Source organism: Drosophila elegans, unplaced genomic scaffold, assembly GCF_018152505.1.
Source record: "Drosophila elegans isolate 14027-0461.03 unplaced genomic scaffold, ASM1815250v1 contig_512, whole genome shotgun sequence".
Taxonomy (NCBI): domain Eukaryota; kingdom Metazoa; phylum Arthropoda; class Insecta; order Diptera; family Drosophilidae; genus Drosophila; species Drosophila elegans.
The window spans coordinates 813,629-957,807 of record NW_024545895.1 but is presented as its reverse complement, the minus strand read 5'-3'; the positions used below and the strand labels follow the sequence as shown (position 1 = coordinate 957,807).

The 144,179-nt window shown below is 36.6% G+C and overlaps 3 protein-coding genes and 1 long non-coding RNA gene across 4 annotated transcripts; all 4 read right to left on the bottom strand.

Annotated features, from left to right (window-relative positions):
• Positions 1 to 60,705: 60,705 nt before the first annotated feature.
• Positions 60,706 to 63,979, bottom strand: LOC121467688. The gene is made up of 2 exons (XM_041709793.1): positions 63,432 to 63,979; positions 60,706 to 60,845 (listed from the first exon to the last, which is right to left on the bottom strand). Exons 1-2 carry the CDS (start codon positions 63,963 to 63,965, stop codon positions 60,831 to 60,833), a joined length of 549 nt encoding a protein of 182 aa, XP_041565727.1. The 5' UTR covers positions 63,966 to 63,979; the 3' UTR covers positions 60,706 to 60,830.
• Positions 63,980 to 74,430: 10,451 nt separating this feature from the next.
• On the bottom strand, positions 74,431 to 91,206 carry LOC121467684. Its single transcript, XR_005977766.1, has 3 exons — positions 90,898 to 91,206; positions 90,689 to 90,811; positions 74,431 to 74,476 (listed from the first exon to the last, which is right to left on the bottom strand). It is a non-coding gene; the product is annotated as an uncharacterized LOC121467684 (long non-coding RNA).
• Positions 91,207 to 99,950: 8,744 nt separating this feature from the next.
• Positions 99,951 to 101,266, bottom strand: LOC121467686 (zinc finger MYM-type protein 5-like). The gene is made up of 3 exons (XM_041709791.1): positions 101,041 to 101,266; positions 100,856 to 100,960; positions 99,951 to 100,770 (listed from the first exon to the last, which is right to left on the bottom strand). Exons 1-3 carry the CDS (start codon positions 101,254 to 101,256, stop codon positions 100,297 to 100,299), a joined length of 795 nt encoding a protein of 264 aa, XP_041565725.1. The 5' UTR covers positions 101,257 to 101,266; the 3' UTR covers positions 99,951 to 100,296.
• Positions 101,267 to 107,475: 6,209 nt separating this feature from the next.
• Positions 107,476 to 107,879, bottom strand: LOC121467681. Its single transcript, XM_041709784.1, has 2 exons — positions 107,654 to 107,879; positions 107,476 to 107,574 (listed from the first exon to the last, which is right to left on the bottom strand). Exons 1-2 carry the CDS (start codon positions 107,867 to 107,869, stop codon positions 107,476 to 107,478), a joined length of 315 nt encoding a protein of 104 aa, XP_041565718.1. The 5' UTR covers positions 107,870 to 107,879.
• Positions 107,880 to 144,179: the final 36,300 nt, after the last annotated feature.

Genomic DNA, 144,179 nt, shown 5'->3' with positions numbered 1-144,179 from the left:
ATACCGTTTGCAATCTGAAACAAGAAAGGAAGCAAACTTCGGCAAGCCGAAGTTTATATAACCTTGCAGCTATTGTAAAAATTAAATATAATTATATATAATTAGTCAAAAAGAATTTCAAAAAAAAAAATCACAAATTAAAAAGGTTAAATTTGAAAAAAAAAATTGTATTTTATTTTTATTGTTCCCAAGGGAGCTTTATGTTATAGTCGTTCGATTTAACTTAAACCGTAGTTCTAAAATATTTATCCATTACTAAATGTCGAAGAATAAAAAAACAAGAAAGAAAGCAAACTTCGGCAAGCCCAAGTTCATATACCCTTGCAGCTATTGCAAGAATTAAACATTTTTGAAAACATTAAAATTATGATTTACTTGCGGTATATGTTTAAAAACATTGAAGCTATGATGATTTGCAGCTTAATTATTTGATAGTTATTTTATATATTTTTATTATTTCTATGGGAGCTATATGATATAGTCGTCCGATTTTGATAAAATTCAAACGATAATTCTGAAATATTTGCTATTTAAATATTTAACCATTACAAAATGTCGAAGAACTAAACAAAGAATTAAAAACCAGCAAAGTAATAATTTTTTTCATTTATTTTTCCGATTGTTCCTATGGGAGCTATATGCTATAGTCGTCCGATCCGGCTCGTTCCGCTTTATTTACTACCTGCAATAGAAAAACAACTTTTGGGAAAGTTTCGAGCAGATAGCTTTAAAACTGAGAGACTAGACGGACAGGCGGACATGGCTAGATCGACTCTACTAGTGATGCTGATCAAGAATATATATACTTTATAGGGACGGAAACGTCTCCTTCACTACGTTGCAAACTTCTGACTGAAATTATAATATCCTCTGCAAGGGTATAAAAATTTAAAAACAGCAAAGTTATAATTTTCTTCATTTATTTTTCCGATTGTTCCTATGGGAGCTAAATGCTATAGTCGTCCGATTTTGATGAAATTTAAAACGTGTTTCTGAAATATTCAACCATTACTAAATGCCGAAGAACTAAAAAAAAATTAAAAAATAGCAAAGTTATAATTTTTTTATTTATTTTTCCGAAAAAATTGAAGATATGATGATTTGCAACTTAATTATTCGATAGTTCCTAAGGCAGCTATATGATATTATTTGCGGTTTTAATAAAATTAAAAGCGTAATTCTAAACTGTCAAATTATTAAAAAGTCAAAAAGAATTTAAAACAAAAATTACAAAATAGAAAATTACATTCAAAAATTTAATTTACAACACATCAGCCAGTACTACTGTCTTAATTATTCTGAAAGTAAAGATAGACGGCTGCTAACACAAAATATGCATATACCACAAGCAACCAGGTAAACTTTAAAGATTTTCTCAGTTCAGTTAAAACTGTTTTCTTAAAAATGTTGTTTTATTCGAAACGTATGCTGTCGAATCATTCTACAACCCCTTAGTATTGTAACTCAACTATTTGTAAGCCGATTCTTAAACTTAAGCGGGAAGGCAATATCTGAAGTACTTGAGCTCATTATTAATTTTATTTGATATTTATACAACTTGCTCTTACATTCCACCTAGATCTGGTACTTCTCTCTATTTAACACACCTGTCTGCCATTCAATTAGTATCCTCTTCTATTGCCGATGAGGACCACCTTATTATAATGGGCGATTTTAACATATCTAACGTGTCTGGGATTTCTTTATTGGACTCCAATCTCCTTTTTGCCGAAAGCCAGCACGACTTTATCGACGGCCTCACGGACTTGTCTCTGGGTCAGATAAACTTTGTTAAGAACCATATGGATAGACTTCTTGACTTAATATATGTTAATAACGACACTCTCGCAAATGTCCACAGAAGCCCTTCCTTTTCTCTGCCTGAAGACCCCTATCATCTAACCTTGTTGTTGAATGTTGAGATCGTTGCAGAAATTCTGACTAAGGCGGCCTAACGTGTAAAATGTTTCCGCAATGCCAATTTTGTTGGTTTACACCAGCATTTGAGTGCTATTGATTGATCCTCCTTAAAATCATGTAATGACCTAGAGGGTGCAGTGTCATCCTTTAATTTGACATTGCAGTCGTCGATCAATCTTTTCGTTCCTGAGGTATCGGTAAGTGATACATCTAAGCCCCCATGGTGTAAAAGGCACTTGTCTTACCTCAAAAACAAAAAATTAAGGTTGTATAAAAATACTTAAAATCCAATTCAGCGGTGGCTTTTTCCAATTATGTCATGAACCGTGCGCTGTCTATTAATGCTACATGAAAGCTACATCGCTCAAAGTAGAGAAAACATTCGTAATGTTCCGAAAAGTTTTTACTTCTTTGTAAACTCCAAAAGAAAATCAAACGCGTATCCCTCAACTATATATTTACACAACCAAACTGAATCATCTTCTTTAGACATTTCTAATGTTTTTGCAAACATTTTTCAGTCAACCTACTCTCTACTACCTGTGTACTAAGAAACTGTGCCGAAGCTCTGTCTTTGCCAATCACTATTCTATTTAACTTATCTTTATTATCTTCAGAGTTCCCGAGAATTTGGAATGAAAATTTTATTATTCCAATTCATACAAAAGGCTCAACGTCCGATGTCGAAACTTATCGTGTTATAGCCAAACTTTCTGCCATACCTAAGGTTTTCGAGCAGTTAGTCACTCAACATATGTGTGCCTCCAACATGTCTCCCGCACAGCATGGCTTTGTAAAACATCGGTCGACTACTACTTATCTTCTTGAATTTTCTACTCTCATCCACCGTAGTTTCTTAAATAAATGCCAAACGACGTTATTTTTACTGTCTTCAGCAAGGCATATGATTCAGTAAGCCAGAGCCTTCTCCTTCATAAACTATCTCTTTTGGTTTTCCACCTAATTTACTTAACAGGATTTCGGTCTATCTTTTAAACAGAACTCAACGCATTCTCTTCAATAAACAACTTTCCTCCGTCGTAAATGTTTTTTCTGGTGTCCCCCAAGGAAGTCATCTGGGGTCACTACTTTTTTTTTTTTATTAATGATCTTCCAAAAGTAGTGTCATTTGCCTCTACTCTAATGTATGCGGGCGACGTAAAAATTTGCCTATCATTCTCTGACCAAATGTCATACCTTCGCCTACAGTCGGACATTGATCAATTACAATTATGATGTTCCAACAATGTGTTGCTTCTTAACCACGCTAAATGCAAATATATGTCCTTTTACCGGAATTCAGCCCCCATACACTCTTATCATCTTGGAAATTTACTTTAGAACGTATTACGCAAGTAACTGATCTAGGTTTCCTATTTGATAGCAAGTTATGTTTCAAAAGCCATATTTCTGTCATCATTGGTAAAGCTAATGGTGTTTTAGCCTTCATAAAACGTTTGGCAAAGGAGTTTAATGACCCGTATACAACAAAGACTCTTTACATTTCCATGGTTCGTCCTATTTTAGAATACTGCTCATGTGCATGAAGCCCTCTATATATTAATCAACAAAAATTAATCGAGTCAGACCAAAAGCAATTTTTATTATTTGCTCTTCGACAGCTGGATTGGGACCCGGTGAGGTGTTTGCCACTTTACTCGTCAAGGTTAATGTTAATGGATTTAAAGTCTTTAAAATATCGTAGAATAAGCAGCGCAGTAATTTGTTTGCATAAGGTTCTCCTCCTTAGCTATATTAACATCGCTGTTCCCTTAAGGATTACTCGTACTTTTCGCCCTATTCACTTGCCAATTTATAGATCCAACTTTGCCCTTCATGAGTCCTTTCGGGTGCTTTGTTCAAATTATAATGCAGTATATCCTGTAATATCTTTGGAAAATTCTATTGATCGGTTATCATCAAACTGCTTTTCTCTAATCATGTAATATTAAGTTGTTTAAGTTAGACTTATTTTACCATATAGTTGTAAGTTAGCAGTTCATTGTTAAGTATAGATAAATAAATCAAATATGTTTAAAAACATTGAAGATATGATGATTTGCAACTTAATTATTCGATAGTTTATATGGCAGCTATATTATATCGTTTTCCGATTTTAATAAAATTAAAAGGGTAATTCTTAACTGTCAAATTATTAATAAGTCAAAAAGAACTTTAAAAAAATTACAAAATAGAAAAGTTACACTTTAAAAAAAAATGTATATATTGTTATTGTTTCCATGGGAGCTGTATGATATAGTCGTCCGATTTTGATGAAATTCAAACCGTAATTCTGAAATATTTAACCATTACCCTATGTCGAGGACCTAAAAAAAATTAAAAAACAGCAAAGTTATAATTTTTTTTATTTATTTTTCCGAAAACATTGAAGATATGATGATTTCCAACTTAATTATTTGATAGTTCCTATGGCAGCTATATGATATTATTTGCGATTTTAATAAAATTAAAAGCGTAATTCTAAACTGTCAAATTATTAATAAGTCAAAAAAATTTAAAACAAAAATTACAAAATAGAAAATTACATTAAAAAAAATTTTGTTTATATATTTTTATTGTTTCTATGGGAGCTATATTCAAAAATTTCAAAATTTCTAGTAGTAAAAGAAATCCAAAATAAATTTAATATCGAAAACAAAGTAATGGAATTACTTAAACAATTTCCACAAGCCAAAGTAATAATGACCGGTAATGAACCAAGCTTTACCTCGGTCCAATTTAAATCTTTTGCACAAAGGTGCGGTTTAATTTTATATACGCAGACCCGAGGCACAGTACCTCAAACGGACAAGTTGAAAGGGCACATTCTATATTAACAGAATTATGCTCGATGCATTAAAGAAGAATTTAATTTAACTGACTATTCTGAAATAGTAATTAGAGCAGCTCAAGAATATAATCAGAGCATTCATTCATCAACGAACCAAAAACCATTTAACGTGCTATACAATAAAATAGAGCACGAAAATATTCCTCAAATTTTAAAAAATACACAAGAGAAAATGTTAGAAACACGTAATGATAACAGAAAAGAAAAACAATATCATGTAGGACAGGTAGTTTATGAAAAGAAACACGGGGAAAGAAATAAACTTAAGACTAGATATCAAAAACAAGTAGTTAAGGACAATGTACCTAACAAACTAATAATCCACAGTAGAAAAAGAATTATTCACAAAGACAATATAAAGTTCTATATTTATATATTATTTTTTTTTTACCTTTTCCAGAAAATGTTTTATCAGGTGCTCATACTACACCTTATTTTATTAACAAAATCAGAAATAATTGACTTTACAAGTCACGAGTATGTTTTATTTAAGGACAATAATGACGTATTGACGTATGATTCATACGTAGATTTATTTCACGTAACTAACTTAAGTTTTTATAAAGAAATAATAAAATTGGAATCAGATAATATAAAAAGGGATACTAATAAAAGATCACAATGGGAAATTAAATATGACTTAGAAGTAATCGAATTAATTTTATCACAATAAATTTCAACTAGATCAAAAAGGGGAATTAATGAGTTAGGCACTATGTGGAAAGGGTTAGAATAGTACAGAATAAAATCAATGAATTAATTGAAAATAATAATAAGCAATCTATTATCAATTTCAAATTGTTCAAATAGAATCTCTTTCTAATGATTTTAAAAATATTTTTATTGATCAAGATTTACCATTGCGAAAACATCGCTTACGATTATAAACATTTGATTTGGAAATTGAATTGATAAATCATACTTGCGAAAATTGATTTTATTGATCAAGATTTACCACTGCGAAAACATCGCTTACGATTATTAACATTTGATCTGCAAAATTAGATTGACACAACCACACTTGCGAAAATTGACGTTTTTAATACCAAAATTTTAAACAGTGATGACATAAAGGAAATATTAAAACACGAACAAAAACCACAAATTAACGCTGACTTAATAAAGAACTTTTAATAATTTATATAAAATACCAAATTATAAAAAAACAGATGCGAAATATATCACGCCAGAGCGATTTCTCAAATCGATGTGAAACTAGTATTAAGCAATCAAGTCACAAAATGCGCAAATATGTTTTGTGAAATGTCTAACTTTAAGAATGAACTTTTTAATAATTATTGCACTTTAATTAAGGACATTTTTTGTTTTACCCGATTATTAAATGGTGATAAATCAACTTGTAAAAAAATAAGAGAAAAAAATAGACATCTACAAGATGGTGCCATTCTTATAGTTACAATATTGTTAACAACTCCCATTTAAACGGGTCATATTTCATAAAATTTAATGGTACAACCAAAATTAATACTATCTCGTATACCAATTTGGAAAACAAAATTCTTGACTACATAACTACGAACCACTTCAAAAATGATGAAATATCCGATTAAATTTTATCAAATAATTCTGAACTCTCTTTAGAAATAAATCCTTTCATTAAAATCAATAATACTTAAATATCACTTACCTTTATATTATTAATTTTAATCATTTTATATTGTAAGAATGCGATTGCTCGTGTAGCCGCAGGAAAAACTAGCTAAAATTACACAGGCCGCGTAGTCGCAGGGAAAACTAGCTAAAATTACTCATTCCGCGTAGCCGCAAGGAACCTTGACCAACACTGACATCCCCGCGTAGCCGCAGGGAAAGCCGCAGGGAAAGAAACAACCCAAGAAACGATTATTGCTTACAGAAAATCAAACGCGTTTCCGAAAAGGGAAATTTAAATTAGGAAAAGGGAACCACTACCACTTTCACATCAACCATTTAATCAAACACACCAACCACAAACATATTAAACATTCGCCGATTTTGCAGTCTTAACCCAACCACACCTGATATAGAAATTGATAAGCCCATAACCAAAATCGAGTAAACCATTGCTCTCCAATCACTTCAAGGCACAACACCAGGAGTCAATAGAATCTCATAGCCCATGAAAAAAAAAGTTCAGCATCAATAAAAAGTAGAATACTTTCTCACTTCAATCACATATTCAACAACTACATACCTCAATCATACAGAACCAGCCTGATCATACCAATTCTAAAACCTCAAAAGTATAAAACCGACATCCCATCTTACCAATCTCACTTAACTGTTGCTTGAGTAAACAGACAAAATAATGGTTAACAGACTATGGTGGTGCCTTAGGAACGACAAACTTCTACACCCACATCAATTCGGTTTCAAAAAGGGTAAATCGACTTCGGATAAATTGCTCTATGCAGATTGCATCATCACGAAGTCGTCTTGACTTTGAAAGAGCTTTCGATCGAGTAGGTACTCACTCAATTATCGACCAACTAATAAAATGGAAATGTGGCCACAGAATAAGAAATTACATTATAAACTTCACCAAAAACAGAAAGATAACAGTCCGTAAAGGGACACACAACTCAAACATTCAACCTATGGAAAACGTAATCCCACAAGGATCCCCTATTTCAGTAGTACTATTTCTAACAGCCTTCAAAAAACTAGCCAACATCCTGGCAAGATATAAACAGATCAAATTTAGCACATATGCTGCAGATCCTTTTGCTGGAGAAGTATACTCAGGCGCATCGCTGTAACAAACTAAATGTGAACATCTCTAAATATGTTGAAAACACCGATGCAACTGCATAATTACATTACAGAATTCTAGCATAAAAATTCACTCAAAACATTCGGACTAACCATAAACAAGAAATGCAACTGGAACTCACACATTGACACTCTCCAACAAACTAAATACAACAAAATGTTTGGCCAGCCCCCAAGTTTAACTGCAACACAAACACTCTACTAAACACTCATTCTTATTCTCATTTTTATGCTTGCGCACTCATTACACGAGTTCGTTCGTTCAAGAACGAACGAAGAAAGAAGCGCAATTTTAAGAAGGCTACCCTGCGCTTGAATTTGTCTTTGTATGTATGCGTGATCATGCATTCTCATTCATTTCGATGCTTCAAGAATATTTTGTCTTTTGCTAGTTTTCAAACTCTGTACCCTAAGAATACGGGAGATATTTGCTATGAATATTATATGTTATACATTTTTAATATTTCAGCATACAATAATTTTTGTTAACAAATTCCTATCAGAGGTAACAGTAAAATTTTGTATGTAGAAATTAGTCTACTGAGATGGTAACAGGGCATTCTCCGGTCTGGAGTGCGAAATATTGAGCGTATGGAATCTTTATACTTTTTGCTTTGAGGCGTCTCAACTGGGATGCAAATCTTATATTACCTTCGTATTCTTGAATACTATTGATTAATTTACCTCCCTAGACAACCGTAGAACGTTGCTTGGTTCTGTCTTTATCTATAACCTTACACGTGGTGAGATTGGTAGCCCCGGTTTGATGGGTCGTCTTCTTAAATTTCTTAAAAAGTCTTTTTTTAGCTGATGGGCAGCCGGTGAGAAACATCTATCAAGGAAGCTGAATGTACAAACAACTTAAAAGAGGAGTAATAGTACTTAATAGTACACTTTAATTTAAATTTAAAATTTTTGTTCTGTAATAAACAATATAATTTTTCATGACCTTATAAATAAGCAAAGCCTCACATTAATCATGCGATTTTGGTCAGATATGCGCCGTTTTGTTCGGTGACTAGTTCCCAACGAGATGCCAACTTCAAAATGTCCCTCTTATAGAAGTTCGCTTCTCTATTGGCACACAATTCGGAGACCCAATTTTAACAGGCCTATACTATTATAGGGTAGATGCAAAAGAACCTCCCATCCGAGCAACCGGAGCTTCTTGGGCGGCTTTGTCCTGATGGAAGATAATTCGGATGTTGATTAAAGATGACCACTTCTTCATAAATGCTCCCTTAATGCGATCGAGTTGTTGGCAGTACAGGTCCTAATTGAGCGTTTGGCCATAGGGGTGCATCTCATAGTGGATGATTTAATGCCAATCCCACCAAACACACAGCAGAACCTTTCTAGCCGTCAACCTGGGCTGGCCACCGTCTGGGCTGCTTCACCGCGCTTTCGAAATGGTCAAAATGTTTTTCTGCGTCAATTCGTGTGGCACAAATAGAGCGAATCAAATATATTTGTGAGTCCAAGCTTTTTTCAAATAGTTAATAACGGTCTGATGACTCACGAGCAGCCCTTAAACGATTCTACGGCGGCTACTATTTCAGTTTCTCTCGACCAAATTAAAGATTTTTTCGCAATTTTTGACGACAGCGTGGCGCATCTTGGGCCACCTCTACACCAGAACGAAAACGTTTAAACCATCGTTGTGCGGTGGTAACGGAAACTGCACAAATTTTATTGGCGGCTTGAGATTTAATTTTGTCTTTAACGTAGTAGACTGTAATATATGCCTTTATGTGGTAGCGGATCCTTTCTTGGCAATAACAACTGATCCATTATGGATTGAAATCCATAAAATCCATTCAAATATTTAGACTAATTCATAGTAGGAAAAGCAATCACATAAGAATACACTACACCCTCCTTGCTTAATGATTTTCGTGGTGTACTGGGGCTTGAATTCTTTAGTTCTTTAGTTTAAATGTTCATTGGAAAGCTTTATGAGCTTGGGCTGAAGACTTTTGAGTTTTTTGGCTTTTATGTGCGAACTTTTTTTTTGCTCTGTCGCATTAAATGGGTCAGAGATTGTTTTCGTCGTTTTTCCTGATGATTTATGGCTGGGGTGCCCAAGCCCATTGCTCATTTTTCCTCTTTTGAACATCCAAACGATTGACAAACTTCTCAATAAAAGTTTTCTTCCAATATGAAGTTATTTATTACTTCACGCTCTTTAATAGTGAATTGATGAAACTTAAATCAAATCTACTAAACACTTTTTTATTTTTTTCCAGAAAATTTGACCATATTTGGAATGTTCTTTAAAAACGTGGCATCGGACTATATTTTTTTGGGTATTTTAAAGAATTTTTTCTAAAAAAAAATATGTAAAATTAAAACCTTACAGGTGGGAATTTGAAAAACAGTAGACTTTTTTAGTATTGGGGGAATACTAAACAGTATAAAAAATGTATTTTCGATAAAAATCACCAAAGTAGTTTTTTTTTATTAATGACAACGCTATGATTGATTGATTTTACAACTTTATATACGTTCAACCATATGACCATAGTAACAACGGAAATTAAGTTTTTCCGAATTCAAACTGAGATATATCCATAATACCATTAAAAACAGCGGGGCCGTCGTGATAGTCTTTAACTCTTAAAATTGGCACGCACTTGGCCAATCCCCGTGAGTGAGCGAGAGGACGAAATGATCGCGAGTTTCAATGGTGAATAACTAATGGAAAAGTACGCTTGCAAGTAACGGGGCTGCAATTTTTGCGCAGAAGCCTATTGGTACTGTTTGTAAATTTCTCTCCGATACGATTTTCTGTAAGGTGACCCTGGCTAGACTGAGTCGACACAAGCCTTTGAACTCTGCCTTACAGATGGCGCCCGAACCGAACCATTGGGCTTACGAATTTTAGATGAATGATAAATGGCCTAAAGACCAAATTTAAGTATTTTTGTGATAGGAAAATTTTGGTAAAGTTACGCGAGCAAAAATTTATTCGCCACACAGAAAGAATCGAGAACATTTACGTTCCGGGAGGAGTTATATGAGACATAGATAAACTAAAATTTAAATAAGAGAAATCAAGCATGTCCAGCTCAGAGAAATATTTAGCTATATTAACATCGCTGTTCCCTCAAGATTTACTCGTACTTTTCGCCCTATTCACTTGCCAATTTATAGATCCAACTTTGCCCTTCATGAGTCCTTTCGGGTGCTTTGTTCAAATTATAAGGCAGTATATCCTGTAATATCTTTGGAAAATTCTATTGATCGGTTATCATCAAACTGCTTTTCTCTAATCATGTAATATTAAGTTGTTTAAGTTAGACTTATTTTACCAAATTGTTGTAAGTTAGCAGTTCATTGTTAAGTATAGATAAATAAATCAAATATGTTTAAAAACATTGAAGATATGATGATTTGCAACTTAATTATTCGATAGTTTATATGGCAGCTATATTATATCGTTTTCCGATTTTAATAAAACGAAAAGGGTAATTCTTAACTGTCAAATTATTAATAAGTCAAAAAGAATTTAAAAAAAATTACAAAATAGAAAAGTTACATTTAAAAAAAAAGTATATATTGTTATTGTTTCCATAGGAGCTGTATGATATAGTCGTCCGATTTTGATGAAATTCAAACCGTAATTCTGAAATATTTAACCATTACCCTATGTCGAGGACCTACAAAAAAATTAAAAAACAGCAAAGTTATAATTTTTTTTATTTATTTTTCCGAAAACATTGAAGATATGATGATTTCCAACTTAATTATTTGATAGTTCCTATGGCAGCTATATGATATTATTTGCGATTTTAATAAAATTAAAAGCGTAATTCTAAACTGTCAAATTATTAATAAGTCAAAAAGAATTTAAAACAAAAATTACAAAATAGAAAATTACATTAAAAACTATTTTGTTTATATATTTTTATTGTTTCTATGGGAGCTATATTCAAAAATTTCAAAATTTCTAGTAGTAAAAGAAATCCAAAATAATTTTAATATCGAAAACAAAGTAATGGAATTACTTAAACAATTTCCACAAGCCAAAGTAATAATGACCGGTAATGAACCAAGCTTTACCTCGGTCCAATTTAAATCTTTTGCACAAAGGTGCGGTTTAATTTTATATACGCAGACCCGAGGCACAGTACCTCAAACGGACAAGTTGAAAGGGCACATTCTATATTAACAGAACTATGCTCGATGCATTAAAGAAGAATTTAATTTAACTGACTATTCTGAAATAGTAATTAGAGCAGCTCAAGAATATAATCAGAGCATTCATTCATCAACGAACCAAAAACCATTTAAAGTGCTATACAATAAAATAGAGCACGAAAATATTCCTCAAATTTTAAAAAATACACAAGAGAAAATGTTAGAAACACGTAATGACAACAGAAAAGAAAAACAATATCATGTAGGACAGGTAGTTTATGAAAAGAAACACGGGGAAAGAAATAAACTTAAGACTAGATATCAAAAACAAGTAGTTAAGGAAAATGTACCTAACAAACTAATAATCCACAGTAGAAAAAGAATTATTCACAAAGACAATATAAAGTTCTATATTTATATATTATTTTTTTTTTACCTTTTCCAGAAAATGTTTTATCAGGTGCTCATACTACACCTTATTTTATTAACAAAATCAGAAATAATTGACTTTACAAGTCACGAGTATGTTTTATTTAAGGACAATATGACGTATTGACGTATGATTCATACGTAGATTTATTTCACGTAACTAACTTAAGTTTTTATAAAGAAATAATAAAATTGGAATCAGATAATATAAAAAGGGATACTAATAAAAGATCACAATGGAAAATTAAATATGACTTAGAAGTAATCGAATTAATTTTATCACAATAAATTTCAACTAGATCAAAAAGGGGAATTAATGAGTTAGGCACTATGTGGAAAGGGTTAGAATAGTACAGAATAAATGAATTAATTGAAAATAATAATAAGCAATCTATTATCAATTCCAAATTGTTCAAATAGAATCTCTTTCTGATGATTTTAAAAATGTTTTTATTGATCAAGATTTACCATTGCGAAAACATCGCTTACGATTATAAACATTTGATTTGCAAAATTAAATTGATAAATCACACTTGCGAAAATTGATTTTATTGATCAAGATTTACCACTGCGAAAACATCGCTTACGATTATTAACATTTGATCTGCAAAATTAGATTGACACAACCACACTTGCGAAAATTGACGTTTTTAATACCAAAATTTTAAACAGTGATGACATAAAGGAAATATTAAAACACGAACAAAAACCACAAATTAACGCTGACTTAATAAAGAACTTTTAATAATTTATATAAAATACCAAATTATAAAAAAACAGATGCGAAATATATCACGCCAGAGCGATTTCTCAAATCGATGTGAAACTAGTATTAAGCAATCAAGTCACAAAATGCGCAAATATATTTTGTGAAATGTCTAACTTTAAGAATGAACTTTTTAATAATTATTGCACTTTAATTAAGGACATTTTTTGTTTTACCTGATTATTAAATGGTGATAAATCAACTTGTAAAAAAATAAGAGAAAAAATAAAAAAAATAGACATCTACAAGATGGTGCCATTCTTATAGTTACAATATTGTTAACAACTCCCATTTAAACGGGTCATATTTCATAAAATTTAATGGTACAACCAAAATTAATACTATCTCGTATACCAATTTGGAAAACAAAATTCTTGACTACATAACTGATGAAATATCCGATTAAATTTTATCAAATATTTCTGAACTCTCTTTAGAAATAAATCCTTTCATTAAAATCAATAATACTTAAATATCACTTACCTTTATATTATTAATTGTAATCATTTTATATTGTAAGAATGCGATTGCTCGTGTAGCCGCTGGGAAAACTAGCTAAAATTACACAGCCCGCGTAGTCGCAGGGAGAACTAGCTAAAATTACTCATTCCGCGTAGCCGCAAGGAACCTTGACCAACACTGACATCCCCGCGTAGCCGCAGGGAAAGCCGCAGGGAAAGAAACAACCCAAGAAACGATTATTGCTTACAGAAAATCAAACGCGTTTCCGAAAAGGGAAATTTAAATTAGGAAAAGGGAACCACTACCACTTTCACATCAACCATTTAATCAAACACACCAACCACAAAAAATATTAAACATTCGCCGATTTTGCAGTCTTAACCCAACCACACCTGATATAGAAATTGACAAGCTCATAACCAAAATCGAGTAAGCCATTGCTCTCCAATCACTTCAAGGCACAACACCAGGAGTCAATAGAATCTCATAGCCCATGAAAAAAAGTTCAGCATCAATAAAAAGTAGAATACTTTCATACAGAACCAGCCTGATCATACCAATTCTAAAACCTCAAAAGTATAAAACCGACATCCCATCTTACCAATCTCACTTAACTGTTGCTTGAGTAAACAGACAAAATAATGGTTAACAGACTATGGTGGTGCCTTAGGAACGACAAACTTCTACACCCACATCAATTCGGTTTCAAAAAGGGTAAATCGACTTCGGATAAATTGCTCTATGCAGATTGCATCATCACGAAGTCGTCTTGACTTTGAAAGAGCTTTCGATCGAGTAGGTACTCACTCAATTATCGACCAACTAATAAAATGGAAATGTGGCCACAGAATAAGAAATAACAATAAATTTCAACTAGATCAAAAAGGGGAATTAATGAGTTAGGCACTATGTGGAAAGGGTTAGAATAGTACAGAATAAATGAATTAATTGAAAATAATAATAAGCAATCTATTATCAATTCCAAATTGTTCAAATAGAATCTCTTTCTGATGATTTTAAAAATGTTTTTATTGATCAAGATTTACCATTGCGAAAACATCGCTTACGATTATAAACATTTGATTTGCAAAATTAAATTGATAAATCACACTTGCGAAAATTGATTTTATTGATCAAGATTTACCACTGCGAAAACATCGCTTACGATTATTAACATTTGATCTGCAAAATTAGATTGACACAACCACACTTGCGAAAATTGACGTTTTTAATACCAAAATTTTAAACAGTGATGACATAAAGGAAATATTAAAACACGAACAAAAACCACAAATTAACGCTGACTTAATAAAGAACTTTTAATAATTTATATAAAATACCAAATTATAAAAAAACAGATGCGAAATATATCACGCCAGAGCGATTTCTCAAATCGATGTGAAACTAGTATTAAGCAATCAAGTCACAAAATGCGCAAATATATTCTGTGAAATGTCTAACTTTAAGAATGAACTTTTTAATAATTATTGCACTTTAATTAAGGACATTTTTTGTTTTACCCGATTATTAAATGGTGATAAATCAACTTGTAAAAAAATAAGAGAAAAAAATAAAAAAAATAGACATCTACAAGATGGTGCCATTCTTATAGTTACAATATTGTTAACAACTCCCATTTAAACGGGTCATATTTCATAAAATTTAATGGTACAACCAAAATTAATACTATCTCGTATACCAATTTGGAAAACAAAATTCTTGACTACATAACTACGAACCACTTCAAAAATGATGAAATATCCGATTAAATTTTATCAAATATTTCTGAACTCTCTTTAGAAATAAATCCTTTCATTAAAATCAATAATACTTAAATATCACTTACCTTTATATTATTAATTGTAATCATTTTATATTGTAAGAATGCGATTGCTCGTGTAGCCGCTGGGAAAACTAGCTAAAATTACACAGCCCGCGTAGTCGCAGGGAGAACTAGCTAAAATTACTCATTCCGCGTAGCCGCAAGGAACCTTGACCAACACTGACATCCCCGCGTAGCCGCAGGGAAAGCCGCAGGGAAAGAAACAACCCAAGAAACGATTATTGCTTACAGAAAATCAAACGCGTTTCCGAAAAGGGAAATTTAAATTAGGAAAAGGGAACCACTACCACTTTCACATCAACCATTTAATCAAACACACCAACCACAAAAATATTAAACATTCGCCGATTTTGCAGTCTTAACCCAACCACACCTGATATAGAAATTGACAAGCTCATAACCAAAATCGAGTAAGCCATTGCTCTCCAATCACTTCAAGGCACAACACCAGGAGTCAATAGAATCTCATAGCCCATGAAAAAAAAGTTCAGCATCAATAAAAAGTAGAATACTTTCATACAGAACCAGCCTGATCATACCAATTCTAAAACCTCAAAAGTATAAAACCGACATCCCATCTTACCAATCTCACTTAACTGTTGCTTGAGTAAACAGACAAAATAATGGTTAACAGACTATGGTGGTGCCTTAGGAACGACAAACTTCTACACCCACATCAATTCGGTTTCAAAAAGGGTAAATCGACTTCGGATAAATTGCTCTATGCAGATTGCATCATCACGAAGTCGTCTTGACTTTGAAAGAGCTTTCGATCGAGTAGGTACTCACTCAATTATCGACCAACTAATAAAATGGAAATGTGGCCACAGAATAAGAAATTACATTATAAACTTCACCAAAAACAGAAAGATAACAGTCCGTAAAGGGACACACAACTCAAACATTCAACCTATGGAAAACGTAATCCCACAAGGATCCCCTATTTCAGTAGTACTATTTCTAACAGCCTTCAAAAAACTAGCCAACATCCTGGCAAGATATAAACAGATCAAATTTAGCACATATGCTGCAGATCCTTTTGCTGGAGAAGTATACTCAGGCGCATCGCTGTAACAAACTAAATGTGAACATCTCTAAATATGTTGAAAACACCGATGCAACTGCATAATTACATTACAGAATTCTAGCATAAAAATTCACTCAAAACATTCGGACTAACCATAAACAAGAAATGCAACTGGAACTCACACATTGACACTCTCCAACAAAAATAATACAACAAAATGTTTGGCCAGCCCCCAAGTTTAATTCAACACACACACTCTACTAAACACTCATTCTTATTCTCATTTTTATGCTTGCGCACTCATTACACGAGTTCGTTCGTTCAGTCGCAAAGAAGCGCAATTTTAAGAAGGCTACCCTGCGCTTGAATTTGTCTTTGTATGTATGCGTGATCATGCATTCTCATTCATTTCGATGCATCAAGAATATTTTGTCTTTCAAACTCTGTACCCTAAGAATACGGGAGATATTTGCTATGAATATTATATGTTATACATTTTTAATATTTCAGCATACAATAATTTTTGTTAACAAATTCCTATCAGAGGTAACAGTAAAATTTTGTATGTAGAAATTAGTCTACTGAGATGGTAACAGGGCATTCTCCGGTCTGGAGTGCGAAATATTGAACGTATGGAATCTTTACACTTTTTGCTTTGAGGCGTCTCAACTGGGATGCAAATCTTATATTACCTTCGTATTCTTGAATACTATTGATTAATTTACCTCCCTAGACAACCGTAGAACGTTGCTTGGTTCTGTCTTTATCTATAACCTTACACGTGGTGAGATTGATAGCCCCGGTTTGATGGGTCGTCTTCTTAAATTTCTTAAAAAGTCTTTTTTTTAGCTCATGGGCAGCCGGTGAGAAACATCTATCAAGGAAGCTGAATGTACAAACAACTTAAAAGAGGAGTAATAGTACTTAATAGTACACTTTAATTTAAATTTAAAATTTTTGTTCTGTAATAAACAATATAATTTTTCATGACCTTATAAATAAGCAAAGCCTCACATTAATCATGCGATTTTGGTCAGATATGCGCCGTTTTGTTCGGTGACTAGTTCCCAACGAGATGCCAACTTCAAAATGTCCCTCTTATAGAAGTTCGCTTCTCTATTGGCACACAATTCGGAGACCCAATTTTAACAGGCCTATACTATTATAGGGTAGATGCAAAAGAACCTCCCATCCGAGCAACCGGAGCTTCTTGGGCGGCTTTGTCCTGATGGAAGATAATTCGGATGTTGATTAAAGATGACCACTTCTTCATAAATGCTCCCTTAATGCCATCGAGTTGTTGGCAGTACAGGTCCTAATTGAGCGTTTGGCCATAGGGGTGCATCTCATAGTGGATAATTTAATGCCAATCCCACCAAACACACAGCAGAACCTTTCTAGCCGTCAACCTGGGCTGGCCACCGTCTGGGCTGCTTCACCGCGCTTTCGAAATGGTCAAAATGTTTTTCTGCGTCAATTCGTGTGGCACAAATAGAGCGAATCAAATATATTTGTGAGTCCAAGCTTTTTTCAAATAGTTAATAACGGTCTGATGACTCACGAGCAGCCCTTAAACGATTCTACGGCGGCTACTATTCCAGTTTCTCTCGACCAAATTAAAGATTTTTTCGCAATTTTTGACGACAGCGTGGCGCATCTTGGGCCACCTCTACACCAGAACGAAAACGTTTAAGCCATCGTTGTGCGGTGGTAACGGAAACTGCACAAATTTTATTGGCGGCTTGAGATTCAATTTTGTCTTTAACGTAGTAGACTGTAATATATGCCTATATGTGGTAGCGGATCCTTTCTTGGCAATAACAACTGATCCATTATGGATTGAAATCCATAAAATCCATTCAAATATTTAAACTAATTCATAGTAGGAAAAGCAATCACATAAGAATACTTTACACCCTCCTTGCTTAATGATTTTCGTGGTATACTGGGGCTTGAATTCTTTAGTTCTTTAGTTTAAATGTTCATTGGAAAGCTTTATGAGCTTGGGCTGAAGACTTTTGAGTTTTTTGGCTTTTATGTGCGAACTTTTTTTTTGCTCTGTCGCATTAAATGGGTCAGAGATTGTTTTCGTCGTTTTTCCTGATGATTTATGGCTGGGGTGCCCAAGCCCATTGCTCATTTTCCTCTTTTGAACATCCAAACGATTGACAAACTTCTCAATAAAAGTTTTCTTCCAATATGAAGTTATTTATTACTTCACGCTCTTTAATAGTGAATTGATGAAACTTAAATCAAATCTACTAAACACTTTTTTATTTTTTTCCAGAAAATTTGACCATATTTGGAATGTTCTTTAAAAACGTGGCATCGGACTATATTTTTTTTGGGTATTTTAAAGAATTTTTTCTAAAAAAAAATATGTAAAATTAAAACCTTACAGGTGGGAATTTGAAAAACAGTAGACTTTTTTAATATTGGGGAATACTAAACAGTATAAAAAATGTATTTTCGATAAAAATCACCAAAGTAGTTTTTTTTATTAATGACAACGCTATGATTGATTGATTTTACAACTTAATATACGTTCAACCATATGACCATAGTAACAACGGAAATTAAGTTTTTCCGAATTCAAACTGAGATATATCCATAATACCATTAAAAACAGTGGGGCCGTCGTGATAGTCTTTACGCACGCACTTGGCCAATCCCCGTGAGTGAGCGAGAGGACGAAATGATCGCGAGTTTCAATGGTGAATAACTAATGGAAAAGTACGCTTGCAAGTAACGGGGCTGCAATTTTTGCGCAGAAGCCGATTGGTACTGTTTGTAAATTTCTCTCCGATACGATTTTCTGTAAGGTGACCCTGGCTAGACTGAGTCGACACAAGCCTTTGAACTCTGCCTTACAGATGGCGCCCGAACCGAACCATTGGGCTTACGAATTTTAGATGAATGATAAATGGCCTAAAGACCAAATTTAAGTATTTTTGTGATAGGAAAATTTTGGTAAAGTTACGCGAGCAAAAATTTATTCGCCACACAGAAAGAATCGAGAACATTTACGTTCGGGAGGGTTTTAATAAAAAAAAAAAAAATAAAAATTTAAATAAGAAAATCAAGCATGTCCAGCTCAGAGAAATATTTAGCTATATTAACATCGCTGTTCCCTTAAGATTTACTCGTACTTTTCGCCCTATTCACTTGCCAATTTATAAATCCAACTTTGCCCTTCATGAGTCCTTTCGGGTGCTTTATTCAAATTATAATGCAGTATATCCTGTAATATCTTTGGAAAATTCTATTGACCGGTTATCATCAAACTGCTTTTCTCTAATCATGTAATATTAAGTTGTTTAAGTTAGACTTATTTTACCAGTAAGTTAGCAGTTCATTGTTAAGTATAGATAAATAAATCAAATATGTTTAAAAACATTGAAGATATGATGATTTGCAACTTAATTATTCGATAGTTTATATGGCAGCTATATTATATCGTTTTCCGATTTTAATAAAATTAAAAGGGTAATTCTTAACTGTCAAATTATTAATAAGTCAAAAAGAATTTAAAAAAAATTACAAAATAGAAAAGTTACATTTAAAAAAAAAGTATATATTGTTATTGTTTCCATGGGAGCTGTATGATATAGTCGTCCGATTTTGATGAAATTCAAACCGTAATTCTGAAATATTTAACCATTACCCTATGTCGAGGACCTAAAAAAAAATTAAAAAACAGCAAAGTTATAATTTTTTTTATTTATTTTTCCGAAAACATTGAAGATATGATGATTTCCAACTTAATTATTTGATAGTTCCTATGGCAGCTATATGATATTATTTGCGATTTTAATAAAATTAAAAGCGTAATTCTAAACTGTCAAATTATTAATAAGTCAAAAAAAATTTAAAACAAAAATTACAAAATAGAAAACTACATTAAAAACAATTTTGTTTATATATTTTTATTGTTTCTATGGGAGCTATATTCAAAAATTTCAAAATTTCTAGCAGTAAAAGAAATACAAAATAAATTAAATATCGAAAACAAAGTAATGGAATTACTTAAACAATTTCCACAAGCCAAAGTAATAATGACCGGTAATGAACCAAGCTTTACCTCGGTCCAATTTAAATCTTTTGCACAAAGGTGCGGTTTAATTTTATATACGCAGACCCGAGGCACAGTACCTCAAACGGACAAGTTGAAAGGGCACATTCTATATTAACAGAATTAGCTCGATGCATTAAAGAAGAATTTAATTTAACTGACTATTCTGAAATAGTAATTAGAGCAGCTCAAGAATATAATCAGAGCATTCATTCATCAACGAACCAAAAACCATTTAACGAGCTATACAATAAAATAGAGCACGAAACTATTCCTCAAATTTTAAAAAATACACAAGAGAAAATGTTAGAAACACATAATGATAACAGAAAAGAAAAACAATATCATGTAGGACAGGTAGTTTATGAAAAGAAACACGGGGAAAGAAATAAACTTAAAACTAGATATCAAAATCAAGTAGTTAAGGACAATGTACCTAACAAAATAATAATCCACAGTAGAAAAAGAATTATTCACAAAGACAATATAAAGTTCTATATTTATATATTATTTGTTTTTACCTTTTCCAAAAATTGTTTTATCAGGTGCTCATACTACACCTTATTTTATTAACAAAATCAGAAATAATTGACTTTACAAGTCACGAGTATGTTTTATTTAAGGACAATAATGACGTATTGACGTATGATTCATACGTAGATTTATTTCACGTAACTAACTTAAGTTTTTATAAAGAAATAATAAAATTGGAATCAGATAATATAAAAAGGGATACTAATAAAAGATCACAATGGGAAATTAAATATGACTTAGAAGTAATCGAATTAATTTTATCACAATAAATTTCAACTAGATCAAAAAGGGGAATTAATGAGTTAGGCACTATGTGGAAAGGGTTAGAATAGTACAGAATAAAATCAATGAATTAATTGAAAATAATAATAAGCAATCTATTATCAATTTCAAATTGTTCAAATAGAATCTCTTTCTGATGATTTTAAAAATGTTTTTATTGATCAAGATTTACCATTGCGAAAACATCGCTTACGATTATAAACATTTGATTTGCAAAATTGAATTGATAAATCACACTTGCGAAAATTGATTTTATTGATCAAGATTTACCACTGCGAAAACATCGCTTACGATTATTAACATTTGATCTGCAAAATTAGATTGACACAACCACACTTGCGAAAATTGACGTTTTTAATACCAAAATTTTAAACAGTGATGACATAAAGGAAATATTAAAACACGAACAAAAACCACAAATTAACGCTGACTTAATAAAGAACTTTTAATAATTTATATAAAATACCAAATTATAAAAAAACAGATGCGAAATATATCACGCCAGAGCGATTTCTCAAATCGATGGGAAACTAGTATTAAGCAATCAAGTCACAAAATGCGCAAATATGTTTTGTGAAATGTCTAACTTTAAGAATGAACTTTTTAATAATTATTGCACTTTAATTAAGGAAATTTTTTGTTTTACCCGATTATTAAATGGTGATAAATCAACTTGTAAAAAAATAAGAGAAAAAAATAAAAAAAATAGACATCTAAAAGATGGTGCCATTCTTATAGTTACAATATTGTTAACAACTCCCATTTAAACGGGTCATATTTCATAACATTTAATGGTACAACCAAAATTAATACTATCTCGTATACCAATTTGGAAAACAAAAATTCTCTTCAAAAATGATGAAATATCCGATTAAATTTTATCAAATAATTCTGAAATAAATCCTTTCATTAAAATCAATAATACTTAAATATCACTTACCTTTATATTATTAATTTTAATCATTTTAAATTGTAAGAATGCGATTGCTCGTGTAGTCGCAGGGAAAACTAGCTAAAATTACTCATTCCGCGTAGCCGCAAGGAACCTTGACCAACACTGACATCCCCGCGTAGCCGCAGGGAAAGCCGCAGGGAAAGAAACAACCCAAGAAACGATTATTGCTTACAGAAAATCAAACGCGTTTCCAAAAAGGGAAATTTAAATTAGGAAAAGGGAACCACTACCACTTTCACATCAACCATTTAATCAAACACACCAACCACAAAAATATTAAACATTCGCCGATTTTGCAGTCTTAACCCAACCACACCTGATATAGAAATTGACAAGCCCATAACCAAAATCGAGTAAACCATTGCTCTCCAATCACTTCAAGGCACAACACCAGGAGTCAATAGAATCTCATAGCCCATGAAAAAAAAAGTTCAGCATCAATAAAAAGTAGAATACTTTCTCACTTCAATCACATATTCAACAACTACATACCTCAATCATACAGAACCAGCCTGATCATACCAATTCTAAAACCTCAAAAGTATAAAACCGACATCCCATCTTACCAATCTCACTTAACTGTTGCTTGAGTAAACAGACAAAATAATGGTTAACAGACTATGGTGGTGCCTTAGGAACGACAAACTTCTACACCCACATCAATTCGGTTTCAAAAAGGGTAAATCGACTTCGGATAAATTGCTCTATGCAGATTGCATCATCACGAAGTCGTCTTGACTTTGAAAGAGCTTTCGATCGAGTAGGTACTCACTCAATTATCGACCAACTAATAAAATGGAAATGTGGCCACAGAATAAGAAATTACATTATAAACTTCACCAAAAACAGAAAGATAACAGTCCGTAAAGGGACACACAACTCAAACATTCAACCTATGGAAAACGTAATCCCACAAGGATCCCCTATTTCAGTAGTACTATTTCTAACAGCCTTCAAAAAACTAGCCAACATCCTGGCAAGATATAAACAGATCAAATTTAGCACATATGCTGCAGATCCTTTTGCTGGAGAAGTATACTCAGGCGCATCGCTGTAACAAACTAAATGTGAACATCTCTAAATATGTTGAAAACACCGATGCAACTGCATAATTACATTACAGAATTCTAGCATAAAAATTCACTCAAAACATTCGGACTAACCATAAACAAGAAATGCAACTGGAACTCACACATTGACACTCTCCAACAAACTAAATACAACAAAATGTTTGGCCAGCCACCAAGTTTAACTGCAACACAAACACTCTACGAAACACTCATTCTTATTCTCATTTTTATGCTTGCGCACTCATTACACGAGAAAGAAGCGCAATTTTAAGAAGGCTACCCTGCGCTTGAATTTGTCTTTGTATGTATGCGTGATCATGCATTCCCATTCATTTCGATGCTTCAAGAATATTTTGTCTTTTGCTAGTTTTCAAACTCTGTACCCTAAGAATACGGGAGATATTTGCTATGAATATTATATGTTATACATTTTTAATATTTCAGCATACAATAATTTTTGTTAACAAATTCCTATCAGAGGTAACAGTAAAATTTTGTATGTAGAAATTAGTCTACTGAGATGGTAACAGGGCATTCTCCGGTCTGGAGTGCGAAATATTGAGCGTATGGAATCTTTATACTTTTTGCTTTGAGGCGTCTCAACTGGGATGCAAATCTTATATTACCTTCGTATTCTTGAATACTATTGATTAATTTACCTCCCTAGACAACCGTTGAACGTTGCTTGGTTCTGTCTTTATCTATAACCTTACACGTGGTGAGATTGGTAGCCCCGGTTTGATGGGTCGTCTTCTTAAATTTCTTAAAAAGTCTTTTTTTAGCTGATGGGCAGCCGGTGAGAAACATCTATCAAGGAAGCTGAATGTACAAACAATTTAAAAGAGGAGTAATAGTACTTAATAGTACACTTTAATTTAAATTTAAAATTTTTGTTCTGTAATAAACAATATAATTTTTCATGACCTTATAAATAAGCAAAGCCTCACATTAATCATGCGATTTTGGTCAGATATGCGCCGTTTTGTTCGGTGACTAGTTCCCAACGAGATGCCAACTTCAAAATGTCCCTCTTATAGAAGTTCGCTTCTCTATTGGCACACAATTCGGAGACCCAATTTTAACAGGCCTATACTATTATAGGGTAGATGCAAAAGAACCTCCCATCCGAGCAACCGGAGCTTCTTGGGCGGCTTTGTCCTGATGGAAGATAATTCGGATGTTGATTAAAGATGACCACTTCTTCATAAATGCTCCCTTAATGCGATCGAGTTGTTGGCAGTACAGGTCCTAATTGAGCGTTTGGCCATAGGGGTGCATCTCATAGTGGATGATTTAATGCCAATCCCAGCAAACACACAGCAGAACCTTTCTAGCCGTCAACCTGGGCTGGCCACCGTCTGGGCTGCTTCACCGCGCTTTCGAAATGGTCAAAATGTTTTTCTGCGTCAATTCGTGTGGCACAAATAGAGCGAATCAAATATATTTGTGAGTCCAAGCTTTTTTCAAATAGTTAATAACGGTCTGATGACTCACGAGCAGCCCTTAATCGATTCTACGGCGGCTACTATTTCAGTTTCTCTCGACCAAAATAAAGATTTTTTCGCAATTTTTGACGACAGCGTGGCGCATCTTGGGCCACCTCTACACCAGAATCCATTATGGATTGAAATCCATAAAATCCATTCAAATATTTAGACTAATTCATAGTAGGAAAAGCAATCACATAAGAATACACTACACCCTCCTTGCTTAATGATTTTCGTGGTGTACTGGGGCTTGAATTCTTTAGTTCTTTAGTTTAAATATTCATTGGAAAGCTTTATGAGCTTAGGCTGAAGACTTTTGAGTTTTTTGGCTTTTATGTGCGAACTTTTTTTTTGCTCTGTCGCATTAAATGGGTCAGAGATTGTTTTCGTCGTTTTTCCTGATGATTTATGGCTGGGGTGCCCAAGCCCATTGCTCATTTTTCCTCTTTTGAACATCCAAACGATTGACAAACTTCTCAATAAAAGTTTTCTTACAATATGAAGTTATTTATTACTTCACGCTCTTTAATCGTGAATTGATGAAACTTAAATCAAATCTACTAAACACTTTTTTATTTTTTTCCAGAAAATTTGACCATATTTGGAACGTTCTTTAAAAACGTGGCATCGGACTATATTTTTTTGGGTATTTTAAAGAATTTTTTCTAAAAAAAAATATGTAAAATTAAAACCTTACAGGTGGGAATTTGAAAAACAGTAGACTTTTTTAGTATTGGGGGAATACTAAACAGTATAAAAAATGTATTTCCGATAAAAATCACCAAAGTAGTTTTTTTTTATTAATGACAACGCTATAATTTGATTTTACAACTTTATATACGTTCAACCATATGACCATAGTAACAACGGAAATTAAGTTTTTCCGAATTCAAACTGAGATATATCCATAATACCATTAAAAACAGTGGGGCCGTCGTGATAGTCTTTAACTCTTTAACCCTTAAAATTGGCACGCACTTGGCCAATCCCCGTGAGTGAGCGAGAGGACGAAATGATCGCGAGTTTCAATGGTGAATAACTAATGGAAAAGTACGCTTGCAAGTAACGGGGCTGCAATTTTTGCGCAGAAGCCTATTGGTACTGTTTGTAAATTTCTCTCCGATACGATTTTCTGTAAGGTGACCCTGGCTAGACTGAGTCGACACAAGCCTTTGAACTCTGCCTTACAGATGGCGCCCGAACCGGACCATGGGGCTTACGAATTTTAGATGAATGATAAATGGCCTAAAGACCAAATTTAAGTATTTTTGTGATAGGAAAATTTTGGTAAAGTTACGCGAGCAAAAATTTATTCGCCACACAGAAAGAATCGAGAACATTTACGTTCCGGGAGGAGTTATATGAGACATAGATAAACTAAAATTTAAATAAGAGAAATCAAGCATGTCCAGCTCAGAGAAATATTTACAAGTCCAGCCACGAAACTAAGTCACGTGATCACCGCATGGTGCGAGACGAAAAAGAGTAGTTCAGCCGTCAAGTTCCGATATTCACGGTGAACGTTAGCTTTCGTCGAGTTATCCGCGGGTTTACAGTCCCCAACAACCAATCCTAGATGAGATAAAATAAATTCGTGGACTTTCTTTGACTTTGAGCCGCTTGAAGTTGACTTTGTTTATTATTTCTTTGACTTTGAGCCGCTTGAAGTTGACTTTGTTAACTATTTCTCGAGTTAATTTCTAGAGTTTATTTATTTCTCTCTAAAGTTTTCGCTACGCCGGAATTTCCTTTTGACTCAATTTAGCCATGTCGTATCGCGATCATGGGAGCCCGTTGGACCTCTTAGCTTCGCAAAATGGAACTGCAGGCCATCCTTGCAGAATTCTTACTGGACACAACGAGAAACGATGAAGAGATCACAAGATGTTGAGAATATTCTGTAAATTTGAAAATTTGAAAATTACTTCTTCACATAAATCAGCAGGTAAACAATCACGTTAACACGGTTTCCCAGCAAAACGGAAGTTCCCAAGCTGATCATGCATAACCGAATAAAATAATGCAAGGCCAGCGACACCTGCGGACATTGCACAACGACGTTGCCAAAATCCCAAGCTTCGGTCAACGCAATCAGCGGGCAATGCACTCCGATGCAACGGCGGCTACCCAACACCATGAATGGGCAGTCGGGTCATCACTTTTAGGGCATAGGGCTAGCTTTCGTTATAAGAATTAATGTACTTAGCAGTTAGTTGAATTTTGGAAATACACTGTGACGGTCAAACCTCGCAATTACAAAGTCTTCTCATTCGTGCAGTACAGTGCGTCTTACAATAAATCCTTAAACAGGACATATAATTAATTTACATACAACCAATATTTTTTCAATGCGCCTCCGAAGATTCACGCTCACCGGCTTATTTTTCATTATTGTTATACCATTGCAGAGGGTTGTAGGGTGCATGCATACAGAGTACACACTGTACCATCGGCAATGTTAATGTCAATGTTAGCCAAATCTGCAGGATCAGCACTCTTCAAGTGCAAACAAAATTTGACCACACACGCCATCAGCGAGTGATAAGTCGCGCCAGCTTATTCCCACAGTTGGCAACTGCAAAATTAAATCCTTGTATGCACATAACATTTTTTCTCTCTCTGTTTCTCTGTAAGCGCCGTTCTCGGATATAAATATAAGCTAAAACATAAGGCGGTTGCGGCGCTGCCCGCTTGACCGACATCGCCGACTGCGCAGAACTAAGTTAAGCTAAGAACAGAGGCCGTGGCAGAAGAATAAAGAACTAATTTCAATAAAATATAAAAAGTGCATTATACAATATTTTTGGTGTAAACATGGCGACCGTGACCGTGAAACTGAACAAATAATTTGTATAAACATGGCGACCGTGACAGAGTAACAACTATAGAACAGCTGCCGGCCAACATTGCCTAAGAAGATGACTGCGAATTGATTCAAATATTTTCGGCTGGGCCATAAACCATCTATACATCTCCGAAGATAAATTGAACGGCACAGGATGGAACGGAATGAAAAATATGTGAGTGAATAGAGCGCGATAATGGGTAGACGCGGAGGTGTGAACAATAAAATCATGATAAGGGTAGCAAACATAAAGTGGTTACTCTTCAGCAGCTCAACACCTCCAGCGTGGGCTACATCGGAAAAAGTGCCCTGCTGACTGTCCTGGACCCTTAGCCAGCGTTCACTGTCAGTACGACGTCTAACTGATGTCTGAAGAACTGGACCGGGATACAACACAACAAGCGCGGGAGGCACACCGCTACCTACGCCATCGAGGGAGCATCAGCGTGCCAGAGACCGGCGACGCCCAGCTGATGCGGTAGGGTCCCTTAATTCCAGCAAACTTTAATAATATTAGTATATAATATGCAACGGAACTCTCTCTGCCCAATTAGAAGTATACCCCGTAAGCTATACAAAAATAGGCAGGAAAATTCTAAAATTTAAATTTAAAAGTCTTAAATTCAAAAACCAAAAAAAAAAAAAATATAATATACAAATGAAAACAAATAAGTAATGAAAATAAATAGTATTAGTAAAATTGATAAACCAAATAAAAAAACACCAGATATAATTGACAACCAAGAAATAAAATTAAACGTCATACCAAAAATGGGTCTTATAGACACCAAAAAAGTGGATTCCACTGCAAATGTAATTAATAAAGTAGAATCCAATAATGTTGAGATGTATCTGACAAATATATTGTAAATGAGAATTTTTGCTATTTTGTTCGGAAATTCGATTTGCGAATTGTATTTGTTTCATAAAAAATGCCTGATAAAAAGAATCCAAAGCAAAGCTAATGATTTAGACAAAATCTAAAAAAAAATATATATATATATATCAGAAAAAAAACTGCAATTATTATTATCATTATTATAACTATACAAAAGGGTTTGTACGTGCGATTTTTTGATAAAAATAAATGACAAAATATAATTGAATGTTCACTTAATCTTAAAAATGCCTAAAGAATGACCACCCTAAAAGCAATTGAAGAAGTTTATGTCAGGGATGCCTGTTTTGCAGAAAGAATTCAGCAATTAGTCTCAACGACTCCAATAGGCATAGATGAATTAGAAATTTAATATTTGGAACCATTCAATATAGAATCCTCACCTTTAATACATTGCACTAAAACACAAAAGCAATCGTATTGTCCACCATTCCCGGTGTTCAGGTGAAATCAGGTGTAAATGAACCTAAAAACCTTTTGTTTGTGGTTTTTAAAAAGTAATTTCTACAAATAATGGAATGGGAAACTACGTTAAAAATTAAGAGAAGAAAAAAATATTTTTAGCTCTTATAAGTCTTTGACGAAAAACAGATTCAGAAAAAATCCATAAACAAACATGCAGAAACATTAGTAACATGCTTCAACAAAGCTCGTTCACTAATATATGACCAACGAGACAGGTTAGAAAAAGCACATCGGTCCCAAGTATCTACATTTTTATACCCTTGCAGAGGGTATTATAATTTCAGTCAGAAGTTTGCAACGCAGTGAAGGAGACATCTCCGACCCTATAAAGTATATATATTCTTGATCAGCATCACTAGTCGATCTAGCCATGTCCGTCTGTCCGTCCGTCTGTCCGTCCGTCGTCCGTCTGTCCGTCTGTCCGTCCGTTTATATGCAAAATAGTTTTAAAGCTATCTGCATGAAACTTTCCCAAAAGTTGTCTTTCTATTGCAGGTAGTATATAAGTCGGAACGAGCCGGATCGGACGACTATAGCATATAGCTCCCATAGGAACAATCGGAAAAATAAATGAAAAAAAATTATAACTTTGCTGTTTTTTAATTTTTTGTTTAGTTCTTCGACATTTAGTAATGGTTAAATATTTCCGATTTACGGTTTAAATTTCATCAAAATCGGACGACTATAGCATATAGCTCCCATAGGAACAATCGGAAAAATAAATGAAAAAAATTATAACTTTGCTGTTTTTTAATTTTTTGTTTAGTTCTTCGACATTTAGTAATGGTTAAATATTTCCGATTTACGGTTTAAATTATATCAAAATCGGACGACTATAGCATATAGCTCCCATAGGAACAATCGGAAAAATAAATGAAAAAAATTATAACTTTGCTGTTTTTTAATTTTTTGTTTAGTTCTTCGACATTTAGTAATGGTTAAATATTTCCGATTTACGGTTTAAATTTCATCAAAGTCGGACGACTATATCATATAGCTCCCATAGGAACAATCGGAAAAATAAATGAAAAAAAATTATAACTTTTCTGTTTTTTAATTTTTTGTTTAGTTTTTCGACATATAGCAATGGTTAAATATTTCAGAATTATGGTTTAAATTTCATCAAAGTCGGACGACTATATCATATAGCTCCCATAGGAACAATCGGAAAAATAAATGAAAAAAAATTATAACTTTTCTGTTTTTTAATTTTTTGTTTAGTTCTTCGACATATAGCAATGGTTAAATATTTCAGAATTATGGTTTAAATTTTATCAAAATCGGACGTCTATATCATATAGCTCCCTTAGAAATAATAAAAATATATAAAATAACTATCAAATAATTGAGCTGCAAATCATCATAGCTTCAATGTTTTTAAACATATACGAAAGTAAATCATAATTTTAATGTTTTCAAAAATGTTTAATTCTTGCAATAGCTGCAAGGGTATATGAACTTCTGCTTGCCGAAGTTTGCTTTCTTTCTTGTTTTTTATCAAATTACGATAAAATTTGATAACTATCACCACTGACATTGGAACAAGAACCGAAATCAATAGAAGCCGAAGGCATTGACCAAGAGGAACAAGAAGAGTTTGATCCCGATAACGCGGAAGTAAAAGAAGAATATTTAAACGATCTAACAATTCCCGCCATTCTAATTCAATCAAGCTATCAGATCAAGAAGTAACAGATTCCGATTCTGACAATAGCGGAGCAGAAAATAAACCTTGCACAATGGCCAACGAACAGCCGCCCAAAGGGCGTACATCAAAGATATTTGAAATGCAGTTCCAGAATTCGATTAAAGAAAAATAAATCTCCAGCGATTCATAACTGCAATAAAATTAGTCAACAAAAGGGACCGTACGAACAAATTGCTAAAGAAGTAATTAAATCCAAAATAATTGGGTCAACGCTTTGCAAGGTCCAAAATGAGCTTACAATTGATGCAATAATCACTAAACTCCAAAGCACAATTGTTGAGGAAACCTCAGAGGTACTAAGAGCTAATATGGCAAATATCTACCAAAGAGGAAAATCAGCCACTCAATTCACAAACGAACTTGATAGCCTTCGCAAATTACTAGAATCATCTTATATCGACGAAGGACTAAATGCAGAACAGGCTGACTAATTCAGTTGAAGTTGACTTTGTTTATTATTTCTTTGACTTTGAGCCGCTTGAAGTTGACTTTGTTAACTATTTCTCGAGTTAATTTCTAGAGTTTATTTATTTCTCTCTAAAGTTTTCGCTACGCCGGAATTTCCTTTTGACTCAATTTAGCCATGTCGTATCGCGATCATGGGAGCCCGTTGGACCTCTTAGCTTCGCAAAATGGAACTGCAGGCCATCCTTGCAGAATTCTTACTGGACACAACGAGAAACGATGAAGAGATCACAAGATGTTGAGAATATTCTGTAAATTTGAAAATTTGAAAATTACTTCTTCACATAAATCAGCAGGTAAACAATCACGTTAACACGGTTTCCCAGCAAAACGGAAGTTCCCAAGCTGATCATGCATAACCGAATAAAATAATGCAAGGCCAGCGACACCTGCGGACATTGCACAACGACGTTGCCAAAATCCCAAGCTTCGGTCAACGCAATCAGCGGGCAATGCACTCCGATGCAACGGCGGCTACCCAACACCATGAATGGGCAGTCGGGTCATCACTTTTAGGGCATAGGGCTAGCTTTCGTTATAAGAATTAATGTACTTAGCAGTTAGTTGAATTTTGGAAATACACTGTGACGGTCAAACCTCGCAATTACAAAGTCTTCTCATTCGTGCAGTACAGTGCGTCTTTCAATAAATCCTTAAACAGGACATATAATTAATTTACATACAAACCAATATTTTTTCAATGCGCCTCCGAAGATTCAAGCTCACCGGCTTATTTTTCATTATTATTATACCCTGGCAGAGGGTTGTAGGGTGCATGCATACAGAGTACACACTGTACCATCGGCAACAATGTTAGCCAAATCTGCAGAATCAGCACTCTTCAAGTCCATCAGCGAGTGATAAGTCGCGCCAGCTTATTCCCGCAGTTGGCAACTGCAAAATTAAATCCTTGTATGCACATAACATTTTTTCTCTCTCTGTTTCTCTGTAAGCGCCGTTCTCGGATATAAATATAAGCTAAAACATAAGGCGGTTGCGGCGCTGCCCGCTTGACCGACATCGCCGACTGCGCAGAACTAAGTTAAGCTAAGAACAGAGGTCGTGGCAGAAGAATAAAGAACTAATTTCAATAAAATATAAAAAGTGCATTATACAATATTTTTGGTGTAAACATGGCGACCGTGACCGTGAAACTGAACAAATAATTTGTATAAACATGGCGACCGTGACAGAGTAACAACTATAGAACAGCTGCCGGCCAACATTGCCTAAGAAGATGACTGCGAATTGATTCAAATATTTTCGGCTGGGCCATAAACCATCTATACATCTCCGAAGATAAATTGAACGGCACAGGATGGAACGGAATGAAAAATATTTGAGTGAATAGAGCGCGATAATGGGTAGACGCGGAGGTGTGAACAATAAAATCAAGATAAGGGTAGCAAACATAAAGTGGTTACTCTTCAGCAGCTCAACACCTCCAGCGTGGGCTACATCGGAAAAAGTGCCCTGCTGACTGTCCTGGACCCTTAGCCAGCGTTCACTGTCAGTACGACGTCTAACTGATGTCTGAAGAACTGGACCGGGATACAACACAACAAGCGCGGGAGGCACACCGCCACCTACGCCATCGAGGGAGCATCAGCGTGCCAGAGACCGGCGACGCCCAGCTGATGCGGTAGGGTCCCTTAATTCCAGCAAACTTTAATAATATTAGTATATAATATGCAACGGAACTCTCTCTGCCCAATTAGAAGTATACCCCGTAAGCTATACAAAAATAGGCAGGAAAATTCTAAAATTTAAATAAAAAAAAGTCTTAAATTCAAAAAACAAAAAAAAAAAAAAATATAATATACAAATGAAAACAAATAAGTAATGAGAATAAATAGTATTAGTAAAATTGATAAACCAAATAAGAAAACACCAGATATAATTGACAACCAAGAAATAAAATTAAACGTCATACCAAAAATGGGTCTTATAGACACCAAAACAGTGGATTCCACTGCAAATGTAATTAATAAAGTAGAATCCAATAATGTTGAGATGTATCTGACAAATATATTGTAAATGAGAATTTTTGCTATTTTGTTCGGAAATTCGATTTGTGAATTGTATTTGTTTCATAATAAATGCCTGATAAAAAGAATCCAAAGCAAAGCTAATGATTTAGACAAAATCTAAAAAAAAAATATATATATATATCAGAAAAAAAACTGCAATTATTATTATCATTATTATTATTATAACTATACAAAAAAGTTTGTACGTGCGATTTTTTGATAAAAATAAATGACAAAATATAATTGAATGTTCACTTAATCTTAAAAATGCCTAAAGAATGACCACCCTAAAAGCAATTGAAGAAGTTTATGTCAGGGATGCCTGTTTTGCAGAAAGAATTCAGCAATTAGTCTCAACGACTCCAATAGGCATAGATGAATTAGAAATTTAATATTTGGAACCATTCAATATAGAATCCTCACCTTTAATACATTGCACTAAAACACAAAAGCAATCGTATTGTCCACCATTCCCGGTGTTCAGGTGAAATCAGGTGTAAATGAACCTAAAAACCTTTTGTTTGTGGTTTTTAAAAAGTAATTTCTACAAATAATGGAATGGGAAACTACGTTAAAAATTAAGAGAATAAAAAATATTTTAGTTCTTATAAGTCTTTGACGAAAAACAGATTCAGAAAAAATCCATAAACAAACATGCAGAAACATTAGTAACATGCTTCAACAAAGCTCGTTCACTAAAAAAAAAAGCACATCGGTCCCAAGTATCTACATTTTTATACCCTTGAAGAGGATATTATAATTTCAGTCAGAAGTTTGCAACGCAGTGAAGGAGACATCTCCGACCCTATAAAGTATATATATTCTTGATCAGCATCACTAGTAGAGTCGATCTAGCCATGTCCGTCTGTCCGTCCGTCTGTCCGTCCGTCTGTCAGTCCGTCCGTCTGTCCGTCCGTTTATATGCAAACTAGTCTCTCAGTTTTAAAGCTATCTGCATGAAACTTTCCCAAAAGTTGTCTTTCTATTGCAGGTAGTATATAAGTCGGAACGAGCCGGATCGGACGACTATAGCATATAGCTCCCATAGGAACAATCGGAAAAATAAATGAAAAAAAATTATAACTTTGCTGTTTTTTAATTTTTTGTTTAGTTCTTTGACGTTTAGTAATGGTTAAATATTTCCGATTTACGGTTTAAATTTCATCAAAATCGGACGACTTTAGCATATAGCTGCCATAGGAACAATCGGAAAAATAAATGAAAAAAATTATAACTTTTCTGTTTTTTAATTTTTTTTTTAGTTCTTCGACATTTAGTAATGGTTAAATATTTCCGATTTACGGTTTAAATTATATCAAAATCGGACGACTATAGCATATAGCTCCCATAGGAACAATCGGAAAAATAAATGAAAAAAATTATAACTTTGCTGTTTTTTAATTTTTTGTTTAGTCCTTCGACGTTTAGTAATGGTTAAATATTTCTGATTTACGGTTTAAATTATATAAAATCGAACTATACATATACTCCCATAGAACAATGGAAAAATAAATGAAAAAAATTATAACTTTCTGCTTTTTAATTTTTTGTTTAGTTCTTTCGACGTTTAGCAATGGTTAAATATTTCCGATTTACGGTTTAAATTTCATCAAAAGCGGACGACTTTAGCATATAGCTGCCATAGGAACAATCGGAAAAATAAATGAAAAAAATTATAACTTTTCTGTTTTTTAATTTTTTGTTTAGTTCTTCGACATATAGCAATGGTTAAATATTTCAGAGTTATGGTTTAGATTTTATCAAAATCGGACGTCTATATCATATAGCTCCCATAAAAATAATAAAAATATATAAAATAACTATCAAATAATTGAGCTGCTAATCATCATAGCTTCAATGTTTTTAAACATATACGCAGTAAATCATAATTTTAATGTTTTCAAAAATGTTAAATTCTTGCAATAGCTGCAAGGGTATATGAACTTCGGCTTGCCGAAGTTTGCATTCTTTCTTGTTTTTTATCAAATTACGATAAAATTTGATAACTATCACCACTGACATTGGAACAAGAACCGAAATCAATAGAAGCCGAAGGCATTGACCAAGAGGAACAAGAAGAGTTTGATCCCGATAACGCGGAAGTAAAAGAAGAATATTTAAACGATCTAACAATTCCCGCCATTCTAATTCAATCAAGCTATCAGATCAAGAAGTAACAGATTCTGATTCTGATAAAACCTTGCACAATGGCCAACGAACAGCCGCCCAAAATGCGTACATCAAAGATATTTGAAAGGCAGTACCTGAATTCGATTAAAGAAAAATAAAACTCCAGCGATTCATAACTGCAATAAATTAGTCAACAAAAGGGACCGTACGAACAAATTGCTAAAGAAGTAATTAAATCCAAAATAATTGGGTCAACGCTTTGCAAGGTCCAAAATGAGCTTACAATTGATGCAATAATCACTAAACTCCAAAGCACAATTGTTGAGGAAACCTCAGAGGTACTAAGAGCTAATACGGCAAATATCTACCAAAGAGGAAAAACAGCCACTCAATTCACAAACGAACTTGATAGCCTTCGCAAATTACTAGAATCATCTTATATCGACGAAGGACTAAATGCAGAACAGGCTGACTAATTCAGCTCAAAAAAAGCAATATCTACTTTGATAAACAGTTGCGAAAGCGGAAAAACCAAAATAATTTTTGAAGTTAGCTCATTCAATAATATGAATGACGCTAAATACATTCACTGCAGTACCCAACAAACAAATAACTACAGTGTAATATATACAAACAACCGAGGTAGTTATTATAGAGGCAATGGTAGAGGAAACTATCGAGGTAATTTCATACGCGGTAAAAATAACTTCTACCAGGAAAATTGTCGCGGTAGAGGCCAATATTACCAATATAATAATAAGCGAGGAAATTATGGCCAAGGCCAATATCAAAACCAGAATTACTATGGAAACCAAAACCAACATAATAACAGCGGAAACCAAAGAGGTTCTTTCCGAAATAACTCAAATAATTGAGAAAACTCAAATGCTCAAGGAAGAGCTATTGAAACCGAACAGAAAAACTAAGAAAGAATCGAGAACATTTACGTTCCGGGAGCAGTTATAAGAGACATAGATAAGCTAGAATTTAAATAAGAGAAATCAAGCATGTCCAGCTCAGAGAAATATTTACAAGTCCAGCCACGAAACTAAGTCACGTGATCACCGCATGGTGCGAGACGAAAAAGAGTAGTTCAGCCGTCAAGTTCCGATATTCACGGTGAACGTTAGCTTTCGTCGAGTTATCCGCGGGTTTACAGTCCCCTTAATCAAATAATAAAAAAAAAAAATTTGTTTTTTTTTATTTTGCCGCTTGAAGTTGACTTTGTTTATTATTTCTTTACTTTGAGCCACTTGTCGTATCGCTTGATCAACTATTTCTCGAGTTAATTTCTAGAGTTTATTTATTCTCTCTAAAGTTTTCGCTACGCCGGAATTCCCCTTTGACTTAATTTAGCCATGTCGTATCGCGATCACCTCTTAGCTTCGCAAAATGGAACTGCAGGCCATCCTTGCAGAATTCTTACTGGACACAACGAGAAACGAAGAAGAGATCACAAGATGTTGAGAATATTCCGTAAATTTGAAAATTTGAACATTACTTCTTCACATAAATCAGCAAACATAAACCCAGCAAAACGGAAGTTCCCAAGCTGATCATGCATAACCGAATAAAATAATGCAAGGCCAGCGACACCTGCGGACATTGCACAACGACGTTGCCAAAATCCCAAGCTTCGGTCAACGCAATCAGCGGGCAATGCACTCCGATGCAACGGCGGCTACCCAACACCATGAATGGGCAGTCGGGTCATTACTTTTAGGGTATAGGGCTAGCTTTCGTTATAAGAATTAATGTACTTTAGCAGTTAGTTGAATTTTGGAAATAAACTGTGACGGTCAAACCTCGCAATTACAAAGTCTTCTCATTCGTGCAGTACATTGCGTCTTACAATAAATTCTTAAACAGGACATATAATTAATTTACATACAAACCAATATTTTTTCAATGCGCCTCCAAAGATTTACGCTCACCGGCTTATTTTTGATTATTATTATACCCTTGCAGAGGGTTGTTGGGTGCATGCATACAGAGTACACACTGTACCATCGGCAACAATGTTAGCCAAATCTGCAGGGTCAGCACTCTTCAAGTGCAAACATAATTTGGCCACACTCGCCATCAGCGAGTGATAAGTCGCGCCAGCTTATTCCCACAGTTGGCAACTGCAACATTAAGTCCTTGTATGCACATAAAATTTCTTCTCTCTCTCTTTCTCTGTAAGCGCCGCTCTCGGATATAAATATAAGCTAAAACATAAGGCGGGTGCGGCGCTGCCCGCTTGACCGACATCGCCGACTGCGCAGAACTAAGTTAAACTAAGAACAGAGGCCGTGGCAGAAGAATAAAGAACTAATTTCAATAAAATATAAAAAGTGCATTATACAATATTTTTGGTGTAAACATGGCGACCGTGACCGTGAAACTGAACAAATAATTTGTATAAACATGGCGACCGTGACAGAGTAACAACTATAGAACAGCTGCCGGCCAACATTGCCTAAGAAGATGACTGCGAATTGATTCAAATATTGAATGAAAAATATTTGAGTGAATAGAGCGCGATAATGGGTAGACGCGGAGGTGTGAACAATAAAATCAAGATAAGGGTAGCAAACATAAAGTGGTTACTCTTCAGCAGCTCAAAACCTCCAGCGTGGGCTACATCGGAAAAAGTGCCCTGCTGACTGCCCTGGACCCTTAGGCAGCGTTCACTGTCAGTACGACGTCTAACTGATGTCTGAAGAACTGGACCGGGATACAACACAACAAGCGCGGGAGGCACACCGCCACCTACGCCATCGAGGGAGCATCAGCGTGCCAGAGACCGGCGACGCCCAGCTGATGCGGTAGGGTCCCTTAATTCCAGCAATCTTTAATAATATTAGTATCTCTCTCTGCCCAATTAGAAGTATACCCCGTAAGCTATACAAAAATAGGCAGGAAAATTCTAAAATTTAAATAAAAAAAAGTCTTAAATTCAAAAAACAAAAAAAAAAAAATAAATATAATATACAAATGAAAACAAATAAGTAATGAGAATAAATAGTATTAGTAAAATTGATAAACCAAATAAGAAAACACCAGATATAATTGACAACCAAGAAATAAAATTAAACGTCATACCAAAAATGGGTCTTATAGACACCAAAACAGTGGATTCCACTGCAAATGTAATTAATAAAGTAGAATCCAATAATGTTGAGATGTATCTGACAAATATATTGTTAATGATAATTTTTGCTATTTTGTTCGGAAATTCGATCTGCGAAATGTATTTGTTTCACAATAAATGCCTGATAAAAAGAATCCAAAGCAAAGCTAATGATTTAGACAAAATCTAAAAAAAATAAAATATATATATATATATCAGAAAAAACAGCAATTATTATTATCATTATTATTATTATAATTATACAAAAAAATTTGTACGTGCGATTTTTGATAAAAATAAATGACAAAATAAAATTGAATGTTCACTTAATCTTAAAAATGCCTAAAGAATGACCACCCTAAAAGCAATTGAAGAAGTTTATGTCAGGGATGCCTGTTTTGCAGAAAGAATTCAGCAATTAGTCTCAACGACTCCAATAGGCATAGATGAATTAGAAATTTAATATTTGGAACCATTCAATATAGAATCCTCACCTTTAATACATTGCACTAAAACACAAAAGCAATCGTATTGTCCACCATTCCCGGTGTTCAGGTGAAATCAGGTGTAAATGAAACTAAAAACCTTTTGTTTGTAGTTTTTATGCCCTTGCAGAGGGTATTATAATTTCAGTCAGAAGTTTGCAACGCAGTGAAGGAGACATCTCCGACCCTATAAAGTATATATATTCTTGATCAGCATTACTAGTAGAGTCGATCTAGCCATGTCCGTCTGTCCGTCCGTCTGTCCGTCCGTCTGTCCGTCCGTCTGTCTGTCTGTCAGTCTGTCCGTCCGTTTATATGCAAACTAGTCTCTCAGTTTTAAAGCTATCTGCATGAAACTTTCCCAAAAGTTGTCTTTCTATTGCAGGTAGTATATAAGTCGGAACGAGCCGGATCGGACGACTATAGCATATAGCTCCCATAGGAACAATCGGAAAAATAAATGAAAAAAATTATAACTTTGCTGTTTTTTAATTTTTTGTTTAGTTCTTCGACGTTTAGTAATGGTTAAATATTTCCGATTTACGGTTTAAATTTCATCAAAATCGGACGACTATAGCATATAGCTCCCATAGGAACAATCGGAAAAATAAATGAAAAAAATTATAACTTTTCTGTTTTTTAATTTTTTGTTTAGTCCTTCGACATTTAGTAATGGTTAAATATTTCCGATTTACGGTTTAAATTATATCAAAATCGGACGACTATAGCATATAGCTCCCATAGGAACAATCGGAAAAATAAATGAAAAAAATTATAACTTTGCTGTTTTTTAATTTTTTGTTTAGTCCTTCGACACTTAGTAATGGTTAAATATTTCCGATTTACGGTTTAAATTTCATCAAAATCGGACGACTATAGCATATAGCTCCCATAGGAACAATCGGAAAAATAAATGAAAAAAATTATAACTTTTCTGTTTTTTAATTTTTTGTTCAGTTCTTCGACATATAGCAATGGTTAAATATTTCAGAGTTATGGTTTAGATTTTATCAAAATCGGACGTCTATATCATATAGCTCCCATAAAAATAATAAAAATATATAAAATAACTATCAAATAATTGAGCTGCTAATCATCATAGCTTCAATGTTTTTAAACATATACGCAGTAAATCATAATTTTAATGTTTTCAAAAATGTTAAATTCTTGCAATAATTTTTTTTTTTTTTTTTTGTTTTTTTGTTTTTTTTTTTTTTTTTTTTTTTTTTTTTTTTTTTTTTTTTTTTTTTTTTTTTTTTTTTTTTTTTTTTTTCTTTCCTTTTTTTTTTTTTTTTTTTTTTTCTTTTTTAAAAAAAATTTTTTTTTGAAATTTTTTTTTTTTTTTTTTTAAAATAGGGGATTTTTTTTTTTTAAAAAACGGAGGAAAGGAAGGGGTTGTTTTGGTTGTCCTTTTTTTTTTTTTTTTTTAATTTTTTATTTTTTTTTGGGGGGGTTTTTTTTTTTTTTTTTTTTTTTAAATTTTTTATTAATTTTTTTATACCCCCCTCGAGGGAAAAAAAAAAAAAAATAAGTAAGGTGGAGGGGTAGTGGTTGAAATGAAAATTTGATTATATAGATTTTTATAATTGTTACAAAGAACACGAAAAGGCTCATGCAGGCCAAAATTTAAGGTACATGTTGGCAAGTTAAGAATATGGTAGTTGCGGGTTGGTCCAAAAGGCACATTAAAAGTTAAGCGGCTTACCAATTCTAATGAGTCACATGATTCCACATGATTGTGCATAAAAATAGGTCCCAAGCATGATTCTTATTTTTTAAAAAAAATTATAATTAAATTATTATTTTTTTATTATTTTAGTATAAAATCTTACTCTTTCTTTTCCCTTTTCAACCCAAAACGGAAAAAAAAAATAAAATTTTTTTTTTTCTTCTATATACTTTTTTTTTGGTTTTTTTTTTTGGTTCCCCAAACGGGAGCGCAATATTATACAAGTTTTTGGTTTCAAGTGGTTTCAAATATTATTATTAAAGTGGTTTCAATTATTGCTGCGTGCGATCGGGGCATACCAAAGAGAAAATAAAACCCAAACCAAGCCAAAGATACGAGATCTTTAAGCGGGCGATGCATCTGAATAGATGTTTACGTAAAGGAAAAAGTAGGAGGAGATGCGTTTTGCGTACAGAGTTTGGCCGAACTAGTTTAAATGGAGATTTGTACCCCCTATGAATTAGCTGTTCTGGAATCTGCTAGTTCGTACCTTTAAAAATAAATTCATTTCGCGCATTTATAATAAAATCCATTTTCTTTTTAGCTATATTAAATTTATTTAGGCTTTTATGTTTATCATTATGGCAAAGGCATGGCGTGGTCAGCTAATATTCCAATTAAATAATTTAAACCCAAATCGATCAAATTGCCATGCACTGTTGAGGATTTTCGGAAAGAAGAGAGCTGTAGAGAAAAAGGTAAGTTCAAAGTTTGTATGTAAAAATCCATCAAGTAGTGCAATACTTATTTCTAGGAATTGGATACCAAAGAAATGCCTTTTGGACCAACCCGCAACTACCATATTCTTAACTTGCCAACATGTACCTTAAATTTTGGCCTGCATGAGCCTTTTCGTGTTCTTTGTAACAATTATAAAAATCTATATAATCAAATTTGCATTTCAACCACTTTCCCTGCACCGTACTTAGTTTTAGTTTTTATATCCTTGCAGAGGGTATAATAAATTCAGTCTGAAGTTTGCAACGCAGTGAAGGAGACATCTCCGACCCTATAAAGTATATATACTCTTGATCAGCATCACTAGGCGAGTTGATCTAGCCATGTCCTTTTTTTCATTTATTTTTCCTATTGTTCCTATGGGAGCTATATGCTATAGTCGTCCGATTTTGATAAAATTTAAACCGTAATTCTGAAATATTAAATCATTACTAAACGTCGAAGAACTAAACAAAAAATTAAAAAACAGCAAAGTTATAATTTTTTTCATTTATTTTTCCGATTGTTCCTATGGGAGTTATATGCTATAGTCGTCCGATTTTGATGAAATTTAAACCGTAAATCGGAAATATTTAACCATTACTATATGTCGAAGAACTAAACAAAAATTAAAAAACCAGCAAAGTTATAATTTTTTTTCATTTATTTTTCCGATTGTTCCTATGGGAGCTATATGCTATAGTCGTCCGATCCGGCTCGTTCCGACTTATATACTACCTGCAATAGAAAGACAACTTTTGGGAAAGTTTCATGCAGATAGCTTTAATCTGAGAGACTAGTTTGCGTAGAAACGGACGGACAGACGGACATGGCTAGATCGACTCCTACTAGTGATGCTGATCAAGAATATATATACTTTATAGGGTCGGAAACGTCTCCTTCACTGCGTTGCAAACTTCTGACTGAAATTATAATACCCTCTGCAAGGGTATAAAAATTATAACTTTGCTTTCTTTTAAGTTTTTGTTTAGTTCTTCGACATTTAGTAATGGTTAAATATAAGTAAATCATAATTTTAATGTTTTCAAGAATATTTAATATTTGCAATAGCTGCAAGCTTCAGCTTGCCGAAGTTTGCTTGTTTCTTGTTTTTTTATAAATGTCTATATTATTTTATTTTTGTTTTCCTCGCGAACTTGACAACTGCCCACTATGCTAACAACGTACAACAATATATATACCAAAAGTTTATGAATCTCTAGGGCTGTATACGTCAAAATTATGTTAAGGCAGCATGATTAGCATTTGACAGTTCCTTTTTAATGACATATATCACTTGTCTGCAGCTTTACTAGCTTAGAATAGTTATAGCCGTGCAAAGCTCCGCTATTTTTTTTTAGCGATTTCCCACTAAATAAGCTGGTTTTTAAAAAAGTATAACAAACATTTTTCATCAACTTTTGTATAATTAACATCTGCACACTTCAAAAATTTATTTTCCTTCGACTGCTATTAGTTATTAACTTTTTTTTCTATTAGGTCAACTACGACGTCAGTTTTTTTAGTAGGTCCAGTCCAATTATTCCATCAAACGTTGTTAGGTTTGGTAGCAGGAAAAATGTTGTATTTGTATTAAAAAGGTGCATTATTCATTTTTTGTTTAATATGTTGTGACCATGGATTGATTTTATAGAGAATGGTTTATTTACGAAAATAACGTTTTCTAATTCTTTCATAGGTTTGACACCTTTGGTGTTTTTCCTCCGTGTTACGTGCAAAACTACTTGCGAATGGGCTAATGTTAAAGCGGAAGGAAGATCGGTTGGTTTTGCCGAAAAAAGAACGTCACTGAGCGATTTTCTTGTGCCCGAAATAAATACTCGCAGCGCATCCGCTCTGTATTTTTCGTTCAGAGAGGTAGCTTTCCTCCAAGATAGGTATATCTCATTCTTTCCCTTAAAGTCCGGCAGGGACTTCATAATATCTAACGTTACCTATTATGATTTCGGCATCCCTATATGTTTCTAGTTCTGGATTGCCGATATTTACACCACCTAATCGCTTCTGAACATCTGTAGCGCTTGCTCTGGAAAAAAAAAAAAAAAAAAAAAGAAAGGAAAAGATACGTGTATGGCTCCATCTAGGAATGGAATTTTAGGTACTATTAGCGCCATCTAGAGCTCGGCCGTAGGAGGGCTTGGCAGGGGTGAAAAGTCGAAAGGAGAGCAACAGTGGCATGTGTCAACTTTCCCTATAATTCACCATAGATCGCTCCATAGGTTACCGCCAACTTTCCGGCGTGGGATTCGGTCTTTCCTATTTTGGCGGTCGAAGTGTTAAGTTTAAAAGGTGCAACTCGTCTAAAGAAAGTAATCGCGAGTGAAGAAGTTCCAACGCCAAGGGAAAATTTTGGATTCCCGGACGTTTGTGCAGCGGTCTGGGGTGAGTTTTTTTTAAAGAATAAAGGGGAAATCCTAGCAGTTCCTCAGTGGTTTTTTTTTGTTAAATCAGGCGAGCGCAGGGGCGAGAATACCAAGGCCCAAGAAGCGAAGGCAAGGCGAATAAAACCGGCAGTCGGCGCAGGCGGAACCAGCATCTCGAGCGCACATCGAACCTAGAGCAACCGTCGAGCCAGCGCAGCCGATTTAAAATTGGAAATTACGGGCATTTAGTTGTGTAAAAGTTGTGTTAAGCGGGCATACGACCCTAACATTATCTCTTGCGGGCGGGCTGAGCGCCGCTCGTATGTAAAACCAATCAAACACTCACACCGAAAACGCACAAAGCAAATCAGGTTAAAACTACCGATGTCTTAAGTTCGACTGTTAAAGGGAGATGTTTGATCGAGCGCAGATTTAGTTACGTTTCTCCTCTAATTCGCGTATGACGGCGGCGCGCGATCTGCTCTAAAAATAGGCAGATAAACCTAGAATTGGCACCGCGTTTGGGCCAAGTAATGCTGTAATATTACCCCGAAAATTTGGCCGCGAAAACGACCCAAGAGGGAAAGGTGATGACCTAGCCCGGATAAGTGTCATCCAGAAATTAAGTGATGATTTTTTTTTAGGTTAATTTATTAGTTATGGCAGTGGCAAGGCGAATGTCGATCTAGAAAACCCCAAAATTGTGTAAAGAAAAAAAGTGCAGTGCGGTGTGATGAGGTGCGGCAGCTAAATTTGGTTTTTTTTCTGTTCCTTTTTGTTTTGTATTTGAAATCTTAACCCCATAGCTCATCGCATCCCGAGGAAAGCGCTTTCGTCGAATGATTGGATTAATTATCGGTGAGTGAGAAAACCCAATTTGAATCTCATTTCGTACAAAAAAAAAATATATGATCGGGTTCGAAAGAAAAAATAAAAAGTAAAAGTATAATGTTATAACCTCAAACGACGGTAGAGAAGGAGCAAAGGAAAAAATGAGTGAAATCCAAATCACTCTAAAGTAGAGGAAAAAAAAAAAAACTCAATTTTGGTTCCGACTCAATCGCACGGGATAATTGTTCGGCAGCTGTAATTTTTAATTCGTCTTTAATTTAATTTCTATTTACGCGGATTGAATTTTCCCTTCACATTGGCCTAAATTTTTATTTTTATTAAGAAAAGAAAGAAATATTACAAGTCAATTTACGCATTTCTCACATTTAATGTTTACACACTCTAATTTGGATATTACTAAGTTATATGTCGTATTTATACATGTCCATAAGTAAATCTATGATTATGTTTAGTGTTAATAATGTTTTTAGCTGGTAATAAATTTTTTATAATGTTCTAAGAAAATTTGAGATTGGCCGCAGCTAGCGAAATGCAGATGTAGGGTAGCGCTTAAGAGAAGGGGTCGCTCAGGCTATTGAGCAGGTGGATGGAGCGACCAAAGGAAGGGTGGGCTAGACTGGACCTCCACAACATCTGAGGGGGCAAAAAGGGGAATTCAGCAGCATTAGGGTCATTTTTCTTTTCCAGCAGTAATAGTTACATGTGTGTCTCTATCGTAACGGTTTGTTGTCGTTGCACGCGATATTAAGGTATCAATATTGATAGGCAAAAGTGAACACAAGCAAGACCACTACAGCCTTAGCCGACGAGCCGCCAGCCGGACAACTATTCCGCGTGCGCTTGTGTTTCACCTTCAACATCTCGCCTGTGATAATTTATAATGAAGCTACCCGTTACATTTATAAATTATTAAATCCAAATAATAATGATAAATTGATTGGCGCCCCCCGTGTTGGCCACATATGCATTTATATGTGACTCACACACACATGTAACTTAGCTGTATAAATTTTAATAATCAAGGAGTGGGCTATGACAAATTTGTGGGTACATTTAAGTCACATAGCTACTGTTGCTCCGGTTTAAAAAAAAAAAAAAAAAAAAATAATAGGTTTGATTTAACTCAGGTTTGCTCGGAAGTACAGGAAGACGGATAGCAAAGACAATCGTTTAAAACTGTCAAGCCGGCCACTACAAACAGCTGCTGAGTTAAAGCAAGTAGACTTGTGTATACTCTACACAGTGCAGCCCGAGCTAGTGCAGATCAGTCGCATAGGACTAGCGGGTACAATCGCTTTCAAAAGCGAGGCATTCGACCACGGATGATTAGCATGGCAGAGGTGCACAACAATTCCCTAGTTGGACATAGGCTTTTATCATTTCGCATAGGATTTACTGAGGCAAAATATTTTAGAAGATACTCTCAGGCCACGATTAACAGGTAAAGGCATATGCCCAACATTCAAGTAGAGAGTGCAAGTGTTTGTCGGCTGGAGATCAGACGGCGAAGGTTTTTGCATAGCAGCTGACCACGGCAAACACGTGTCGTTGTTGTTGTCGCTAATAAGCGATAAGCAGCGCACTCAACTTTTTTTTCAATTCTCTTTTGAGCTGTTTGAAACCTTTTGCTTGCAATTAAGCGATTTATTCTGCAGGCATTTAGCTATGCTTGCTGGCCAGTATTTTGTTATTGATTTTTGATTTGGTTTGCGTTTATTGTTCTTGTTATATTTTTACATTTTAAACAATTTTTATAATACAATCTTCTTATATATTTACAATCCCTTATTTACATTTAATCAAGTTTATAAATAAGCCAACATTTTAATTTTCAAGTTCGAAGTTTGAACAGCCGGCTCGATCGAACTTGTTGATAGCATACAATAATTCAAACAGCAAACCTTAGGATTGGAACTTGGATAAAAAGTATCTATAGAAACATAAATTTGTATTTTTAAATTTTAATTTTAGGTAATTTAGGTTGTATTTTATTTTTTTAGTTTTTGTTTACGTTTATTTAGTGTTTGGTGCGGCTCACAGTAAGCTATATTTGTATTTGTGTTGGCTGCTGGTATTGGTTTTGGCAAATTAAATTTTTTCATAGGAATATAAGGGTGTATTAAGAAGTCATGGACACCGAGGCTTCTGGGTCGTACAAATGCGTGCTCTGCGACAAAGCCTTGTCGTCAGACCAAGTAGGACGTGCAAAATGTGGACACGAGTTCCACAAGGAGTGCTTGGAAAACCATGCTAAAGCCAAGGGAAACTGCCCACTTTGTAGGCCCAAGGGAGAAGGCGCAAAGCCCAAAGTCCCTGGAAGCGCGGCTGGAAAACCGGCCACTAGTACCGCCGATGCTGAGGCGATCGGCAACATTGTGTCCCAGCAATTAAAAAGCTTGCAACATGATTTACTGTCGCAGCTGTCCGATCAGATGGCCCGCTTAATTCAAGCTAATATAGCAGCGGAGTTTCAAGCGTTGCCTAGACCGGTAGGATCTCTTCCTAACTCCAGAGTTCCTTCAGAAGTCGCAGAAATCGAGATAGAGGCCAGGCCAATTTCAGCCTTTTCTAATTCCGATTTGGCCACCCGTCCCGATAAAGTTGGTCAAATAATCAGCAGCTGGAAATTGAGGTTTAATGGGGGACAAGATGGATTGAGTGAGGATAAATTCCTATATCGAGTTGAGGCATTAACACACCAAACGCTCAAGTCGAGGTTCGATCTGGTTTGCAGCAATGCTAGTGTTTTGTTCGATGGAAAGGCCCGCGAATTTTATTGGCGTTTCCATAAGACATCCGATAATACCAGATGGGATTTGCTCACCGAGGCTTTGCGCAAACAGTTTCGGGATACTCGAACAGACGTCGACCTAAGAGAATCTATTAGGAATAGAAAGCAAAAAGAGAGGGAAAATTTCGATGCCTTTTATGATGCGATCGTGCAGATTACTGACTGCTTGGAAGTACCCATGCCAGAAAAAGATTTAATAGAAACGCTTCGTAGGAACTTACGACCGGAAATCAGACACGAACTCCTAAACGTTAGCATAGATTCTGTTCAAAAGCTACGAGATATCTGTCGACGTAGGGAAAGTTTCTTGGAAGACGTGAGGCGTAGCTATGGGTACCAGAAGGCAGTTCCATATCGCAAACAGGTATCTGAATTGGTACCAGAGTATCTTTCGGATGATGCTTCGGAGTTTTCGGATGCAGATTTGGGGGCAGAAATAGATGCAATTGCCTTGGTTTGCTGGAATTGTAGGAGAGAGGGGCATCGTTATCACGATTGTGAGGAGAAAAGGAAGATATTTTGCTATGGCTGTGGCACACCAAATACCTACAAACCATCGTGTATTAAATGCCAAAAAAACGGCAAGCAGAACACACGACCCCGACAACAGCCGTGTGTTCCTCGAAAGCCAGCCAACCAAGATGTCAGCCAATAATTCCTTTAAGCCCACCAAATACATATAAAAAGTCCGATATAAACAATTGTCATAAAAATTCACCAAATACGCTGCCAGCTTTAAAAACTAAATTGGCAAGATCAGACTCTCGCAACGCAAAAAGAATGAGAGATTTTTGGCGGGCGGCGAAAAACATAAACGCGATAAGATACAAGAACCCAGATATGCGTCCGTACGCGGAAGTTCGCCTTTTAGATCGAGTAGTACTCGGTCTTTTAGACACAGGTGCATCCATGAGTGCGATAGGTGGAAAGTTGGCCGAAATGGTCATAAGGCAAAGAATTCCGTTTAAGAGAGTGGCAACTACAGCAAAAACAGCTGATGGGCAAAAACAGGAAGTGGTAGGGCGTTTCAAAACAACAGTTCAGCATGAAGAAAAAATAAGAGAAATAGAAATGTATATCATCCCCTCACTGAGCCAGGATTTGTATTTAGGAATTGACTTTTGGTCTGCATTTGATCTTTTGCCCTCCACTATGAGCATAGCGGAGTTGACTAGTGATGCTCACTTTTTGTCTGAGGCTCAGCAAGCCAAGTTGCAAGTAGTTATAAATCATTTTCCGTCCTTTGCTGTCTCGGGTTTGGGAAAAACTAGTCTGCTTTCTCATTCGATTGATGTGGGAGAAGCAAAACCCGTAAAACAAAGACATTTTCCGGTTTCGCCAGCGGTAGAAAAGTTGCTTTACGCAGAAGTCGACCGTATGTTCAAGCTTGAGGTTGTTGAAGAGTCAGAAAGTCCCTGGTCTTCGCCAGTTGTTTTAGTTCAGAAGCCAGGAAAAGTGCGTCTGTGCCTGGATAGCCGAAAGGTAAATGCCGTGACGAAGAAAGATGCATATCCTTTGCCCCAGATTGATGGGATTCTTAGTCGTCTTCCCAAAGCTAATTTCATTTCCAGCCTGGATCTTAAAGATGCCTATTGGCAAATTCCTTTAGATCCTCAGTCGCGCGACAAAACGGCGTTTACAATTCCTGGAAAGCCATTATACCAATATAAAGTAATGCCTTTCGGGCTTTCGAATGCCTCGCAGACAATGACTAGGTTGATGGATAGAGTCATACCAGCTGAGCTGAGGAACGAAGTTTTTGTATACCTCGACGATTTGCTCATTGTATCCGATAGTTTTGATAGTCATTTAAAAGTTTTAAGCTCTGTGGCGAGTCGCATTCGTTCTGCGGGTTTAACACTGAATGTAGAGAAGAGCAAATTTTGTATGAAAAGTGTCAAATATTTGGGCCACATAGTTGGAGAAGGAGTAGTGCGAACTGATCCGGATAAAATATCAGCAATGACAAATTTTCCATTGTCCAGATCATTAAAAGCCATGAGGAGGTTTCTCGGTATGGTCGGCTGGTACCGGAAATTTATCAGCAATTTCGCATCTGTAGCAGCACCTCTAACGGATCTCTTAAAGCCCAGACAAAAATTTGTAATGACGCCAGAAGGCGAGCGAGCATTTGAAAAATTAAAAGAGATGCTTTGCTCTGCGCCAGTGCTACGCAGCCCAGATTTTAGTCAGCCTTTTTATATTCACTGTGATGCTAGCAATACCGGTGTAGGCGGCGTGTTAGTACAAAAATCTTCTAGTGGCGGGGAGTGTCCAATAGCTTTCGTTTCAAAGAAGCTAAATAAAGCCCAAAAGTCATACACGGTAAGCGAAAAAGAGTGTCTGGCTGCCATTATATGTGTAAAGAGATTTAGAGCCTATGTCGAGGGTCACGAATTTACCATTATCACTGACCACGCGTCGCTTAAATGGTTAATGTCGCAGACGGATCTGCATTCTAGGCTTGCTAGGTGGGCATTGAAACTGCAAAGTTTTAGTTTTAGGATCGAGCATCGCAGCGGTAAGCTAAATGTAGTCCCGGATGCTTTATCTCGGGTTAATGAGGAGGAAATGACAGCTATAGACGCCAGCCATGGTTTGCTCGTTAACTTAGAGTCTGTACAGTTTAAGGATCCCGAATACCTTGAATTGATCGAAAATGTTAAAGCCAACTCTGGCAGACTTCCAGGTCTAAAAGAAGCCGATGGTTTTGTATATCGTAAAAGGGCTTTGGTTTTGTAAAAGCCCTAAGGGCTTGGTGGGCGAAGTTCTCAAAAATGCTCACGACGATCCTTTAGCTTCGCATGGAGGAGTTCTCAAAACTTTGGAGAGGTTAAGAAGGTATTATTATTGGCCAAGACTAGTGAAGGATGTGAAGGAGTACATTCAAGCGTGTGATATCTGCAAGATGACTAAGCCGCCGAATTGTGCATTGAGACCGCCCATGGGGGTGGCTCCAGAATCGGCAAGACCTTTTCAAAAACTTTATATAGATTTTTTAGGCCCGTATCCCCGATCGAGGAGTGGAAACATTGGGATATTTATCATACTAGATCACTATAGCAAATTCGTATTTCTGAAGGCTGTTAAGAAACTCACAGCGGATGTGATAATTAAGTACATGCAGCAGGAGCTCTTTCACACATTCGGCGTTCCAGAAAGCATAGTATCCGATAATGGGTCTCAATTCAAGTCAGAAGCTTTCCAGAGGTTTCTGAGGGAGTACAAAGTATCTCATACTTTTACCGCTTTTCATTCAGCGCAAGCTGATGCGTCAGAGCGGGTTAATCGTTCGGTGATTTCTGCCATACGGTCGTATGTGCGAAGTGACCAAAAGGATTGGGACGAACAATTGAGCAGTATTTGTTGTGCACTTAGGTCAGCTGTTCACTCTAGTTTAGGTACGACCCCATACTATATGGTTTTTGGGCAGCACTTCATCTCGTCCGGTACTACATACAAGTTATTAAGAGCTCTAAGCTTGCTGGATGATAGAACATTGGCATTTTCCAAAGAGGATTCTCTAGAACTTGTACGCAGCAAAGCGTTAGCGGTAATGCAAAACCAGTTCGAGAAGAATGAAAAGAGGTATAATTTGAGGTAAAGAGAAGTATCTTTTAGCGAAGGTCAAGAAGTCTACCGAAGAAACTTTAAGCAAAGAAATTTCGCAGCTGGATACAATGCGAAGTTGGGCCCAGCCTTTGTAAAAGCGAGGATAAGGAAGAAAGTGGGTCAAGTTTGTTACGATCTGGAGGATCTACAAGGACGATATGTGGGTAGGTTCCATGCTAGGGATATTAAGCAGTAGTTTCGCAAGCGCGGGATTTATCATCCTTGGAGTGTCAAACCCCAAGTCTGCTTTTGATGGGGGGCTAATTTCTGTAGCGCTTGCTCTGGAAAAAAAAAAAAAAAAAAAAGAAAGGAAAAGATACGTGTATGGCTCCATCTAGGAATGGAATTTTAGGTACTATTAGCGCCATCTAGAGCTCGGCCGTAGGAGGGCTTGGCAGGGGTGAAAAGTCGAAAGGAGAGCAACAGTGGCATGTGTCAACTTTCCCTATAATTCACCATAGATCGCTCCATAGGTTACCGCCAACTTTCCGGCGTGGGATTCGGTCTTTCCTATTTTGGCGGTCGAAGTGTTAAGTTTAAAAGGTGCAACTCGTCTAAAAAAAGTAATCGCGAGTGTAGAAGTTCCAACGCCAAGGGAAAATGTTGGATTCCCGGACGTTTGTGCAGCGGTCTGGGGTGAGTTTTTTTAAAGAATAAAGGGGAAATCCTAGCAGTTCCTCAGTGGTTTTATTTTGTTAAATCAGGCGTGCGCAGGGGCGAGAATACCAAGGCCCAAGAAGCGAAGGCAAGGCGAATAAAACCGGCAGTCGGCGCAGGCGCAACCAGCATCTCGAGCGCACATCGAACCTAGAGCAACCGTCGAGCCAGCGCAGCCGATTTAAAATTGGAAATTACGGGCATTTAGTTGTGTAAAAGTTGTGTTAAGCGGGCATACGGCCCTAACATTATCTCTTGCGGGCGGGCTGAGCGCCGCTCGTATGTAAAACCAATCAAACACTCACACCGAAAACGCACAAAGCAAATCAGGTTAAAACTACCGATGTCTTAAGTTCGACTGTTAAAGGGAGATGTTCGATCGAGCGCAGATTTAGTTACGTTTCTCCTCTAATTCGCGTATGACGGCGGCGCGCGATCTGCTCTAAAAATAGGCAGATAAACCTAGAATTGGCACCGCGTTTGGGCCAAGTAATGCTGTAATATTACCCGGAAAGTTTGGCCGCGAAAACGACCCAAGAGGGAAAGGTGATGACCTAGCCCGGATAAGTGTCATCCAGAAATTAAGTGATGATTTTTTTTTAGGTTAATTTATTAGTTAATTAAGTTCTTTTCGTTAATTGTTAATTATGGCAGTGGCAAGGCGAATGTCGATCTAGAAAACCCCAAAATTGTGTAAAGAAAAAAAGTGCAGTGCGGTGTGATGAGGTGCGGCAGCTAAATTTGGTTTTTTTTTCTGTCCCTTTTTGTTTTGTATTTGAAATCTTAACCCCATAGCTCATCGCATCCCGAGGAAAGCGCTTTCGTCGAATGATTGGATTAATTATCGGTGAGTGAGAAAACCCAATTTGAATCTCATTTCGTACAAAAAAAAATATATGATCGGGTTCGAAAGAAAAAATAAAAAGTAAAAGTATAATGTTATAACCTCAAACGACGGTAGAGAAGGAGCAAAGGAAAAAATGAGTGAAATCCAAATCACTCTAAAGTAGAGGAAAAAAAAAAAAACTCAATTTTGGTTCCGACTCAATCGCACGGGATAATTGTTCGGCAGCTGTAATTTTTTATTCGTCTTTAATTTAATTTCTATTTTACGCGGATTGAATTTCCCCTTCCCATTGGCCTAAATTTTTATTTTTATTAAGAAAAGAAAGAAATATTACAAGTCAATTTACGCATTTCTCACATTTAATGTTTACACATTAAATTTAATAAATTTTTTATAATGTTCTAAGAAAATTTGAGATTGGCCGCAGCTAGCGAAATGCAGATGTAGGGTAGCGCTTAAGAGAAGGGGTCGCTCAGGCTATTAAGCAGGTGGATGGAGCGACCAAAGGAAGGGTGGGCTAGACTGGACCTCCACAACATCTGAGGGGGCAAAAAAGGGGAATTCAGCAGCATTAGGGTCATTTTTCTTTTCCAGCAGTAATAGTTACATGTGTGTCTCTATCGTTCCGGTTTGTTGTCGTTGCACGCGATATTAAGGTATCAATATTGATAGGCAAAAGTGAACACAAGCAAGACCACTACAGCCTTAGCCGACGAGCCGCCAGCCGGACAACTATTCCGCGTGCGCTTGTGTTTCACCTTCAACATCTCGCCTGTGATAATTTATAATGAAGCTACCCGTTACACATCTTGTAATTTTTGCCCAAAGCTCTTTTCCTGCGCGGCGAATGCGCTCGCAACTGCGCCTTCTATAATGGATTTTAATTGTTCATTGGTCAACGCCATGTTTGAACTATTTTGTTGAAAACTTTCCGCGGTGTTTAGTTTTTGAATTCTTCTATATCTCTAACGCTTATATGATTTAAACACAAAGAACAAAGAATTTTGTTCCTTTTGTATTTATTTATTTCGAGGTCGAGGGTCTTACAACGAGTTGTTTTTTTTTTTATTTAACACGGTTCGAAGGTCTTACGACGCATTGTTTTTTTTTATTTAACACGGGTCGAGGGTCTTACAACGCGTTGGGTGCCAATTAATTATATGTCCTGTTTAAGGATTTATTGTAATTCATTTCATTTCCAAAATGAAACTAACTGCCTTAACCTTGCATTATTTTATTCAATTATGCATGATCAGCTTGGGAACTTTGCTGGGAAAACGTATTAACTTATACACCCAATTAGCAGTTAATCAGCATTTCTTTGGTATCCAATTCCTAGAAATAAGTATTGCATTACTTGATAAATTTTTACATACAAACTTTGAACTTACCTTTCTCTCTACAGCTCTCTTCTTTCCGAAAATCCTCAACAGTGCATGGCAATTTGATCGATTTGGGTTTAAATTATTTAATTGGAATATTAGCTGACCACGCCATGCCTTTGCCATAATGATAAACATAAAAGCCTAAATAAATGTAATATAGCTAAAAAGAAAATGGATTTTATTATAAATGCGCGAAATGAATTTATTTTTAAAGGTACGAATTAGCAGCTTCCAGAGCAGCTAATTCATAGGGGGTGCAAATCTCCATTTAAACTAGTTCGGCCAAGCTCTGTACGCAAAACGCATCTCCTCCTACTTTTTCCTTTACGTAAACATCTATTCAGATGCATCGCCCGCTTAAAGATCTCGTATTTTGGCTTGGTTTGGGTTTTATTTTCTCTTTGGTAAGCCCCGATCGCACGCAGCAATAATTGAAACCACTTTAATAATAATATTTAAAACCACTTGAAACCAAAAACTTGTATAATATTGCGCTCCCGTTTGGAGTACCCAATATCAAGTGCACATTGATCGTATTGAGTCGGTACAAAAAAAATTTCTTCTTTTTGCCCGTTGTGGTTTGATCTGGGATCAGCAAGAGTAAGGTTGTATTCTTACTCTAGTAGATTACTATTGCTTAATTTACCTACTCTTGTAAATCGTAGAATCATGCTTGGACCTATTTTTATGCACAATCATGTGGAAGGTGATATTGACTCCATAGAATTGGTAAGCCGCTTAACTTATAATGTGCCTTTTGGACCAACCCGCAACTACCATATTCTTAACTTGCCAACATGTATCTCAAATTTTGGCCTGCATGAGCCTTTTCGTGTTCTTTGTAACAATTATAAAAATCTATATAATCAAATTTGCATTTCAACCACTATCCCTGCACCGTACTTAGTTTTAGTTTTTATACCCTTGCAGAGGGTATAATAAATTCAGTCTGAAGTTTGCAACGCAGTGAAGGAGACATCTCCGACCCTATGAAGAGTATAAGTTAAGAACTAAGCACATAAGATACACTCTTTTCTGTCATACATTGTTATTCATACACAATCATAAATAATTTGGTTGCCCTCAGCAACAAATACTACAACACTTAACACACAGCCTTAAGCATTCTGTTTGCCCTCAGCAACAAAGTAATATTATTGTAAGCAATGCTGACTCCCTACCAAGAGTTCTGCGCGCAGCCACTGTAAACGGACACCGTGTTGCTAGCGCAAGAATGCTGAGTCGGCACGCCGACTCGAGCGAATGGCGTGATGCATTGACTTCACAGGGCTAACTTAAGCTTGAATATTTCTGTAGCCTTTAGTCTTAATCTAGATCGCAACACCATAAGACGAATAAATGATTAAAGCTCCGGCATCGCCGTAAAACAAGAATACAAAACATTAATTGTGTTATCAATCATAGTTGACCACGTCCAAGACGGGCAACTGGGAAGGTTTCCCACAACATAATCACAGTGTTCCAGTAATCAATTATTGGATGCATCAATACCTCAACGAAGAGAAGAAGTTATCACCGTCCACGGATCGTCACTCGACAACGAAGTTAGGCGGAAGACATAATTTGCGCCCAATCAATAAACAAGAACCCATTGACATGTAAGTTTATAAGTGATTTCGGCTTTAAAGAAACTATTAACGAACGCCACGTACCGATACGTGAAAAAACAAAACAAGTAAAGTAAATATTGCTGAATTTTTCTGCCAGCATTTCATTTTTAACGTTGCATACTTTTGCTAAAATTTGTTGCATACTTTTGCCAACGTTACTTTTCAGTAAAACTTTGCATACCTTAAACAAAAACTATTGCATACTTTTGCTAAAATCGTTGCATACTTTTACCAGCGCCCTTTTAATAAAGCATTGCATACCATAAACAAATAATTATTGCATACTTTCGGCAGCATTATATTTTTTACTGCATACGCTTAACAAATTTTATAATAAATATTGCATACCCCAAGATACTCTATTTTCTATTATTGCCAACAGCTTTACATGCCGACCTTTCACGATCGGCCTAAGTTTTGAAAAGTGCCAACCACAAGCCAATGAGTTGGAATTATAGGGAAATAAAAGTAGAATATAATAGTGACGATAGTTGGGAGGGTGAAGTCAATTGCTCAGTAGATACCTACAGACACCGCTGTAACCGAAGAAATGGAGCTAGCCCAGGTTCAGGCTCTCATTGAGGGTGCCGTCAGGCAAGCTTTAGCGCTACAACAAGATCAATTCACAGCACAAGTAAACGCTTTGGCTACACAAGTACAGAGTTTGCAGGTGGAAACGCCGCAAATCATGACATACGAGAAAATATCCGTCGATCCAAAAATCAAATGCGATATCCCCTTAGACATTATTAAAACCGTGCCGGTTGTAGCGTGGAGGCAAGCAGCCATCTACGCGTACGAGATATTTAAAAGCTTTCCAAAGAGCACTGCACACTACCAAGCGGTAGCGATTATTAGGAACAAAATCAGAGGCCCAGCTGGAGCCTTACTAGTGTCTCACAACACTGTCCTAAATTTCGATGCAATAATAGCTAGGCTAGATTGCACATACTCGGATAAAACATCCTTGCGTTTGTTGAGACAGAGCTTGGAGTTAGTTTCGCAGGGCGAGATGTCCCTCATGCAATACTACGATGACGTTGAAAAGAAACTCACGCTCGTTACCAACAAAATCGTAATGTCTCACGACCAAGAAGGCGCTGATTTGCTCAACCGGGAGGTTAGAGACGACGCCTTACACGCCTTCATCTCCGGCCTTAAAAAGTCATTGAGAGCGGTTGTGTTCCCTGCACAACCAAAAGATCTACCATCCGCTCTGGCCCTGGCCAGGGAAGCAGAAGCTAGCATTGAGAGAAGCATGTTTGCCAACTCTTACGCTAAAGCTCTGCAGGACCGAGCGCAAATTGCTGAGGGTAACAAAATCCGTGCCCAAGGCAAACCAACCAGATTTAACAGAGATGAGCAAAATCAGGAGAAAAATCCCCATTTTGTGAAACGCCAAAATGGCGGTCCCCAGCCCCAGACCCCTAAAGACAATCAAACCGAGGCTCCACAGCCCATGGAAGTTGACCCTTCCTCCAGATACAGATAAAAAACCGACTATAGCAAGCGTCAGGCTAATGAATCCAACGCACCAAAACGCAAGAGCTCGTCAGACCGTTCAACAGGTCAAAGACGCCAACGCGTTAACAATGTCGTGCAAACTGACTCCAAAGAAGCTGTAACAGAGTACGAGAAGTCGGCCAAAGAGGCAGTTGAAGAGTTAGAGAGTGAGAACGAGTTCGCACCTTGTGACGACTCGGTTAATTTTTTAGGGAACACTCCCGGCTTCCGTACATTGAACGGCGGTTGACTGGGAAAACTCTGAAGATGTTGATTGACACTGGCGCGGCAAAGAATTATGTTAAGCCCTTAACAGAGCTAAAGACCATAACGCCGGTCGCCAAGTCATTCTCGGTAAACTCGATCCACGGGTCTACCGAAATCAAGCGCAAATGCTTGATGAATATTTTCAAACATACCTCCCCATTTTTTCTCCTCGATACCCTAAACTCTTTCGACGCGATCATAGGCTTCGACTTGCTAACACAAGCCGGGGTCAAATTGAACTTGGAAAAAAATACTCTGGAATACCAGGGTATATCCGAAAAACTCCAGTACTATCAATGTGCTGACGTGAACTTCACCGATGTCAACGACATCGTAGTTCCCCCTTCCGTAAAGAAAGAGTTCAGGGACATGATACTCAGAAACAAAAAAGCTTTCTCAAATGCAGATGAAGCTCTCCCTGTTAATACTGCTGTGGTCGCTACAATCCGAACAGTAGACAACGAGCCCGTGTATTCAAAATACCCGAGCCTCATGGGTGTTTCTGATTTCATAAACAAAGAGGTCAAACAACTCCTAGCTATTGGGGTATCTTGTTCAATAAGTGATTTCAGATCGGCATGATCAAGGACTGTAGGATTTACTATGTTTGCCTTTGCCAACGTTATTGTGAGTATTAAATTTTGAATTTCTGTATTAAGTATTCTATTCCTTGTCAATAGTGTCTTAAATAAGTGAGGAGTTTCAACCAAATCGCCTTTGCGGGAACTGATAATTTTATTGCGAGTGTCCGTCAATCTGTTAATTTGCTTTTGAGTTTCGGAGTTTATTAAGATCTGTTTGGAGTTAGACTCTACCAACTGAGCCTCTGTAACGCGGACCTTTAGGAAATCTGAAGCATCAGGGGTACCGGCTTCGTGCAAATCTGTGGTGATCTGTATCTACGTCTAGTAATTTGCGCATATGCGACTGTGGTCTCATCTATCATACTAATGAATTCAGAAATGTTACTTGAGTGTCTCAAGTAGCTACGTTGATCGAACACCAGTACCTCTCCGTCTAGGACCGGAATGTAGTTGGCAGTACCGCTGCTAGTACTACAAGTAAAGTGAGTGCAAACCTGAAACGGATAAACAATATAAGACGTTGTTCTACTCTAATTTGACTTACTAGCTAATTGTGGTGGGATGCCTATTTTAGGTTGTCCTTATGGACCACCCTCCCCTTAATAAGGACAGCTGCCTCGTTATCGCAATAAATTGACTTGGTTGCGGGGAAAAGGTTAACAATTTGTAGTAGAGGGCCTGTGATATCGACTATTGTTCTGGACAATATCGGCTGGACGACTGCAAATTTGGAAAATTTGTCTATGCAGGTCAAGAATTGTTTCTTGTCTGTCGCGAAAATGTCAATATGCAACATTTCACCAGTATAACTTGGTATAGGCGTTTCCCCAAGTTCTTGCTTCTTCGGGTGCCTATCGTACTTGGCTTTGGTGCAGACCCTGCAGTTCGCAACCACTTCTTTGGCTAAGTTGCCCATATTGGGAAAATAGTAGTTACGGAGTACCTGTTTAATAATTTCCTGAGCTGCTCTGTGCGCTCGATTGTGTTCGGCAGTGATGATTTCTAACTGGTCGTTTTTGTCCGTTACATCCTGCACCAGATTTTTGCAATGCCAAAACTGGGTAGCAGGGAAAAGTAAAATCAAGTCGTGTTGGAAACTTGCCAACGTGGGGAGATCGCAAAGTATTGCATTTACGACTCCAGAATTCACAACTTGTAACGATCCTGCTTTGCTGAGGTAGTTCAACGGTGTTCAGGGGCTCGTTCCAACATTTATTTATGTCAGGAGTGGTTGCTGTAAGAGGTCGACCCGGTTCCCAGAGTATGACACGTAAGCGGGTTCAGTGAAATCGAATCGGTATGCGTTTATTAAGAATTATTTGTTACATAGGATATATATATATATATAGTTCGTGCTGCAGGGGCTTGTCCGCCCGTAGGTTGCCGGGGTCTTCTTCCGTGTCGTCGTTCGGCGTCGTCGTTGGCCGTCGTCGTCCCGGTGGCGGCGGCGTCGGCGGCGGCGGCGGCGGGTACCCTGTGGATGAGAAAGGAAAACAGCCACGTCCCTCTGGGCTATGCTTATGTCTAGGAGGATGAGACAGTTTGGAGGCCGCTTGGGTCTGCTAGTTTCGAGAAGAGGGTGGAGCCGCTTAGGTCTGCCAGTTCCGAAAAGAGGATGGAGGCCGCTTGGGTCTACCAGGGAATGAGAAGTGTGGCGACCACTAGGGGTCGGCCTCGCCGATCTGATCGGTGCTAGTTCCGGGCGCGCAGGGCCGGCGGTGGGCCTCGGAGAACCGAGTGGTGGTCAGGGCGCGTTGCGGACCGACGCAACCCGGGTGAGAACCAGGTGGGATCGGTTCGGCAGACGGCCGAGGAGCGCCTCGGAGAACCGAGTGGTGGAGTTCCCAAAAGATCGGGTGTAACTAATGACGGTCGGTCTTGGGGGGTGGGATCCCAAAGCTCGGATATCACTGATGACGGCCGGTCCTTAGGGGGGTGGGGAGAAGGGAAAGGGGGGGGAAACAACTAACTACAATATATTGGGTGGACGGGGTACTAGACCCTATCCCAAAAAAGACTCCGCAGTTAACTCCCAGAGAAGTTTGCTCACTCCAAAGGGAAAGCCTTACCTTCTCCGATCGCCGTCGGCCGCAGAGTGATCTGTATGGGCCCCGGCGCCCTTTTTATATCCTCCCGGCCCTCGCCAGTGTGACTGTAGTTTCATAATCCTATAGCCATGGCCATACCGCGTGTGGCTTGTGGTGGCTATTGGTCAGTGTGACCGTTTCCTTGGTTTGGCGCGCCCGCCCGGATATTTAAATTTGAATATTTCCATTTAACTTAAATTTATTTCGGCTTCTTGCCTTTGAACTTATAATTATTTCGGCTTTTTACCTTTGAACTTATAACTATTTCGGCTTCTTGCCTACTTAACGACTATCTATAGCTACTGCTTATGTTATTATATCTACTTTGTGCGCTCCTGAGCGTCACACCTCCCCCCCTCTTGAGAAGGCACGAAGTGTCTTATCGTGATGCGGCTTCCCCTTCCAAAGATGACCTTCCACGTCTTCTGGTCGTCCTTCACTAGGATACTCTGCTGTTTCCCCTTTCTCCTCCTGTTCCATCTCTCTTTGATTTCGTTGACCGCCCTGGCTGACATCGTCGCATCTCTGGGTACGATCCACCCCATATCGTTTGTGAAACACTCCACTCGTGGCGCCTGTGCGTCTGGGCGTGCCTCTGTCTCCTGGCTTGGTGTTGCTTTCTCTGCCTGTGCATCCGCCGCTTGTGTATCCATGTCCATCGGGTGTAGCTCCAGGATGTCCCGGTCTGGCGACGGTGTCCTTGCCCGTTCTCCCTGTTGTTCCTGGACACTTCCGTCGGTCACCGCCTCAAGAGAGCTGCGAGGAACATGGGCGATACGGGTCCGTCCGCCTCTATCGGTCGCCACGGCCGTTCTTGCTGGCGGTCGGGCTGTCTGTCGCTCCTCTGGTCGTGACTGCTCTTCTCTTTGTGCCAGAGCTAGCATGCACATTGGTGGTCTGAAGCGAGTCGGTGCTGTCCTGACCCGTATGCCCGCCCCTGCTGGTCTCGCCGGTATCAACCTCGCCGTTCGCCTTTCTTGCTGCAGCCGTGTGCTGCTCTCCCGGAACTTCTTCTTTGTGACGTCGAATTTGTTCATGTTGTTGTTTTCTGAAATTAATAATACATCGTTTGAGTTACCTTTTGTTTCTTTCTTATCCCGGTTGGTTAGTTCATGGTTAGTGTCAATATACATATTTACATCTCCGATGTATGCGCGTTTTGCTTTCTTCGATTTACAATTTTTTAATATAACTATCACCGGTGAACAAAATTTGTCTACTACCCACGGCCCGTCATATTTCGGTGCTAATTTAGCGTTGAATTTTTCCGCTGCGTTGGATAGGTAGTGTGTTTTGCACCAGACGAGCTGTCCTACACTTGGCTTCCACTCTCTTTTACGTAGGTCGTAATGGTGTTTTTGTATCTCTGCTGCTCCTTCCATGTTCTCGATCGCTTCGCTTCTGATGCATTGTAGTCTCTTCCACCTTGCTGCTACTGTTTCTGTCGCTAATCCTGACCCTTTGGTGACCTTGTCGAACAGTGCTCCCGGCAGTCGAAGTTCTCTTCCATACAGTATTTGGGCTGGGCTGAATCCCGTTGATTCGGATGTGCTGCTGTTGTATGCTAGCATTAGCTCCGGCAGATTCTCGTCCCACCTAGTTTGTTCCTCCCCTGCCATTTGTGATATCATGGTTTTTATGGTTCGGTTTGTTCTTTCGGATGGGTTCTGCTGCGGCGTATATGGCGTCGTGAATTGTTGCTGTATGCCCCACTGTTCCATGGCGGTCTTTATTTTTCCTCCCGTAAACTGGACCCCATTGTCTGATATCAGTGTTTTTGGCGCACCCACTCTGGCGATTATCCGCTCACGAAATATTTTCAGGAATGCCTCTGCCGTTGCGCTCCTTATTGCCGCGAGTTCAGTCCATTTAGAAAATCTATCCACTATCACTATTAGTGTGGTGTTTCCATGCTTCGTGCGTGGTAGAGGCCCGACGAAGTCGACACATACGGTTTCCCACGGTGCTTCGGTTATTCTTGTCAGCATTTTCCCTGCGGTTTTTTGTTGAGATAATTTGTATCACTGGCAGCTCTCGCACGCCTTTACGAATTTGACAATGTCCTTCCGCATTCTGGGCCAAAAATATCGTTGCATAATTTTCCTCTGTGTTTTTAATATCTCCATGTGCCCCGCTGTTGTGTTGCAGTGGTTTTCTTTAAGCACCGTTTGAATCTCGCTTTGTGAAATGCACAGCTTCCATGGTTGTCTGTCCCTTTCTCTCCCGCATCTTTTGTAGAGTCTTTCTCCTTCTATTCTGAATTCTTTGATGCTCGGGTCTTTCTGCGCCTCCTCGTATGCCTCCTTCAACCAGTCGCCCTGACAGTTCGCGGACTTTATTTCTACTGGTGGGGCCCTGGACAATGCGTCTGCTACTGAACGGTTGTAGTCCGAGCGCCCATCTGGCTACCCTCTCTGAAGGGCTTTCTATGGAGTTTAGCGATTTCAACGCTAGGTGACCCGTCACCACTACAAATCGGTATCCTTCCAGATACATTTTGTATTTGTTGATGCTCCAGTAGATTGCCAGGCACTCTTTTTCTGTGGCGCTATAGTTTCGCTCTTCCTTGCTCAGCTTCCGGCTTGCGTATGAGATGACATGTTCCCCCTCGGAGTCTTCCTGGGTTAATAATGCTCCTATCCCCAGCTCGCTTGCGTCTGTCTGTAGCTTGAATTGTTTGGTGAAGTCTGGGCATGCTAGTACTGGTGCCATTGTTAAACTTTCTTTAATCTTCTCGAACGCCTCTTGATGTTCTGTCCGCCATTCGAATTTTTTTCCTTTCTTTACCAGTTCTTGTAGGGCGCTTGCTTTCTCCGTGAACCCTGGGATGAATTTCCTGTACCATGATGCCATCCCTAAAAAGCTGTGTACTTCCTTAGTGCCTTTTGGGGCTGGTAATTCTCGAATGGCTGCCACTTTCTCCGGGTCCGTCCTGATGCCTCTGTCGGTTACAATGTGTCCCAAGTATTTTAGCTCGGTTTGGAAGAAATGACACTTTTCCGCATTTATCTTTAGGTTTGCCGCTTGCAACCTTCTGAAAACCTCTCTTAATTTCTCCAAGTGTTCTTTTTTGTTTCTTCCGATTACCACGATATCGTCCAGGTATGCGAACGCGAATGGCTCCATCTCTGGGCCTATGACCGTATCTAGAGCTCTCTTTAATGTGGCTGGTGCTGTCGTGAGTCCGAACGGCATGACCTTCCACTGGAACAAGACTCGTCCCGGTACTGTGAACGCTGTGTATTGTCGACTGAGACCTTCCATTGGTATCTGCCAATACCCCGATTTCAGGTCTAGCGTACTTATGAACTTTGCTTCTCTTAGCTGGTTTAATATAAAGTCCATCCTTGGTACCGGGTAGGCGTCTTTTTCTGTTCTTTCGTTCAACAGTCGATAGTCCACACACATTCTCCACTCGTTGTTCTTCTTTTTTACCAATACTACTGGCGCGCTGTATGGGCTGTGCGATGGTTCAATCAACCCTAGTGCCAGCAATTCATTCACTTGTTCATTTATTATCGCTTGTTGTTTCGGGTTCCGTGGGTAGTATATTTGTTTTACCGGTCTGTCGTCCTTCATGTAAATTTTATGTGTCGTGATATTACTGGTTCCCTTCATTCCCTCGAATACTTGCCTTTGTTGTTCCAGAAATTTGCTGATTTCCTCCTCCGTCGGTTTCGTATCGTCTGTGCTCTGCTCGGGTTCTATTTCTCCTTGTGTTGTCTCTGCCTCGGTGATATCTAATTCCAGGTTGCCGCATTGGATTCTTGTGCGTGTTTTGGCCAGAAAGTCTATTCCTAATAATATTCCTCCTGTCACCTGATTTAAGATGAGGAAGTCCAACTCGAATTCTTCTCCTGCGAACTGTATGTTGGTTGTAAAGTCTCCATCCGATCTTTGCTTTGATCCGTTCGCTAATGTTATTTCTGTCCTTCCCTTCCTCCATTTTCCATATTTTCTCAATGTATCTTCTCTTGCTGATCACACTTCGTGGAGCTCCTGTGTCCACTGTTCCTTTTGCTTTTACTGGTCCGATTTTTACTGTGGCAAATATTTGGAATCCGTCACAACTTAATTGTTCCCCTGTCGCTGGTATTTGTTTTTGGTCCTGAGCTACCAGCGTTACCTGCTCAGGCCTCTGGCGTTTCCCGCTCCAGCTCGGCAACATTCCGTTGTTCTTGTTCCATTTCTGCCGCATACGCAGCAAAACAGTCTTGGGGGGGTTTGTGCAGGTTCTTGCGGCGTGCCCTGTTCCTCCGCATCTTATGCAGATTTCCGACGTCAAGTTCTGGTTTCCTGTTTTTATTGGTCTGTTGGTTCCTTCCATAGTTTCTATTTCTTCCACTTCTTCTGCCAACCTCAGGAATTCTGTTAATGTTTTAAATCCCGACCGTCTCGTGTAGAGCTTTATTTTACTTCTGCAGTTTCTGTATATCCGGTCCAGCTTTGTCTCTTCTGAATACTCTGTAAATCTCATTAGTTTCCTCAGGTTCATTGCGTATTCCCTTGTTGGTTCTGTTTCTCGCTGCCGTAGTTGAGTGATTTGTGTTTCCAACTGTTCCTGATATCTTGGTGGCAAAAAGTATTCTAACAGTTCCTCCCTGAGGTCCTCCCATGTCCTTATCTGGCTCGGTGTGGTGTTCCACCAGTCCACTGCTACTCCTTCTAGGATGAATGGCATCGTCTGGATCAGGGCATCTTTGTGTATGCCGTAGCCTTTGGCTCATTCCTCCATCTTGCTGATGAATTCCAAGGGATTGGTTGCTCCTTGGTAGCGGATCCCCCAACTCCTTACTCGGTCTAAGATTTCCACTTCTACCTTTCTGTCCGGTGTGTCTGGAGTTTCCGATTCCCGCCGTGGTGGGGTGTTGGTTTGTTTGACCCGTATGTCGATCTGGTTCGCCATTGTGTTGAGTTCCTCCGCTGGTGTGCTGTTCTGATCCGTTGCTCCTTTTTCCTTCTTGTGCTTCTCTGCTAGTACTCCTAGTCTTTGCATTATCGTCTCCGTGTGGTTTGGGTTCTTTGCGAATGCTGACAGTATCTGTCTTAGCTCCTCCACTTTTCCTGTTGTGTCTAATCCGAACTCTCTTGCGTACTTGATCAGATCCACCTTAGTTGCTAGGTACACCCACGTCGACATAACTCTGTACCGATGTCTTTCTCTTTGCAACCACTTTAACCTGCTCGGGCGCCATGTAACGATCCTGCTTTGCTGAGGTAGTTCAACGGTGTCCAGGGGCTCGTTCCAATATTTATTTATGTCAGGAGTGGTTGCTGTAAGAGGTCGACCCGGTTCCCAAAGTATGACACGTAAGCGGGTTCAGTGAAATCGAATCGGTATGCGTTTATTAAGAATTATTTGTTACATAGGATATATATATATATATAGTTCGTGCTGCAGGGGCTTGTCCGCCCGTAGGTTGCCGGGGTCTTCTTCCGTGTCGTCGTTCGGCGTCGTCGTTGGCCGTCGTCGTCCCGGTGGCGGCGGCGTCGGCGGCGGTGGCTGCGGCGGGTACCCTGTGGATGAGAAAGGAAAACAGCCACGTCCCTCTGGGCTATGCTTATGTCTAGGAGGATGAGACAGTTTGGAGGCCGCTTGGGTCTGCTAGTTTCGAGAAGAGGGTGGAGCCGCTTAGGTCTGCCAGTTCCGAAAAGAGGATGCAGGCCGCTTGGGTCTACCAGGGAATGAGAAGTGTGGCGACCACTAGGGGTCGGCCTCGCCGATCTGATCGGTCCTAGTTCCGGGCGCGCAGGGCCGGCGGTGGGCCTCGGAGAACCGAGTGGTGGTCAGGGCGCGTTGCGGACCGACGCAACCCGGGTGAGAACCAGGTGGGATCGGTTCGGCAGACGGCCGAGGAGCGCCTCGGAGAACCGAGTGGTGGAGTCCCCAAAAGATCGGGTGAAACTAATGACGGTCGGTCTTGGGGTGTGGGATCCCAAAGGTCGGATATCACTGATGACGGCCGGTCCTTAGGGGGTGGGGAGAAGGGGAAGGGGGGAAACAACTAACTACAATGTATTGGGTGGACGGGGTACTAGACCCTATCCCGAAAAAGACTCCGCAGTTAACTCCCAGAGAAGTTTGCTCACTCCAAAGGGTAAGCCTTCTCCGATCGCCGTCGGCCGCAGAGTGATCTGTATGGGCCCCGGCGCCCTTTTTATATCCTCCCGGCCCTCGCCAGTGTGACTGTAGTTTCATAATCCTTCCATGCTTCGTGCGTGGTAGAGGTCCGACGAAGTCGACACATACGGTTTCCCACGGTGCTTCGGTTATTCTTGTCAGCATTTTCCCTGCGGTTTTTTGTTGAGATAATTTGTATCACTGGCAGCTCTCGCACGCCTTTACGAATTTGACAATGTCCTTCCGCATTCTGGGCCAAAAATATCGTTGCATAATTTTCCTCTGTGTTTTTAATATCTCCATGTGCCCCGCTGTTGTGTTGCAGTGGTTTTCTTTAAGCACCGTTTGAATCTCGCTTTGTGAAATGCACAGCTTCCATGGTTGTCTGTCCCTTTCTCTCCCGCATCTTTTGTAGAGTCTTTCTCCTTCTATTCTGAATTCTTTGATGCTCGGGTCTTTCTGCGCCTCCTCGTATGCCTCCTTCAACCAGTCGCCCTGACAGTTCGCAGACTTTATTTCTACTGGTGGGGCCCTGGACAATGCGTCTGCTACTGAACGGTTGTAGTCCGAGCGCCCATCTGGCTACCCTCCCTGAAGGGCTTTCTATGGAGTTTAGCGATTTCAACGCTAGGTGATCCGTCACCACTACAAATCGGTATCCTTCCAGATACATTTTGTATTTGTTGATGCTCCAGTAGATTGCCAGGCACTCTTTTTCTGTGGCGCTATAGTTTCGCTCTTCCTTGCTCAGCTTCCGGCTTGCGTATGAGATGACATGTTCCCCCTCGGAGTCTTCCTGGGTTAATACTGCTCCTATCCCCAGCTCGCTTGCGTCTGTCTGTAGCTTGAATTGTTTGGTGAAGTCTGGGCATGCTAGTACTGGTGCCGTTGTTAAACTTTCTTTAATCTTCTCGAACGCCTCTTGATGTTCTGTCCGCCATTCGAATTTTTTTTCCTTTCTTTACCAGTTCTTGTAGGGCGCTTGCTTTCTCCGTGAACCCTGGGATGAATTTCCTGTACCATGATGCCATCCCTAAAAAGCTGTGTACTTCCTTAGTGCCTTTTGGGGCTGGTAATTCTCGAATGGCTGCCACTTTCTCCGGGTCCGTCCTGATGCCTCTGTCGGTTACAATGTGTCCCAAGTATTTTAGCTCGGTTTGGAAGAAATGACACTTTTCCGCATTTATCTTTAGGTTTGCCGCTTGCAACCTTCTGAAAACCTCTCTTAATTTCTCCAAGTGTTCTTTTTTGTTTCTTCCGATTACCACGATATCGTCCAGGTATGCGAACGCGAATGGCTCCATCTCTGGGCCTATGACCGTATCTAGAGCTCTCTTTAATGTGGCTGGTGCTGTCGTGAGTCCGAACGGCATGACCTTCCACTGGAACAAGACTCGTCCCGGTACTGTGAACGCTGTGTATTGTCGACTGAGACCTTCCATTGGTATCTGCCAATACCCCGATTTCAGGTCTAGCGTACTTATGAACTTTGCTTCTCTTAGCTGGTTTAATATAAAGTCCATCCTTGGTACCGGGTAGGCGTCTTTTTCTGTTCTTTCGTTCAACAGTCGATAGTCCACACACATTCTCCACTCGTTGTTCTTCTTTTTTACCAATACTACTGGCGCGCTGTATGGGCTGTGCGATGGTTCAATCAACCCTAGTGCCAGCAATTCATCCACTTGTTCATTTATTATCGCTTGTTGTTTCGGGTTCCGTGGGTAGTATATTTGTTTTACCGGTCTGTCGTCCTTCATGTAAATTTTATGTGTCGTGATATTACTGGTTCCCTTCATTCCCTCGAATACTTGCCTTTGTTGTTCCAGAAATTTGCTGATTTCCTCCTCCGTCGGTTTCGTATCGTCTGTGCTCTGCTCGGGTTCTATTTCTCCTTGTGTTGTCTCTGCCTCGGTGATATCTAATTCCAGGTTGCCGCATTGGATTCTTGTGCGTGTTTTGGCCAGAAAGTCTATTCCTAATAATATTCCTCCTGTCACCTGATTTAAGATGAGGAAGTCCAACTCGAATTCTTCTCCTGCGAACTGTATGTTGGTTGTAAAGTCTCCATCCGATCTTTGCTTTGATCCGTTCGCTAATGTTATTTCTGTCCTTCCCTTCCTCCATTTTCCATATTTTCTCAATGTATCTTCTCTTGCTGATCACACTTCGTGGAGCTCCTGTGTCCACTGTTCCTTTTGCTTTTACTGGTCCGATTTTTACTGTGGCAAATATTTGGAATCCGTCACAACTTAATTGTTCCCCTGTCGCTGGTATTTGTTTTTGGTCCTGAGCTACCAGCGTTACCTGCTCAGGCCTCTGGCGTTTCCCGCTCCAGCTCGGCAACATTCCGTTGTTCTTGTTCCATTTCTGCCGCATACGCAGCAAAACAGTCTTGGGGGGTTTGTGCAGGTTCTTGCGGCGTGCCCTGTTCCTCCGCATCTTATGCAGATTTCCGACGTCAAGTTCTGGTTTCCTGTTTTTATTGGTCTGTTGGTTCCTTCCATAGTTTCTATTTCTTCCACTTCTTCTGCCAACCTCAGGAATTCTGTTAATGTTTTAAATCCCGACCGTCTCGTGTAGAGCTTTATTTTACTTCTGCAGTTTCTGTATATCCGGTCCAGCTTTGTCTCTTCTGAATACTCTGTAAATCTCATTAGTTTCCTCAGGTTCATTGCGTATTCCCTTGTTGGTTCTGTTTCTCGCTGCCGTAGTTGAGTGATTTGTGTTTCCAACTGTTCCTGATATCTTGGTGGCAAAAGTATTCTAACAGTTCCTCCCTGAGGTCCTCCCATGTCCTTATCTGGCTCGGTGTGGTGTTCCACCAGTCCACTGCTACTCCTTCTAGGATGAATGGCATCGTCTGGATCAGGGCATCTTTGTGTATGCCGTAGCCTTTGGCTCATTCCTCCATCTTGCTGATGAATTCCAAGGGATTGGTTGCTCCTTGGTAGCGGATCCCCCAACTCCTTACTCGGTCTAAGATTTCCACTTCTACCTTTCTGTCCGGTGTGTCTGGAGTTTCCGATTCCCGCCGTGGTGGGGTGTTGGTTTGTTTGACCCGTATGTCGATCTGGTTCGCCATTGTGTTGAGTTCCTCCGCTGGTGTGCTGTTCTGATCCGTTGCTCCTTTTTCCTTCTTGTGCTTCTCTGCTAGTACTCCTAGTCTTTGCATTATCGTCTCCGTGTGGTTTGGGTTCTTTGCGAATGCTGACAGTATCTGTCTTAGCTCCTCCACTTTTCCTGTTGTGTCTAATCCGAACTCTCTTGCGTACTTGATCAGATCCACCTTAGTTGCTAGGTACACCCACGTCGACATAACTCTGTACCGATGTCTTTCTCTTTGCAACCACTTTAACCTGCTCGGGCGCCATGTAACGATCCTGCTTTGCTGAGGTAGTTCAACGGTGTCCAGGGGCTCGTTCCAATATTTATTTATGTCAGGAGTGGTTGCTGTAAGAGGTCGACCCGGTTCCCAAAGTATGACACGTAAGCGGGTTCAGTGAAATCGAATCGGTATGCGTTTATTAAGAATTATTTGTTACATAGGATATATATATATATATAGTTCGTGCTGCAGGGGCTTGTCCGCCCGTAGGTTGCCGGGGTCTTCTTCCGTGTCGTCGTTCGGCGTCGTCGTTGGCCGTCGTCGTCCCGGTGGCGGCGGCGTCGGCGGCGGTGGCTGCGGCGGGTACCCTGTGGATGAGAAAGGAAAACAGCCACGTCCCTCTGGGCTATGCTTATGTCTAGGAGGATGAGACAGTTTGGAGGCCGCTTGGGTCTGCCAGTTTCGAGAAGAGGGTGGAGCCGCTTAGGTCTGCCAGTTCCGAAAAGAGGATGGAGGCCGCTTGGGTCTACCAGGGAATGAGAAGTGTGGCGACCACTAGGGGTCGGCCTCGCCGATCTGATCGGTCCTAGTTCCGGGCGCGCAGGGCCGGCGGTGGGCCTCGGAGAACCGAGTGGTGGTCAGGGCGCGTTGCGGACCGACGCAACCCGGGTGAGAACCAGGTGGGATCGGTTCGGCAGACGGCCGAGGAGCGCCTCGGAGAACCGAGTGGTGGAGTCCCCAAAAGATCGGGTGAAACTAATGACGGTCGGTCTTGGGGTGTGGGATCCCAAAGGTCGGATATCACTGATGACGGCCGGTCCTTAGGGGGGTGGGGAGAAGGGGAAGGGGGGGAAACAACTAACTACAATGTATTGGGTGGACGGGGTACTAGACCCTATCCCGAAAAAGACTCCGCAGTTAACTCCCAGAGAAGTTTGCTCACTCCAAAGGGTAAGCCTTCTCCGATCGCCGTCGGCCGCAGAGTGATCTGTATGGGCCCCGGCGCCCTTTTTATATCCTCCCGGCCCTCGCCAGTGTGACTGTAGTTTCATAATCCTATAGCCATGGCCATACCGCGTGTGGCTTGTGGTGGCTATTGGTCAGTGTGACCGTTTCCTTGGTTTGGCGCGCCCGCCCGGATATTTAAATTTGAATATTTCCATTTAACTTAAATTTATTTCGGCTTCTTGCCTTTGAACTTATAATTATTTCGGCTTCTTGCCTTTGAACTTATAACTATTTCGGCTTCTTGCCTACTTAACGACTATCTATAGCTACTGCTTATGTTATTATATCTACTTTGTGCGCTCCTGAGCGTCACAAACTTCTTTGAGCGTTCCAAGAATTGTGTTTTTGTCAGTGTAACTGATCAAGTGGCGTGTTTTGCTGCGAAACAGCAACAGGTTTCGCTTTAGCGGAAAACGCGATTCCTCCAGGACAATCTGATTCCTGAAGCAATTCAATGGCTTGTCTGTTGAGTCGACCGTGTAGGTCAGCGAGAGTTCGCTGTGAACGGTTGCAGCGTCCGAACGTAGCTCATCTTGTAGAGCATTAATGTTTTGCCTTGAAAGGGCATCCGCCACCAAAATCTCTTTGCCTGGTTTGTAAAACATTTTGGCATTGTGCTGGTCAATGTAAGCTTTCCATCTTTTAATCTTGGAATTAGTGTTCTTATCCGCCACAGCGAACGTGAGTGGCTGATGGTCTGTGAAAATGTTAATTTCCCTAGAGCCGTACAGAAAGTTCTGCAGTCTGCCTAAAGCCCACACAATGGCCAGCAATTCTCTTTCGTTGGTGGCATAGTTTTGTTCGGCTTGTTTTAAAGCGCGAGAAATCATTGTTATCGGCCTATTGCCTTGGGAGAGGACCGCACCCATTCCACGGGCCGAAGCATCCGTGGTTAAGTCGAACGGTTTCTGAAAGTCTGGATACATTAACATGACATCTTCTGATGCCAAAATATTGCGTAGACGGTGGAACGCATCGCGTTGAACTTCATTAAATTCAACAGGGATTTTCTTTGATACGTGCTTGCTAACCGAACCATTTTCCCCTTTAAGTATGTCCGATATCGGACGAGCTATAGCGGCAAAGTCTTTAATAAAGACCCTATAGTAGCCGGCTAACCCCAAGAAGGATCTAACACTGTAGACACTCTTTGGTTCAGGGAATTCCTGAATGGCTTTGACTTTTTTGGGATCGGATGTTGCTCCATTTTTGGTTACGATGAAACCCAGAAATTCAATACTTTCTTTGAAGATTGAGTCTTTTCAGGGCCTACACGCATGTTGGCGTCGATTAGACATTTTAACACAATGTTAATGTGTTGAACGTGCTCCGTTTCATTTTTAGAAAAAATGATGACGTCATCAACATAGACAAAGCAAATCTTTCCTATGTGCTCCCTCAGGATATCATCTATTGCTCTTTGGAATATGCTGCTTGCATTGCGCAGGCCGAACGAAGTCTTTTCGCGGTCATGCTCCGCAAGGTAGATTGGGTGATACCCAGACTTTAAGTCGACGGTAGTGAAGTATTTTGCCTTTCCTAGACTTGCTAAGATCATAGGGATGCTCGGCATGGGGTAACGGTCCGATATGGTTTTTTCGTTCAATTTCCTGAAGTCGATTACCAACCTTTTTTTTGGGTTACCGTATGGGTCAGTGCCTTTTTTATCTACCACCCAAGTTGGGCTGTTGTAAGGTGATCTGGAGGGCCTAATTATCCCGTCGTCAAGGAGTTGTTTGACCTCTTTGTTTATGAAATCAGAAACACCCATGAGGCTCGGGTATCTTGAATACACGGGCTCGTTGTCTACTGTTCGGATTGTAGCGACCACAGCAGTATTAACAGGGAGAGCTTCATCTGCATTTGAGAAAGCTTTTTTGTTTCTGAGTATCATGTCCCTAAACTCTTTCTTTACGGAAGGGGGAACTACGATGTCGTTGACATCGGTGAAGTTCACGTCAGCACATTGATAGTACTGGAGTTTTTCGGATATACCCTGGTATTCCAGAGTATTTTTTACCAAGTTCAATTTGACCCCGGCTTGTGTTAGCAAGTCGAAGCCTATGATCGCGTCGAAAGAGTTTAGGGTATCGAGGAGACCCGTGGATCGAGTTTACCGAGAATGACTTGGCGACCGGCGTTATGGTCTTTAGCTCTGTTAAGGGCTTAACATAATTCTTTGCCGCGCCAGTGTCAATCAACATCTTCAGAGATCTCCCAGCCAACCGCCGTTCAATGTACGGAAGCCGGGAGTGTTCCCTAAAAAATTAACCGAGTCGTCACAAGGTGCGAACTCGTTCTCACTCTCTAACTCTTCAACTGCCTCTTTGGCCGCCTTCTCGTACTCTGTTACAGCTTCTTTGGAGTCAGTTTGCACGACATTGTTAACGCGTTGGCGTCTTTGACCTGTTGAACGGTCTGACGAGCTCTTGCGTTTTGGTGCGTTGGATTCATTAGCCTGACGCTTTTTGTCTGTATCTGGAGGAAGGGTCAACTTCCATGGGCTGTGGAGCCTCGGTTTGATTGTCTTTAGGGGTCTGGGGCTGGGGACCGCCATTTTGGCGTTTCACAAAATGGGGATTTTTCTCCTGATTTTGCTCATCTCTGTTAAATCTGGTTGGTTTGCCTTGGGCACGGATTTTGTTACCCTCAGCAATTTGCGCTCGGTCCTGCAGAGCTTTAGCGTAAGAGTTGGCAAACATGCTTCTCTCAATGCTAGCTTCTGCTTCCCTGGCCAGGGCCAGAGCGAATGGTAGATCTTTTGGTTGTGCAGGGAACACAACCGCTCTCAATGACTTTTTAAGGACGGAGATGAAGGCGTGTAAGGCGTCGTCTCTAACCTCCCGGTTGAGCAAATCAGCGCCTTCTTGGTCGTGAGACATTACGATTTTGTTGGTAACGAGCGTGAGTTTCTTTTCAACGTCATCGTAGTATTGCATGAGGGACATCTCGCCCTGCGAAACTAACTCCAAACTCTGTCTCAACAAACGCAAGGATGTTTTATCCGAGTATGTGCAATCTAGCCTAGCTATTATTGCTTCGAAATTTAGGACAGTGTTGTTAGACACTAGTAAGGCTCCAGCTGGGCCTCTGATTTTGTTCCTAATAATCGCTACCGCTTGGTAGTGTGCAGTGCTCTTTGGAAAGCTTTTAAATAGCTCGTACGCGTAGATGGCTGCTTGCCTCCACGCTACATAATCGTCCTGCACACCAGTGAAATCCGGCACGGTTTTAATAATGGGGGATATCGCATTTGATTTTTGGATCGACGGATATTTTCTCGTATGTCATGATTTGCGGCGTTTCCACCTGCAAACTCTGTACTTGTGTAGCCAAAGCGTTTATTTGTGCTGTGAATTGATCTTGTTGTAGCGCTAAAGCTTGCCTGACGGCACCCTCAATGAGAGCCTGAACCTGGGCTAGCTCCATTTCTTCGGTTACAGCGGTGTCTGTAGGTATCTACTGAGCAATTGACTTCCCCCTCCCAACTATCGTCAGTATTATATTCTACTTTTATTTCCCTATAATTCCAACTCATTGGCTTGTGGTTGGCACTTTTCAAAACTTAGGCCGATCGTGAAAGGTCGTCATGTAAAGCTGTTGGCAATAATAGAAAATAGAGTATCTTGGGTATGCAGTAAAAATATAATGCTGCCGAAAGTATGCAATAATTATTTGTTTAAGGTATGCAATGTTTTATTAAAAGAGCGCTGGTAAAAGTATGCAACGATTTTAGCAAAAGTATGCAATAGTTTTTGTTCAAGGTATGCTTTATTAAAGAGCGCTGGTAAAAGTATGCAACGATTTTAGCAAAAGTATGCAATAGTTTTTGTTCAAGGTATGCAAAGTTTTACTGAAAAGTAACGTTGGCAAAAGTATGCAACAAATTTTAGCAAAAGTATGCAACGTTAAAAATGAAATGCTGGCAGAAAAATTCAGCAATATTTACTTTACTTGTTTTGTTTTTTCACGTATCGGTACGTGGCGTTCGTTAATAGTTTCTTTAAGGCCGAAATCACTTATGAACTTACATGTCAATGGGTTCTTGTTTATTGATTGGGCGCAAATTATGTCTTCCGCCTAACTTCGTTGTCGAGTGACGATCCGTGGACGGTGATAACTTCTTCTCTTCGTTGAGGTATTGATGCATCCAATAATTGATTACTGGAACACTGTGATTATGTTGTGGGAAACCTTCCCAGTTGCCCGTCTTGGATGTGGTCAACTATGATTGATAACACAATTAATGTTTTGTATTCTTGTTTTACGGCGATGCCGGAGCTTTAATCATTTATTCGTCTTATGGTGTTGCGATCTAGATTAAGACTAAAGGCTACAGAAATATTCAAGCTTAAGTTAGCCCTGTGAAGTCAATGCATCACGCCATTCGCTCGAGTCGGCGTGCCGACTCAGCATTCTTGCGCTAGCAACACGGTGTCCGTTTACAGTGGCTGCGCGCAGAACTCTTGGTAGCGAGTCAGCATTGCTTACAATAATATTACTTTGTTGCTGAGGGCAAACAGAATGCTTAAGGCTGTGTGTTAAGTGTTGTAGTATTTGTTGCTGAGGGCAACCAAATTATTTATGATTGTGTATGAATAACAATGTATGACAGAAAAGAGTGTATCTTGTGTGCTTAGTTCTTAACTTATATACTTCATAGGGTCGGAGATGTCTCCTTCACTGCGTTGCAAACTTCAGACTGAATTTATTATACCCTCTGCAAGGGTATAAAAACTAAAACTAAGTACGGTGCAGGGATAGTGGTTGAAATGCAAATTTGATTATATAGATTTTTATAATTGTTACAAAGAACACGAAAAGGCTCATGCAGGCCAAAATTTAAGATACATGTTGGCAAGTTAAGAATATGGTAGTTGCGGGTTGGCCCAAAAGGCTCATTAAAAGTTAAGTGGCTTACCAATTCTATGGAGTCAATATCACCTTCCACATGATTGTGCATAAAAATAGGTCCAAGCATGATTCTACGATTTACAAGAGTAGGTAAATTAAGCAATAGTAATCTACTAGAGTAAGAATACAACCTTACTCTTGCTGGTCCCAGTTCAAACCACAACGGGCAAAAAGAAGAAATTTTTTTTGTACCGACTCAATACGATCAATGTGCAATTGATATTGGGTACTCCAAACGGGAGCGCAATATAATACAAGTTTTTGGTTTCAAGTGGTTTCAAACATTATTATTAAAGTGGTTTCAATTATTGCTGCGTGCGATCGGGGCATACCAAAGAGAAAATAAAACCCAAACCAAGCCAAAATACGAGATCTTTAAGCGGGCTATTCATCTGAATAGATGTTTACGTAAAGGAAAAATAGGAGGAGATGCGTTTTGCGTACAGAGCTTGGCCGAACTAGTTTAAATGGAGATTTGCACCCCCTATGAATTAACTGCTCTGGAAGCTGCTAGTTCGTACCTTTAAAAATAAATTCATTTCGCGCATTTATAATAAAATCCATTTTCTTTTTAGCTATATTACATTTATTTAGGCTTTTATGTTTATCATTATGGCAAAGGCATGGCGTGGTCAGCTAATATTCCAATTAAATAATTTAAACCCAAATCGATCAAATTGCCATGCACTGTTGAGGATTTTCGGAAAGAAGAGAGCTGTAGAGAAAAAGGTAAGTTCAAAGTTTGTATGTAAAAATTTATCAAGTAATGCAATACTTATTTCTAGGAATTGGATACCAAAGAAATGCTGATTAACTGCTAATTGGGTGTATAAGTTAATACGTTTTCCCAGCAAAGTTCCCAAGCTGATCATGCATAATTGAATAAAATAATGCAAGGTTAAGGCAGTTAGTTTCATTTTGGAAATGAAATGAATTACAATAAATCCTTAAACAGGACATATAATTAATTGGCACCCAACGCGTTGTAAGACCCTCGACCCGTGTTAAATAAAAAAAAACAATGCGTCGTAAGACCCTCGACCCGTGTTTAATAAAAAAAAAACAACTCGTTGTAAGACCCTCGACCTGTGTACAAAAAAACTCGATAGTAAGACCCTCGATTCGACGTTTAAATAAAAACATTGAATAAAAAAAATTTAAAAACGCGTTCGATTCGTTTTAGAAAAAAACAACAAAGCAACCTTAACTCAACAAAACCAGGCAACAACAACAAATCAACCAAATAAAAATAAACCAGGAACGACGACAAGGACGAAACTAAATTAAAAGAAGGAAGACACCGACAGCGGCAACAACATTTAGTTGTATAATTAAATAAAAACCATGTAAGTAGAGTGTTCGTTGATATTCCCACTATTTTCAAATTGCAAAATATTTTAAAAAATATTTAAAAAGTGATTTTTCAAGAGTCTCAGTCAAAAAAAATGGCACAAGTTCGGAAATTTTTTTTTAGAAAAAAATAAATACAAAAGGAACAAAATTCTTTGTTCTTTGTGTTAAAATCATATGAGCGTTAGAGATATAGAAGAATTCAAAAACTAAACACCGCGGAAAGTTTTCAACAAAATAGTTCAAACATGGCGTTGACCAATGAACAATTAAAATCCATTATAGAAGGCGCAGTTGCGAGCGCACTCGCCGCGCAGGAAAAGAGCTTTGGGCAAAAATTACAAGATGTTCAGAAACGATTAGGTGGTGTAAATATCGGCAACCCAGAACTAGAAACATATAGGGATGCCGAAATCATAATAGGTAACGTTAGATATTATGAAGTCCCTGCCGAACTTTAAGAGAAAGAATGAGACATACGTATCTTGGAGGAAAGCTACCTCTCTGAACGAAAAATACAGAGCAGATGCGCTGCGAGTATTTATTTCGGGCACAAGAAAATCGCTCAGCGACGTTCTTTTTTCGGCAAAACCAACCGCTCTTCTTTCCGCTTTAACATTAGCCCATTCGCAAGTAGTTTTGCACGTAGCACGGAGGAAAAACACCAAAGGTGTCAAAGCTATGAAAGAATTAGAAAACGTTATTTTCGTAAATAAACCATTCTCTATAAAATCAATCCATGGTCACAACATATTAAACAAAAAATGTATAATGCACCTTTTTAATACAAATACAACATTTTTCTTGCTACCAAACCTAACAACGTTTGATGGAATAATTGGACTGGACCTACTAAAAAAAACTGACGTCGTACTTGACCTAATAGAAAAAAAGTTAACTAATAGCAGTCGAAGGAAATTAAATTTTTGAAGTATGCAGATGTTAATTTTACAAAAGTTGATGAAAAAAGTTTGTTTTACTTTTTTAAAAACCAGGTTATTTAGAGAGAAATCGCTAAAAAAAAAATAGCGGAGCTTTGCACGGCTATAACTATTCTAAGCTAGTAAAGCTGCAGACAAGTGATATATGTCATTAAAAAGGAACTGTCAAATGCTAATCATGCTGCCTTAACATAATTTTTACGTATACAGCCCTAGAGATTCATAGCATAGTGGGCAGTTGTCAAGTTCGCGAGGAAAACACAAATAAAATAATATAGACATTTATAAAAAAACAAGAAAGGAAGCAAACTTCGGCAAGCTGAAGCTTGCAGCTATTGCAAATATTAAATATTCTTGAAAAAAAAAATTAAAATTATGATTTACTTATATTTAACCATTACTAAATGTCGAAGAACTTAACAAAAACTTAAAAGAAAGCAAAGTTATAATTTTTTTTCATTGATTTTACCGATTGTTCCCATGGAAACTATAAGTTATAGTCGTCCGATTTTGATGAAATTTAAACCGTAATTCTGAAATATATAACCATTACTAAATGTCGAAGAACTAAACAAAAAATTAAAAAACAGCAAAAATATAATTTTTTCATTTATTTTTTTATTGTTCCTGTGGGAGCTATTTGCTATAGTCGTCCGATTTTAATGAAATTTAAACCGTAATTCTGAAATATTTAACCATTACTAAATGTCGAAGAACTAAACAAAAACTTAAAAGAAAGCAAAGTTATAATTTTTATACCCTTGCAGAGGGTATTATAATTTCAGTCAGAAGTTTGCAACGCAGTGAAGGAGACATCTCCGACCCTATAAAGTATATATGTATTCTTGATCAGCATCACTAGTAGAGTCGATCTAGCCATGTCCGTCTGTCCGTCCGTCTGTTCGTCCGTTTAAATGCAAACTAGTCTCTCAGTTTTAAAGCTATCTGCATGAAACTTTCCCAAAAGTTGTCTTTCTATTGCAGGTAGTATATAAGTCGGAAAGAGCCGGATCGGACGACTATAGCATATAGCTCCCATAGGAACAATCGGAAAAATAAATAAAAAAAAAATGATAACTTTGCTGTTTTTTAATTTTTTGTTCAGTTCTTCGAAGTTTAGTAATGGTTAAATATTTCCGATTTACGGTTTAAATTTCATCAAAATCGGACGACTGTAGCATATAGCTCCCATAGGAACAATCGGAAAAATTAAAATAAATGAAATGAAAAATTAAAATAAAATTAAAAATAAATGAAAAAAATTATAACTTTTCTGTTTTTTAATTTTTTGTTCAGTTCTTCGACATATAGCAATGGTTAAATATTTCAAAATTATGGTTTAGATTTTATCAAAATCGGACGTCTATATCATATAGCTCCCATAGAAATAATAAAAATATATAAAATAACTATAACATAATTGAGCTGCTAATCATCATAGCTTCAATGTTTTTAAACATATACGAAAGTAAATCATAATTTTAATGTTTTCAAAAATGTTAAATTCTTGCAATAGCTGCAAGGGTATATGAACTTCGGCTTGCCGAAGTTTGCTTTCTTTCTTGTTTTCATTTATTTTTCCGATTGTTCCTATGGCAGCTATATGCTATAGTCGTCCGATCCGGCTCGTTCCGACTTATATACTACCTGCAATAGAAAGACAACTTTTGGGAAAGTTTCATGCAGATAGCTTTAAAACTGAGAGACTAGTTTGCATATAAAGGGACGGACAGACGGTCATGGCTAGATCGACTCTACTAGTGATGCTGATCAAGAATATATATACTTTATAGGGTCGGAGATGTCTCCTTCACTGCGTTGCAAACTTCTGACTGAAATTATAATACCCTCTGCAAGGGTATAAAAATTATAACTTTGCTTTCTTTTAAGTTTTTGTTTAGTTCTTCGACATTTAGTAATGGTTAAATATAAGTAAATCATAATTTTAATGTTTTCAAGAATATTTAATATTTGCAATAGCTGCAAGCTTCAGCTTGCCGAAGTTTGCTTCCTGTCTTGTTTTTTTTATAAATGTCTATATTATTTTATTTGTGTTTTCCTCGCGAACTTGACAACGCCCACTATGCTAACAACGTTCAGCAATATATATACCAAAAATTTATGAATCTCTAGGGCTGTATACGTCAAAATTATGTTAAGGCAGCATGATTAGCATTTGACAGTTCCTTTTTAATGACATATATCACTTGTCTGCAGCTTTACTAGCTTAGAATAGTTATAGCCGTGCAAAGCTCCGCTCTTTTTTTTAGAGATTTCTCTCTAAATAACCTGGTTTTTAACAAAGTAAAACAAACTTTTTTCATCAACTTTTGTAAAATTAATATCTGCACACTTCAAAAATTTAATTTCCTTCGACTGCTATTAGTTAACTTTTTTTCTATTAGGTCAAGTACGACGTCAGTTTTTTTTAGTAGGTCCAGTCCAATTATTCCATCAAACGTTGTTAGGTTTGGTAGCAAGAAAAATGTTGTATTTGTATTAAAAAGGTGCATTATACATTTTTTGTTTAATATGTTGTGACCATGGATTGATTTTAAAGAGAATGGTTGATTTCTTTCATAGGTTTGAAACCTTTGGTGTTTTTCCTCCGTGCTACGTGCAAAACTACTTGCGAATGGGCTAATGTTAAAGCGGAAGGAAGATCGGTTGGTTTTGCCGAAAAAAGAACGTCGCTGAGCGATTTTCTTGTGCCCGAAATAAATACTCGCAGCGCATCTGCTCTGTATTTTTCTTTTAGAGAGGTAGCTTTCCTCCAAGATACGTATGTCTCATTCTTTCCCTTAAAGTCCAGCAGGGACTTCATAATATCTAACATTACCTATTGTGATTTCGGCATCCCTATATGTTTCTAGTTCTGGATTGCCGATATTTACACCACCTAATCGCTTCTGAACATCTTGTAATTTTTGCCCAAAGCTCTTTTCCTGCGCGGCGAGTGCGCTCGCAACTGCGCCTTCTATAATGGATTTTAATTGTTCATTGGTCAACACCATGTTTGAACTATTTTGTTGAAAACTTTCCGCGGTGTGTAGTTTTTGAATTCTATATCTCTATCGCTCATATGATTTTAACACAAAGAACAAAGAATTTTGTTCCTTTTGTATTTATTTTTTTCTAAAAAAAAATTTCCGAATTTGTGCCTTTTTTTTTGACTGAGACTCTTGAAAAATCACTTTTTAAATATTTTTAAAAATATTTTGCAATTTGAAAATAGTGGGAATATCAACGAACACTCTACTTAGATGGATTTTGTTTAATTATACAACTAAATGTTGTTGCCGCTGTCGGTGTCTTCCTTCTTTTAATTTAGTTTCGCCCTTGTCGTCGTTCCTGGTTTATTTTTATTTGGTTGATTTGTTGTTGCTGCCTGGTTTTGTTGAGTTAAGGTTGCTTTGTTGTTTTTTTCTAAAACGAAACGCGTTTTTAATTTTTTTATTCAATGTTTTTATTTAAACGTCGAATCGAGGGTCTTACGATCGAGTTTTTTTGTACACAGGTCGAGGGTCTTACAACGAGTTGTTTTTTTTTATTTAACACGGGTCGAGGGTCTTACGGCGACGGGTTTTTTTTTTTTTTATTTAACACGGGTCGAGGGTCTTACAACGCGTTGGGTGCCAATTAATTATATGTCCTGTTTAAGGATTTATTGTAATTCATTTCATTTCCAAAATGAAACCAACTGCCTTAACCTTGCATTATTTTATTCAATTATGCATGATCAGCTTGGGAACTTTGCTGGGAAACCGTTTTAACTTATACACCCAATTAGCAGTTAATCAGCATTTCTTTGGTATCCATTTCCTACAAATAAGTAGTGCACTACTTGATGAATTTTTACATACAAACTTTGAACTTACCTTTGATATCAAACTTTTTTTTTTTTTCTACTTTGGTGGGGGTGCATATATTTTTTTCGGTTTTCTTCTGTTTTTGGGGTAGTAGAGGGGACTTACTTAACCGGCGGTTGGGAGCGGCGGTCGTCGGGTGCGGCGGTTAGCTAAGACACCCTAAACCCGTGGTGCTTGTCTAGGATAAGCCGGATTCGCTGCTTCCGTAAGTCCCCTCTACTACCCCAAAAACAGAGGAAAACCGAAAAAAATATATGCACCCCCCACCAAAGAAAAAAAAAAAGTTTGGTATTATTCGAAAGCATTTTTCAAGACCTTTCCAATGGTATACTTGTCACGATTCTTAATTAAAAATTACTCGTTTTGATCAAAACTATCAAAATTATAATTTCACACCTTCGCGCACAAGCAGTCGTGAGGACGCACAAGTGGGTGGGGGTTGAGATTAGAGCTCGTGGGTATGCGGGTTCACTTTCTCGTACCCTTTCTTACTTTCACACCTTCCGCACAAGCAGTCATCAGGACGCACAAGAGGGTTGGGGTTGATATTAGGGTTCGTGGGTATGCGTGTTCACTTGCTCGTACATTTTCTCAAACGATAAGGATCGGTCCGAACATTTGGCGAGAATATTTAGAATCCAAATAAAACGAGTAAATTCCATCGGATATCATGTACACTGATTATGAAATTTGTATGTGAATGCATTTGGAAAAAAATTAACTGATTATAAAACCGTTAAAAACCCGCTCCTGTATATTCCAGCTACTTTTAGCTTAAGGCTTTGGGAAATGTCCATGGTTGCAATGCAACATCTTAAGCAAGTGTTGACCCTAACCTAAGGACAAGGTTGATACACCATCAATATTTACCTACAACCTGAACCCTCCTACACCACGTTCACCACCCGATAACTTCTATCCATCCTTGTATTGATTTGACCACTGATATCCATTAGACAGGTGTCTGGGCGGGTTTCTATATTCAAGAACAAACATACCTGTATGCACTCCCTGTATATGTCAAACTGTTAAGTGAACATTCTAGACTATAAAAATGACACCACTCAAATTGCTCAGGATCAGTTCTTCAAATGCCTCAGTACTGCATACCAATGGATGTAACTGTGCAATTCATTGACTCCGAGGACGAGGTGGAAGTACCCCCTACCCAAGACTCGTATGTAATTATTATTGAAAACACAGATCAGGAGCCTCTGGATGCTTCCGACTCTCAGGATGCGGTTGAGCTGTTCCTACGAGGCGTGTTTGCGCCTGCTACAGTGTCAACCCAAACGGAGCCTATTGGAGCTGACTATGGCTCCCTTGAGTGGAGCGATTTTCCATTGGGGAGGACCACTGAAGAAGTTTTGAATCAACTAATACGGGACGATGAAGACGATGAAGGCGATGAAGACGATGAAGACGATGAAGACGATGATCAATTTCAATGTGGACAGAGATTTGAATTGGACGAAGCTTTCTCAAACTCTCAAGGCAATACGTTTCCAGATGATGATTACAACTTTGATCAGATCATCGAGTCCAACCCCTCGAACGAATATTTAAAAATGATCTGGGATTGTAATTTCCATGTTGAAAAAAAAATTATAATAAATAAAAAACCTTTTACAAAAATGCAGTTGTTAAAATTGTTTTTTCTTTATTTGATAATTTTCTTGTGCCTTGCGAATGCTTTTTAAGACTGCAGCGTGCTTCAACAGGAGATGAGCGTTATAATCATATCGCAACCAGAATTTTTGTACTTTTGGACAGAAAAAACAGCAATAATATGACGTTCCTGATTTTTGATAATTAAAGTTATGTAACTTTAAGATATGATTTTTGAGGCCTATGCGTCTAGTAAACGATTTTGTTTCTGGACACAACTCACAAAGGAACTTCCTCATTTCAATTTAAAAAATATAAACTGAGTTTTCTTTAAAAATGTTGTCTTATATAGGGTCATGGGTACATTTTTTTTGTAACTATTTACTTATTTAAAAAAGAGATAGATATAATAATGTAAACATGAAAGCATTACATAGTTTGAACTATGTTTCGTATATTTCTTAAAGATAGAGATAGCTATAATAAAGTATATATGAAAATATAGCATAGTTATGTGTTTTAGTTTTATTGTGTTTGTGTATATATGTATGTATAAAAGAGAAAAAAGATATCGGTATATTTTTTATGTTCTGGATAGTATAAAAGACCAAGTAATCTTAGGTAAATCAATTAGTACACAACTGTTAGGTACTAGAGCACATCGAATCAAAACTAGCGCTGTTCAAAAATGGTATGCATATATATTGACGATAAATAAATCATAAAGTAATTTTTGTTGATTTCTTAGGACTTCTTAGAGACATTGAACGAATTGAAGCCTGTGATTGGTTATACAAAAATTGAAAATCTATGCATTGGATTCGAGTATAAGATCACTGGATGCAAGTTGAAAAAGACACCATATGGAACCAAAGTAGCTCTTTATTTAACAGACAAGGACAACAATGATGTTTGGATATTTTTACCTAAAAGTTATGTAAACAAATTTCGTACTAAGACACCTTATAGGAAATTAAATGAGAACGGAATTACTCATATAATATATAAAGGAAAAGATGTAAATAGATATAGTTGTGCGCAAATAGAATTTTTGTCAGTAAATAAGAAAGAGAAATAAATGCATTTTCCCAATATAAAGCCCTGGGTTTCTAAATCCAACATCAGTCTTAAAGCAATCGTAAGAAACGACCACTTCTCCCTTAAAATGTACGCTCAACAAATTGAAGTCTTCTTGATGCAATTTGAAGACATGCTTTTCGAACAACACTTGGAGAGGCTTAAATTCCTAAAGGCTACTCTGGAGGATTTGGAGGAAAAGGAACTAATTCATTCTAAATTTGGATTCCATTACAAACTTTGTCCCTGGAGCGATGATGATGCCACGTCTGGCCCTGACACATGCCAGTGTCATATGCTGCCTGTATTAGAAAAAGTAGCCCTTAGTCTTATGCTTAGATATTATAAGTTAAGCCGACGATTGTATCGAACTGAAACATTTAATAAAATAAATTAATTATCTTTTAAAAACTCGAATTTTATTTCTTAAAATTGGACTTAAACATTTTAAGTATTATTTTGTTATTGTATGAGAAGTTATTTTTCTTGAAATATTTTAAGAAATTTTTAAGTGATTTGTTTTTACTTTTAAAAAGGCCCTACAGCATGCAATAGTGACCGCAGGTATTAGAAAAATATCCCTGTAGTTGTTGCTTATTACAAAAGTATTTATAAGCGTTTGATCTTAAAAATGTTATGAATTCTGTTTTCTGGGGATATTGTCCATATGAATCGAAAAATTCTGCTGATCTGCGACTATTAAAATAAATTGCAATCCAATGAGTTCCGGGCTGATCTGAAGTGTCGGTGTTCGCAACAATTAGAGCAGGATATTTAAAAATGGTTTTGGGTAGCTGGTCCGAAGGAAAAACTCCTTTAAAAATTGATTGTGTTTTGGCATGTTTGGGAAGCAATTGTTGAATTTGTAAAGTATTCTTTTTAAAAAAGCGTTCGAATATTTCTATGTTTATCAATATCAATCATGGAATCATATTCACAGTATACCAGACAAGTAACTGCTTCGTCTCTTCCGGAGCTCTCTTGGTCTTTTTCAGACCGCTCACGGTGACGTGGCCAAACCGGAAGTTGAGTTTGTGGTCACGCTCCACTATCTCATCCCTTCCGGTCTGGTCCATCCCTACGACCAGGAGTGCACCAGCTCCGTCGTTCTTCCTGGAGATGACCTTCCAGGCGTCCGTCTCGACCCGGTTTTGGAAACAAATGAAGGCCAATATTTCCCTCGAATCACTGAATGTGGGGCCGAAGTTACAGAGTGGTGAGCAGGATGAACAATCCATCACCAGCATGGACATTGGGGACGACCAAGGGGATGGACACCCTATGTCATCCCAAGAGCTGGCCCAGGAGCTCCTCCTGGACGAAAGCTGCGAAGAAGCCGAGGTTACCGTGATAGACGGTGGTGGAGAGACTTGCTCTCTCTCTTCACCAGACCTCACGGAGCATCAAACCTCGGAGTGATGGCTGCAACAAGCAGCACTCGGCTAGTCAGGTAAACATACATCGGGCCAAAGCAGCATCTGCTGTCTTGGCGAGGATGTTCACCTCCCAACACCTCGGGCTAGCCCTTGTACAGGAGCCATGGTGGCACCAGGGCATAAAAGGCCTGTACACGAAGGACACTAAGGTAATATGCGAACCAGGAGGATCACCTCCCAGATCATGCATCGTTATAAGGAAAGATATCAATTATAGTATCTTTTCAGAGTTCATGAGCAGAGACTGCGTCGTCGTAACCATCAACGGCACAGAAGTTGCACCGAAGCTAGCAGTGGCCTCCGCCTACTTTGCCGGGGAGGAGGCCTGTCCACCGCCAGGAATACCCGGGCTAGTGGACCACTGCCGGACGAACAAGATCCCCCACATCATAGGATGTGATGCCAACGCACATCACGTGATCTGGGGTAGAACGGATGTCAACAACAGAGGTGAGCAATTACTAGAATTTATTTTAAACAATAACCTAGAGATCTGTAATGTCGGCGCCAGGTCGACATTTGTTACTAGGGTACGAGAAGAGGTGCTAGACATAACTCTAGTAACCAATTCTTTTAAACCCCACATTAAGAACTGGCATGTGTCACCAGAAGAATCAATGTCCGACCACAGGACAATTTTGTTTGAAGTAGCCTTCAAAACAAAAAGATGTAACCCTAAAAGAAACCCCAGAAAAACAAACTGGGACAAATTCAGGTCAACTCTAGAGCTCAATCTTTCCAACGAACCGTCAGGATACCCTAGACATCCCTTGGAATTAGACAGAGCGGTAGACAACCTGGGCCACAAGATAGTAAATGCCTTTGAAGACAGTTGTCCTCTAGGCAGACAGAGGCGGGAAACAGATGCACCATGGTGGAATGCCAATCTTGAACGACTACGAGTAACCACTCGGAAGCTCTTCAACAAACCAAAAACTGATAGAAACTGGGAACTATACAGGCAAAGCCTGACGCTCTACAACAAAGAGATCAGGAAGGCCAAACGGAAAAACTATAGGAACTTCTGTGAGGCAATAAGTAAAGTCAACGAGGGCGCGAGACTGCAAAAAGCAATGGCTAAAAGTGCAGCGGATAGTAATTTAGCCCTGAGGAAAGGGAATAACACCTTCACCTCTACGGATCGGGAGAAATTAGAATTGCTATTTGACACGCATTTCCCGGGGAATACTCCCACTATGGGAAACGCAAGGCGTGATCAACATAGAACCCCTAGGACAGTAGCCAGTGACTGGGCAGCAGCCAAATCTATAGTTACGTCCGAGAAACTCAAATGGGCTATTGGAACCTTCCAACCATTTAAATCACCGGGATTAGACATGATCTCTCCAGCTTTCTTACAGCAGGGGCAGGAACTACTCCTAACCCGCCTAAGAAGACTAATGGTGAGCAGCCTAGCCCTTGGGTATATCCCAAGTGCATGGTGCAGCGCTAGGGTGGTCTTCATCCCCAAGATCGGGAAGAAAGACATCACCAGCCCAAAGTCCTTCAGACCTATCAGCTTAACTTCGTTTTGTCTTAAAACGCTGGAAAAACTGGTAGACTACAACATCAGAAGAACAGCTCTCAGAGACTGTCCGCTGCAAAACACACAGCATGCATATAGAGCAGGCCGTTCAACAGACACTGCACTTTATCAACTATGTCGCACCCTAGAAGGGGCAATTGACAGCAAAGAAATAGCTATCTGTGCCTTTCTAGACATAGAGGGAGCCTTCGACAACACATCACATGATGCAGCATGCATATAGAGCAGGCCGTTCAACAGACACTGCACTTTATCAACTATGTCGCACCCTAGAAGGGGCAATTGACAGCAAAGAAATAGCTATCTGTGCCTTTCTAGACATACAGGGAGCCTTCGACAACACATCACATGATGCAGTTCGAGCTGCCCTGTCCAGAAGGAACATAGACACTACTACGAGCAAATGGATTGGCAACCTACTTGAATCCAGGCAAGCAACATGTACACTGGGTTCGGAAAGAGTGACAATTGCTACCAGCAAAGGCTGCCCGCAAGGAGGAGTACTGTCCCCTCTGCTATAGAGTCTGCTAGTAGATGACCTTCTCAGCAAACTTGCTGGAAAAGGAATTCAATGTCAGGGATACGCCGATGACATCGTGATAATCGCCAGAGGCAAATTTGAAGCGACACTCTGCGACATCGTCCAACTCGGACTGAGGACAACGCTGGACTGGTGCAGGGAGGTTGGACTCAACTTAAATCCTGCTAAGACACTCATCGTTCCTTTCACAAGGAAGTACAAACTACAGAGAATGAGACAAATCTCACTGCTAGGAACTCCTATAGAAACTAGCCGAGAGGTTAAATATCTAGGAATCACTTTAGATAGTAAACTGACTTTCGCTTCCCATGTCCAAAAGACATTGGAAAAGTGTTACAGAGCACTCTACACCTGTCGGAAAATTTCTGGGAAATCCTGGGGAACCAGGCCTCAGATAATACGATGGCTATACTTAATGATCGTGAGACCAATCCTCACTTACAGAGCACTTGCATGGGGCAAACGAGCTAAGCTCATCAGCATGCAAAACCAGCTAGGAAAACTACAAAGACTTGCATGCGTATGCATGACAGGGGCAATGAGGACCTGTCCTACAACTGCCTTAGAAGTTTTGATGGAGCTAACACCACTCCACTATGTGATTGATATTCAACGCAAAGCTACACTCCTGAGAATAAGCACTGAGGGCACAGGTAGTGGTTGCATTTTAAATAACAGGGATGCGACTAATCTGTTAGGTGAGGTGCCCCTAATACTCCACCCTAGGGATGAAATGACAGCCGAACTAATCTTCGAGCAGAACTTCACAGCACACCTAGGCAATAAGAAAGATTGGACCACACTTTCCGAAGTGCACCCGATGGCTAAACACACCATTGCATGGTACACAGATGGATCCCTGACACAACAAGGCACGGGCCTTGGAGTGGTAGGGCCTCGCATAAAATACCACGAATCCCTTGGCCAATACACCAGCATATTCCAGGCTGAGGTATGTGCCATTGGACGTTGTGCAGAGCTCAACATACAGCGTGGATACAAGGAAAAGGACATATCGATCCTTTCGGACAGCCGAGCAGCAATTACTGCTTTACATAGCAACAAAATCACCTCGAAGCTAGTCCTAGAGGTGAAGAGTAAGCTAAATATACTGGGCAGCCGAAATAGGCTGGCCCTCAGATGGATTCCGGGACATAAGGATATATCCGGAAATGAACTTGCCGATAAAATGGCAAAACTAGGAGCCGAACAGCCCCTGGTAGGCCCAGAGCCCTACTGTGGCATAGGGAGGCACACTATAAAAGAATACCTTAGGAAAGTGGAAGGCGCTATGAGACAAGAACACTGGAGAAATACCCCAGGCCTAAGGCAAGCCAAAACTCAAATAAATAACTATAACAAGAAGAGGTTCAAGGAACTTATTCAACTGGGGAAAAATTCACTTAGGATCGTTACCGGATTACTAACCGGGCACTGTAGACTGAAAAGTCACCTAGGTAAGATAGGAATAACCAGCAGTAGAACTTGCAGATTCTGAGACATAGAGGACGAAACCTCTAGACACATAATTGCAGACTGTCCGGCGTTAGCAAGTATAAGATGTAAAATCTTAGGAACCAGAACTCTTACACCTGAGCTCCTAGGAAGAATCAACCAACTAAAACTCCTCGACTTTATTCGAGGAAGTGGGTTGATATCTGAGCTGTAGGCTCTGAATGGGGGTACAATAGATCTTACAGGTCGCGGTACACTGGACACCCCGATATTAATAATAATAATGAAATTCATAAGCCCGCTCGGAAAAACTTTAGACGCCGAAAATTTGTTCAAAAAGGGATAAATGATACGTGGCAAATTGATTTAGTCGAAATGATAACGTTTAGTAAAGAAAATGGAGGTTTTAGATATTTACTGACCGTTATTGATACGTTTTCAAAGTATGCCAGCATGATTGAGTAAAAGACAAGACTCTATGTATTTTTTTTACAATTAAACCATCTTCTAACCAAAGTTGAAGCTGTTTTAAATGAATTATGTATTCACTTTTATTAGTTAGGTCAGCAATCAACTTTCCTTGCTTACCCCCTGGCGGAACTTTATTTTCTGGACAGAAAGGCAGGTAGTTATGTAGGTCATGTCGATCGGAAGGGTACTCTAGATCAACTTCTAGCATATATCCTATATTACCATCAACAGATATATTTTTATAGTCAAAAGATTCTACTTCTTCTTTGTCTAAAAACTTAAACCCTGAAAGCGGTAAGGGCTGACTCATAGCCCATCCATATAAATTATTTGCATCGATATAACTTAGAAAATTTATTGGTTTTATGGGATCAAAGCTTTTTAAATATTTATTATTGGCTATGGAAATACGCTGAGTACATTGAGTTAACCCACATCGTACTGCTCTTTTTAAAAAATTGTACATATCACCATCGCTTATTAGTTCTAATTGTACATTAGTAAATTTAAGCATTGCATCCCATGATATTGATGGTGCGGTAACATAATTTACGGGGTCCAACTTGTATATCTGTTGACAAATTTTTCTAAAATTTTCAAATACATCGGCCAAAATTAAAACATCACTTTCTAAATAAAGTTTTAAATAATCTTTTATGGTCTGACAGTTGAAAGATTCCCAAACTTTTAGTGCAAAATTATAATCGTCTATACTACATTTTTCGTCACTGAGAGAATTATAAAACCTATCAATACTAGGAAGTTGTGTCTCATTAAATTTCTCTGTGCTATCTATATAGTCATACGGGAACACATTCATCCTCCTCATTTGCTTAAATTGTTCTCCCTCAAATTTTGTACTAAGAATTTTAAAATCTTTGTCTTTCATAGAGCTCGCTAGTTTTTCCAAGCTTGAGTTTAAAAATCTAACTGAATCTATGTATCTAATTTTATATCTATTTGTGCTGTTAATATTTATTGTCTGCGTTAGTGCTATATATAGTTTTTATTACAAGGTATTGGACTTAATTCCCCCTCTAGTTTTGTAATGAACAAATGTAGATCGTATTTCGATAAGTTATGAAAAACTACTGGGAAGAATGGATCACTTAAGTTGTACTTAGGCTTACAATTCTTATGAATAGGACCTACGTATTGTCCAGTAAATTGGTTGTAGCATTTATCCAGATCGCACGCATTTATTTCCACCTCACAGGCGGTGCAATTACCTTCTTGGGCGCGAACATCTATGGGGCTGACACTCGGTTTCTTGGGGGTTGACCAATATATGTTGTACAGACTCGAAGTTTTTTGTTTCAGAGCTGTACAAAATTTTTGCATGCAATCATCACCTGAAATTTTGATAAATTTTAAATAAATAAATCATTTAAAAAAATCTAAGGGTTAATTAATTTGTAATATAGTTTTTTCTATTTACCGTCGTATGTCCACAAGTCATTTTAACTAGGATTATATTTGTGTACAACATAAAATGATACTGCACAGGCAGTATGCTTCTGTACTTTTGTTGTTGACGAAGATGATGGTGAATTTAGGCATGTTCTGTAACTTTCCAGAACAGCCTCAATATCGGAGGAGATAATTTCTTGTGGTATCCTTTAAACGACGTTTTTGTGTTAGGCTCTGGATAAAACGAAGCCACTTTTCCTCATTCAAATTTGTTGTGAGTAGTGTTTTTAACGTGATAACACTGAAGACAATTTTCACAAAAGTATCCTCCCGATTTGGCTTTGGAAAATTTTGATGAACATAATGTAAACACATTTGTTATATAGGCGTAGTGCATCGTATTTTGGTGTATATTATCGATACCCAATATATTTATGTGGTTTTGTCTTCTTTCTTTTGTTTGAACAGTTGGTCCAATAATTTTTTCGCCAGCTTCATCAATTTCATAAATGTTTATGCTGAAGTCCGCATTATTTTTCTCAAAGTGTTGTACACCAAGTTTATCGATTGGAAATATAATTCCTGAAAAATTCAACGTTATTCCGTCATATATAATAATTTCATCATTGATGTTAATGTTGTAGTTTTTTGGTTTTGTCATTTTTTCTGTTGAATATTTCGGGAAGTTTTATTTCGTTTATTTAGACACATGTCCATTGGGTTAGAGTACTTTATTTAAACTAAAAATTGGTTCTTGTCTTGCGGGTATATAAAGGCGGAAGCCCTTGCAAACTCACTCCCAGTCGATTAAAAAAAACTCATTCAATCATGAACACTTCAAGTCGAAATTCAAGCATTATAGTAGATTTTCAATATTTACTCGGAAACAATAAACAAGTTTTTGTTAAGGAACTAGCATTCATGCCGACTGGAACTGCGACACCTAATTTCTTTCATTTTAAACCGCCGTTTAATATCAAAGAATTGGATAATGAGACTCTTAAGCAACAACACATAAATCAGCGAAATATAAATGGATTGGATTGGTCAGCTGGTGATATACCGTATACATGTCTTGAAGATATACTTTCACCACTTAACAAGTATCAAACAGTTTATGTTCGGTGTGAAACAAAGAAAAGATTTTTAACCAAATATTTATCAACTAACATAATCGATGTAGATATTGGATAAAGTTTAACTTAATTACCCAATTTTTTCACTAATTGTACAATACATAAGTAAAAAATTCCACTACGATGTTCATTAAATAATTTGTTTAAGCTTTTTGTATTCTTAAAAAACTCTAATTATGAAATATATAGTAATGGTGACACATCCGTTTAAGATTTAGTAGAAAATAATTAGTGGACCCAACCTGATCGTTAACTATGGATTCCCTTAAAAAAATTGTTGGAAATGATCCCCGCAAAAAGGGATGCATGCAGCTTATATATTGTATTTATTGCGCATCTGATACTCATTTCGAGAAGAACTGCGCCAAGAAACGCGATCAAGAAAAGCATAAAAAAGCTTAGTGTAATAAAAATAAATAATATAATATCCTATTATAAACAAAAATTAAGTAAAACACTTTTATATTAATCTTGAATAAAATAATTAAAAAAAAAAATATATATATATATATATATACCTAAAACTAAAAAATGTTTACACAATTTATACATCCATTCACAATGTTAAGTTGCGGGCCCTCTGGATCAGGAAAAACAATATTTTTAGAAAACCTGATTTCCAAGAAGAATGATCTTTTTAATATTTCAATTGATCGAATTATTTGGTGTTATGGGGAGGAAAGTGCTAAACCAAATTTTAGTAATATTGAATACTTTAAAGGAGTTCCTGAAACAATCGAAAACGAAATTAATGAGCCTATTCTATTGATTCTAGACGACTTGATGATGGGTGCCTTTAACAAAAATGTTTGTGAACTGTTTACGAAAGGATCACATCACCGGAATTTATCAGTTGTTACTCAAAATATATTTCATAAATCATCGCAAACCCGTGAAATTTCACTAAATACCAAATATATAATAGCTTTTAAAAATCCCCGAGATAAGCTTCAATTTAAATGTTTGGCAAGACAAATTTATCCAGAAAACCCAACAGATTTATTTAGAATATATAAAGAAGTAACAGAGCAACCCCACGGATATTTACTTATTGATCTCACTCAGGGAATTAACGATCTCTTACGATTTAGATCAGACATTTTTAATTCTGAGTATACGGTGTGCTATTCCGAAGAAAATGGTTTACAAAAAGAATCTTAATCGCTTGAAAGCGAACAAACATATATTGTATGTGCTCAAAAAGGCTAGCAATAAACTACGAAAGGCAATAATAAACAATAGCGATAGTGAACTGGTAAAAACAATAGTGGAAATAGTTTTGAACACACTACGAGGAAATCATAAGGTTACTAAAACGCATCTAAATTCACTAAAAAAGTATAAAAGTGCATTGCGCTACCTTTCATGTCCAAAGCGCACATTAAACTCTAAGAAAAAAGTTCTTATTCAAAAAGGTGGATTTTTACCTATTCTACTAAGTTCGTTGCTCTCAGGAGTTTTTGGAAAAATTTTAAAAAATGATTAAAAACAAACATAGTTAAAAAAAAGTAATTTTAATGAACCCCCACACCTTTCAAAAATTAATAAACAACTCTCGAGGAAATGAATTGATAAGTACAAAATTTTCACCAATTTTAAATAATAACAAAATAAGTGATTTTGATAAATGGCTTAAAATTAGGCAAGAACTTAGTTTCTATCAAAATAAAAAACGTAACAAATCATGTAATATTCAAAATTAACAAAAATCGCCATTTATGTCAACCAAAACAACTGAATCGCAAACTACAGATTGCTTTGATAAAAGACCTACGACTTCTGAATTAAAACCAAAGACTGATGCGACACTTGGGTCCCCAGAAAGTGATGATGAAGATTTTAAATCAAACAAAATTCCTAATTCTGTTAACGTTCAACAAAAGTTTAAGTCTGATGTATCACTTCCAAAAAAGATAGAGTTCATGGACTTACCTACCGAGAGTGATGGAGAAGAAAACACGAAATTTATTGAACGTTAAACGAAAAATAAGAGATACTTCGTTTTCAGACGAAAAAGAGGATATAAAAAAACTGGCAGTACCAAAAATAAAGCTTAGTGATCAACAACGCAAATTGAGAGTTAAGCTAAAAAAAATTAAAGCGGTTTCATTACCATTTCAAGATTTAAAATATATAACAGGACGAGAAAAGTTGTCTAGATCGGTTCGAACTAAGCCGGAGCAAATAGGGAAAAACAAATTTAATTGGATATCTTATCAATAACAGAAATTTCAATATAAAGATGTGTTATTCAAATGAGTTGTTTGTCACATTGCTTGGTAATGATTCAATGAATGTATTTCCTGATTATGTAAAATGTGCAATTACAAATATTGTAAATATACCACAAGACATGAATGAATACTGGGAGGTAGGCATTACGGACATATATCTGAATAATTACATTTACAAAACAACTACTAAAGAAAGAAATATAGCTGAAGAAACTGAATTTGTTAGCTTAGTAAATGCTGAAACATTTAGATACTCAAATGTTCCTGTTGAATCTAAAATACCTGAAAATGGATTGATTTTTATTTATACTGACATAATCAAACCAAGGTCTGTAGGTTGTAAAAGACCTCGATGTCTTCGTGTAATGCATTATAATGGAAAAGAAAGAAATATTCAATTTAAAAATATTGAATATTATCCTTTAGATATATGGTCTCCGAACGAAATCTCAATACTAATTACTGATTCAAATGGATATAAGGTTTCTTTTGAAACTTCAGCTGTTCCGATTTTTGTAACTCTACACTTTAGAAAAAAAAGAAGGTTAAACCTATAAATAATACATACCCCAATGATGTTAAATGAGAACAAGAATAGTCATCATGGTGAAATCTTATCACGAATATTATGTGAATCAGTGCGGTGCCGGACTAAATAATATTGGCAGTCTGTATGTGTCTCCACGAATTATTCAGCAAGGACGAGGAATTGGAAATTTTTTTAGCGGTCTTTTTAATTATATAAAACCTCTTTTCCTTTCGGGTATAACTGCTATAAAAAATCAGGCTGCAGAGACTGGTAAAGCAGTAATAAATGAATTTGGCCGAAAGCCTTAAGAAATATTATTCAAGAACAGAGCAAGATTGCGTTAACAAATCTCTCAAATAAAGCAATTAATAAAATGACACGCTCTCAAAATGGTAGCGGAAAAAGGAATAAAAAGCGCGGGTCGAGAAAAAATCGTTATCATTTAACTTCTAAACGACAAGGTAAACATACCCACCACCATCAAAAAGGAAAAAAAAAATCAAGGAAATTGAATATTAGTGATATTTTTTCTAAAGTAAAATGAGTAACCATATTGAATGTATGAAAAGCGAACTAGATTTGTTTACACCACACCCTACGCAAAGTTCTATTCTAAGAACTGAAGAAGTCTCATACAATCCTATTGCATCCTTGGACGGCGCCTCCTCAATTGAATTTGTTTGCTTGGGAAATGGTGAAACATATCGAGACTTATCAAGTGTTTATTTACGGCTTGTGGTGCAACTCAAAAAAAAATGATAATAACGTCATTGAAGGAAACGCTGTCGGTGTAGTAAAAAATATTTTACATTCAATATTTAGAAGTTCCTCAGTTTATTTAAATAACATATTAGTATCGCAGAGTGATAATAATTATCATAATAGAGCTTATTTGCAAACAATTTTAAACTATGGGAGTGATGCATCAGAAAGCCACTTGGCTTCCCAAGGCTATTTCCCGAATTTTGGAAGATTAACAGCAGGAAAATACGTTTATCCAGCCAATAATGAAACTCTGAAAAATATTTTCCAAAATAGTAATAAGGTCGAATTATTCGGAAAAGTTCATGGTGATATTTTTAACCAAAGCAAACTGCTTCTTAATAATGTAGATCTAAGAATTAATTTTAACATTGAAAAAACAGCATTTTATTTAATGGAAAATGAAACTGAATCAAATTTAAAGATACTAGAAGCACAACTCTTTATGAATCATATAACAGTTAACCCAAGCATTTTATTGGCTCATCATCATGTTTTACAAACAAAAAATGCTTTATACCCATTCAGTAAAGTTGAAGTCAAATCTTTTACAATATATCCAGGCAACAATACACTATCGATAGATAACGCAGTTATTGGGCAACTACCCAATTTCTTGGATTTTAGTATGGTTAAAAACCGCTCATACTCAGGAAACCGAGGCTTAGATCCATTTCATTTTGAACATTTTAAAATGCAACGCTTTAACCTAATGGTTAACGGAGTTCAAGTTCCCTCCCAGACCTTAGAAATTGATTACTTGAACGCTGAAAATGTTCAAAGCTCTAGAAGTTAAAATATGCTATTCAGATCGACTGGAATAAAGCATTATGATCGTGGTCTACAAATAACCAAGGAAATGTTTGATACTAACAGTTTCATATTAGCCTTTGACCTAACTACTGATCATTCAAATTCCACTGTATGCTCAAATTTGATGTCACAGGCACTATACGAATCGAAGGAAGATTTTCAGAACCCCTAAGTGAAGCAGTTACTTGTCTGGTATACTGTGAATATGATTCCATGATTGATATTGATAAACATAGAAATATTCGAACGCTTTTTTAAAAAGAATACTTTACAAATTCAACAATTGCTTCCCAAACATGCCAAAACACAATCAATTTTTAAAGGAGTTTTTCCTTCGGACCAGCTACCCAAAACCATTTTTAAATATCCTGCTCTAATTGTTGCGAACACCGACACTTCAGATCAGCCCGGAACTCATTGGATTGCAATTTATTTTAATAGTCGCAGATCAGCAGAATTTTTCGATTCATATGGACAATATCCCCAGAAAACAGAATTCATAACATTTTTAAGATCAAACGCTTATAAATACTTTTGTAATAAGCAACAACTACAGGGATATTTTTCTAATACCTGCGGTCACTATTGCATGCTGTAGGGCCTTTTTAAAAGTAAAAACAAATCACTTAAAAATTTCTTAAAATATTTCAAGAAAAATGACTTCTCATACAATAACAAAATAATACTTAAAATGTTTAAGTCCAATTTTAAGAAATAAAGTTCGAGTTTTTAAAAGATAATTAATTTATTTTATTAAATGTTTCAGTTCGATACAATCGTCGGCTTAACTTATAATATCTAAGCATAAGACTAAGGGCTTCTTTTTCTAATACAGGCAGCATATGACACTGGCATGTGTCAGGGCCAGACGTGGCATCATCATCGCTCCAGGGACAAAGTTTGTAATGGAATCCAAATTTAGAATGAATTAGCTCCTTTTCCTCCAAATCCTCCAGAGTAGCCTTTAGGAATTTAAGCCTCTCCAAGTGTTGTTCGAAAAGCATGTCTTCAAATTGCATCAAGAAGACTTCAATTTGTTGAGCGTACATTTTAAGGGAGAAGTGGTCGTTTCTTACGATTGCTTTAAGACTGATGTTGGATTTAGAAACCCAGGGCTTTATATTGGAAAAATGCATTTATTTCTCTTTCTTATTTATTGACAAAAATTCTATTTGCGCACAACTATATCTATTTACATCTTTTCCTTTATATATTAATTATTTCCTTTATATATTAATTATTTTCCTCTGTTTTTGGGGTAGTAGAGGGGACTTACGGAAGCAGCGAATCCGGCTTATCCTAGACAAGCACCACGGGTTTAGGGTGTCTTAGCTAACCGCCGCACCCGACGACCGCCGCTCCCAACCGCCGGTTAAGTAAGTCCCCTCTTCTACCCCAAAAACAGAGGAAAACCGAAAAAAAAAAAAGTTTGATATCATTCGAAAGAATTTTTCAAGACCTTTCCAATGGTATACTTGTCACGATTCTTAATTAAAAATTACTCGTTTTGATCAAAACTATCAAAATTATAATTTCACACCTTCGCGCACAAGCAGTCGTGAGGACGCACAAGTGGGTGGGGGTTGAGATTAGAGCTCGTGGGTATGCGGGTTCACTTTCTCGTACCCATTCTTACTTTCACACCTTCGCGCACAAGCAGTCATCAGGATGCACAAGAGGGTTGGGGTTGATATTAGGGTTCGTGGGTATGCGTTTTCACTTGCTCGTACATTTTCTCAAACGATAAGGATCGGTCCGAACATTTGGCGAGAATATTTAGAAACCAAATAAAACGAGTGAGTTCCATCGGATATCATGTACACTGATTATAAAATTTGTATGTGAATGCATTTGGAAAAAATTCAACTGATTATAAAACCGTTAAAAACCCGCTCCTGTATATTCCAGCTACTGATGCGTTTTGCGTACAGAGCTTGGCCGAACTAGTTTAAATGGAGATTTGCACCCCCTATGAATTAGCTGCTCTGGAAGCTGCTAGTTCGTACCTTTAAAAATAAATTCATTTCGCGCATTTATAATAAAATCCATTTTCTTTTTAGCTATATTACATTTATTTAGGCTTTTATGTTTATCATTTAAACCCAAATCGATCAAATTACCATGCACTGTTGAGGAAAGAAGAGAGCTGTAGAGAAAAAGGTAAGTTCAAAGTTTGTATGTAAAAATTCATCAAGTAGTGCACTACTTATTTGTAGGAAATGGATACCAAAGAAATGCTGATTAACTGCTAATTGGGTGTATAAGTTATAACGGTTTCCCAGCAAAGTTCCCAAGCTGATCATGCATAATTAAATAAAATAATGCAAGGTTAAGGCAGTTGGTTTCATTTTGGAAATGAAATGAATTACAATAAATCCTTTAACAGGACATATAATTAATTGGCACCCAACGCGTTGTAAGACCCTCGACCCGTGTTAAATAAAAAAAAAAAAAACCCGTCGCCGTAAGACCCTCGACCCGTGTTAAATAAAAAAAACAACTCGTTGTAAGACCCTCGACCTGTGTACAAAAAAACTCAATCGTAAGACCCTCGATTCGACGTTTAAATAAAAACATTAAATAAAAAAAATTAAAAACGCGTTTCGTTTTAGAAAAAAACAACAAAGCAACCTTAACTCAACAAAATCAGGCAGCAACAACAAATCAACCAAATAAAAATAAACCAGGAACGACGACAAGGGCGAAACTAAATTAAAAGAAGGAAGACACCGACAGCGGCAACAACATTTAGTTGTATAATTAAATAAAATCCATCTAAGTAGAGTGTTCGTTGATATTCCCACTATTTTCAAATTGCAAAATATTTTAAAAAATATTTAAAAAGTGATTTTTCAAGAGTCTCAGTCAAAAAAAAAGGCACTAGTTCGGAAATTTTTTTTTAGAAAAAAATAAATACAAAAGGAACAAAATTCTTTGTTCTTTGTGTTAAAATCATATGAGCGTTAGAGATATAGAAGAATTCAAAAACTAAACACCGCGGAAAGTTTTCAACAAAATAGTTCAAACATGGCGTTGACCAATGAACAATTAAAATCCATTATAGAAGGCGCAGTTGCGAGCGCACTCGCCGCGCAGGAAAAGAGCTTTGGGCAAAAATTACAAGATGTTCAGAAGCGATTAGGTGGTGTAAATATCGGCAATCCAGAACTAGAAACATATAGGGATGCCGAAATCATAATAGGTAACGTTAGATATTATGAAGTCCCTGCTGGACTTTAAGGGAAAGAATGAGACATACGTATCTTGGAGGAAAGCTACCTCTCTGAACGAAAAATACAGATCAAGAAAATCGCTCAGCGACGTTCTTTTTCGGCAAAACCAACCGATCTTCCTTCCGCTTTTACATTAGCCCATTAATTTTACAAAAGTTGATGAAAAAAGTTTGTTTTACTTTTTTAAAAACCAGCTTATTTAGCGGGAAATCGCTAAAAAAAAAATAGCGGAGCTTTGCACGGCTATAACTATTCTAAGCTAGTAAAGCTGCAGACAAGTGATATATGTCATTAAAAAGGAACTGTCAAATGCTAATCATGCTGCCTTAACATAATTTTTACGTATACAGCCCCATTTGTTCTTCATGACTAGAATCTGGAGTTGTATCAAAAGAAATGCTGTAGTATACCGCATCTTTAAGCATTTATGATGGATTTTCTAACTTTGTTGCCTAGCAGCGCAATGATTTCGTTCTGAATGTTGTGGGAAAAATATCTTAGATGTCCCTTATTAGCAGAAACCGATTCCACGTGGGCTTTCATAACAGGATCAAATTTGCTCAGATATTTTATAAGAGCAAGGAAATTTCCTGGATTTTGATCTTCAGAAACGGATTCTCGGTGTCCACTGAGTGCCAAATTCTGCTGTGCGAGTTTTTGTATTGTGGCAATAATGCGCTCGAGAATATCCCTCCATACTTTTGTTTCATTTCGAATCTGCTATTGAAGACGATCGTCGAGAAGTCCTCCCTTCTTCAAAGAGCGTTCCATGTCCTTCCACTCTAGAAACGAGAAACGATGAGCTCTGCTACTTTCATGTTCTTCTATTCGAGGATTCAGTTTCTTCCATGATGAAAAACCAGTTTCATTGCTGAAACTACTCTGGTAGTTTTTGCAGGGGAACAACTTGCAGCATAGACAGAATAATGCATTTTTCGTAACAGAATAGCACATCCAGGTTCTTTCAGTTTTTTCGCCATTTTTATGTGTTCGTTGAAACCAAGCCTTATTCAATGATCTTCCAGAATCATCTTGATGAAATGGACCATTTTTATTCTGTAGAGATTCTGTTCCAGTATTGACAATCAAATCACGTAACGATTGTGAAATTTTCTCGGGCCAAGAACCTATGTCTTTGTTTATAGATAGTTCGATATTCTCTGTTCCTGAATTTTCCTGTGATAAAACAGTCTCCTAGAAAAAATCAGTCACTCAAAAATATTGTTCACACTTTCATATTAATGTTATCTGGCTTTTAAAAATTAAAAGCATTTCATACCACGTTTTCTTCAACACTTATTACATGTTGTTTTTCACTATCAATTCCAACAGATGATTGTCCAGCGTTTTCTACCTCCAGAATCTCCTTTGATAAAGATTCCGCCTGAATTTTTATTCAATCAATTTGGTTCATTAAAAAAAAATTACAACATATTCCAAATATTGCACCACCTTTCATCATACCTCATTTTCAATATCGCTTGTACACTCGTCTATAAAATGCTGTGATGGATTTTCCAGGTTTGATTCAGAAACCGAAGGATTATTTGAGGTGTCTGAGATTTCCTTGTTATGACTTTTCACGTAATTTAACATAAATTCTTTCGACAAATTTTTGGTGTGTTGCTTTTTTGCACGGATTTTTTTGAACTGGGCACCACTTGGTTTTATTCGTTTCATTTTTGTGTTTTCCACGCCTAATTTGCAATAGTAGAGATATATTTTTAGAACATCAAGAAATGGAAGGTTCAGCGAATAATATTTGATAAATAACATCGAAGCATAAGTACCTTGATTAAATGTTGCAATAGAAAAACACTGCCTTGATTGGAATGTATGTAAACAAACGCGCTCCCCTGTAGTTCTGAAATTCCCTTCCCTGCCATTTCCTGGCCGGCAAGTTCGAAAAACAAAAACAAATCACATGGGCTTCATCTAGCGAAGTTTAAAACAAAGCAGGCTGACAAAATTCTGCCGAAGTTCGAACTTTTTTGTAGTTGTTTATTTCGAAGTAATTAGAAGCAGCGGCTGAAATAGGGAGAGGATTGGACGGCACAAGAAGAAAAGGAACTGTTTAGACTTTTAAATACCCTTTTTTAGAAGCGCTAGTATATTTATTAATTTTTAAGATGATAAATAAATGATTTTTATTGATTCAATGTAATAACATTTTGGAAGTTATTGTAAAGTTGCTATAGGCAACGCCAAAATGTTAATATTTGATTATCTGCCATATGAGATTTTAACTACAAGGCATTGTTATGGTCGCATATACCCTGGCACGCGTCAGGCAGAAATATCGGTTTCGTTTTTCGTTCTCCCCATTCCCTTTGCTCTTGAATACGACTGCAACAGAGTGAGGAAGTGTTTTTTAAAGTGAAAACTTTAGGCAATTATTAATTAATCACTTACACTTGTATTCTATAGGGAGCGTTACATGCTCAGCGCCGCGGGAAAATATGAATTCTCGAAACTAGTCGGACTCGATTTAGCGCCTCTTAGATTTGGCGGACAGACGGACATGGCTAGATCGACTCGCCTAGTGATGCTGATCAAGAGTATATATACTTTATAGGGTCGGAGATGTCTCCTTCACTGCGTTGCAAACTTCAGACTGAATTTATTATACCCTCTGCAAGGGTATAAAAACTAAATCTAAGTACGGTGCAGGGATAGTGGTTGAAATGCAAATTTGATTATATAGATTTTTATAATTGTTACAAAGAACACGAAAAGGCTCATGCAGGCCAAAATATAAGGTACATGTTGGCAAGTTAAGAATATGGTAGTTGCGGGTTGGTCCAAAAGGCACATTAAAAGTTAAGCGGCTTACCAATTCTATGGAGTCAATATCACCTTCCACATGATTGTGCACAAAAATAGGTCCAAGCATGATTCTACGATTTACAAGAGTAGGTAAATTAAGCAATAGTAATCTACTAGAGTAAGAATACAACCTTACTATTGCTGATCCCAGTTCAAACCACAACGGGCAAAAAGAAGAAATTTTTTTTGTACCGACTCAAAACGATCAATGTGCACTTGATATTGGGTACTCCAAACGGGAGCGCAATATTATACAAGTTTTTGGTTTCAAGTGGTTTCAAATATTATTTAATTAATTAAATAATTTAAACCCAAATCGATCAAATTGCCATGCACTGTTGAGGATTTTCGGAAAGAAGAGAGCTGTAGAGAAAAGGTAAGTTCAATGTTTGTATGTAAAATTCATCAAGTAGTGCAATACTTATTTGTAGGAATTGGATACCAAAGAAATGCTGATTAACTGCTAATTGGGTGTATAAGTTAAAACGGTTTCCCAGCAAAGTTCCCAAGCTGATCATGCATAATTGAATAAAATAATGCAAGGTTAAGGCAGTTAGTTTCATTTTGGAAATTAAATGAATTACAATAAATCCTTAAACAGGACATATAATTAATTGGCACCCAACGAGTTGTAAGACCCTCGACCCGTGTTAAATAAAAACATTGAATAAAAAAAATTAAAAACGCGTTCGATTCGTTTTAGAAAAAAACAACAAAGCAACCTTAACTCAACAAAACCAGGCAACAACAACAAATCAACCAAATAAAAATAAACCAGGAACGACGACAAGGGCGAAACTAAATTAAAAGAAGGAAGACACCGACAGCGGCAACAACATTTAGTTGTATAATTAAACAAAATCCATCTAAGTAGAGTGTTCGTTGATATTCCCACGATTTTCAAATTGCAAAATATTTTAAAAAATATTTAAAGTGATTTTTCAAGAGTCTCAGTCAAAAAAAAAGGCACAAGTTCGGAAATTTTTTTTTAGAAAAAAATAAATACAAAAGGAACAAAATTCTTTGTTCTTTGTGTTAAAATCATATGAGCGATAGAGATATAGAATTCAAAAACTACACACCGCGGAAAGTTTTCAACAAAATAGTTCAAACATGGCGTTGACCAATGAACAATTAAAATCCATTATAGAAGGCGCAGTTGCGAGCGCACTCGCCGCGCAGGAAAAGAGCTTTGGGCAAAAATTACAAGATGTTCAGAAGCGATTAGGTGGAGTAAATATCGGCAATCCAGAACTAGAAACATATAGGGATGCCGAAATCATAATAGGTAACGTTAGATATTATGAAGTCCCTGCTGGACTTTAAGGGAAAGAATGAGACATACGTATCTTGGAGGAAAGCTACCTCTCTAAAAGAAAAATACAGAGCAGATGCGCTGCGAGTATTTATTTCGGGCACAAGAAAATCGCTCAGCGACGTTCTTTTTTCGGCAAAACCAACCGATCTTCCTTCCGCTTTAACATTAGCCCATTCGCAAGTAGTTTTGCACGTAGCACGGAGGAAAAACACCAAAGGTGTCAAACCTATGAAAGAAATAAACCATTCTCTATAAAATCAATCCATGGTCACAACATATTAAACAAAAAATGAATAATGCACCTTTTTAATACAAATACAACATTTTTCTTGCTACCAAACCTAACAACGTTTGATGGAATAATTGGACTGGACCTACTAAAAAAAACTGACGTCGTACTTGACCTAATAGAAAAAAAGTTAACTAATAGCAGTCGAAGGAAATTAAATTTTTGAAGTGTGCAGATGTTAATTTTACAAAAGTTGATGAAAAAAGTTTGTTTTACTTTGTTAAAAACCAGGTTATTTAGAGAGAAATCGCTAAAAAAAAAATAGCGGAGCTTTGCACGGCTATAACTATTCTAAGCTAGTAAAGCTGCAGACAAGTGATATATGTCTTTAAAAAGGAACTGTCAAATGCTAATCATGCTGCCTTAACATAATTTTTACGTATACAGACCTAGAGATTCATAAACTTTTGCTATATATATTGTTGAACGTTGTTAGCATAGTGGGCGTTGTCAAGTTCGCGAGGAAAACACAAATATAATAATATAGACATTTATAAAAAAAACAAGACAGGAAGCAAACTTCGGCAAGCTGAAGCTTGCAGCTATTGCAAATATTAAATATTCTTGAAAACATTAAAATTATGATTTACTTATATTTAACCATTACTAAATGTCGAAGAACTTAACAAAAACTTAAAAGAAAGCAAAGTTATAATTTTTTTTTCATTGATTTTACCTATAAGCTATAGTCGTCCGATTTTGATGAAATTTAAACCGTAATTCTGAAATATTTAACCATTACTTAATGTCGAAGAACTAAACAAAAAATTGAAAAACAGCAAAGTTATATTTTTTTCATTTATTTTTTTTTATTGTTCCGGTGGGAGCTATTTGCTATAGTCGTCCGATTTTGATTTTTTTTAATTAATTATTTTTTTTAATTAAATACACATTATTATACAACACTTAATATTCTCAACATATTGTTGATTCAAAAAAAAAAAAATATTGAAACGCTTTTGAACTCACGCTCTCTCTCTCTCTCTCTCTCTCTCTTAAAAGTTCCTTAAACTGCTCGCTTACAAATACAAATTTAATAAAATATGAATAACAATTTTCTGTGTTTCTGCAAGAAATGCAGTCTGATGGTCAGAGCTGAACAGTTATGATAAACATGACATGTAGGTACCAAAAGCAACCACTTTTTGATTGCTTTTGGACAAATACTTTTGATTTCATGCTCAAAAGTTTTAAAGGCGAAAAAAAAATGTGTGATAATTTTTTTGCGGCGACATCTATATGTTTTTTATACCCTTGCAGAGGGCATTATAATTTCAGTCAGAAGTTTGCAACGCAGTGAAGGAGACATCTCCGACCCTATAAAGTATATATATTCTTGATCAGCATCACTAGGCGAGTCGATCTAGCCATGTCCGTCTGTCCGTCCGTCTGCCCGTCCGTCTGTCCGTCTGTCCGTCCGTTTATATGCAAACTAGTCTCTCAGTTTTAAAGCTATGTGCATGAAACTTTCCCAAAAGTTGTCTTTCTATTGCAGGTAGTATATAAGTCGGAACGAGCCGGATCGGACGACTATAGCATATAGCTCCCATAGGAACAATCGGAAAAATAAATGAAAAAAATTATAACTTTGCTGTTTTTTAATTTTTTGTTTAGTTCTTCGACGTTTAGTAATGGTTAAATATTTCCGATTTACGGTTTAAATTTCATCAAAATCGGACGACTATAGCATATAGCCCCCATAGGAACAATCGGAAAAATAATTGAAAAAAAATTATAACTTTGCTGTTTTTTAATTTTTTGTTTTGTTCTTCGACATAAAGCAATGGTTAAATATTTCAGAATTATGGTAAAAATTTTATCAAAATCGGACGACTATAGCATATAGCTCCCATAGGAACAATCGGAAAAATAAATGAAAAAAAATTATAACTTTTCTGTTTTTTAATTTTTTTTGAGTGTCTTCGACATTTAGTAATGGTTAAATATTTTCGATTTACGGTTTAAATTTCATCAAAGTCGGACGACTATATCATATAGCTCCCATAGGAACAATCGGAGAAATAAATGTAAAAAAATTATAACTTTTCTGTTTTTTAATTTTTTGTTTAGTTCTTCGACATTTAGTAATGGTTAAATATTTCCAATTTACGGTTTAAGTTTCATCAAAGTCGGACGACTATATCATATAGCTCCCATAGGAACAATTAAAATATATAAAATAACTATCAAATAATTGAGCTGCAAATCATCATAGCTTCAATGTTTTTAAACTTATACGCAAGTAAATTATAATTTTAATGTTTTCAAAAATGTTTAATTCTTGCAATAGCTGCAAGGGTATATGAACTTCGGCTTGCCGAAGTTTGCTCTTTCTTGTTTTTAAATTAAATACACATTATTATACAACTTTTAAAAAATCGAAGAACAAATTTTTAAAGAAAAACAATGAAAAATAAGCCGGTGAACTGAAAAAAAGTTTGTTTGCGGTGAAGATCAAAACTCTTGAACGGATTATCAGAAAAAAAAGTATATGCTTTATAAAGCTGATGAATTTTTCGAGGTAATAACAAAGATTGTTTTTTCCCCTTTTTTTTAGTTTAAGCTAAAAAAAATCGCTGTAAATTGTTATTAAAAAATACAAAAAGACTCTGTGATTTCCTGCTGATTAATATGAAGTAATGTTCAAATTTTCAAAATGATGGGTTTAGTAGATTTTGAGTTCTGATGTTCAAAATTTCATACGCGAAACTCTGTAACTCCGTTAGTTTTACTCGGATTGACTTGGAATAAGTGCAGAATATTCTCAACATATTGTTGATAAAAAAAATGAAATAAAAGTTAAAACGCTTTTGAACTCACGCTCTCTCTCTCTCTCTCTTAAAAGTTCCTTAAACTGCTCGCTTACAAATACAAATTTAATAAAATATGAATAACAATTTTCTGTGTTTCTGCAGGAAATGCAGTCTGATGGTCAGAGCTGATCAGTTAAACATGACATGTAGGTACCAAAAGTAACCACTTTTTGATTGCTTTTGGGCGGGCGATGGCGGCTAGTTCAGACAAATACTTTTGATTTCATGCTCAAAAGTTTTAAAGGCGAAAAAAAATGTGTGATAATTTTTTTGCGGCGAAAACTATATGTTTTTTTTTTTTAATTAAATACACATTATTATTATGCAACTTTTAATATTCTCAACATATTGTTGATTCCAAAAAAAAATTTAAAAAAAATTAAAACGCTTTTGAACTCACGCTCTCTCTCTCTTAAAAGTTCCTTAAACTGCTCGCTTACAAATAGAAATTTAATAAAATATAAAGCTGATGAATTTTTCGAGGTAATAACAAAGATTGTTTTTTACCCTTTTTTTTAGTTTAAGCTAAAAAAAAAATCGCAGTAAATTAATATTAAAAAATACAAAAAAACTCTGTGATTTCCTGCTGATTTATATGAAGTAATGTTGAAATTTTCAAAAGGATCGGTTTAGTAGATTTTGAGATCTGATGTTCACAACAATGTTGTTACATGTTGTTTTTCACTATCAATTCCAACAGATGATTGTCCAGCGTTTTCTACCTCCAGAATCTCCTTTGATAAAGATTCCGCCTGAATTTTTATTCAATCAATTTGGTTCATTAAAAAAAATTACAACATATTCCAAATATTGCACCACCTTTCATCATACCTCATTTTCAATATCGCTTGTACACTCGTCTATAAAATGCTGTGATGGATTTTCCAGGTTTGATTCAGAAACCGAAGGATTATTTGAGGTGTCTGAGATTTCCTTGTTATGACTTTTCACGTAATTTAACATAAATTCTTTCGACAAATTTTTGGTGTGTTGCTTTTTTGCACGGATTTTTTTGAACTGGGCACCACTTGGTTTTATTCGTTTCATTTTTGTGTTTTCCACGCCTAATTTGCAATAGTAGAGATATATTTTTAGAACATCAAGAAATGGAAGGTTCAGCGAATAATATTTGATAAATAACATCGAAGCATAAGTACTTTGATTAAATGTTGCAATAGAAAAACACTGCCTTGATTGGAATGTATGTAAACAAACGCGCTCCCCTGTAGTTCTGAAATTCCCTTCCCTGCCATTTCCTGGCCGGCAAGTTCGAAAAACAAAAACAAATCACATGGGCTTCATCTAGCGAAGTTTAAAACAAAGCAGGCTGACAAAATTCTGCCGAAGTTCGAACTTTTTGTAGTTGTTTATTTCGAAGTAATTAGAAGCAGCGGCTGAAATAGGGAGAGGATTGGACGGCACAAGAAGAAAAGGAACTGTTTAGACTTTTAAATACCCTTTTTAGAAGCGCTAGTATATTTATTAATTTTTAAGATGATAAATAAACGATTTTTATTGATTCAATGTAATAACATTTTGGAAGTTATTGTAAAGTTGCTATAGGCAACGCCAAAATGTTAATATTTGATTATCTGCCATATGAGATTTTAACTACAAGGCATTGTTATGGTCGCATATACCCTGGCACGCGTCAGGCAGAAATATCGGTTTCGTTTTTCGTTCTCCCCATTCCCTTTGCTCTTGAATTCGACTGCAACAGAGTGAGGAAGTGTTTTTTAAAGTGAAAACTTTAGGCAATTATTAATTAATCACTTACACTTGTATTCTATAGGGAGCGTTACATGCTCAGCGCCGCGGGAAAATATGAATTCTCGAAACTAGTCGGACTCGATTTAGCGCCTCTTAGATTTGGCGGACAGACGGACATGGCTAGATCGACTCGCCTAGTGATGCTGATCAAGAGTATATATACTTTATAGGGTCGGAGATGTCTCCTTCACTGCGTTGCAAACTTCAGACTGAATTTATTATACCCTCTGCAAGGGTATAAAAACTAAATCTAAGTACGGTGCAGGGATAGTGGTTGAAATGCAAATTTGATTATATAGATTTTTATAATTGTTACAAAGAACACGAAAAGGCTCATGCAGGCCAAAATTTAAGGTACATGTTGGCAAGTTAAGAATATGGTAGTTGCGGGTTGGTCCAAAAGGCACATTAAAAGTTAAGCGGCTTACCAATTCTATGGAGTCAATATCACCTTCCACATGATTGTGCACAAAAATAGGTCCAAGCATGATTCTACGATTTACAAGAGTAGGTAAATTAAGCAATAGTAATCTACTAGAGTAAGAATACAACCTTACTATTGCTGATCCCAGTTCAAACCACAACGGGCAAAAAGAAGAAATTTTTTTTGTACCGACTCAATACGATCAATGTGCACTTGATATTGGGTACTCCAAACGGGAGCGCAATATTATACAAGTTTTTGGTTTCAAGTGGTTTCAAATATTATTTAATTAATTAAATAATTTAAACCCAAATCGATCAAATTGCCATGCACTGTTGAGGATTTTCGGAAAGAAGAGAGCTGTAGAGAAAAGGTAAGTTCAATGTTTGTATGTAAAAATTCATCAAGTAGTGCAATACTTATTTGTAGGAATTGGATACCAAAGAAATGCTGATTAACTGCTAATTGGGTGTATAAGTTAAAACGGTTTCCCAGCAAAGTTCCCAAGCTGATCATGCATAATTGAATAAAATAATGCAAGGTTAAGGCAGTTAGTTTCATTTTGGAAATTAAATGAATTACAATAAATCCTTAAACAGGACATATAATTAATTGGCACCCAACGAGTTGTAAGACCCTCGACCCGTGTTAAATAAAAACATTGAATAAAAAAAATTAAAAACGCGTTCGATTCGTTTTAGAAAAAAACAACAAAGCAACCTTAACTCAACAAAACCAGGCAACAACAACAAATCAACCAAATAAAAATAAACCAGGAACGACGACAAGGGCGAAACTAAATTAAAAGAAGGAAGACACCGACAGCGGCAACAACATTTAGTTGTATAATTAAACAAAATCCATCTAAGTAGAGTGTTCGTTGATATTCCCACTATTTTCAAATTGCAAAATATTTTAAAAAATATTTAAAGTGATTTTTCAAGAGTCTCAGTCAAAAAAAAAAGGCACAAGTTCGGAAATTTTTTTTAAAGAAAAATAAATACAAAAGGAACAAAATTCTTTGTTCTTTGTGTTAAAATCATATGAGCGATAGAGATATAGAATTCAAAAACTACACACCGCGGAAAGTTTTCAACAAAATAGTTCAAACATGGCGTTGACCAATGAACAATTAAAATCCATTATAGAAGGCGCAGTTGCGAGCGCACTCGCCGCGCAGGAAAAGAGCTTTGGGCAAAAATTACAAGATGTTCAGAAGCGATTAGGTGGTGTAAATATCGGCAATCCAGAACTAGAAACATATAGGGATGCCGAAATCATAATAGGTAACGTTAGATATTATGAAGTCCCTGCTGGACTTTAAGGGAAAGAATGAGACATACGTATCTTGGAGGAAAGCTACCTCTCTAAAAGAAAAATACAGAGCAGATGCGCTGCGAGTATTTATTTCGGGCACAAGAAAATCGCTCAGCGACGTTCTTTTTTCGGCAAAACCAACCGATCTTCCTTCCGCTTTAACATTAGCCCATTCGCAAGTAGTTTTGCACGTAGCACGGAGGAAAAACACCAAAGGTGTCAAAGCTATGAAAGAATTAGAAAACGTTATTTTCGTAAATAAACCATTCTCTATAAAATCAATCCATGGTCACAACATATTAAACAAAAAATGTATAATGCACCTTTTTAATACAAATACAACATTTTTCTTGCTACCAAACCTAACAACGTTTGATGGAATAATTGGACTGGACCTACTAAAAAAAACTGACGTCGTACTTGACCTAATAGAAAAAAGTTAACTAATAGCAGTCGAAGGAAATTAAATTTTTGAAGTGTGCAGATGTTAATTTTACAAAAGTTGATGAAAAAAGTTTGTTTTACTTTGTTAAAAACCAGGTTATTTAGAGAGAAATCGCTAAAAAAAAATAGCGGAGCTTTGCACGGCTATAACTATTCTAAGCTAGTAAAGCTGCAGACAAGTGATATATGTCTTTAAAAAGGAACTGTCAAATGCTAATCATGCTGCCTTAACATAATTTTTACGTATACAGCCCTAGAGATTCATAAACTTTTGCTATATATATTGTTGAACGTTGTTAGCATAGTGGGCGTTGTCAAGTTCGCGAGGAAAACACAAATATAATAATATAGACATTTATAAAAAAAACAAGACAGGAAGCAAACTTCGGCAAGCTGAAGCTTGCAGCTATTGAAAATATTAAATATTCTTGAAAACATTAAAATTATGATTTACTTATATTTAACCATTACTAAATGTCGAAGAACTTAACAAAAACTTAAAAGAAAGCAAAGTTATAATTTTTTTTCATTGATTTTACCGATTGTTCCTATGGAAGCTATAAGCTATAGTCGTCCGATTTTGATGAAATTTAAACCGTAATTCTAAAATATTTAACCATTACTTAATGTCGAAGAACTAAACAAAAAATTGAAAAACAGCAAAGTTATAATTTTTTCATTTATTTTTTTTTTATTGTTCCGGTGGGAGCTATTTGCTATAGTCGTCCGATTTTGATTTTTTTTAATTAATTATTTTTTTTAATTAAATACACATTATTATACAACACTTAATATTCTCAACATATTGTTGATTAAAAAAAAAAAAATATTGAAACGCTTTTGAACTCACGCTCTCTCTCTCTCTCTCTCTCTCTCTCTCTTAAAAGTTCCTTAAACTGCTCGCTTACAAATACAAATTTAATAAAATATGAATAACAATTTTCTGTGTTTCTGCAAGAAATGCAGTCTGATGGTCAGAGCTAATTTTTTTGCGGCGACATCTATATGTTTTTTATACCCTTGCAGAGGGCATTATAATTTCAGTCAGAAGTTTGCAACGCAGTGAAGGAGACATCTCCGACCCTATAAAGTATATATATTCTTGATCAGCATCACTAGGCGAGTCGATCTAGCCATGTCCGTCTGTCCGTCCGTCTGCCCGTCCGTCTGTCCGTCTGTCCGTCCGTTTATATGCAAACTAGTCTCTCAGTTTTAAAGCTATGTGCATGAAACTTTCCCAAAAGTTGTCTTTTTATTGCAGGTAGTATATAAGTCGGAACGAGCCGGATCGGACGACTATAGCATATAGCTCCCATAGGAACAATCGGAAAAATAAATGAAAAAAAATTATAACTTTGCTGTTTTTTAATTTTTTGTTTAGTTCTTCGACGTTAAGTAATGGTTAAATATTTCCGATTTACGGTTTAAATTTCATTAAAATCGGACGACTATAGCATATAGCCCCCATAGGAACAATCGGAAAAATAATTGAAAAAAAATTATAACTTTGCTGTTTTTTAATTTTTTGTTTTGTTCTTCGACATAAAGCAATGGTTAAATATTTCAGAATTATGGTAAAAATTGCATCAAAATCGGACGACTATAGCATATAGCTCCCATAGGAACAATCGGAAAAATAAATGAAAAAAAATTATAACTTTTCTGTTTTTTAATTTTTTTTTTAGTTCTTCGACATTTAGTAATGGTTAAATATTTTCGATTTACGGTTTAAATTTCATCAAAGTCGGACGACTATATCATATAGCTCCCATAGGAACAATCGGAGAAATAAATGAAAAAAAATTATAACTTTTCTGTTTTTTAATTTTTTGTTTAGTTCTTCGACATTTAGTAATGGTTAAATATTTCCAATTTACGGTTTAAGTTTCATCAAAGTCGGACGACTATATCATATAGCTCCCATAGGAACAATTAAAATATATAAAATAACTATCAAATAATTGAGCTGCAAATCATCATAGCTTCAATGTTTTTAAACTTATACGCAAGTAAATTATAATTTTAATGTTTTCAAAAATGTTTAATTCTTGCAATAGCTGCAAGGGTATATGAACTTCGGCTTGCCGAAGTTTGCTCTTTCTTGTTTTTAAATTAAATACACATTATTATACAACTTTTAAAAAATCGAAGAACAAATTTTTAAAGAAAAACAATGAAAAATAAGCCGGTGAACTGAAAAAAAGTTTGTTTGCGGTGAAGATCAAAACTCTTGAACGGATTATCAGAAAAAAAAAGTATATGCTTTATAAAGCTGATGAATTTTTCGAGGTAATAACAAAGATTGTTTTTTCCCCTTTTTTTTAGTTTAAGCTAAAAAAAATCGCTGTAAATTGTTATTAAAAAATACAAAAAGACTCTGTGATTTCCTGCTGATTTATATGAAGTAATGTTCAAATTTTCAAAATGATGGGTTTAGTAGATTTTGAGTTCTGATGTTCAAAATTTCATACGCGAAACTCTGTAACTCCGTTAGTTTTACTCGGATTGACTTGGAATAAGTGCAGAATATTCTCAACATATTGTTGATAAAAAAAAATGAAATAAAAGTTTAAACGCTTTTGAACTCACGCTCTCTCTCTCTCTCTCTTAAAAGTTCCTTAAACTGCTCGCTTACAAATACAAATTTAATAAAATATGAATAACAATTTTCTGTGTTTCTGCAGGAAATGCAGTCTGATGGTCAGAGCTGATCAGTTAAACATGACATGTAGGTACCAAAAGCAACCACTTTTTGATTGCTTTTGGGCGGGCGATGGCGGCTAGTTCAGACAAATACTTTTGATTTCATGCTCAAAAGTTTTAAAGGCGAAAAAAAATGTGTGATAATTTTTTTGCGGCGAAAACTATATGTTTTTTTTTTAATTAAATACACATTATTATTATGCAACTTTTAATATTCTCAACATATTGTTGATTCCAAAAAAAATTTTTAAAAAAATTAAAACGCTTTTGAACTCACGCTCTCTCTCTCTTAAAAGTTCCTTAAACTGCTCGCTTACAAATAGAAATTTAATAAAATATAAAGCTGATGAATTTTTCGAGGTAATAACAAAGATTGTTTTTTACCCTTTTTTTTAGTTTAAGCTAAAAAAAAATCGCAGTAAATTAATATTAAAAAATACAAAAAAACTCTGTGATTTCCTGCTGATTTATATGAAGTAATGTTGAAATTTTCAAAAGGATCGGTTTAGTAGATTTTGAGATCTGATGTTCACGATCTTCAACAAAGACGTTTTCGGGAAAACAGATTTAGAGGATTTCATACGCGAAACTCTGTAACTCCGTTAGTTTTACTCGGATTGACTTGGAATAAGTGCAGAATATTCTCAACATATTGTTGATAAAAAAAAATGAAAAATAAGTTAAAACGCTTTTGAACTACGCTCTCTCTCTCTCTTAAAAGTTCCTTAAACTGCTCGCTTACAAACACAAAGTTATTAAAACATGAAAAATAATTTTCTGTGTTTCTGCAAGAAATGCAGTCTGATGGTCAGAGCTGATCAGTTAGACATGACATGTAGGTAACAAAAGCAACCACTTTTTGATTGCTTTTAGGCGGGCGATGGCGGCTAGTTCAGACAAATACTTTTGATTTCATGCTCAAAAGTTTTAAAGGCGAAAAAAAATGTGTGATAATTTTTTTGCGGCGAAAACTATATGTTTTTTTTTTAATTTAATACACATTATTATTATGCAACTTTTAATATTCTCAACATATAGTTGATTAAAAAAAAAAATGGAAAAAAAGTTAAAACGCTTTTGAACTCACGCTCTCTCTCTCTCTCTCTCTTAAAAGTTCCTTAAACTGCTCGCTTACAAATAGAAATTTAATAAAATATGAATAACAATTTTCTGTGTTTCTGCAAGAAATGCAGTCTGATGGTCAGAGCTGATCAGTTAGACATGACATGTAGGTACCAAAAGCAACCACTTTTTGATTGCTTTTGGGCGGGCGATGGCGGCTAGTTCAGACAAATACTTTTGATTTGATGCTCAAAAGTTTTAAAGGCGAAAAAAAAATGTGTGATAATTTTTTTGCGGCGACATCTCTATGTTTTTTTTTTTTAAATTAAATACACATTATTATACAACTTTTAAAAAATCTAAGAACAAATTTTTAAAGAAAAACAATAAAAAATAAGCCGGTGACCATGAAAAAAAGTTGGTTTGCGGTGAAGATCAAAACTCTTAAACGGATTATCAGAAAAAAAAATATATGCTTTATAAAGCTGATGAATTTTTCGAGGTAATAACAAAGATTGTTTTTTCCCCTTTTTTTTAGTTTAAGCTAAAAAAAATCGCTGTAAATTGTTATTAAAAAATACAAAAAACTCTGTGATTTCCTGCTGATTTATATGAAGTAATGTTCAAATTTTCAAAATGATGGGTTTAGTAGATTTTGAGTTCTGATGTTCACGAACTTCAAAAAATACGTTTTCGGGAAAATAGATTTAGAGGATTTCATACGCGAAACTCTGTAACTCCGATAGTTTTACTCGGATTGACTTGGAATAAGTGCAGAATATTCTCCACATATTGTTGATTAAAAAAAAAAAATGCAAAAAAAAGTTAAAACGATTTTGAACTCACGCTCTCTCTCTCTCTCACTCTCTCTCTTAAAAGTTCCTTAAACTGCTCGCTTAAAAATACAAAGTTATTAAAATATGAAAAAATAATTTTCTGTGTTTCTGCAAGAAATGCAGTCTGATGGTCAGAGCTGATCAGTTAGACATGACATGTAGGTACCAAAAGCAACCATTTTTTAATTGCTTTTGGGCGGGCGATGGCGGCTAGTTCAGACAAATACTTTTGATTTCATGCTCAAAAGTTTTAAAGGCGAAAAAAAATGTGTGATAATTTTTCTGCGGCGAAAACTATATGTTTTTTTTTAATTAAATACACATTATTATTATGCAACTTTTAATATTCTCAACATAATGTTGATTCCAAAAAAAAATTTTAAAAATATTAAAACGCTTTTGAACTCACGCTCTCTCTCTCTTAAAAGTTCCTTAAACTGCTCGCTTACAAATAGAAATTTAATAAAATATGAATAACAATTTTCTGTGTTTCTGCAAGAAATGCAGTCTGATGGTCAGAGCTGATCAGTTAGACATGACATGTAGGTACCAAAAGCAACCACTTTTTGATTGCTTTTGGACGGGCGATGGCGGGTAGTTCAGACAAATACTTTTGATTTCATGCTCAAAATTTTTAAAGGCGAAAAAAAAGGGTGATAATTTTTTGCGGCGACATCTATATATTTTTTTTTTTAATTAAATACAAATTAATATACAACTTGTAAAGAATCTAAGAACAAATTTTTAAAGAAAAACAATGAAAAATAAACCGGTGACCGTGAAAAAAAAGTTGGTTTGCAGTCAAGATCAAAACTCTTGAACGGATTATCAGAAACAAAAACGTATATGCTTTATAAAGCTGATGAATTTTTCGAGGAAATAACAAAGATTGTTTTTTCCCCTTTTTTTAGTTTAAGCTAAAAAAAATAGCTGTAAATTGTTATTAAAAAATACAAAAAAACTCTGTGATTTCCTGCTGATTTATATGAAGTAATGTTAAAATTTTCAAAAGGATCGGTTTAGTAGATTTTAGGTTCTGATGTTCACGAACTTCAAAAAAGACGTTTTCGGGTAAATCGATTTAGAGGTTTTCATACGCGAAACTCTGTAACTAACTCCGTTAGTTTTACTCGGATTGACTTTTCTGTGTTTCTGCAAGAAATGCAGTCTGATGGTCAGAGCTGATCAGTTAGACATGACATGTAGGTTCCAAAAGCAACCACTTTTTGATTGCTTTTGGGCGGGCGATGGCGACTAGTTCACACAAATACTTTTGATTTCATGCTCAAAATTTGTAAAGGCGAAAAAAAAAATGTGTGATAATTTTTTGCGTCGACATCTATATGTTTTTTTTTTTTAATTAAATACAAATTATTATACAACTTGTAAAGAATCTAAGAACAAATTTTTAAAGAAAAACAATGAAAAATAAACCGGTGACCGTGAAAAAAAAGTTGGTTTGCAGTCAAGATCAAAACTCTTGAACGCATTATCAGAAAAAAAAAACGTATATGCTATATAAAGCTGATGAATTTTTCGAGGAAATAAGAAAGATTGTTTTTTCCCCTTTTTTTTAGTTTAAGCTAAAAAAAAAAGCTGTAAATTGTTATTAAAATAAAAAAAAAAACTCTGTGATTTCCTGCTGATTTATATGAAGTAATGTTAAAATTTTCAAATGGATCGGTTTAGTAGATTTTGAGTTCTGATGTTCACGAACTTCAAAAAAGACGTTTTCGGGAAAATCGATTTAGAGGTTTTCATACGCGAAACTCTGTAACTCCGTTAGTTTTACTCGGATTGATTTGGAATAAGTGCAGAATATTCTCAACATATTGTTGATTAAAAAAAGAAATGCAAAAATATGTTAAAACGATTTTGAACTCACGCTCTCTCTCTCTCTCTCTCTCTTAAAAGTTCCTTAAACTGCTCGCTTACAAATAGAAATTTAATAAAATATGAATAACAATTTTCTGTGTTTCTGCAAGAAATGCAGTCTGATGGTCAGAGCTGATCAGTTAAACATGACATGTAGGTACCAAAAGCAACCACTTTTTGATTGCTTTTGGACGGGCGATGGCGGGTAGTTCAGACAAATACTTTTGATTTCATGCTCAAAATTTTTAAAGGCGAAAAAAAGGGTGATAATTTTTTGCGGCGACATCTATATATTTTTTTTTTAATTAAATACAAATTATTATACAACTTGTAAAGAATCTAAGAACAAATTTTTAAAGAAAAACAATGAAAAATAAACCGGTGACCGTGAAAAAAAAGTTGGTTTGCAGTCAAGATCAAAACTCTTGAACGGATTATCAGAAACAAAAACGTATATGCTTTATAAAGCTGATGAATTTTTCGAGGAAATAACAAAGATTGTTTTTTCCCTTTTTTTAGTTTAAGCTAAAAAAAATAGCTGTAAATTGTTATTAAAAAATACAAAAAAACTCTGTGATTTCCTGCTGATTTATATGAAGTAATGTTAAAATTTTCAAAAGGATCGGTTTAGTAGATTTTAGGTTCTGATGTTCACGAACTTCAAAAAAGACGTTTTCGGGTAAATCGATTTAGAGGTTTTCATACGCGAAACTCTGTAACTAACTCCGTTAGTTTTACTCGGATTGACTTTTCTGTGTTTCTGCAAGAAATGCAGTCTGATGGTCAGAGCTGATCAGTTAGACATGACATGTAGGTACCAAAAGCAACCACTTTTTGATTGCTTTTGGGCGGGCGATGGCGACTAGTTCACACAAATACTTTTGATTTCATGCTCAAAATTTTTTTTGCGTCGACATCTATATGTTTTTTTTTTTAATTAAATACAAATTATTATACAACTTGTAAAGAATCTAAGAACAAATTTTTAAAGAAAAACAATGAAAAATAAACCGGTGACCGTGAAAAAAAAGTTGGTTTGCAGTCAAGATCAAAACTCTTGAACGGATTATCAGAAAAAAAAATATATGCTTTATAAAGCTGATGAATTTTTCGAGGTAATAACAAAGATTGTTTTTTCCCCTTTTTTTTAGTTTAAGCTAAAAAAAATCGCTGTAAATTGTTATTAAAAAATACAAAAAAACTCTGTGATTTCCTGCTGATTTATATGAAGTAATGTTCAAATTTTCAAAATGATGGGTTTAGTAGATTTTGAGTTCTGATATTCACGAACTTCAAAAAATACGTTTTCGGGAAAATAGATTTAGAGGATTTCATACGCGAAACTCTGTAACTCCGATAGTTTTACTCGGATTGACTTGGAATAAGTGCAGAATACTCTCCACATATTGTTGATTAAAAAAAAAAAAATGCAAAAAAAAGTTAAAACGATTTTGAACTCACGCTCTCTCTCTCTCTCACTCTCTCTCTTAAAAGTTCCTTAAACTGCTCGCTTAAAAATAAAAAGTTATTAAAATATGAAAAAATAATTTTCTGTGTTTCTGCAAGAAATGCAGTCTGATGGTCAGAGCTGATCAGTTAGACATGACATGTAGGTACCAAAAGCAACCATTTTTTGATTGCTTTTGGGCGGGCGATGGCGGCTAGTTCAGACAAATACTTTTGATTTCATGCTCAAAAGTTTTAAAGGCGAAAAAAAATGTGTGATAATTTTTCTGCGGCGAAAACTATATGTTTTTTTTTTAATTAAATACACATTATTATTATGCAACTTTTAATATTCTCAACATATTGTTGATTCCAAAAAAAAATTAAAAAAAAATTAAAACGCTTTTGAACTCACGCTCTCTCTCTCTTAAAAGTTCCTTAAACTGCTCGCTTACAAATACAAATTTAATAAAATATGAATAAACAATTTTCTGTGTTTCTGCAAGAAATGCAGTCTGAAGGTCAGAGCTGATCAACCACTTTTTTAAAGCTTTTGGTCGGGAGATGGCGGCTAGTTCAGACAAATACTTTTGATTTCATGCTCAAAATTTTTAAAGGCGAAAAAAAAATGTGTAATAATTTTTTTGCGGCGACATCTATATGTTTTTTTATTTTTAATAAAATACACATTATTCTACAACTTTTAATATTCTCAACATATAGTTGATTCAAAAAAAAAAAAAATAAATAAAAAAAAAGTTAAAACGCTTTTGAACTCACGCTCTCTCTCACTCTCTCTCTTAAAAGTTCCTTAAACTGCTCGCTTACAAATACAAATGTAATAAAATATGAATAAACAATTTTCTGTGTTTCTGCAAGAAATGCAGTCTGATGGTCAGAGCTGATCAGTTAAACATGACATGTAGGTACCAAAACCAACCACTTTTTGATTGCTTTTGGGCGGGCGATGGCGGCTAGTTCAGACAAATACTTTTGATTTCATGGTCAAAATTTTAAAGGCAAAAAAGAAATGTGTGACAATATTTTTGCGGCGACATCTATATGTTTTTTTTTTAATTAAATACACATTATTATACAACTTTTAATATTCTCAACATATTGTTGATTAAAAAAAAAAATACAAAAAAAAATTAAAACGCTTTTGAACTCACGCTCTCTCTCTCTCTTAAAAGTTCCTTAAACTGCTCGCTTACAAATACAAATGTAATAAAATATGAATAAACAATTTTCTGTGTTTCTGCAAGAAATGCAGTCTGATGGTCAGAGCTGACCAGTTAAACATGACATGTTGGCTATCTGAAAATTTAGTGCACACTGAGTTTTACATTTCGAACAAGTGATGACCTATCGTAGAAGCCCAATCTGCGATTCTGATTTGACGCTTGTTTCGAGGTTGCGAACGAAATGTAATCGTTCATGCACCAAAATAAAGGCGGCCTTTTAGAGCTTGTTAGCCGCAAGCTATTAACGGAGTCAACAAAGCGCAATATGGCCTCTGGTGGTAGGCCCGCAGTCATCAGCACGCGAGCAGCAGAACGCTCCTGAGGATCAGCAGATTTGGGACCCGAACAATGCGTAGCGGATGGTGTGCAGCCAGGGACTTCCCAAATTTATTATTTTTCCGCTGTGGCTTCACAATCCGTGAACGCACAAAACCCAAGTAACTTAACTTTACCGCAGGCTGGTTCTGCAAAGACTTAGTCTGCAGATCCGAAATCACTTCCACTCAAGAAACAAATATTTGTTTCCCGGCTATCCCCTGCTCAGACATCTTCTTATGTGCTGTCATATATACAAGACAGAACTAAAACCGATCATGTTTAGGTAAAAGTGAAAAAATTTAACTTTCCTTACGCTAGGGACAATTCCCAATCGAGCTTTATGCTATGACGACTTTTAGCCGCAACACATGGCAAAAGAGTTTGAGGCTGAACCAAAAAGAAAAGGCCCGTAATAGTCAGTAGTCCCAGTCGAAGCCCGACTTTTTCTTCAGCTCCCTTTGCTTCCTCTTCAAAAAACTAACATCCCGCCTCCTTCTTTCTTATCAAAAGGAGCTTACTTATTAAGTGGTATTATGATAGTTTTTTATTTTTATCCCATGTTAATACTCTCTGTTTACAGAAATCTGAGAAATCTGAGAAGTTTGTTAAACGAAGCTAGACTAACTTTGACCGACTAAATACCTGTATATCAGGCTTTAATTTGTCTAAACTTTCTTTATGCACTAACATGGGTGAGGATGTTAATATCTTTTGTAGTGCCTTAAAATCCTTCTTTTCTGTGTGCGTTCCGTTACAATATCCGTCAAACTCCAATAAGCCTCCATGGTTTAATAATAAATTATTTCGCCTAGAAAAATGAAGTCCAGACTTTATAATAAATTTGTAGTTTTTGGAAAAAAAAATTACCTTTTCTAGATACATAAGTGATCGGGCTAATTTTACCGTGCTTAACGTTTAATTTTATATATTTAATTGTAGTATCAAATTTTCAAAAGATCCAAAACAGTTTTATAATTTTGTTAACACTACCCAGCATTGCTATTATTTGCAAATCTGGAGCAAACTCTGAACAGGCTATTGCCGATCTTTTTGCTTAGTTTTTTCAAACTATTTTTCTTGGAGTCTAAGTGAAAGCTCTCTTCTTCTAGATCTGCAAATGGTGAAGCCAGTCTACTTACCGGGTCCTGACAGTGTTCCTAGCTATGTGATAGAGACAAAGACCATATGCAGACCACTTAAAAAATTGATTACCCTATCCTTAGAAAGTATTGTCTATTTGGAAGGAATCATTTGCTCTTTCCCTTCATAAAAAGGAAAATAAATCAAATACTAGCAATTATAGAGGTATCCCAAAGGTCTATTTCCATGGATTTCGAGTTATCCTTTTTAAAAAAGCTCTGTCAGTAAGCTGATCCAACCAAGGCTGATCCAAGGGCACCACACTTCTTTTTACATTACTTATTAAAGATCTCCCTTTATCTTGACAAAATCGTCCTTATGTACGCAGGTAAGTTATAATGAACTTCTAGACCCAAAACGTACATTTTCTGACCATATTTAGTCCATGGTGAATAAACCCAGGGCTTGGATTTATAAAAATTTGATGATCCGTATGTCACAAAGACCTTATTTATTTCATTAGTTCGTCCAATCCTGGAGTATTGGTCACCACGTTGGAGTCCCGAATATGGTGTGCATATAGACCAAACAGAATCTGTGCAAAAAACTTTTTAATACTTGCTCTACGAGGCCTTAAATGAGATGAAAACCTTACCTTACCATATTACTCTAGTTGACTTCTCCTAATAAAAAATTCCAACCGCAGAACGATGCTTGGTATTACTTTTATTTGTAAATTTATTAACGGGGATGTGGAGAGTTCCGAGATACTGGGCCGCCCACATTTTTCACTACCTAATCGTACTACTAGGAACTATATTCCTCATATTTTGAAACATTGTAGATCGAACTCTGACATACATGAGCCATTTAGAGTACTATGTAATGTCTTCAATATAATTTTTGCTACTGACAACCAATTTTATAAGCATTCAGCTTATCTTACTTAACACGTAATTAGTATTTTTAATTGGTTTTTTAGCTTGGTATAAATTTTGAATTAATTACCCCATTCTTTTACTATCCCTTTTTCCCTTAGGGAAGAGGGTGCCGAGCGTAGCAAGCTTTGCTTGGTGACATAAGGGCCACTTGTTTGTACTGATCATAGCGCATCAACGTGCGAAATAGCGCCCAGGCGTAGCTGACGAATCGGAGATGAGACAGTTCTTATCATAACTACGTGTTTTAAAGTTTCTTTTAGTTTCTATACGTCCAGATATAACACTTGCACAGAAAAGCAGCAAAACACTTTTTTAATTTATTTTAATGATTGTTCCATAGATGGTATATGATAACTCGGCCGATCCCACTCCTTTCCGCTTATATACTACCTGCAAAAAAAGATGACTTTTGAGAAACTCGGCTTTAGCGTTCTCATTATAAAACCATACAGGCCTGTTATAGTTTTCACGCGGAAATGAATTTAATAACATTTTCATTTTTCCTTTAAACATAAAAAAATGTTATATTAATTGTTAGGCGGCTCGAGGTCAGGATGTTTAATTTTGGTTATTTGTCAATATATTTCGGATGATATTCGGCAACCGTCTTCAGGACAATTATAAAATAATTACATCGATTTTAATATTTTTAACAAACAGAAAACAATTTTCATTTGACATACATTTAATTTACACGTCTGCGTCCGGTGACGTAGTTGTTAGCTAATTTTTCTTTCCCTAGTAAGTGTCTATATAAATAAGCGCAATTGTCAGTGTCCGTTTTGTAGTTCATCCGTATGTCTGTAGGCGTTTTTATGATATGTAGTATTTTTATGGAGAATCGTTTGGCAAATTGTTGTTCTTGTGATAAAATACTCGCCTTTTTGAAGTTCGGTGAGTGATTACTCTTGGCACAGTGGGACATGAGTGCTGTTTTTTGCGCGTTCGTATGATGTCTAGCTTTGAAGTCCGATGTATGCTGTGCTAGTCTAGTTTTTAGTTTCGATTTTGTTGTTCCTATATATATCATGTTGCATATTTCGTTGTTGTTGCCGTTGCACGGTATTTTATATATCAAGTCTTTTTTGTCAATTTAATTTATCTTTGATTTTGTTCTGTTGTATATAGATTTTAATGTGTGGTCCGGCTTATGTGCGATACTTATGTTTTCTTTATCGTAGCATTCCGATTTCGCTACACGTTTGGATAATGCCGGGACGTATGTAATTGACATCTATTTTTTGTTTTTATTGTTGTTAACGCTATTTTGTTTTGTTGTTTTGTATTCCGATAATAATGTTTTTATTATGTGTTTTGGGAAATCATTGTCTGTCAACATTGATTTTATCTCCTGAGTCGTCTCTTCGTCGTAATCCGTGTCTGAAATTTTGAGCATTCTATGTATACAGCTTCTAGCTGTGTTTATTATCATTTGTTTTGGGTGTTTGCAGTTAAAACTGATGATTCGTCCGTACGCAATGTCCAGGAGAGTTTCCATTACAATATCTGCAATGACCAGCGAGGCTGGCGATCCCATAGGCATTCCTTTTAATTGTGTGTAAAAATTGTTTTCAAATTTGAAATATCTGATTTCTTGAATACAAAATTTTATTATGTCCATAAATATTGTATTATTGTCCATTTGTTTTTAATTATATCCAGAGCTAGATCTGTCGGTATACTTGTCAACTTATTTCTTTCGATCCTTGAGATAAGTTCCATTTTTATTAGTTTGTCCACCATTTCGTTAATTTTTGTTTGTAGTCTAGAGGTGGGGTGTTTCCTTAATGTCCTGTATGTGTTCATATCCTTTAATATGTCCTTCATTTTTTGGTTGTAGTCATCTTTGTTCATAGCTACCGTCTTGTTAACTTTGTCTGAGGTCAATATTAAAATATCGTCATTTTCTTTAAGAAATCTCCTTGTTTGTCCCACTGTGTCTAGTATCACGATCAAATGCACTTTCTTTGTTTGATGTTTTGTGGTCTTTGATAAGCAAAGAGAATTGTGTTCGCGCCTCTTCTTGTTTCTCTTTGTCAATAATAGTTTTGAAGATTTCCTCTCCGTCCGCAATGTATTTTAAGAGAGGGAATTTCTTCTTCTCTATTGGGAGAGCGAACTTTGGACACTTCGCCAAAAGTGATTTTATTGCTGGCGGGAAGTCGGTGTCCGTTTTGTTTACAAACCAATCAGCTGTTTTTTTTTTGTCTGTTAGAACTTTGCTCCGTTCCATCTGCAGTCTTTCTAGTTTCCTTATTTGTCTCATCTTGGTTGTTTTTGTTAGTTTTATTGCAATGTTTTGCTCGCTCTCCATAAATGATGTGAAGTCGTTCGGGTCTAATTATTTTTGTAACATCGTTCTCTTATCCTCTCTCTTTTTGATTAGTCTTTTTTGTATATGATGTTTATGTTTGATTAGCAAGCTTAATATTTTCATATGGTAGTAATGTGTGTGATTGTCCAGTAATTTGTTTATGTCAAAATGTATGTCCTTATCGTCAGTAAACAATTTGTGGCTCCTAATGCTGTCTTTTATGAATTTGGGTATTTTTTTTGTCTTCCTACATTTTAAAAGAAAAAATGTTTGTATTTAACTTATTTAATTTAGTTAACGTCAGTTGAAATTGTTAATCGTTGGTCTTGCTTTGTAGTAGTTACGTTTAATTTCCGCATATCCCATTTTGGAGTGTTGTGCTATCGGCGTGCCTTCCGTTATTTTGTTGTTAGTTTTGGTGACCTTTCCAAAGTATATTAATTGTTAGCCGGCTCGAGCTCAGGATGTTGAAAAAGAGAAACAAGAAGAGGCGCGAACCCAATTCTCTTTGCTTATCAAAGACCACAAAACATCAAACAAAGAAAGTGCATTTAATCGTGCAATACTAGACACAGTGGGACAAACAAGGAGATTTCTTAAAGAAAATGACGATATTTTAATATTGACCTCAGACAAAGTTAACAAGACGGTAGCTATGAACAAAGATGACTTCAACCAAAAAATGAAGGACATATTAAAGGATATTAACACATACAGGTCATTAAGGAAAGACCCCACCTCTAGACTACAAACAAAAATTAACGAAATAGTGGACAAACTAATAAAAATGGAACTTATCTCAAGGATCGAAAGAAATAAGTTGACAACCACCACAGCTTTACCACCACGAATATATGGACTACCCAAAATTCATAAAGAAGGAACCCCTCTACGACCAATCTGCTCCTCCATCGGATCACCATCCTATACACTATGCAAATACATAATTGACATATTAAAAAACATAACAATAGACTCCAAATAGACGCCAACATCAACAACACATGTATTGGCGACGATGAAAGATTAATTTCATTTGACGTAATATCATTATTTCCGACAGATCTTGGACATAATAAAATTTTCTATTCAAGAAAACAGAGATTTCAAATTTGAAAACAATTTTTACACACAATTAAAAGGAATGCCTTTGGGATCGCCAGCCTCGCTGGTCACTGCAGATATTGTAATGGAAACTCTCCTGGACAATACGTTAGAAAAACTAAGACGACCTCCAATATTACTAACAAAATACGTAGATGACCTGTTCGCAATCATTCAAGTGGATGACATTAAAACTACACTGACCATGCTCAACTCTTTCGCCAATAATATAAAATTTACAATGGAACTGGAAAAAAAATATTAATTAGCGTATTTGGACTCAGTAATAATTAAAAACCGATTAATCTTAAAATGGTACAAGAAACCAATTGCGTCCGGACGAATCATCAATTTTAACTTCAAACACCCAAAACAAATTATAATATATACAGCTAGAAGCTGTATACATAGAATGATCAAAATTTCAGACACGGATTACCACGAAGAGACGACTCAGGAGATAAAATCAATGTTGACAGACAATGATTTCCCAAAACATATAATAAAAACATTATTATCGGAACACAAAACAAAATAGCGTTAAAACAATATAAACAAAAATATATGTCAATTACATATGTCCCGGTGTTAAGGATAGTAAATAAATACAACCTTTTTGTTTGAGTTCTGTATTGAAACTGTTTCATTTTATTTAAAACTTCTTGACACGAAACTTATGTGAAAATCTTATTCTAATCTTAGCTATGGTCTACGCAGAGACCTAATCTTTTAGTCTGGGCGGGGAGTTATTTATTTTGCCCCCGCACAAGAACTCTCGGTATTAGATAGCTCAAGTGGCCTGCTGTTACAGATTACAAGTGCATTTGAAAAACTGAACCCTTGTCGGGTCCCAGATCGTAAATTATGGCTCTTGATCGAATTACACAGTTCTACATGACATGTGCAGAGCTCATTAAATCTTAGACATAATATTTATCAGTGTTCGTCTGAACATTCTGGCAAGGGCCGGAAAACTGTGGTGTATGTGTTGTAATTACATAATTGATTCAATTGCAATATAAAATTAGTGGACTGTATTTATTCGATATATTTTATTTTGCATTATAAATTTAACACCTTGCACGGCTTGAAATGACTTATGTTTTAGGATTACAAAATTTGAATCTTTAATTTATTTATTTTTAATCAAAACATTCTTCAACATAATTTATTTAAAACATAAATTGATTAAATATTAATTATACCGTTTGGTATGGCAATGGCTTGTAATTGCCTTCGTACATTTATTTTTCTTATAAAATATGCAGTTAATACAAGTATTATAATAATTGCCAAAATTAAAGAAGCATGTCCAGTTACAAGATGGAAGTCTAGTTCTTTTAATTCTAACTTGTGAGTCTTTAAATATTGTATTTCTTGTGTTAATCGATTGATTTCATCAGTATGATTTATTAAGGGCAAATCGAGCTGGTTCCAAACTATCTTCGGTGCATCATTAACCTCTCCAATATAAGACACAGAAAATGTTCCCTGATCTTCTAGCTGAATACTGTGTTGGGCAACTAATATTTTGTCATCAGTTCGAGCAGTACAATCTGACCTTAGCGTTAATATTCCTTGCTCAGGTAAATCCACTATTTCTATTTTCGAGTTGCTGCACTGAATTCTAGCCTTAGAATGGTTCTGAACCTTAAAAAGCCAACTGCTCTTCCTTTCTAACTCGACCCAATATGATTTACTCTCAATCACTGATTTATATTTGCAATCTGATTGCTTATTTTGTTTGAGAGGCTTAAGCTCACAACTATTATCGTTAGCACTACTCCAAGGCCAACTTCCCTCACAAACCCTTTTATTAGATTGCCATCTTTGACACTTATTAATGGTTGGTTCTGTCATGAGGTGATAAGCATCTATTTCAAAATTGTAAACTAAGTACTGAGAATCGACATGTACTGTAATCATACGTTCATCTAGCCTAACTGGTACTGGGATAATTTTATAAAGCACCGAAGCATGTCTTCCAAACAAAGGTATTTTTGCATTGATAATTAACTTTTTATCTACAAATAACCCCCTAGCCGTGAGTAAAGTATAAACCTCTTTTAATTCTGTACCTGTTCTTTTTCCTGGCAGAATTAAATTCTCTGACAAACTGTCTTTTATTTGGGAAATCTCACTTTTCAACTGACTAGGTTTCAATATATTGGTATTAAGTCGACCATGATTGATGTCAATTAACAGGCTTATGACTCCGGATTGAATCTTTTCGCATTCATCTATAATGCTACTTAATTGTTTTGTTATCATGAAGAAGTTGATGGACTCCTTGTACACATAATAAGATTCCTGCAATACCGCCGTCATGTTCTCAATTCTTTTATTCATTCCTTTAAAGTTTAAATTAACTTCTTCAGTAGTTCTTTTCAAAATATTAGTCGTAGAATCAACTAAGGAAGTTTGTTTCATACTTAACTCATTAAGATTATGTTGATTGCTTAATAAGTTTTTCATATTGTCCTCCATTTGTATCCTGTCGTCTTCATCCATTATCCCAAATAAAATGTGATAAAGCGATCCCATAAATCCAAACGGAGCTCGTTTATTTCTTGATTTCCCCTGAGCCATAAAAAATGTATTATTTTCTTCTAAGTCTGAGATCTGCCTTTCTGTGTTATTGAGAACTAAAACACACTGATCCTCAAAACTAAGAAGCCTTTCGCAAATTACTCTCATTTTTGGGATTAAATCTTTACCTTTTTTAATCATTTCGAAATAAACGTCCATATTATAAAATATAATTAAATTCCAAGAGGAGGCTACAATCTCTACGTCACCCATTGGATCTAGATATATAGCCGAAGTTTTGTTTATTTTCTCAATTGCATATTTTGGCTGATCAACTTTAGCTGAAGCGTAAAAGAATTGACACAATATACATATAAACAAAACCATTATAAAAGAAAGTTTCGATATTGTCGATGTACCTCTTGTTCGTCTTTCAGGTTTTGTTTCTTCAGGGTCAGATTCAACTTTGTCCACAGACTTAATTCCTTCTAAAGGACAAATTTTAGTGATTGGTCTAGTTACAAATCCATCTTTTATTTTTAATTCTAACACTCTGACCTTTTCATCTTTGCCCTTGTGGATCCTTTCTACTTTGCCTATTGGCCATCTGGCTGGATGACTATTCTCATCTTTTAATAACACAATTTATCCCTCTTCTATATTAGGACTGTCCCTCTTCCACTTGTGCCTCTGTTGCAGAGTATGTAAATACTCCTCTTTCTACTTAACCCAGAAATCTCTTTTAATTTTCTGGATTAGTTTCCACCTGTCTAAATTCCCAATTCTCTCATTTTCAATTGGTTCAACTATTTCTAGCGGTGGACTACCAATCAAGAAATGTCCTGGTGTTAGGACTTCATCTTGATCAATTTCATTTTCATGGGTGTATACCCATGGTCTTGAATTTAAGCATGCTTCTATCTGACATAAAAGTGTTAACATTTCTTCGTATGTCAGACTATTTTCCCCGATTACCCGTTTCAGATGGTATTTCATGGATTTAACTCCAGCTTCCCAAATACCTCCGAAGTAAGGTCCTGCCGGGAGGATAAAATGCCAATCAATTCTATCTTTTTCGAGCTGCGCGGCAATCATTGTATTTTCCTTGATTGCTTTAACTAAATCTTGATCTAATTTTCTTGAGGCTCCTACGAAATTAGTTCCGTTATCCGAATAAATAATAGCACATTTACCTCTTCTAGCAATAAATCTTCTTAGTGCTGCTAGAAATGCTTCCGAGGTTAAATCACTTACCATTCCTAGATGTATGGCTTTGGTGGCCATACAAACAAATACGGCAATGTATCCCTTATACGTCTTTAGTCCACGATTCTTGGAACATTTAACGAAATAAGGACCTGCGTAATCTGTTCCAGTATTAAAAAATGGGTACGACATCGTAACTCTGTATCTAGGCAGGTTGCCCATTATTTGTTGAGCTGTATTTTGTTTGTGTCTCGCACACTTGACACATTCTTTTAAATACTTTTTTAATGAATTTTTTAACCCAAAAATCCAATACATTCTTTGGATATAATTTCGCATTAGGTTTATTCCTCCATGCAAAGTTTCATTATGAGCATTTTTTATCAACAAGTTAGTTAAATGGCATTTGTCCAAGATTATTGGGTGTTTAACTTTAAATTCTGCACCGGAGTTTTCTAGTCTTCCTCCCACTCGCAGAATACCATCATTATCTTAAAACGGATTTAACGACAATATCCTATTATTTGTCTTAATTTCCTTATTTGTTTTTAAGCACTTTATTTCTTGGCTGAATTGCTATTCTTGTTGCTTTCTTATAACAATCTTTTCAGCTAGTTTTAACTCTTTTACAGTTAGGAAAGAAGGATAGGATTCCTTTTTTATCTTGATTTGAGAGATCTATCATCATTTTCTCATAATGATTCTTCTTGAAGTAGTCATGATCGACTACTCCAATTTGAACCAAAACCGAATGATTTTGAACACATTCGGACCTTAATTCCTCATACTGTTTCAAATATTCAAATGATAGACTAGGTAGCTCTTTAAGGGTATGAATTAGTTTTGTAATTTCTACTTGCCTTTTTATTAAGGCAATAGTTTCAGCGGACAACATGGTTTTGACTTTAGTTATGGATATGTATATATATATAAATAAATTGCTGTTCGTTAAAACTCGAGAGCGTCTAAACGGATTTATCTTTTCTTAATATTAAAATGTTCGTAACTTATAAAAATAAATTTTAAGATTAACTTAGCTGGTGTCTTTGTTGTCGTCACTGCCGTTGTCGCCGTTGTAGTTGTTTGTTGTTGCTGATGCGCTTGTTGTTGCGGTTGTTGTTGCTGATGGTCGTTGTTGCTGCTGCTGCCGTTGTCCTTGTTTCTGTTGCCGCTCCTGTTGTTGATCCTGCTGGCCTTCCTTCAGTTGTCGTCTCTTTGAGGGTCTTCGTTGTTGTTTTAAAAGATGATTTAAGGTTTTTTTTTTAAATCTTTTTAAAATTTGTTTTTTTGTCACTGATAGTTTAAATATACATATATATATATATATACATATATATATATATATATATATACTTTTTTTCACTTTTTCGATGTGTGGCCTCGAATACGCCTGATTTTAATTAATCACTTTTTTTTTTGTAAGGCCCCAAAACGCCTCAAAATAAAATTGTTCGAAGACAATTTATTATATATTTTTTTTTAATTTAACTTGTCGATTTCTCGACAACAATTTCACAAATAATTTTTTATTTTTTTATTATTTTTGAAAACAATAAGGACTCTTATTTGTCCTTTTGCTTTTAAATATATACTCTGTACTCTTCTTACCATAAAGGGGAAAACAAGAGTCAATTAAGATGCTGGCTTTCCTCTAAGTCTCTTACCACTGGTGGGGGAAAACTGTAGAGTTGCTCGTAGGACCAAAATGTTAAGGATAGTAAATAAATACAACCTTTTTGTTTGAGTTCTGTATTGAAACTGTTTCATTTTATTTAAAACTTCTTGACAAGAAACTTATGTGAAAATCTTATTCTAATCTTAGCTATGGTCTACGCAGAGACCTAATCTTTTAGTCTGGGCGGGGGAGTTATTTATTTTGGCCCCCGCACAAGAACTCTCGGTATTAGATAGCTCAAGTGGCCTGCTTTTACAGATTACAAGTGCATTTGAAAAACTGAACCCTTGTCGGGTCCCAGATCGTAAATTATGGCTCTTGATCGAATTACACAGTTCTACATGACATGTGCAGAGCTCATTAAATCTTAGACATAATATTTATCAGTGTTCGTCTGAACATCCGGCATTATCCGAACATGTAGCGAAATCGGAATGCTACGGCAAGGAAAACATAAGTATGGCACATAAACCGGACCACAAATTAAAATCTATATACAACAGATCAAAATCAAAGATAAATGAAATTGACAAAAAAGACGTGACATATAAAATACCGTGCAACGGCAACAACAACGAAATATGCAACATGATATATATAGGAACAACAAAATCGAAACTAAAAACTAGACTAGCACAACATAAATCGGACTTCAAAGCTAGACACCATACGAACGCGCAAAAAACAACAAAGAACAACACTATGCCAAACGATTCACCATAGAAATGCTACATATCATAAAAACACCTACAGACATACGGATGAACTACAAAACGGACACTGACAATTGCACTCATTTATATAGACACTTACTAGGGAAAGAATAATTAGTTAACAACTCCACGTCACCGGACGCAAACGTGTAAATTAAATGTATGTCAAATGTAAATTGTTTTCTGTTTGTTAAAAATATTAAAATCGTTTTAATTATTTTATAGTTGTCCTGAAGACGGTTGCCGAAGAGCATTCGAAATATATTGACAAATAACCAAAATTAAAATAATTTTCTGTTTTTTTTTCAACATCCTGACCTCGAGCCGGCTAACAATTAATATACTTTGGAAAGGTCGCCAAAACCAACTAGATAAATAAATTTCGCTTCTTTTGATTCCTTTTATTTTCAAACAAAATTAGGTGACTGTCACCTGTCCCCTATTAACAAGGCGTTTGGTTTGCCAGAGTTTTGCTGCCTCGGGCTGATAAAATTTTGGCACGCTGATGTCCTTCAGGTAATGGAATTAATGGTATACTAGTTTAAAGGATAATATACAGCTAGAAGGCCCAAAAAAAAACATAAACATAAAAAAAACAGAAAGGAAACAAACTTCGGAAAGCCGAAGTTCAAATACCCTGCAGCTATTGGAAAAACTAAATATTCTCGAAAACATTAAAATTATGATTTACTTGCGTATATGCTTAAAAACATTGAAGCTATGATAATTTGCAGCTTAAATATTCGATAGTTCCTGTGGCAGCAACGTTTTAATAACATTAAAAGCGAAATTCTAAACTATCAAGTCTAAAAGAATTAAAAAACAAAATTACAAAATAGAAGTTACATTTAAAAACAAATTTTTATATATTTTAACTATTTTTATGGGAGCTATATATTAAACCATAATTCTGAAATATTTAACTTTTACTATATATCAAAGAACTAAAAAAAAATTTTTGTTGTATTTTTTTCCGATTTTTCCTATGGGAGCTGTATGATATAGTCGTCCGATTTCGATGAAATTTAAACCGTAATTCTGAAATATTTACTATATGTCGAAGAAATTAAAATAAAATTAAAAAACAGGAAAGTTCTAATATTTTTTGTATTTTTTTTTTCGATTGTTACTATGGGAGCTATATGCTATAGTGGTCCGATCCGGCTCGTTCCGACTTATATACTACCTGCAATAGAAAGACAACATTTGGGAAAGTTTCATGCAGATAGCTTTAAAACTGAGAGACGGACATGGCTAGATCGACTCTGCTAGTGATGCTGATCAAGAATATATATACTTTATAGGGTAGGGGTAGGAAATGTCTCCTTCACTGCGTTGCAGTTCTGACTGAAATTATAAAACCCTCTGCAAGGGTATAAAAATGTATTCAATCAAATTGATTGCACGAGGTAAACAAATTTAAGTAAATACCGTTATATTCAAAATGCATTGTTTTAATTTTTTGATTCGGAGCACTCCATTAAACGTTTACCCACTTTGAAGTGTAAGTTTGATTTAAAGATGTCTAACTAAGAGCATCTATTGCGCGAAAATGAAGCTGAATGTACGCTTTGTATTCTATTAGAAACCCGGCTTACCATGAAAAGGTTGTGAAACAAAATTTGCTTACTACGTGAATCTTTTACTAAAAATAAGACACGGAGGTATATCACAGAATCAGGTAAAAACCTTGGAAAATATCACTGATATTTTAAAAACAATTTTAGATCCAAAGAAGACCTTAATCGCATATTTGACGGAGGACATTTTTCAAGTAATACAAGACGCCTTCTCGAAGTATTTCGCAGACTCTTAATTTTTTAAGATGCTTGACTTTTCTACACAATCTCAGTGACCCTGACGAATCTTTTTTTAATAGAGCTTAAATCTATAAATTTAGTTAGTACCCATTAATAGGGCTATTTGGTTGATGATTGGCCTCGTTAGCTACCGGGCTGGTAAGTCATTTTGTGTTCTAGTTTTGCAGAGAGCGCGTGCTAGCTGGTTTGTGAAGCTAGTAATGACTATGCCTTAAGTGGAAGTTTTGAACGACTTGAGATAGCTGTATCATCGGCGAACGTGGATGTCATCAGTCGCTGGGTCGTGGGTATATCCGCCGTATGTATGAGGTAAAGACTGGGTCGTAGGACGCATCCTTGTGGTACGACTTCTGCGATTTCAACCTCTTTAGTTAAGCAACTTTTGTGTCGTACCACCAAGAAGACTTGGTTTAAAAGCACCTTGTGAACATTTTGAGGAAGTAGGAGTTTAATTTTATAGATATGACCTTCCAGTCCTACTCTGTCAGAAGCCTGAGAGACGTCTAGGAATGTAGCAGAGCAAAACTTCCTGTGTTTTCAAAGGCAGTTCGAATTTCCGAGGTGATTCTATTGACTTGTATAATGGTACGATGCTTATCTCTAAATCCAAGTTTTTCCAAGAGCTTGGACAGGCATGAAAGGAGACTTATCGGTCTGTATGACGAGGGAAGAGTTTTATCTTTTATTCTTTCCTGGCTTTGGAATCATAAATTTTTACCACGGTTGCGGATTTCGTTAGGGCATTAAAAAAGTTTTCCGATGTAATCTATGATGACCTTAGAGATATGTGGTGTGTTCGCCTTGGCTCAGTGCAGGTTTTTTGAACGTGCCTGCAGCTCCATTTAGTTTAAAAACGTAAAAATGCTTTGCGAAAACCTTTGCATTTTCTGGATTGCTGTTAGCACAAGAGCCATCTTGGTTTCGCAACGGTGTTTCGTGGGCTTATATTAGGGTGAGCTTTCCAGAGCGGAAATCTTGTGTTCGTAGGTGATCATTTTTGAATAAAGGTTTCTTGGGCCTGCCTTTCTTCTTGCATCAGTATTTTAGAAAACTTGCGTATGGCAGCTACTAGTTTTTGGTGTGCAGATGGGGATTGGAACCGTACCTGGATACCGAAGAGCGTTAGCGAATGGCACTCCGGATGTTGGGTGAACGGAGTTTTTCTTGATTTGCTTCGTTTCTTGACTAAGGTCAATACTTAACATAGGCTGCGGAACTTTATTGCTGTTAATTATGTTTATGGCTTTTACCGAAAATAGAAACGTTAAGTTCAATTCCTTTTATTACCACTTGCAGCCCGTTACTGCTTTTTAGCTGGTACGTATAAAAGCTTTTGGTTTTGTCTTGTAACGCTTTGATTAGTAGTAATTAAGAATTGGGAGTTTTGTTTCTTTAAGGTAGCTTTTGGTCAGTGACATTACGTAAACGTATTTTTTTGTTTACCAGCTCATTGCTTATTGTTTCACGTAAGTAAATGAGAGGCGGTTTGGCCTTGGGGACTTGTTTGGGCTCTACTTCATCATCGTCGTCTTTGTCCAGCAGTGAGAACTTATTTTCGTAAAGAGGGTTTTTGATCTTGGCCAATTTGCGGGCTAAGCTTACGTTTTACATTTACCTATCCATACCAGTTTGTAGCATAGGGTGGTTTGATGCATTTTCGATTTATAATGACGGTACCAAGCATTTGTAGGTCGGCTTCAATGTGAAACCGACGCTCTTGCCGAGCTTGTTGTTGTAGTTGTTGTTGTGAGGGCAACAGTGTAACAGTGCTGGTTGATGATGACCCAACTGACGTCTTTATGCTTACTTGCCTTGTTTTGGCGATATTTTGCAGAGTATTTGGCGACTAAGAGTGCCAAGGAATGTTTTGCAAGCTAAGGGGTGCCGGAGATACCCATTTGTCGTACTCTTCGGTGCTTTTCGGAGAGTAGAAAGAGAAATATGCGTTTCGTCGATCGGTTGGAAGCCTACGTTCAGCTTCTGAGACTTCTGGGTTCGGCGCATCCAATTTGGTGCACTTTTCGATTGTTTTTTCGGGAATGACGAGGCGCACGGGTTCCGCTTGTATTTTATTGCATGTTGGCACTTCCAATTGATTTTTCCACGTTGACATTTTGGTCAATTTTAATATATATATAAGACATAACAAAGCAAAAGTGCTAATGAGAGAGTGAGTCTTTTTGCGTTACTAATTATTTGTGATTATTTTTTATTTTGACTGGCCTTTTTGCTAATTTTGGCGGAGCGAATAAAGCACACGACCGCTCTGCTCGACTGCATAATGACCAAATTGACAATAAGGACTCATCACAGGTGAGTAGAGGAAATGTGTCAGCGTTTGAAATAGGAAATCTTTGAACCCCAATTGAAAGCCCTTATTTCTCAAGTAACCAGGGGTTGCCAAATTTGTCTTACCAACAGAAGCACCCTTTCATTTTTCCCAAAACCCCGAACGGACATAATTGGTCATACTTCAAATACAATTGATAATAGCTACAATTTGACAATTATAGACACTTATAACCGATGGACAATTGGAACTCTGTACTCGCCACCAAAGAATTCAAATTTTTCTTCAGTCAATTCCGGATACCAAATAAATATAGTTTTTGATCAGAGAGCCAAGTTCTCTAGTGCTGTCTTTATAGACTATTTGTCACAGTGCAACATAAAATTACATGTTACATATTTTCTACAATCGAGTTGTAACTCGACGTTTGAATGTTTAAACTCCACCCTGACAGAGATTTACAGAAAAGTATTGAGTAAAAGGAAAGAACTACGACTAGCCCTAGACCAATACGAGTCACTTTCTGAAGATGTTATAATATATAGTAAGAATATACATTCAAGCACAAATCTAACAATTTTCTAGCTTTTTAGTGGCCGAACCCAACTATTTGAAAAAATAATATGGTTTCATAGCGAATATGACTATCTAATCAAATTGAACGAATTTCAAACTACACTTTTCCCTACTATCAAAAGGTTATGGAACATACGACTATAATACGAACAGAGCTACTGAACGAAACGAGGACAAACATCAATAACTTTATATATCAGAATAATATCGACATACATAATAATAAACATAACTCTAAGCCTCTTATTTGCAAAAATAAAAACAATTCCAAATATACACTAAATGACAGCGAAATTAAAATATACAAAATTTTCTAACAGAGCAAAAAATTTAAATTAAATTAGAACACAAATTTTATCACTAGAATCTAGCACAAAAAATAAAACACTCATGTTCAAAATTAAAATTCCGATTTTATCACAAAACCAATACAATATATACCGTCTCACACCTTTGCCGTTAAATGAACACCATTGAGATAAATCTCCCATACATCCGTAACTTGACACTTTGTAGCCTATTAACCTCCAGGGACTTACACCTTGGAAATTTGGATAATGGTTTAGCAGTCACTAACATGGAGGAAGGTACCACATTAACCTATTTATAATATATATACATTGTCTATTTCAATTATAACCGTCGCCTGGATCTCCACAAGAAGGAAGATAATTTTTTCACCTACTTTTGCAGATCCTGTTGTCACTCCCACCATACCGAGCTAGCGTAAACAACTTGGTCCAGGTTTCCGGTCCAATATGCTGAACAAGGGGGTTTCGCCACAAAGCATTATATGAACACCACTTCAAAGCCTTCTTATGAATCTTAAAGAAAAATAAAAATCATTCTTAGAACGACACTCAAAGCAGTCACATTTTTTTCGGAACTAAAACTATAATTTAATAGCTCACATCAGCCAATTTCGGACCATAGACAAAACTTTTAGAGCTAGACCTTGTGGATAAGAAGCCCTCTCAGCTATAGCGTCAAGTGACGACGAGTGAGCCTCAGCGTAATCTGGAAGTTTTGCGCTCAGTCTCTATCAAAGAGCAAACTGCACTCGCCAACGATCTCATTGAGGATAAAACCAGCTTTTTCGTAATGGCTACTGGACATTCCGGTCGCGGCAAGTTTCGAAGGACAGCGTGGTCGAGTTAAAGTCCGAAACTACTGCGATTAAAACTTCTATGGATATTCTTTAAAGTAACTTGCGTTCCAGGAATTCCAGCAGAGCCGGTAAGCAAAGCAAGGTGCAAGCACGAGCATTCAGTTTTACGTTTCTACCACGCTAAGTTCGGCAATATCACCCAAAAGTGTTCGCAGCCCTGTTCGTTGGTTCAGCTACAGGGAAATTAAAAGAGCTGTCTTCCGTACAGGACGATGACAGCAAAATCCAGAATGCTCTGCCCTCCAAGTAATTCGACTGCATATTTACGACCATTGCATCAAATTTCTCATTGATTCCGGATCAGTCATGTCACTCATAACGCTTTCGCTATTAAAAAAAGGCAACGCTGTACAGAGAAACCTTAAACTCATCAGTGATTGATACAATGGCACTCTAAGTCTAACGTTTGGCCGCAATCTACTGCGCAAATTCAACTGGCTTTTCGTCGTTTATGACGTTTAATCAGAAATCATTGCAGTTCTGTCAAATTAAACAGCCAATATTCCGAGCTGCTTAGTCGTTTTATCGAAACCTCTTTAAACATGCGTCAATAATGACGTAGCGCATTTTATCGAGACAATTGACCCCGTTTTCGATAAGCCAAGACGGGGACCTCGACGATTTAACAAGGAGTATTTCGTCCTTCAGGTAGCCAATGGGCGAACCCGATTCACAACGAGTGTCGTACAAATAGTGATTATCGCAAACTTAATGCTTACACCATTGGAGTCGCCCTGGCGCAGCAGGATGGCGATGTCTGGCGACCAGTAAGTTTCTTCTCTCGGAAACAACCCTCAACAAAGCGAGGGCACAACACATACGATCTCAAACTACCGGCCATTTTTTCCGGCATTATAGCTTCTAAACACATTTTGGAGGGACGTTCTTCTTTTGTTATAAAAACTGACCATAACCCATTGCAATAACCTTTAAATCAAAAATCCGCCAAAGCATATCCGCGTCAATTGGATTTAATTTCTCAGTTTTTTACGGAAATCGGTTACCACCCGTGGAGAACAATGCAGTCGCAGAAGCACTGTCACTCATAAATGCATAAAAGCATGCCGACTAACGTCATCGCCTAAGCGATATTTGACGCACAGCAAGCTGACAAGGAATTTGCCGAACTGTCTGACCAATTGACCAACTTGATACATTGAGTGATATTCCATATCTTTACTCCTCTTTCAAACATGTCTGCGGAAACGGTTGCGAAGGCGTTGTACACCCACTGGACTTGCAAGCAATGCAGTTGAAAAACCTTTGGAGCAACCCCATACTGGACCACACCAAGTAGTTCACCGCGTGGATGAGAAAGTCTACATTATAAACATGGATGGTCCCGAGAAAGCTTTACCAGTTGATCTGTTTTCTCGACTGTGTGGATTTCAGCCAGTCACCAGAACAGAAAGCTTTGCAACCGCCTTTGTCACAATTTCCCGAAACAATGCTTTAGCAGTTTTTTTTTACCTCGCCAGTCGACGAAGTCACTGGAGGGGGCATAGATGTGGCGACCAGGGCTCAGACCTATTTCGCAACGCGAAGCAATCAGCTGTTTTTATAGGAACCCTGGCGAAATGGTAATTGATATTGATAACTCTCTCTTCTACCGGCTTCGCAGCTAAGCTAAATTTGTAATCCTAAATTAAACACGTCATAAAGTGAATTTTAATTATTCCACATGTCTCTTATTTTATTACAAACAGAAAAAATAATAGTCAATAAAGGCCTATCCCTTTCCAACAGTTTTTCAATTGACAACGTCATTCCACAAGGCTTCCCAAACTAAGTTATCCTTTCATACAATGCCCTTACTAACATTATCGCGCTCACAAGGCAACTTAAATTTTTAGTAAACTAACGAAATTCTCTTTTAGGATATATAAATTCCCCATTAACATAGCCGCCTTGCTTGCCAGTCAAAAATTACCTTAATAAAATATACAAAATGTAATTAATAATTAAAGCTACATTTAACTTCTCAATTACAAAAATTCAACACCACACCAACTACCTTCAAACCTACCTTCCTTAAAGAACAACCTTCCTTGTCATAAATTGCTGTACACCTCAAGCTGTAGCGTTACAGATAAAAAGATCACAATTAAAACTTTACTATTCCTCAGTTCTCTCGAGTGAATTAATACCCATTCACGAAGCAGTTAAGGGGAAAGTACCCAAAGACGTTTAAAATAACCGATTTTTTTATAGTCTTAATCGATAAGTAAATTCTGGCAAAATTTAAAAGGCCAATCTTAAAAATTATGGATGATATGGCAAGTGACAGTTGTTGACGCTATGTCGGCCGAGCGCACCAAGAAAACTTTAATCGGCGTTTTCTCAAAACCAATTTTTTCATCTATCTTTTTTTTAAAAGCATAAAAAACTACTGTCGGTACTCTTCGGACATGAAAATTAATCAAAAACCAAAATATTTTTTTCAAGCCTATTTTTCCTGGATAATGTTAAAATTGTTCAAAAATCGTAGAATACCGACTATCAAAAACTCTCTTGAGTGGAATAACGTTTGATTTTATGATTTCAGATGAAAATTGCAGTCAGGATCTCCTACGCCTACCGTTATATGACAATCAATTTTCCATTTTTTATAATTTTATGTTTTCATTTTCTTCAAACAGTGCCCTATTTATATATGACGTTAATTTTATGTGCACTGTTTTCATTTAAAAAAAAATCGAAAAAGCACTCGGCCTCTACGGGTACTTCCCCCCTCTGCAAGCCCCAGGAAAACACGTAATTTGCATGTCTCTACTATCCTGCCTTAAATCCCAAACTAACTTTAACAACTACTGCTACTAGCAGTAATAACCATTTCCAAAACACAAAACTTCTATGGATTCCTATCCACATCGGCATAAAGGGCAACACAAGCGCATATAAAACAGCAAAAGAAACACATATATACACACAAAATAACAACGCTAACGACATTTCTCATTATCGAAAAAATAATATAAAATCAAAACAATCAGACCTATACAACGACACTACTTCTTGGTTTAAAAAAATCAATACAAATTTTCATCCAAACCTTATTGGAACATTAAGCACAACAAAAAAACTGAGATAAACCGACTTCGACTAGGACACACCACACTCACCAACGCTCATCACATGGACAAACCTCTCCCAAAAAATGTACAATGGTACCTTTGCAACAGAGTGTTCGCAGTGAAATGCAACATAAAATTTTATTACTACAATATACTATTGAAGCAGGAGGTTCACAAGGTATTGCCTTGGGGCCAATTTCTTTCGTTCTACATATATCATTCCTACGAACAAGCGGCAGCCCGCAGCCTCCATTGAACGTTCGAGCCCCCCAGATCACTAGACTTTAAGGTGTTGCTTTACAATATCACTTTTAGACCAATATGGACATTAGGATCCCAGCTTTGGTGAGCAAAAAATCTCTGAGCCTATATCGAATGTTCGATATAAAAACGTCCTCAGGGACGTTGCACTCAAATTATTTTGCAAGAGGTTTAACTCGGGTTTTCAGCTGAAGCCGTCTACTACGACATGAACTTCCAGCCAGCAAAGGCCTTTTAAGCCTGTTTCAGTTTAAATAAGTTTCATTTGAATAATAATAATTTTTATTCTAAGATTTGATTAAATTAATGTTAGTCTCCGTAAAGAGAAGATCCAATAAACCAAAGCATACACCAAAACTGAAACCATGTTTCAGAGTGAAATAAGATAAACAGATACAACTATTTATCCAACAAAACAATTTAATGTCTGCAATACCACACAAGCGGAAAACCACCGATCAATGCACAAACTGTTGAAAATTCGGTTACAACAAGACCTATTGCACCATGCGCTTAGTATGCGTTACATTTGAAGACACTCAAAAGAGTTATGCAAAGCCAACAAGGACGATGCAACTACCCCAGCGTTAGTTCTTCAGTACCATCCAATAAGAGCACCCAGACACCCAAACGCAGAAACGCCATTATACAATACACAATGCCGTTCGCTAACGCTTTTCGCTATCCAGGTATGGTTCCAATCTCAACAACAGGGCCAGTACCAGAATCAAACATCAAATCAACAAATCCAAGAAATGGCAAAGAATATTGATCGCCTTTCTGCAAAAAAACCTCATGAACTTCATGACATTCCTGCAGACAACAAAGTCGGAGCTAATAAAGAATAAAAATAGACTGATCCAAATCCTTACCAACCAGAATGATAAACAATGTCCTCTCTAAGTATTGGCTTCTGTAATCGAATTTCCCAGCACAAGCTAAGAACCGCATCAAACAAGCAAGCCCATGGTAAGAACGGCAATAAAAACGTATAAAATTTTTCTTCCAGCGTATGAAACAACATACCTGCAGCCTAAATACAAACGATCACATAAAGAAAGCAGTACGAAAAACTTTAAGACGACATTATTAGTTTCAAGACTTATCAGACTCCATCTCTACTGCATTGCATAGAAGTTTTTGGAAGCTGCTATTTATTTATTTATTTATTTATTCGCCAATGGATAAATCCTTATCTGGCTATCAGCTAACTTAACTTAAAACTAAGTATTAATTAAAAAATATTCCCTAAGTATTTGCCTAAGCACATTCTTCTTGGATCCCCAAAGCAATCGAATACTTAGTGGCAAAGATTTAAAAAGTCTTAAAGTTTTTAAGATTGACTCATTCCGCGCATAGTTAGTCCTCGCAGCACTTTTTAAAAAAATGGGATGACGGTACGGAGACTCCTGGCAGGGATATTGAACTTAATTGAGCTTAATATGAATGGTCTATCTATATTACCAATTATAACATCATTGATAAAGAGCAAGCTCGCTATCGAACGCCGATCTAGTAGACTGCAGATATGCAGTAGGTCACATTGGCTAGAATAAGCTGGCAAAGGTTCCGAAAAGTTTAACGGCTGAAGTGCAAATTTTAGGTACTTTTTCGGCAGCCTCTCAATTCTATTGATATGAACAACACTTGACGGGTTCCAAATAAAGGAAACATATTCCACTCTTGAACGCACAGATGCTGAGAACACGGTCAGCTGTAAGTATGGGTCCTTAAAAAGTATAGTGTTTCTTTTGACAAATCCGAACATTGCATATGCCTTCGGCAGAACATGGTTTATATGGTTAATAACCAAAATTTACTGTCGAAGAGGACCCCAAGATCCATAATCTCAGTAAGTGCAGAGAGTGAATGGTTATTGATAACATATGTAGAAAGAATATTTAAGATACATTTACACAACAACATAACATTTATTTAGGTTGAGAGGTAAATTGTTCTAAATACACCATAAACTGATTTTGTCCAAGTCCGATTGTAGCAAATAACTGTCATTTAAGGAATTCACTGGCATGTATATTTTAAGGTCATCCGCATAAAGAAGATACTTGGCAGATTTAATGCAGAAACAAATATCATTAATGAAAATAATGAAAAGCAAAGGACCAAGAGATTCGAGGTAGTAGAACGACCAGGCATGAACCCGTGCTGATTAGGGTCAATATAAGTACGTATCAGGAAGGATAATTTTATAACTACAATTCTATCGAATAGCTTTCCAATATTGCTTATTTTAGCAATAGGCCTGTAATTAGAAACCTCAGACTTGCTTCCGCCTTTATGAACCAGTAAAATTTTGGAAATTTTCCATCTAGAAGTAAATTTACCCTGAAGTAGCGAAGACGAGAAGATCATCTTAAGGGGTTGAAGAAGACTGTGATAAAATTTTTTAAGAAAAAATGAAGAAACTCCATATATGTCAGGCTTAATGGAGTCGTCAAATTGCTAGATAGCTTCAGAACTGTCCTCATCATTTATTTCAAGGGAACCAATATTAAAAACTTCTGAAATGTTATTTAGAATTTGCTCGTCATTCCAGTCACAAGCAGGCTCAAAATTGGTCGAAAAAAAGGAAGCAAATAAGTTTGCAATATTTGTCCCAGAATTAGCGGTAGTGTTGTTATATGACACAGTTGACGGTATGGAAGAATAAGATTTCTTCGAATTAATAAAACGCCAGAACACATTAGGATTTGACTTTAAGCTATTTTCAATGTCGGATATGTATTGATTATATAGAAATTTATTAAGAAAATTAAATTCCCGCTTATGCTGTCTATATCTATCACGATCCAATGGATTACCTGATCTAATGAACCGTTTGTTAAACTTATTTCTTAGATTTTTATATTTCTGGAGTCCTTTTGCATACCAAGGAAGCCTATAGGAATCCCGTACCTTGGTTGAACAAGTGCTGTCAAGAATATTTTTTAATGCGACAAGAAAGTTAGTGTAGTTGGTCTCAATGCAAGCATTTGATAGCAAGGAAACGCAATCCATAGACGTGAGGCAATCACTTACGGCAACCAAGCTGGCACGATCAAAATTATACATAGGAATAAAGTTAACAACTGGTAAGAAATTATAAAATTCAATATTAAAGTATAAGGGCTTATGATGAGCATCACAACTAGAAATACTAAATTCAG

Excerpts from the sequence above, each read along its gene's own strand:
- LOC121467681 (XM_041709784.1), bottom strand. The coding sequence starts at position 107,869 with ATGAAACGAATAAAACCAAGTGGTGCCCAGTTCAAAAAAATCCGTGCA. Across the intron at positions 107,575-107,653 it reads CAAGCGATATTGAAAATGAG|GCGGAATCTTTATCAAAGGA; the intron begins GTATGATGAAAG and ends ATAAAAATTCAG.
- LOC121467686 (XM_041709791.1), bottom strand. The coding sequence starts at position 101,256 with ATGAAACGAATAAAACCAAGTGGTGCCCAGTTCAAAAAAATCCGTGCA. Across the intron at positions 100,961-101,040 it reads CAAGCGATATTGAAAATGAG|GCGGAATCTTTATCAAAGGA; the intron begins GTATGATGAAAG and ends ATAAAAATTCAG. Across the intron at positions 100,771-100,855 it reads TAAGTGTTGAAGAAAACGTG|GAGACTGTTTTATCACAGGA; the intron begins GTATGAAATGCT and ends GATTTTTTCTAG.
- LOC121467688 (XM_041709793.1), bottom strand. The coding sequence starts at position 63,965 with ATGTTGCCGAGCTGGAGCGGGAAACGCCAGAGGCCTGAGCAGGTAACG.